The sequence below is a fragment of the Dendropsophus ebraccatus genome, chromosome 11 (genome assembly GCF_027789765.1).
Source record: "Dendropsophus ebraccatus isolate aDenEbr1 chromosome 11, aDenEbr1.pat, whole genome shotgun sequence".
Lineage (NCBI taxonomy): Eukaryota > Metazoa > Chordata > Amphibia > Anura > Hylidae > Dendropsophus > Dendropsophus ebraccatus.
The window spans coordinates 47,497,568-47,619,463 of NC_091464.1; the positions used below are offsets into that span (position 1 = coordinate 47,497,568).

General features: G+C 43.9%; 4 protein-coding genes across 6 annotated transcripts in view; 3 read left to right on the forward strand and 1 right to left on the reverse strand.

The window, feature by feature from the left end:
• NAGPA (N-acetylglucosamine-1-phosphodiester alpha-N-acetylglucosaminidase) overlaps nt 1-2,605 on the forward strand; it is a 10,856-nt gene extending 8,251 nt beyond the window's left edge. The window contains exons 8-11 of the mRNA XM_069944671.1: nt 438-566; nt 1,255-1,386; nt 1,504-1,585; nt 1,998-2,605. Of these exons, the coding sequence (XP_069800772.1) occupies nt 438-566; nt 1,255-1,386; nt 1,504-1,585; nt 1,998-2,139 (485 nt within the window). The 3' untranslated portion in view covers nt 2,140-2,605. The remainder of the gene's footprint in view (nt 1-437; nt 567-1,254; nt 1,387-1,503; nt 1,586-1,997) is intronic.
• Nucleotides 2,606-8,246: 5,641 nt separating this feature from the next.
• On the forward strand, nt 8,247-23,840 carry CRK (CRK proto-oncogene, adaptor protein). Of its 2 annotated transcripts, none has more exons than XM_069944466.1 (3): nt 8,247-8,616; nt 13,352-13,714; nt 23,576-23,650. In XM_069944466.1, the coding sequence occupies exons 1-3, from the start codon at nt 8,403-8,405 to the stop codon at nt 23,581-23,583; spliced, it is 585 nt and encodes a 194-aa protein (XP_069800567.1). In that variant the 5' UTR covers nt 8,247-8,402; the 3' UTR covers nt 23,584-23,650. The 2 variants fall into 2 exon arrangements, with proteins under 2 accessions (XP_069800567.1, XP_069800566.1); XM_069944465.1 differs by having other exon boundaries at nt 8,251-8,616; nt 13,352-13,884; nt 23,576-23,840.
• Nucleotides 23,841-54,764: 30,924 nt separating this feature from the next.
• Nucleotides 54,765-72,268, forward strand: YWHAE (tyrosine 3-monooxygenase/tryptophan 5-monooxygenase activation protein epsilon). Its single transcript, XM_069946357.1, has 6 exons — nt 54,765-54,981; nt 63,512-63,711; nt 64,554-64,660; nt 64,902-65,108; nt 65,968-66,104; nt 71,337-72,268. The coding sequence occupies exons 1-6, from the start codon at nt 54,918-54,920 to the stop codon at nt 71,387-71,389; spliced, it is 768 nt and encodes a 255-aa protein (XP_069802458.1). The 5' UTR covers nt 54,765-54,917; the 3' UTR covers nt 71,390-72,268.
• A 2,853-nt stretch (nt 72,269-75,121) lies between these two features.
• LOC138768017 (uncharacterized) lies at nt 75,122-118,788 on the reverse strand. 2 transcript variants are annotated; one of them, XM_069945996.1, is made up of 8 exons: nt 118,417-118,788; nt 110,193-110,241; nt 103,713-103,830; nt 102,213-102,296; nt 100,579-100,663; nt 99,128-99,246; nt 81,144-81,304; nt 75,122-75,548 (listed from the first exon to the last, which is right to left on the reverse strand). In XM_069945996.1, the coding sequence occupies exons 2-8, from the start codon at nt 110,231-110,233 to the stop codon at nt 75,401-75,403; spliced, it is 756 nt and encodes a 251-aa protein (XP_069802097.1). In that variant the 5' UTR covers nt 110,234-110,241; nt 118,417-118,788; the 3' UTR covers nt 75,122-75,400. The 2 variants fall into 2 exon arrangements, with proteins under 2 accessions (XP_069802097.1, XP_069802098.1); XM_069945997.1 differs by lacking the exon at nt 118,417-118,788 and adding an exon at nt 112,938-113,092.
• Between the last annotated feature and the right edge of the window lie 3,108 nt (nt 118,789-121,896).

The following is a 121,896-nucleotide window of genomic DNA, read 5'->3' on the forward strand; positions in this document are numbered from 1 at the left end:
CTGGTCATTATTGCAAAACAGCCATTTTTTCAAAATAATGGCCTCTATTTGCTGTTAAATGATGGGCGTCCAATAAAACATAACCTAGTTAACATAGCCTTAAAGGGAACCAATCGGTACAATTGTGCTGAATAGGCTCCCAGCAGTGCCTAATAGATGTAGTAAGGAGCTTCCCTACCATGTCCTGGGTTGCTCCTTATGTACCTTCTTATGCTGGTAAAATGCACGCAAAGCAGGGAGAGAGCCAGGAACTAGTCATCTGTCAGCACGCTGTAAGGGGTGATTGACAGGCAAATCTTGTATTAAAGATCCGCTTCATCCACGCTTTCCTAAGTCCGGGTAACCCCTTTAAGCTATATTTATCTAAAATTAACGTAAGAATTCTAGCTGAGTGAATATGTTCTGTTAAGTATATGCATGTCATTTTTCTTTTCCAGCGTGTAGCCATGGATACTATGGAGATAGATGTACTGGTGTGTGTCATTGCCAGAACAATGGGTCGTGTGACCACGTTACAGGGACTTGTAATTGCCCAGCGGGATTCACAGGAATGTACTGTGAAGAAGGTAATTCCTTATATTCTGCCACACTGCATCTCAACTTGACATGAATAATAACATAAAGCTTCACTTCTGAGCACTTTGTGACCATTCACAGCAGCAAAGAAAAATTACGATGTTTTTACAGCAGAACAAATGTTGATCCCCAAGTAGTTTTAGTGTCTGAGCTGATTTATAAGAAGGCTTTCTGCTATACTCTGTGGAGGGGAAAGGGCATGATTCCTGCTGCTTCCTCTCATTGTCTATATTGTCTAACTTGTGACTTATTTTTCAACAAGAAAACATCATTATATTCTGCACAAAAGACAATGTGAGCAACGTTATGATAGGTCTATAATAAATAATATGAGCACGAATGGCCTTCAAATATACATAAGTATGTACATGTGAAGGCAGATGTGAAGGTTTAAAGGAAAACAATCAGCAGGTTTGTGCATACGAACCTAATGGTTCCCGATGGGCGCTTACCTCCTCTTACTGGTGCCGGCTTCTGATGCTTGTAAGTGCCGCCAAAAATATATTATACAAATATATATAATATAAACTTCTTAGGAGCACTGGGGGCGTTCCACCTTTCATTTTCCAGAGAGTCTGTGAGGAATGAAAGGTGAAATCTGATTGGTTGCTAGGGGCAACTGAGCCAGTTTTACTTTACTCCATGTTTGATAAATCTCCCCCTGTATCTTTATTCTAGAGTGCCCGTTTGGCTTTTATGGTTTAGAATGCCAGGAAGTTTGCAAGTGTAAGAAACAGTGCTACTGCCATCCAGTGACAGGGAGCTGCAATGTTTCCAATAAGCCCAGGACAGTTGAACTTCTATCAAAAGGTTTGGTTTTCCGTATCTTTTTACCAATTTCAGTCATTTTATTTGCTCATCTTGGTAAGCAGGCTCTCCTTCTGCCATTAGTTTTATTGATAGAAATTTCTTCTAATATTGTTTTAGTTGGGTCCTGCATGGAATCCGTGTTACACTCATTCTGGTGGGAAGCTGTACCCTCTGATGCCAAAGTAACTTACCTCGCCGAGTAAGAATTTAATTCAATAATGTATTAAGGAATTTATGTTTTTATGTAATTTATCAATTGACAGAAGCATACTATGCAACATGTGTATAAAATGCAAACTAAACAACAGAGCTATGACTTTTGAAGAGGTCATTCCACAGGGAGCTGCTATTGTCTCCTCTATCTACTGGTGTAACATATTGCTGTGATTCTGTACAGATCCCTTCACAGCAGCCTCCCCTTATCACCACAGACAGAATAGGAAGCCCCCACTTCCTAGTGGTGAGAAATGAAAGCTGCAAAATTGTTGGGCAAGTTTATCCCCCTTTTTATTGAAACAAAAAAAATTATCTCAACTTATCCTGTATTTTATTATAATTTCTGCCACATCTATTTTGCATTGTTTTAATGCAGGTATCTTTGTGTTTTGCAGGCACACATGGGTAGCATTAACCTGTACCCTTCTGGTACTACTTGTGATTAGCATTGTGTTCAATGTTAGACAGTTCGGGTCCTGTAGACGAAACCAGAAGGATTGGAAATATTCTTACCAACAACTTCAAGAAATGAATTGAAATGTGGATGTCCCACATATGTATGAAATCTGCGACTTGTATCCCCCAGATACAGATGTGAGCACGTGAAATAATGAAATTGGGAGTGTAAGGTCTAGGTAAATCCAGCTGAAATTAGTCAGCATTACCTATGCATGCTGTGCTATGCAGCAGTCTAGTGCCTTGTACGCACTTAACAATTCGGGTGAATGAAATGAATAAGTGCATTACAGTACATTCACTGCAATGTATAGTATTTATATATAAAAAAAAGTATTCTTGAATTTTTTAAACTGTGCAATATTTCCATTGCCTTATTTTATTGAATGGACTTTGCTTTCAGTTTTCAACACTGGGCTAGTTTGTGCGTTTTATAATTGTAAAATTGCCAAATTTTTTATAAGGTGATAAGCATACTAGTAACTACTTACTAGTAACCTTCTGAAATGTGTAGCCAAAAAAGAAGGAATGGATCCAGCTCCAGCCAGTGCATTAAAAAGTAACAAATTATTGGAAAACGTGGTTAAAAAACATGAATATTCACCTTTAACAGCGTTTATGTGGATATCCATGTTTTTTAACCATGTTTTTCCAATACATTTTTTTACTTTTTAATGAACTGGCTGGAGCTGGATCCATTCCTTTTTTTTTTTGGCTACACTTTATTGGACGGGAGCCGGCCCATGTCTTCCCTGCTCCACTTGGAACCTGTTATACTACACAGCACTAGAGGGTGATCTGGCAAAACCTTTTGTGTTTACTACTTGCATTCATCTTCTGTAATGGTTGAACATTTTCAAGGTATATGTTAAGCCTGTGAATCAAATATGTTGACCATGAACTTAATGCAAAATGTATAAATGCAGTTTTACTATAACTGAAGCAGATTTGGATCTTCCAAGATCCAAGACCAAATTCATCATGTCTGAAATGCAAGAAAAGGTTGCTCCTCATTTCCTTGTCTAAACGGCAGCTACACTGCGGCCAATGTAATGCCAGTACATGTAAAAACAAAATTAAAGCAGCCGGTTTACCTGTATCAACTAGTTACCTGTCTATGTGAGGAATAAACAATACATTTATTAGGCATTGTCCTGTTCTTGTAACCACCCTTGTAGGAGACATGCTATATGTATTCACTATGCCTCCCTCCAGAGACATCTATAGCTTTATGCTCCTGTGTCTCAATACTGTTGGTACATTTTGTTTTCTTCTGTACTTGAAAGGTGTATCAAATATACTCATTGATTTTCTGGTTTAGGCCTAATGGACTAGGTGCTATTGTGATGGTAATGTACAACAGGTGATCACTCTGATATAAAAGCAAAATCAGTCAGGAGACTAAAGTATGCCAAGAAGTATTGGAGGCAAACATATGAGAATCTGGTAAAATAGTTATTGGTAAAGTCGCCAGAAGACACTCTGTTTTGTCACTGCTTATAGGCATCACTTTAAGTTGTAACAAAAATCATGGGCACTTGATGTTTTATCTAGTAAATTGGAAAGTTCCCTCCCATAGTTTTTATAATGTGACCACATAATAGAAGCCATGACAGACATGAACAGAACCTTACTAGGGTCCATCAGGTTTGCTGTTCATGTCTTTCATTTTCCTGGATTATATCAGGACATAATACTGTGTGCAGCTTTTTTTTTTTTTTTCTATTATTTAAATAGATTTGGCAACATTGTACCTGCATAGAGCCATTGGTGTATATGTGAATAAAGCCTTAGAATATTCACTTACAATCTTTGTGTTACGGCATGTTAACTACCCACTCAGTATTAATTTGCAATGTGGTAGTCCCATTGCTAGTGGGAGAAGTATATTCCCAAAACTACTTGGACACAGATATTTCCTTCCTGTGTGGGGAGTCCTGCTGCACCCATTCATCTATATAGAGCTAAGCATTGGAAGCAAGGGGGAAAAAGTCTGTCCATGCACCTACACTGAGGTTGGACCGCTGCTGCTTTTTGAACGTTTTTTTTAGCCATCGTTGTAAGTTGCGCTCGCCATGTATTTATTTTCAAGGGGTTTTCTGAACATAACCAAATTCTACATTCACTCAGGGGACATTTGTCATCCATGGTTCCCAGCAGTTGGACCCCCAGTTAGTTAACCTGTGGAGATGAGCAAACCCAAATGCTCTGCATTTGTATCCTGATGCCTGAAAAGATGGATGCTGCCCTAGGGCCTATGGCTGTATCCATGTTTTCTAGGCAACTGTAGGGCTGCATACATCTTCTCCAGCCAAAGGGAGTAAAATTCAGAGAGCTCTGGTGTTTTGCAAAACTGAACTTACTGAAGTCTCAGTCATCTCTAGCATTTTGCTACTGAATCTGTAAATGTGTGACAGTCTGTATCAGCAATAACCTGTCATGTGTTGTCTTGGTGTAACTTCCCACCAAAAGGTTATGACCATCCTAATAAAAATGTGAAACTGCTACGTAGGTCATGTACAGATAAGGCAAAAGAGGTATTCTGTATCTTGGGTACTGCCTCGATTTAAAGGGGGTAAGGTTATTCTTACGGTATGGCCAGGGAGGGGGTGTATATAAATGCCGCTGTCCACTTACCTCCCCGGTTCCCGGGGTCGCACCGCCCCGTTCTTCCGTCGCGCTGCTGCTTCCTGGTCTGAGCTGCGGCTTAAAACGTGATGTCTCAAGGCGGCTCGGCCATTCAGTGGTCGTAGCGGAGAGAAAAGAGCGGTGCGATCCGGGACCCGGCGCCTAAACCGGGGAGGTAAGTGGATGGCAGTGTCTATATCCGCCCCCTCCCTGGCCATACCGTAAAAGTAACCCAAGCCCGGAGTACCTCTTTAAGCATACAGCACATTACTATTTGTACTGTCATTTTTCTATACAGTTTAGAAATTCTATATTTTTTAGGATTTAAATAACGATTAGTAAATAAGATGAATACATTTTAACTACAAAACGGGGACTCCAGTGAAAGGTCCTAATAAAATAGTGTGTAATATATATATTGATTTGTCAGCAGTTTATCTTCACAACACAATAAAGATTTATATATTTTTAGAATTTGAATGTGACTAAATGTATTTGACTATTTTAAAGTGAAGTATCTTTATGCAGAATGGTACCTAATAAAGATGAACTCTTGCACTAATTCCCAGGGCTGTATGCACACGTTGCATACAGTGGAATAAATGGACTGAACTGTGGTAGGTTCAAATAACTTATAAGTCTGTATGAAAATGTTTTACTTGTAAAGATAAATAAAGCCACATTGTGCATTTTGTGACTATAAATTGGTTCTGTCTCTTTATTTACAACATTGTAGGAGAGTTTTATTAAAACTGATGCAGAGGGAAATAAGCATGAATGTGGATGTGCAGCTGAAACTACACTGGCTGGGCACTGGACTTAGTAACACTGTCTCCCCCTTTTTGCATTACTCTACACAGGGGTAAAGGGTACATTTTGCCATTTTCATACCATATTTCATATTATACGTCATTGTGCTTGTTCCAGTAAAAGTGATCTTTTATCATCTGCTGATTGTGTTACCTGGGCGGGGCTTCACGACTGCACCACTACTTAGCCCTGCCCACATTGATTTATCCCCGCCCCTCTGTGACATCATTGCAGCATAGACCCTGCCCCCCCCCTCAAACAGCCATTGGTATGGGCTGAGCTAGGGTGGGTGGGGCCTAGACCTTTAGGCCAGCCTGTTCCAATGGTTGTTGAGGGTGCGGGGCCTATGTGACGATGATGTCATAGAGGGGCGTGGTGCTGCGGCCGTGAATCCACAAATAATAAGAATCTCTTTTTACTGGAACAAACAGCATGACGTATGATATAAAATAAGGTTTACCCTTTACACCTGTGTAGAGAAGTCATAATGCAAAAAGGGGGTAACAGTGTCACTTCAAGTCATGAAGCACAAGATACAAAAGAAACATGGAGCACTGCAGCACTTTTTTTTTTTCTATGCATACAGATAATACCATATACCTATATATACTAAATAATACTATACAAGGAACAAATGTTATCATATCATACATTTTACCATTATATTATTTCTGACAAAAAGATCAACATTACCAGTAAACAAGGGGCACATAAGACTGCCAGACCATGACCATAAAGCATAACAACATAGACCTGGATTTATCGAACCATAAAATAGCAACTGGTGTTGTCAGATGGTGAAACAACCAGAGAGATGTATCTGTATATAATAATACTAGAAAATGTACCCTGTGCTTCCCGGGTATAAAGTGTCCGTGTGTTAATTAGAATTGTGCCAAGGATGCCAACATATGCAATTGTTTTTGCTTTTTTTTTTGTTGTTTAAGGGGAAATCACCAGGAGCCCTATATACCCCAAAATACACTATGCACCCTGACAGGGGTCCTGTATACCTGTAGTGTATAGTTTGGGGGTCCTGTATACCTGTAGTATATAGTTGGTGGAGGTCCTGTTTACCTGCAGTGTATAGTTTTGGGGGGTCCTGTATACCTGTAGTGTAAAGTTGGGGTTAGGGGGTCTACCATTTATTTCTGTGGATCTGTAGAGGCAGCCGCCCCTAGCAACCAATCAGATTCCAGCTCCCTTTGAAAATGATTCTGGTGCTGTATTTATACCCTCTGATTGGTTCTAGTGCTGTATTTATGTACTGTTATTAATTCTGGTGCTCTGTTTATATACTGTGATTGGTTCTGGTGCTGTATTTATATCCTTTGATTCTGGTGCTGTAGTTATATCCTTTGATTCTGGTGCTGTAGTTCTATACTATTATTGTTTATAGTGCTTTATTTATATCCAGTGATTGGTTATTTTGCTGTATTTATATGCTGTGATTGGTTCTGGTGCTGTATTTATATACTATGATTGATTGGTTCTGGTGCTTTATTTATATCCAGTGATTGGTTCTGGTGCTGTATTTATATCCTGTGATTGTTTCTGGTGCTGTATTTATATACTATGATTGGTTCTGGTGCTGTATTTATATGCTGTGATTGGTTCTGTATTTATATCCTGTGATTGGTTCTGGTGCTGTATTTATATACTATGATCGATTGGTTCTGGTGCTTTATTTATATCCAGTGATTGGTTCTGGTGCTGTATTTATATCCTGTGATTGTTTCTGGTGCTGTATTTATATACTATGATTGGTTCTGGTGCTGTATTTATATGCTGTGATTGGTTCTGGTTCTGTATTTATATCCTGTGATTGGTTCTGGTGCTGTATTTATATACTATGATTGGTTCTGGTGCTTTATTTATATCCAGTGATTGGTTCTGGTGCTGTATTTATATATTATGATTGGTTCTGGTGCTGTATTTATATGCTGTGATTGGTTCTGGTGCTGTATTTATGTACTATGATTGGTTCTGTTGCTGTATTTATATGCTGTGATTGGTTCTGGTGCTGTATTTATATGCTGTGATTGGTTCTGGTGCTGTATTTATATCCTGTGATTGGTTCTGGTGCTGTATTTACATACTGAATGTGGTTTTAATGCTGTACTGTATTCATGTACCAAAATTGGTTGTGATACTAAAGAACTGGGAATATGTATAGGAGCTCAATGTTGCACATCTGCATTAATATTTGGTATATTTGATCTTTTGCAGTTTTAGTTAACAGTAACACAGAAATATTTTTTGAAAAATAAGATAACTGGATTTTCCAGCCAAACGGAATTTTTTTTAAAAAAAAATCTGTGGCTGCTGCTTTCATTGCTATTGTGGCCACAGGAAATGTCTTGGCCAGTCCCTGGCTGCACTGGTTTCAGTCTGCCAACCAGTGGGCATTTCCTTGCGTCAAGATTGAAACCAGTAAGTTAAGCTTGGCAGGGATCAGTGACTACAGCTTTGCTATCAGTCTGTCCTTTATAGTTTTCTCCCTCCGCACATCCCCTTTAAAAATGTGAATCCCACCTCAGCTGACAAGCCCTTTGACTGTAAAGCAAGTCCTGATTGTTTGGCTGCATTACATACAAAAACTGCAAGGAAAAAATGCCTGATGTGAATACATCCCTAAAACGCGCACATAACGGAGGCAGCGGACTGTTCACACGCTCCGTCCACATCAGCCTGACCTCAGGGAAATGGCGGCGCTCGCTGACTACGGCCCCGGCGGCGGCTGATGACGCACTTCCGGAAGGTGAGGTCAGATCTTTCCTGTGCCGCCATTTCGGGTTTAGTGAGGTCGGGATCGGCTGGAAGTGCTCGCTTGTCGTGTCTGTTGCGGGCGGCGTCGGTCGGCGCCTAAAAGGCGGGGAAAGCGCACCGGGCAGCGAGCAGAGGCCATGGCCGGCAACTTCGACTCTGAAGACCGAGCGAGCTGGTACTGGGGCAGGCAGAACCGACAGGAGGCGGTGAATCTGCTGCAGGGGCAGCGGCACGGAGTGTTCCTGGTGCGGGACTCCGCCACTATCCCCGGGGACTACGTGCTCTCCGTCAGCGAGAACTCCAAGGTCTCCCATTACATCATCAATAGCGTCAGCAACAACCGCCAGTCCGGTGAGTGAGGCGGCGGCGGCCGTGTGAACAGGGCTCAGACCCTGGGGGTATCCATGGGTCCTCAACTTATGGGAGCTGTATGAGTACAATGGGTATAGCAATGGCTGATGTTAGACCTATGTGGATTCTATGGATATAGCAATGGCTGATGTTAGACCTATGTGGACTCTATGGATATAGCAATGGCTAATGTTAGACCTATGTGGACTCTATGGATATAGCAATGGCTGATGTTAGACCTATGTGGACGCTATGGATATAGCAATGGCTGATGTTAGACATATGTGAATATAACAATGGATGATTGTAGATGTATATACCTGTGTGGACGCTATGGATATAGCAATGGCTGATGTTAGACCTATGTGGACGCTATGGATATAGCAATGGCTGATGTTAGACCTATGTGGACGCTATGGATATAGCAATGGACGGATGTTAGACCTATGTGAATATAACAATGGATGATTGTAGATGTATATACCTGTGTGGATGCTGTGGATATAGCAATGGATGACTGTAGATGTATATACCTGTGTGGACGCTGTGGATATAGCAATGGATGACTGTAGATGTATTGGCGCTATGGATATAGTAATGGAGGACTGTAGATGTATTGGCGCTATGGATATAGCGATGGAGGACTGTAGATGTGTTGGCGCTATGGATATAGTAATGGATGACTGTAGATGTGTTGGCGCTATGGATATAGTAATGGATGACTGTAGATGTATTGGCGCTATGGATATAGTAGTGGAGGACTGTAGATGTATTGGCGCTATGGATATAGCGATGGAGGACTGTAGATGTATTGGCGCTATGGATATAGCGATGGAGGACTGTAGATGTATTGGCGCTATGGATATAGCGATGGAGGACTGTAGATGTATTGGCGCTATGGATATAGCGATGGAGGACTGTAGATGTATTGGCGCTATGGATATAGTAGTGGAGGACTGTAGATGTATTGGCGCTATGGATATAGCGATGGAGGACTGTAGATGTGTTGGCGCTATGGATATAGTAGTGGAGGACTGTAGATGTATTGGCGCTATGGATATAGCGATGGAGGACTGTAGATGTATTGGCGCTATGGATATAGTGATGGAGGACTGTAGATGTATTGGCGCTATGGATATAGTAATGGAGGACTGTAGATGTATTGGCGCTATGGATATAGCGATGGAGGACTGTAGATGTATTGGTGCTATGGATATAGCGATGGAGGACTGTAGATGTATTGGCGCTATGGATATAGCGATGCAGGACTAGATGTATTGGCGCTATGGATATAGCGATGGAGGACTGTAGATGTATTGGCGCTATGGATATAGCGATGGAGGACTGTAGATGTATTGGCGCTATGGATATAGCGATGGAGGACTGTAGATGTATTGGCGCTATGGATATAGCAATGGAGGACTGTAGATGTATTGGCGCTATGGTTATAGCAATGGAGGACTGTAGATGTGTTGGTGCTATGGATATAGCGATGGAGGACTAGGCCTAAGTAGAATTGTGTATACAGGCACTTGGGGAAAACTTATCAAACCTTGGGCTTAAGAGCAGTGGACCAGTTCCCTATAGCATCCAATCAGATTTCAGCTATAATGTTTCGGAGGCATCTTTGAAAGTGAAAGCAGAAACCTGATTGGTTTCTATGGGCAGCTGATCGCCTGTACAGGGTTTGGTAAATCTCCCCTTTAGGGTCTAGTCAGTGGTTGCAGAACTACAACTCCCACTGAGCCGCAGGCGGGATTTGTCAGGGCATGAAGGGCGTTGTAGTGTGCAGCCACTGGATAGCCAAAGGTTGGAGAATACGGATGTGGAGGGTGCGCCTTCATTGGTAACAATGGATGACTTGTATAAATTTGTTACATACAGAACTACATTGTGTAGAGAAGTCCTCTGGTAGTTATACTGTAAGTGAGCGCTTCAAGGTATGATTGCTACATTACTGGATGTGGTGACCTGGCCATACATTACATGGAGAGATACCGGCCAGACATGTGATGTATAAGACTCAAGGAGGGTTAGGGATGATCAGTGTACCTGATCCATTGTGTTCTCTGGGGGGTAAGAGGCGGCTGGATGTGCATTCTCATTCCCCAATTAAAAAATAAATATTTATCTATTTAGTGACAGCAAGTAGGGATTTTAAAGTGCCAGGAAGTCATAAAGAAAGACTTTTGGGAATTTTGACATACAAAGAATAACCTTTTATGTGTTGAAATTGCTACAAAGGGGTTATCATCTACCTAGCTTATCCTTGGGGTCCCACTGATCACAAGATCAGGTTGTGTGCCCCCTAAATGAATGGAGTGGCATGGCACCTTCACATCCACCACCCCACTCACTGTCTGTGGGACCTCTGTACATAGCACAATTCAGCAATGTTTATGAGTTGCATAGTGAAAGAAACTAAGATCAGGCATGCGTGCCGCCACTCCGTTCACAGAGAAACTGTTGATCTCCATCCTTGTGATAGGGGTGAGGGTGTCAGATCGACTGATCAGCAGGGTTACCCTTATTCTGTGGTCACATATATGTGAATTGCACATATATTTTGGCAAAGAGGAAGCACTAAAATAACTATAGATAATGCTGCATGGACAGAGCCTTATACGTCACACACAGACTGTTTTCACACTAGTGTAATATGGATGCGTTTTTGCATTTAAATACCAGCCACAGGTCCCCCCTGAACTGACTGTAGAAGTCTGGGCCATCACACCCTCAGTTTGGCTGGGACTTGCAGCCATAATACAGATGCAAAAATGTGTTCATGTTATGCTGGTCTCACTGCGGGTTTTGGGCCAAAGCCAGAAGAAGATTCTAAAGCATTGAGAAATATTAGGAAGGTTTCCTCCTTGCTGGGGTCTGCTTCTGGTTGTGGCTGGGAAAATGCAGTGTATGACACCAGCCTGCCTGGCCGGGAAGATTTGTTGCAGAAATGTCTGTGGCCCTCCCATATGCCTGCTGCAGAAATGGCCCCATTCACATGTATGCCACCAATCTCCAAAAATATCTACAAAAAATCCTCTGCCTGTGGTATACCCCATAGGAACAACCACCCTTTCTGGAATATGATTTCTCTGCACATCTGTAGTGTCACATGCAAGTTTTCCTCTGGGTTCACAACAGATTTCACACCTGCTACATAGAAAGGAATGAAATATGCAATGAAAAGTTTAATGGACAGCATGGCGCATATTTTAGTAGTCTAACCACATGACCGTTTCTCTGTGGGAAAAGTGCCTCTGTTCTGCAGAATATCATCCACAAGCCCACTGTCCGTTTTACATTTTGCCATTTTTGTCCAACGTAAATTTACAACTAAAGGGAACCTGGCATGTTGGAAATACAGCCCATCTGCCACTGGCCTGTAGGAGACCAGCAGTCTGATACAGTTATCTGTGTAAATCTCTGGTTTTCTGGGGTATGTAGTGAGGTAGGCAGGTTTACTCAGTGATTGACTCTATATGCACACCTATACACAGATATCTGTCACTGAGTAGCACAGCCCACATCACTTTGCCCACTGAGCAGAGATTTACTTGAATAAATTACAAGTTCTTGTTAAAGTGGTACTCCGGCGAAAATCTTTTTCTTTCAAATCAACTTTTGGAAAGTTATATGGATTTGTAATTTACTTCTATTTAAAAATCACAAGTTTTCCCAAACTTATCAGCTGCTGTATGTACTGCAGGAAATGTTTTCTTTTTAGTCTGAGACAGTGCTCTCTGCTGCCATCTTTGTCCAAGTCAGGAACTGTCCAGAGCAGTAGCAAATAGAAAACCTCTCCTGCTCTGGACAGTTCCTGACATGGACAGAGGTGGCAGCAGAGAGAGCTTTGTGAAACTGGAGAGAATACACCACTTCTTGCAGGACATACAGCAGCTGATAAGTATGGGAAGGATTGAGATTTTCAATTAGGAGTAAATTACAAATCTATATAACTATCTAAAACCAGTTGATTCGAAAGAAAAAGATTTTTCGCTGGATAACCCCTGTAATCCTTTCTCAAAATACTATGTATCACTTTGTTTTATAGTATGTTGCCTTCACATTGGACTGTATTTTCTATGCAGCAGGTTTCTTTTAAGGTTGTTCTTAGGGTGGGTTCACACTGTGTTTTTGAATTCAGTTTAACGGATCGGTTTTTTTTAACGGTCAAAAAAGTAGTGTCAACAGTACTTTATTGTGCGTCAAAAAAAAAAAAACGCATCGGTTTTGATCCGTTTTTTTATAATGGAAGTCAATGGAAAAAACGGATGCACACAAATGCATCTGTTTTTTGCAATCCGTTTTTTGCAAAAAAACAGATCAGTTAAATGGATGCTGAAAACGCAGTGTGAACCTAGCCTCAGTCTGCAAAATGTCATTCTTGTCCAGCGGTTATATGGGTACTCCAGCATTTTTATACACTGCTGCCCTTATAGAAAACATCCTGTTCTAACCTCTCCACTCTTCCCGGTTTTTCCCTGCAACTTCCCGGGTGCACTCATCCCAGCACTGACGGCTGCTCAGCTAGTCGCTCGCCATGGTGCGGTACTGTCTCAGTCATTGATTGGCTGAGGCGGCTATCACTGCTGAGACGAGTTCTGGAAATGCTGCAGGTTATGTATTTGTCTAGATTCTTTAGATCTCTATGGTGTTATAACAGGTAAGCATACACTGTTGGGTTGTTGGTAACTTTCTAAGTTTGTGCTCATTCTTTTTGGTTTCTTTCCAGGGGTGAATCAGTCCCGATTCAGGATAGGTGATCAAGAGTTTGAGTCCTTACCTGCGCTATTGGAATTTTATAAAATCCATTATCTGGACACTACCACTTTAATAGATCCTGTTTCCAAGTCTAAACAATCTGGAGTGATCCAGAGACAAGAAGAAACAGAGTATGTCCGGGCTCTCTTTGACTTTAATGGTAATGATGATGAAGATCTTCCATTTAAGAAGGGAGACATCCTAAGAATCCGGGATAAACCTGAGGAGCAGTGGTGGAATGCTGAGGACAGCGAAGGAAGACGGGGCATGATACCTGTCCCTTATGTGGAAAAGTACAGACCTCCCTCAACTGCCGGGTCCGCTCTGATTGGAGGTAACCAGGAAAATTCGCATCCGCAGCAACTGGGCGGGCCGGAGCCAGGGCCCTATGCCCAGCCCAGTGTCAACACTCCGCTGCCTAACCTCCAGAATGGGCCCATTTTTGCCAGGGTTATCCAGAAGCGAGTCCCTAATGCCTACGACAAGACAGCCTTGGCTTTGGAGGTATATAATGGGTGCAGCTGTGAAGGAAAACAATCACCAAATAATTTTCCTTTCAAAGTGCAATTATTTTTAGGCAAAATTAGAATTGGTAAATCTAGTATTACAAATGTCAAACTTCCCACAGGGAGAGGGATCAGATTCCTATTACCCAGAGCTCTCATACATGTATCCGCGTGGGAATTTGTAAGGTCTACATCCGCCTGAAAGACCTAAGATGGTGCTCCCATCTTTCAGAGGAGCTTTAAATAAGGGCCATTATAGAGTGGGTGCTAAAAGCTCCTACTATTTACACCCTAGAACCAGAGTTTTAGGGGGATAAAGGAATGTTTACTGTCTGCCATTCAGTTGTGAGGACAATGTGAGCAGACCATTGGTGTTAATGTGGCTCGGAGCAGCTTGTCAGAGCTTGAAGGTTTTTCCCACATGTCGTTTTCGGCTGGATGACGACACAGTAAACACGGATTGCCACAGCAGTGTTTTTGGGGGTGCTTGATTCATCTGTTGCCTGTACTTTGTGTTACTATTTGCTAGTTTTTCTGGAAGCTTGTATAGGTGCCCTGCAGTATGTGAGCTGAGGAGACTGGCAGATTCCATTGTTGTATTGCAACAAGATGATTATAGGAAGGAAGTTCCTGATGTTAATTTGAAGTATGAATGGGACTTTTCAGTCATTCATGGGTGAGCTGGTTGGAACCTAAGGGGAAGCAGCAGCTCAATCTAGATTCCATGGTGACTCATGTTTACATCTGAATAATTTCTGCTGAAAGAATGTCATTTTATTACTCTTTTGTGTATTCATCAGAAGAGGTTTTAAAGTGTAACTATTAGTAAAAGATATGTCTAAAAGTTTTTATCAGTAGGGGGTCTGGGTGCTTAGACCCCCCCCCCCTTGATTGCTAGAACAGGTGGGGAGAAGTACTTGGATAAGCACTTCTGTCTCTGGTCACTTCATAAGACAGGCTTCAAAGACTTACTATAGGATGCTTGGTAACGTTCAAAATACCTATAGAGAATATTGTGTTGGCCGTGCATGCATGTACGTTTATGGTTCCTATTTTATTGCATATCTGGGGGTCTGCAGCAGCCCTCTAGAGCAGACCTCTTCTGTTCTGCTAAACCTTCTAACATAAGAATACTACTTTAAATGATGCTTGTATTAATCAGTGATGATTGGTGCTACCTGAGCACAGGCCATGCCGGAACATGTAGTTAAAGGGCTTATCCAGCGCTACAAAATGGCCAATTTTCCCGCTCTCTTGTCCCCAGGTCAGGTGCTGTTTGCAATTAAGCTCCATTTACTTCAGTGGAACGGAGTTTCAAACTCAACCCAATCTGGAGACAATAGTAAGGCAAAAGTAGCCATGTTTTTGTAGCACTGGATAACCCCTTTAAGTAATGTTCCCATCCTACGGAGCTTGTAGGAATTCCATGTGGTGCGGTTTGTTACCACTATCATATAAATTCACAAGAGGAGAAAAAAAACAAACCCTCCCTGTGCCTCCTTTTAATATTGGGGCCATACAGAGCGCTATATATTGAGACATTTCTTGCTGTCTCCCCTGTAGAGCTCTGTCCCCCGGAGGAGTTTTCTTGATCTCTAGTGAAATCCTCTGGCTCCTATATCAGAATGACCCTATGGATAGTATTGTTTGTGGGCCCTTATGACTCTCTGCATTATACTGATGATGATCACCAACTGTGGATTTTGTTTTAATTGTATTAAAATGTACTGGGTTGGTTTCTGTCCTATTCCCGCAGGATTAGCCGCGTTCTCATGTGAGCAGGCTTAGTTTGGGCTAACCCCCCCTCTTCCTTTTACAGTTAGGAAACAGCTGGAGCTTTACATGAGTATTTACTTACTAATCTTATGATTCATCCTTTCTTGTTTGGTACATTCCTAAAAAATAGTTTTTGGTTTATATTTGTTACATTTAGACACTTGGAAGCTATGTAATGCTGTCAGAGAATCCAGATATGCTTGAACTCAGGTTAATGCCCCTGCCAGGTACATCAGTCAGGAATCAATGTGTCCTGTCTGTGAGCACTTTACATTTTCCTGAACTATAGTATAGGGCAGGGGTAGGGAACCTTGGCTTTAGCTTTGGCTGTTCAGGCATGATGGGAGTTGTAGTTTTGCAACAGATGGAGAGCCAAGGTTCCCTACCCCTGGTATAGGGTGACAAAATCACATAGGTGGGGCTCTGACTTCTTAAACCCTCATAAATCAGCTGATTGAAAAGGCCGGAAACAGTGGATACAGAATGTACCAGCATAATAAACTTTTTAGTGCTTAGGCCTGGCAGTGCAGCTTACCACATACCAGGCACATAGCCTACACAATGACTGGGACTAGGTAATGTAGAGACAACAGCTCTCGCCAAGGTTATTGTCCTAAAAAACAACTTTTAAACTTTCAGCCCATGCCCTACGGGAGTATCTGTGCCCTAACTTTGCACCACCCCTCCGTCCCTCCTCCCCACCCTCTTCATCATTAGTAATGCCACTGTAACATTTTCTTCATGCTGAACATTGCACAGGTCCTTAACAATCCAGCCCATGTGCCGTGCTGACACAGGTGGGGAATAGGAGACAATCTGCCTGGAGCATTCCTAATGATGAGGAGGGTGAGGCGAAAGAAAGGAGGGGTGGTTCAAAGTTAGGGCACAGATACTCCCGTTTGGCACGGGCTGCAAGAGGTTGTGCCAGCCTAATGCATACACAATCTAGGCCACGGCCGTTTGACTTAGGGCTGCCAGTTTAAAATTAGTTTTTTAGGACAATAACTGCATCACCTGCCGAACGGATCCAAGGACAGATTTTGGATTAAAAGCAGCTATCCGAAGGTACAAGCAGTTTGGGGGGGGTCAGATTGTGGGTACAAAGTCGCTTTAAAGTGTCACTGTCGTGAAATTTTTTTTTGCAGAAATCAATAGTCCAGGCGATTTTAAGAAACTTTGTAATTGGGTTTATTATCAGAAAAATGCATTTTTATCATGAAAAAGCAGTTTGAAGCTCTCCCCCCTGTCTTCATTGTTCTCCTATGGAGAGAGCTAAAGAAAAGACCAAAACAGGACAACAAAGAGTTAATCTACAAATCCCTCAGGGGATATCTCTACTGACCATCACCAGTGACCTGTCTGAGCTCCGATTACAGCTGTCACCCAGCTCCGTGCCTGTAATCCTCTGTTATCTGCTTTCTGCTGCCAGCTAACTCCCTCCTTCCTCCTCCCCCCTCCCCTCTCCCTAGAGCAGACTGGGGACGTCTCCTGCAACAAGTCACAATTTTCAGGTTTTTCTGAGTGGATGAAAAAGAGGAAGGAGGGGGGGGGCCTGGGAAAAGGCTTTTTACATGCAGATAATGGCAGATTTGGCTAATAAACCCAATTACAAAGTTTCTTAAAATCGCCTGGACTATTGATTTCTGCAAAAAAAAAAAAAAAATACGACAGTGACTCTTTAACCCCTTAAGGACCGGGCCTGAAATGGCCTTAAGGACCGGAGCAAATTTTATGAATTTGATCAGTGTCACTTTATTCATTAATAACTTCGGGATGCTTTTACCTATCCGGCTGATTCTGAGATTGTTTTCTCGTGACATATTGTACTTCACATTTCTTGTAAATTGGAGTCGATACTTATAACAAATCTTTATGAAAAAACTCAAAATAGCGTGAAAAATTGTGAAAAAATGCATTTTTCCAACTTTAAAACTTTTCTGCTTATACAGAAAATGGTTATACCACATAAATTATATATTAAATAGCATTAGCAACATGTCTACTTTATGTTGGCGGCATTTATTAAACTATATTTCATTATTTTTAGACAATAGGAAGCTTAAAACATTAGCAGCAAATTTCCAAATTTTCAGTAAAATTTCAAAATCAGATATTTTTAGGGAACTGTTCAGGTTTAAAGTGTATTTGAGGGGACTGTGTGTTAGAAAGCCCCACAAAGCACCCCATTTCAGAAACTGCACCCCCTAAACTCTGCAAAAGCACATCCAGAAAGTTTTTTAACCCTTTAGGGGAGTCACAGAAATAAAAGCTAAGTGTGTAAGAAATTTGAAAATTTTAATTTTCTGTGCAGAGATTTTATTGTAATCCAATATTTTTCATAATTATAAACCTATTACCAGAGAAATGCACCCCAATATTGATTGCCCCGTTTCTGCAGTTTATAGAAATACCCCATATGTGGCCCTATTGCGCTATTTGACGCAACCACAAGCCTCAGATATAAGGGAGCGCCTAGTGAATTTCAATGGCTCCGTTATTTTTGGTCATTTTTGACTGTACCACTTCAGGTTGGCAGAGGCTCTGGGGTGCCAAAACCTAAAAAACACCCCTAAAGGGACACCATTTAGAAAACTACACCCCTCAAGGAATGTAACAAGGGGTGCGGTGAGCATCTGGACCCCACAGGTGCTTCACAGATTTTCCAAACAATATGGCTTGAAAAAAGACTAAAGTATTTTTTACACTAAAATGTTGTTCTAGCCTTCAATTTTTCATTTTCACAAAGGGATAAAAGGAAAAAAAAAACACAAAACATGTAGCGCAGTTTCTCCCGAGTACAGAAATACCCCACATGTGGACATAAAGTGCCAAGCGGGCGCAGGACGAGCCTCCAAAGGGAAGGAGCGCCAATTGGCTTTTGGAAGCTGGATTTCACTGGAATGGATTTCAAGGGCCATGTCGCATTTACAGAGCCCTCGTGCTGCCAAGACACTGGAAACCCCCCACAAGTGACCCCATTCTGGAAACTACACCCCTCAAGGAATCTAACAAGGGGTGCAGTAAGCATATGGACCCCACTGGTGACGGGCACAAATGTGGAAAAATGTGACGTGAAAGTGAAAATTTTCATTTTTTCACTTTCATGGCACAAATGTGCCCGTCATCCAGGGGTCCATATCCTCACTGCACCCCTTGTTAGATTCCTTGAGGGGTGTAGTTTCCAGAATGGGGTCACTTGTGGGGGGTTTACAGTGTTTTGGCAGCACAAGGGCTCTGTAAATGCGACATGGCGTTCATCATCCATTCTAGCCAAATCCAACCTCTAAAATCCAAATGGCGCTCCTTCCCTTCGGAGGCTTGCCCTGCACCCACATGGCGCTTTATGTCCAGATGTGGGGTATTTACGGACTCGGGGGAAATTGCTCTACACATTTTGTGTTTTTTTTTCTCTTTTAACCCCTTGTGAAAATGATAAATTCAAGACAAGATCAATGATTTAGAGTAAAAATTAAAAAAAAATTACACTAAATGTTGGTCTAGCCTTGATTTTTTTCCATTTCCACAAGGGGTTAAAAAAGAAAATGAACACAAAACGTGTAGGGTAGTTTCCCCTGAGTACGAAAATACCCCACATGTGGACATAATTTGCCATATGGGCACAGGGCAAGTCACCAAAAGGACAGAGCGCCATTTAGAGGCTGGAATGGGGGATGGAGGCCATGTCGCAATTACAAAGCTCCTGTGCTGCCAGAACAGTAGAAACCCCCGACAAGTGACCCAATTCTGGAAACTACACCCCATAAGGAATCTAACAAGGGGTGCAGTGAGCATATGGACCCCACTAGTGATGGGCACATGTGTAGAACATGTGCCGTGAAAATAAAAAATACCAATTTTTTCATTTTCACGTCCCAAATGTGGCCGTCACCAGGGGGCCATATACCCGCTGCCCCACTTGTTAGATTCCTTATGGGGTGTAGTTTCCAGAATGGGGTCACTTGTGGGGGGTTTCTACTGTCCTGGCCGCACAGAGGCTTTGTAATTGCATCATGGCATCCTCTAATGGGAATGGCGGCCATACCTACTTAGCTGGGGAAAAGGGACAATTCTAATTTATTTGGGGGTATTAGGCCAATTATTAGTTTATAAGGTTGAAAATGACAGGTGTCCATCAAACTCAATCTGTGTTGATCCAGAGGAAGGCAAAAAACCCTCGTGAGGCAGACGACAGTAGCCTCATCACAGGGGAAAAATTCCTTCCCGACTCCATAATGGCGATCAGAATAATCCCTGGATCAACGTGACCCCTGAAATAGGAATAAGGGACAGAATTTAGATAATGTAGAACCCCAGTGACGTGTGGTGCGCCTTGGAGCGATCCAGTATGCAGAGGCCGGGGGGATCAGGACAGGTGTCACACTGGAAAATGGCGTCCTTTCTGATCTCCCTGTTACGCCACACTCTGCACTTCTTCTGGGGTCTCCCTTTCTCCAGTGTGGGGGACGTCACCTGGAAAATGTTGCCCTGGTGCGATATGGGATCCTTCATATCCAGAAGCGCTGGGTCCGCTCCATGGCCGCTAAATATTAGAGCTCTATTACTACTTCTGATATGTTCGGATCGTGCCGCAAGCTACAGTAGCTCGGGCAGCGAGGGACCAGAAGAGGGGGTGCTGGTATAAAGGTTATCCCCGTACAGGTGGTGACCTTTATCCAGCAGTGGGAAGATCAGTTCCCGGACGATGTCCCCACTAACTCCGAGGATGAAGGGGGCATCTGGGGGCTGGATTCGAGTGTCCCTTCCTTCATACACTCTAAGGGTACGTGCACACTGCGGAATCGCGAAGGATAACCCTTTGTGCATTCCGCAGTTGGCACCCGCCGGCGGACTGATGCAGGCGCACGTCTCCGTCCGTGTCGTAGACTCCATTCTATGCACGGGCGGATTCCGCTCTGCGTCCAACGTGTTGATGGAATGACGGATGATGGAATCCGCCCATGCATAGGATAGAGTCTATGACACGGGCGGAGACGCGCCCCTGCATCAGTCCGCCGGCGGGTGCCAGCTGCGGAATGCACAAAGGGTTATCCTTCGCCATTTCGCAGTGTGCACGTACCCTAAATCTGTAAGAGTACCCTGAGGTACTCTCACAGAGTTTGTAGAATTTCACGCCATACCGTCATCTCTTATTGGGACGGTACTGGCGGAAAAGACGTGTCTGGGGGGCAGCGTACGCTACGCTACCCCCCAGACATGTCACTGGATGATGAGGATGAATGGAGAAACAAAGGACCCCCCATTCATCCTCACTGGCTGTTTCGGTGTCGGAGGCAATAATAATGTATGCGTCCGATACCGAAAACACCCTGGGGGCCATCTTTATATGGGGATTGGTATATGGGGTATGTAGTGGTGTAGTGTAAAACTTTATTCAATGTAGTGTGGTGTAATGTAGTGTTTTTTTACGTGTTTTTTACAGTAAGTATACAAAAAAAACCTACGCCAAAAATGGTGTTGCTGATGAATGCCGCACTTATGTTCGGCACTTATCAGCAGACCGTGGCAGTAGGATATAAAAAAAAACACCCTACGCCAAAAAGGAGGAGTTGCTGATTAGCAGCGCACTTTCGTGCGATGCTGATCAACACTCAGCGGCGATAGGGTGCGGAAAATAGAAAAAAAAAAATTGGGAAAAATTTTTTTTTTTTTACTACATTCTGAACATCCCTGTAGTGGCTGATACGTGTATTACACTTATCAGCCGCTAGGGGGCAGCAGAGCGCAAGATCCGAAAATAGACGACGCTGGAGCCGGAAAAATACGAAAATAGACGACGCTGGAGCCGGAAAAAGCCGATCGGGACTCACGGAAGAAGCCGAAGTCCCGACAAGATGAAGAGGACGCCGGGAACCCGGAAGACGCCGATCAGGACCCCGGGACAGGTGAGTAATGTACAAATACCTGCTCCGGACCCCTCAGCTACCTAGCTGAGGGGTCCGGAGCAGGTATTTATTACTTGTGGGGACTTTGATCGCCGTGAACGGCCGGCCGGCTGGCCGGCCGTTCACGGCGATCGGGACGGTGGTACCGTGACCACCATTACTTTTTACAGTAATGGCGGTCGGTGCCGTCCTCGGACAGCACCGACCGCCATTTTTTTCCGGGTCATCGGGCCACCGATGGCCCGGAAAGGTTCCGATCGCCGCTATGGGCTTATCAGCCAATAGCGGCGATCGTCGGCATGGGGGGGGTTAACAACCCTCCATGCCGACAGGGAGAGATGGCCTGCTATGTATTATAGCAGGCTATCTCCCCCGATCGGGACCCGGCCGGCCGCGGCGCCCGTTTAAAGGGCTGACGTACCGGTACGTCATGGGTCCTTAAGTGACAGTGATCCATGACGTGCCGGTACGTCATGGGTCCTTAAGAGGTTAAGGTCACTGACCGCCGCCTGAAAAACGAGGGTATAATACTTACCTCCAGCCTGTTGGATCAGTGATTTTCTCATAGTGTGGCAGACTCTATGTGCAGATTGTAGATAATACTGATCAGTGCTATGCAATAGCATAGCATTTATCAGTATATCCAATCTAATGATCAAAATAATCAAATACTCGCATTTGAACCAATAAGTTGCTAATAAAAACTATAGGTCAAACTAGCCCCGTAGGTAAAAAAAAAAAGTGTTCTGGCTTTTAGAAATCCAGAAGGAGAGAGCTGCTTTGTTACCTTGACATACGTGCATCAATGACCTTTGGTCATAAAGGGGTCAAAGTCCCTAAAACACCTTTACCACAGCCTGTTGCCAGTATTTACTGTAACATATGCACAGCAGGCTTATTGAGTTGAACTGAATGAAATCCTTTTATTCCACGGGCCCGATCAACAGTGTAAACGAGCGCCGATCTAGTAGTTTTCTGGGCCTATTCCATGGCCAGATGATCGTTTAGCAAGGGCTGCAGGGCCGATGGAATAGGGGGAAAGGGCCGTTTTGCGAATAAAATATTCGCAAATCGCCCCTTTCCGCAAAAAAGTACGCAGTTTTGCCTTGATACATGTCCCCCAAAGTGTTGTGTGCTTATAGTATTCTATGTAGCCCCAACAAGATTCATAGTAAGCTAGTGCTGGGGTACTGCCCTGCAGTATGATTGGTAAGGCTGTACAGTGATGTATGCTATATCGTGAAGGTCTAATGACAACTGTGTTGCTGGTTCTTTATTGCCTACAGGCAGGATCAGCATGGTGGCCCTTGAATGTACCACCGCCTACACAGCAATTCATGTGGCATGGCAGATGTACAGTGCTATAAGTTCTGGTATTTATGAACCTTTCAACGTGAATGAAATTCAGAAAGTGGCAAATCTTTGTATTGTGTAAACTGAATGGCAATGGTTTGAGAATGTAAGCAGCTGTCATAGTCCATAAACATGGTAACAATCCAGTAGCTTTGCAACATGTAGTATATTTCTAATAATTATTATACATGTTACTTGTAATAAACTGACAACAAGGTTTAGATGTATGCAGAACACTCACAATTTGTACCTTTATTATATAGCCACAGTGCAATGTGAACAGGGCCTCACATTGACAGCTTTTTTTTTTTTTTTGTGCAATGGTCTCTGCAGAAATGTGTGGCAGGGTGTGACCTATATTGAAATATAGAAGTTAAAGCAGCACTTATATCAAGGGTGCGTAAAGGTGTTGTCCGGCAGTCAGCCATTTTTAGATATATTGCTGCTTTTTAACCTGATGTCAAATTGCCATAGCATTGGTTGGCTCTCTACCCTAGTTCTAAACCACTAAAAATCCATTTGTTTGGGGGGGGGGGATCTTAGTTCTGTACCTTCTGCTTGAGCAGTTGCTCAGTATAGAAATACCTGTATTTTAACATTGTATTTAAAGTCAGTTCTTCTGTTTTCAAAGGGATAATTCTCTTCTCTCTCTTACAGGTTGGTGACCTAGTAAAGGTAACAAAGATTAACGTCAGTGGTCAATGGGAGGGAGAATGCAACGGAAAGTATGGTCATTTTCCTTTTACACATGTGCGCCTGCTGGATCAACAGAACCCCGATGAGGACTTCAGCTGAGTGTGACCTGGAACAGTTTCTTAAATACGAACAATCTTGCTCTGTTTCCCACTTTCTCCATCTGCCATTTAGACTGCCTTCCACAGGTTTCAAGATATTTAGCCAATGAAAGTAGTAATACCCCAAATTCCCTCGCAGTTGCAATCATTCAGTTCCTATGAGATTTGGCAGAGTCAGGGTACGAGCTTGGATTGTGTCTCCAAAGTAGGCAGAATATATAAATGACAACTCATGGCAATATCTAATACCATGCAGATGCAGTGAACTGCACCATTGCTTGTAGCAAGGGATTTTATCCGAACAAGTGACTTTTTATAGGGCCTTTGTTGTATCTTCCTTCCTCACTCTGCGATATTTTCCAGGTTGGACCTCACCAATTTCTATTACTGACTCTTGAATATTTTTCCTTAGGTAAACACTGTGTCTGTTATTGGGTTCTGTCATTGAGGCCAATAAGCCATTGTAGATGTTACGTTCTTATAAAGAAGAGCTCCTTTTCCCTACAGCCGTTCCCAGTATTATTGCTTTAGTTTTATAAGGTCTGGGCTACAGGTTTCAATCCATTTCCTGACAGCCTGGACCAACACCCTCATTTTCCTTTCATTTGTGAACGTCCATTACTTAATAAGTAACACGCCGCAGAGTGCTTGACCTAAGAGTAACTCAAAGCATTATGTTCCTGAATAAATGCATTTCTGTATGTCTGACATAATAATTCCATCATGTGCCTCCGGCTCTGGATTGTTGCATGTTTACATGCATCTTTTGTTGCCAACAAGGACAATTTTCTTTTGTGTATGTTTCATAAGATATAACAAAGCCCCCGTAATAATCTGGCACGTTCCCTGCTTACACTTCTTTTTAGAGGTAATGTTTTTGTTTTTTTTTTCTATAGGGAACACTAATTGTTAAATATGGAAATGATGTATTTTATGTTGATATGTAGAAACTACTAAAATAAAGACAATTTAATGGCAGGGGATGAAAGGACCATTAAATCACTGTGGTATTTCCGCCTCTGTATTGTTTTGACATAAAACCTCCTTGTATTTTTTTCTTTTTTAAGTTTTCCCTGAATGGCTTCCATTCTTTTATCTGTGCTCTTTGAAGGAGGCATTTAGATGGAATTTATATAGATTTTCTTTAGAATGCACATTAACCCTGAGTGTAAGGAATTATTTTAATATGACTAGTATATATATATAAATGCGTAGTTTAACTAAAATTAGTTCAGCAAAGAATAGAGGGATGTTTATGTTTCACCTACATCTGCATCTAATCGCGTGCCAGGAGAATAGACACAATACCATTGACTTTAGGACCACTTTTGGAGGCTGACTGTTTCTTTTTTTTTTTTCTTTTTTTTTGTGGCCTGGCAATACGAACCTTTTATAGATCTCAATAGAACCTAAAATGTTAGGCTCTGGAGTGCCTTGGTTACCTTCTGGAGTTTGGCTAATCCTGACTGTAAGATATTATAAGTTCTGAGGAGTTTGCCCATTTCAATTGACCCTCTAAATAATTGACTATAGGCGATCTTATGCAACTTTAGGTCCGAAATAGTATTGTTCTGTAATGTGTTTAGTTCCTATAGACACACAAGTCCTCCTTGTGAATGAACTGACAGCTGTTTTTCCATGAAGTCATTTTTGGTCTGTGCCTTCTGGGTTGGTGGGTTATGAGGGTTAGAGCGCGCTCCTTGGGTGCAGCGTATTACCATGAAATTCTATTCCGGCTTAATGTTAAGTCATGCCTTGTTTGAAGATACTTTCCTGTTTTTTAATCCCTTTTTGCTGTAGCAATATGATTCAGCAGAGCGGCCAGCTTTGTTAAAACTCCATTACATTTCAAGTTCCTCATGAGTGGGACCATTTTGCTGCACTTTCTTCAGCAGTGTGATTATACCAGTTATGTAGATTGGATAATCTTGCCATAGTCTTGATGACACTGACCTATTTTGTGTATATTTTATCATTTCATTTATTTCCCATTATACCGGTTTTAAAACAGTATGTGTTGCCCATAGGCATTTGGAGTGAGTTAGAGTTTGGTCACAAGGACATTTAAACAGGCTGGTTTTGGATGCAAAAAAAAAACTGTTTCTGCGTCCAAAGCGGCACATATCACTGCCCAAGACTCAACTTACTTTGCGTTTGATGGGAGATGGGCAAGCAGGCTGAAAATAAGTGACATGTCAATACTTTTCAGCGTGGTTCAGTGCTGAAGCTTCTGTTGAAGTCACTGGCTGCCCCCACTGTGTCACCCAAGCCTCCATGAGAGCCATGCAGAAGCACTTCACCGGGGCACAACTTGTGCCTGTGTGAACATACCCTTAGATCAGCCAGCTTGTGTAGCCCTGCAGTAGCAACTTTTATTTCAACTTTTATACATCATAGAACCCATAACTGTAGAGGCCCAAAATATCTCCAACGTTGACTACCTGGCCTCTGGAACTTCACCAATGCTAGTTTATTTTTAGCTATTAAAGCTTCATGAACACATACAGCAAAAATATACATTGTGTATTTTATAGGATGTGTGGGTGCCAATATCTGACTTTGCAAACGTGTTCTTCCAAGTAAGCAATTGCTGAAATGCAACTTTGTTTAAAGTCTTTCCTTTCTAATACTGACTGTTAAGGTTTGTTTAGTTTGTGTTTTTATGTTTATTGCCAGACCAAATCAAACACCTATGAAGTGACCTATTAGAGACGGAGAACACTAACTTTTGCTGTAGAACACTATTGTATATATTCGAGGTAAACTGGTGCTCCTGTCAGTAACGGATAATAGTATAAACAACCAAAGTCATGTGTTTTTTTTTAACTATATAAGCTTGTATACAGATCCCTCCTAGTCAGTCTGTTCCCACAACCTTTACAGGGTTTTCAGTTATGTCAGGTTTCTTCTTTGTAAAACAAGTTATGCAGTTTTATGTAATTTATGTGCCAATCTGATGGTTCCCATACACTTTTAGTAAAAGATGACCAACCCTATGATTTTGTCAGTAGTGGCTCACTATGTCTAATTTGCACAAGAGACTTTTGACTTCCCCAGGCAATGTAAGGAAAGAGAATAGTTGGGCATGTTGGTTCTTAACTGCCTGACCCTTTTGTTTTCCAGGGAATAAGCTACTGCCAGAACGGTTTGGTAGCAGCTTGTTATTCCACATTTAAATCACACAAATGTTCAACTAAACTGAATATCTATATGTAAACGAGAGAGTAGCTATTGAAGTTGTATGGACACTAAGGGTACTGTCGTTGTTTAGATACAGCTTTGAAGCTGATATACCCTAAAAGTAAGCCGAAACCTGGCCCAGTGTCAAACCTTTGTTATACAGAAGGTATGCTTTAAAGTGAATCGTATGGCATCTATTAACATTTCAAACTGCTAGATACTGTGAGTGCAAGGATATACATGATACCTGTCATATATCAGTCTGTGCTTCCATAACACAAAATGCTTTTATTTTCTGGTACAAGGTGTCAGGTGTTCCCAAGCTCCTGAATTGTTAGTCTCCTCACTTCCGCTCCCATCCCTGTCAGCTTCCAGCGCGGAGTCTTGCTCTCAAATACTACTCCTGCTCTGTGCATACAAATTGTGGGCAGATGTGAGATTTTGAAGCAGTAGTCCTCTTTCAGCTGTCTGTCAAGCAGGGATAGGGATGAGAGAGGGAGCAAAGAGGCATTACAACCCTGAACAGCACTTGTATTGGAAAATAAAACCAGGTTCTGGTAGCACAGCTGGACATAGGAAAGGTACAATGTGCCTTCTTGGCCTAACAGTTTCAGCAGTTTAGAACATAAATTGCAGCTGACCTTGTTGTTGTAACCACTTTATATGTAAGCTTTCCCCACATCACAGAGTATCATTCTTTATTATTCTACCCCCCCCCCCCCCCCCCTTTGCAGGCTGGCACATATACTTACTAGTGATGAACGGTGTCCCGCAGCACAGCTTCGTCCCGGACATACGGTGCTGCTCAGATCCTTCAGTTGACTTGTAGAAAGAAAAGGGGTCAGAAGAGCTGCAATGTCCCTGCCAGCTGCAGGACACCAATCATCATTGGTAAGTATATGCTCCCGCCTGCAGCAGGGGGGAGAATAAAAAAGGAACCTGGACTGCTTCTTTAATGTAAATACTTATTAGGGGTATGTTCAGTCATATTTGTCTTCTGTGTTACATCTGCATATTTTCTGTCAAAATATATGGTTTCCATTGGAATCAACTACAACATTTTGGGAAGTTATGCTACTTTTTCCTTCTGGGATACAATAGCAAGATGTGTATAGAACATTACAAATACAGCTGTATGAACACCCCATTTATGTCCTGACTGATAAATAGTGATGCTTCTTACTATGAAATGTTATAGGTTAAGCAGTGCAGTCACAGCTTCTTAGGGGCTGATCAGTTCTTATTATAGAGAACATAATTCTCTGTTTATAATAAGCAGATAAACTTTTAGGGTTAGGCTGCTTTCACACTCCGCAGTTTTTAAGCCAAAACGAAGAGTGGTTTCAAAAGAAATGAAAAAAAAAAAACTGCCCTAGACACCAGCCCTAGAGCAATTTTCCTATCTTGAATATAAAAATAGAAAAAAAGGCGCTGTCAATTTTTTTTCTTTATAACCAACAGTGGTTGTGATCACAAGAAGTTTATACAAAATTAAGTTTTCTGTTTAAATAAACGTTATACATACAGCCACTAGGTGTCTTCCTTCCTGTCAAACTGAGAAAAGTCCAGAGTCCCAGTCCTTTGCGCGCTCACTGACATGGCTTGGTATTGATTGACAGCCATTCTTGAGCATGCATGGAGCGGGACAAGTCTTCACTGTACATGTGTACAGCTGCTGTATGTCCACATTCTGTAGCAGAGAATCTTGTGGGGGGCTCGCATTGTATGGTCCCACCACCTGGGACCAATGGATCCCCATTTTTACCATCTGGATGTTAACTTATACAACTTTTGTTATGCCGATATTAAAATCCCACTGCTGTGGTCCAATATGTCTAGTACTAATATATTAGGGTCTGCTGGCCAGCAATACTTTCTCGGGTATATACTGACATGTCTGCAGTATGTGGACACTGTGTGTTTAAAATACAAGAGCTCTTCCCATCCTCTTGGCTAGTACGCATTGTTTGGTCGGCTCTCCAGAGCACTAAATCCTCTGTAACAACACAGTGGGGGAGATTTATCAAAGGGTGTAAAATTTAGACTGCTGCAAACTACCCACAGCAACCAATCACAGCTCAGCTTTAGGCAGTGCTGAAAGGGAAGCTGAGCTGTGATTGGTTGCTGTGGGCATTTTGCACCAGTCTAAATTTTACACCCTTTGATAAATCTCCCCCAGTGACTTTTTATACTGAAAGAGTGGTTGCATGCATAACTAATAATATAAATAGCCTAAGTGAATTGCCCTCAGTTAATATATAGCCTGCATGATGAACAGGTTTCTTTCTTTGCCTGAACACTCAAGGAGCTGGGACTTCCCGTGTTTGGTCTTTTTTGTTTTTTTAACAGAGAAAAGGCCGAATATCGGTATGACAATAGCGTAGACAACAGTTTGGCCGTATGTATACCATTGATTTAAAAATAGAAAACTTGAGTATATTTAAAAAATGCTTGTGATCAGAAACCCTGTTTTCTTTTGTTTTTTTTGTATTGCGACAGTGCCTCTTTAAATGGGTATTCCACTCAGGTAAAATACATGCTGAATCAAACTCCCCCCCCCCCCCCCCCCCCACCTACTGTAGAGTAACTTTTCATCCCTTACTTGTCCTTGCCATATCTGTTTTCTTTCCCAAGTTCTGAGCTTTGTGTGGTTTTGTGCTGGAGTCATAGAAAACTATATAAGAGCTGTTCTGTCTCCCTCTTCTCCCCCCTCCCTTCCTAGACAGCTCGTGTAAACAGGGTCCCTGGCCAGCTAATTATGCAATCTGTAATGCAAGAGAGTTAATCTAAAGTCAATTTACTTGTGACCTTACTCTGATTAACCCTCCTGGCCACACAGAGTGCAGAAACAGCCAGCAAGAAACACTGTTTACATGGGCCATCTTGGAAGGGAAGGGGGAAGTTGAGAGAACAACTCTACAGTTTTCTGTGTCTTCAGCACAAAGCAGCAGGCTCAGAACCGGGGTTAGGAGACATATATGGTAATGACATGTATGGGATGAATTTTTATTCTCGACATGTATTTTATTTGAGTGGAATACCTCTTTAACTTCTATGGAGATTACAAAACCAGCATAAAATGGCTCCGTTTTTGGAATATGGGGCGTGCTCTGTATATTGGATATTTATGGAATAGGCTATAAATGCCTGAGATGGAAATACCCCATAGCAAGAAAATTAGTCAAGTATTGCTTATCTCTCCCCGTGCCCCTGATGTGCCTGGCTTCGGACCCCTCACATTGTCACAACTCAGGGGAAAGTGCCCGTCTCAGATAATGGATTGCACAATCAGCCAATGAGGCCAGACTTCTCCTTCAAATGGTCTCTGTCATTCAATGGTAGCACATTTCAATAGACCTGTATGTTACACATTTCAGTGCATAATGAGTTGTCTTTCAAGAACCCCTTCAGGTGCATATTGTATTCGTTTGTAAGTATTCGATCTAGAGAATTTTCTATCCCTAAACACTGACACGGCTATTGGTTGCAGTACTGAATTCTTGGCTTTGTTAAACCAAGGGTATGTGTTGCGTCTGTAACAGTAAAGTGACACAGCTCTTGTGCTGAATCTTAGGGTGTGACAGTGTTAGTCTATGTACAGGACGACCTATGACCTGTTCAGTTCACTTGTGGAATATGTTGGTGTAATACTTCAGTCCTCCACCCTGATAAAGTCTTCCAAAGAATGGTTTACAAAGGAGCACAGGACGTGCGGTGCAAAACCAGTATAGCATTGAATACTAATACACAATGCTGTTAATGGATGTATGTGTCAAACTCTTCTCAGGTCTCTGTCATCCTAAGTGTTTAATGTACGATCACTGCCTTAATACTATATTTCTGCACCGGCTGTCATTCAGCAATTCAGATTTTTTTTTCTTCCTCCTTTGAGTGCTTTTTCATATATTGGCCCGGGCCTTAAAGTTGCTAACACTTTGTGCACTCTGGGTTAGAATAGTACTACTTGTATTATGTGTGATTTCTCATTTTTAGTAAAAAAAACAAACAAAAAAAAAATCATAATAGACTTGAAAAACCTTGTGGATGTGGGTCCATTATCACATTATCAGCCTTCACTTCAACTGTGTTTTGGTCAGATTTGCTGATCTCTTGTTTTCTGCAGGAATTGGGCAGTAGTATTTAAGGCACACAAGATCGAATATGTTGGCCAAAAACGGGGGCAGTTTTATGCTCCCCCTTTTTTTTTTTTTTTTTTTTTTTTTTGTTCAATAATACACAGAGTATTTCTTAACTTTTAGACACAATTTCTCTATTCACATTATTTTTCTTTAATTTTAATATAAAAGTAGTTATAATAAATTGGACTTTTGCCCTTGACACAGTTTGCAGCCCTCGTAAGCGTGTAATAGCAATAGCCACATCTTATGAGTGTATCAGTCTCCTAAATTACTATTTCCTTTATTAACATTATACAAGTATCTTCAGCAAATACATTCTTCTTTTTACTTATTCCTGCTATACCTTGAATATAGGAAAGGCTGCCAGCCTGGTAAAGCAATAAGTTCTACTTGTAATATTGGAAAGAAGATCATATGTATTATTTAACAGACATCCTATTGTTAATCCTTTAAGCATTTAATGCTCTTACTTGTAGGCTAGCTTTTCCTGTTTTCCTGTGCTGGGTTTGACATTTCTATACATCTTGGTCTAGAGAAGGACCCAGAAGACACAGCAACAACTGAGAAATTGCTGATTTGTCAAAATATAAGGAAAAAATCACTGACTGGGTAGTTCATTCTTTTACATTTAGTTATTTGTTGAGATAAGTGGATCACCCTTAGCTGCTGTATTCCTTACTAATTTCAGTGCTCCTGGCATGTTATCACTAATATTTTATACTACAGTGTCTGGGGTGTTATCTCTGTAAACTTTTGTTTTCCGATCTAATCGTGATAAAGAAAAGCCTTGCATCTCTAATATTTTGTTGTGTTAATTGGAAGGGGCAATGTGAAGTAAAAATGTAAAATGTGCCATTGTATATTAACACTATACACTTTTCCACCAGTACAGAACTTTTTATAGCATGTATGTATATTCATAATATGCTTAGTAAATAAAGATATGGAGAAATCTGTCTTCTTGTTCAAGTGCCTTCCTACAGCATGAGAAATTGACATGATTGAAAGTCATTGCACTAGGAGAGCTTGTCTATTGATATAGGGGTATAGTTTGTTAGCTGCACACCTTCACAGGATAAGTGCCTGTAAGAGGTCAAGTGAACCCTCCCATGTTAAATATGCTTTCTAATCTCACAGCCACATGTTATAAAGCATTGGGCATGGGGGGGGGGGGGTAGTCCTGTAAATTTTTCCTTATTCTGAGCATGGGGAGGGGGGGGGGCAGTTCTAATCGGTGCACAGCATACAGGGACGGTATTGAGAAGATGGCCCACTAGACTCCCATGCCTATAATGTGCAAGATTTGCAATCACCAGGTTACAAGCTATACTAAAGCTCTCTATATTTTTGCTTCGAAAGGAACAGGGTTGGCACACCACAGACACAACTTAGCATGAAGAGAGGGTGGTCTGCCCATATTGGATTTACAACCTACCATAGTGAACTAATATAAACTTTACTATGTGGTATAACATAAGAATAGGTAAAAGCTACTTTCTTGCAAGTATAGCACCACCAATGTGTGTGTAGTATTACAGTTCAGCACCATTGACTTCAATGGAACTAAGCTGCAGAACCACGCCCAAACTGGGGACAGGAGAGGGGCTGAGGTCTTTCTAAGGATGTATAACCTCTTTAGGCTTCAAACCCACTTGCCGGATCTGCAGAGAGTCTCCTCGCTGCGGATCCTGGCCCTATACTTTCAATGGCAGACAAACACGCAGCAGGGATGTACAGGGTTGATCGGGCGGTGCTGCGGGAGGTGTTAAAGGGGCTGCGGGTGGGCGGCTGGCTGGAGCATATACTTCACCTGGTCCCCGCTCCGGCTTGCTGAAGACACCGGGACCGCCGGAGCCGGGTATCGGCTCCGGCGGCCGGGGGGTTAACAGGACGGACTGTGGACAAACTCGCAGCAGGGATGTACATCCCTGCTGCGTGTTTGTCTGCCATTGACAGTATAGGGCCGGGATCCACAGTGAGGGGACTCTGCAGATCCGGCAAGTGGGTTTGTAGCCTTAATAAATCTGCTGAATATGCAAGCTACCATATGTCTCCTTGGTCTAACAGCTATCTAACAGTGTACGCAGATTTCCTCTTAAAGTAAAACACATTTAAACAATGTATTGCTTTTACCACTAGACAGTCTGAAAGATGATTCTAGTATGTGCTATAAATTGTGACACCCATTATAATGCAGTGGGACAAACAACATCCAAATTTCAAGGGTAGTTCCATAGTGTGTTTATATTCTATTTGTGAATTTAGCCGTAATTTACCACTTATAACTACAGCCCTCACACTGGTTTATGTGCTTTACATGGTGTGGGTAACTGGGTTTCTAGTGATTCACCCCCTGTCCAGTGCCCAGGAATAAAACCGTGGCGCCGGCGTCATTCTATTCATGTGCAAAGCTTAACGCAAATGTACTGATGGTACATTCGCATTAAAGGACAACTCTGGGGGGCAATTCATTTTCATACTTGCCCTCACTGGGTCTGACTATCGCCACTTGAAATTCCTCCATCTCGGGACCCTGCTGCTCAGCACATCCATACCCCACCTTTTTTTTTTTTAGAATACATTTATACTAACAACCTGGCACAATCCACCTAGAAAAACATGGAACATACCACCCGGTATTACAGATTTCAAGGAGAATTACGTTAACTTATAAAGTCTTAGGAGTAGAAACATCAGGTATTGTTCCGGTAAGAGATTCCCAGACCCACACGCGGGGACCACAGGGAATATATTGAGGCGGAACACATGGACGGGACAGACAACACATCCATCCACACACGGAAGTGTAGCGGCACTGAAACACCCCCCCCCCCCCCCTTCAGCACTCTATAAGGAATTATACATCAGCTGTCTCATCTAACATGAGCCAGTGAATCCAGATTTTTTTTTTTTTGAATTTGTGGGCGCATTTACGGCTTTCATAAAGGATCTGATACAGGGGAACATATTTATTAACAAACTGTTTCCAGCAGGCCAAAGAAGGAACCTCTGAGCTTTTCCATTCCATCGAAATAATTTTTTTCTTTGCAGAATAAAAGAAATCTAATGAATAGCCTGTAATATTTATTGTGTGTGACCTCATTGATAATGCAGAGCAGGCAAACAGAGGGGGTACAAAGGAACGGAAACTCGAAGTGGTCAAACAGAAACTGTATGACAGAGCGCCAGAAGGGCTGTACTTTAGGGCAGTCCCACACAGCATGAAGGAAAGTCCCGACATCGGTCTGACACCTGAAACAAGTATCAAAGGACATCACCCCCATTTTTCTTACCGGAGTATAATAGGTTCTTTGTAAAAAAAAAAAAACACGAACTGAATTAATCCCTTGCACTGACCATAGTTGGGTAATAGAAGTGTACCACCTCTTTCCACTGCAGCTCGTTCAGTAACAGAATATCCGCTACCCTCTTCTCAAAGGCTTTCTGAAATGGAGACTGGTCATTAGGACACAACAATAAGCTCTGAGTCAGGGGTTTAGTAAGGTCCGTGGTGCCCAACACCCCACCTTCTTTACAAACTCAGCATCTTTGTGCCGCTCTTTAGTGCCACCCTGTTCTATATTCTAAATAGCAGACTATTAACATGCCAATCATAAAGAGGGTGTGTGGGTGCAGCAGAATATCCATTATACTGTAGATATACTTAATTGGAAATAAAGGAAATGGGAGGTTGACCTTTACTTCATCATTCTTTTTTCCAACAACTGGGTATTTTTTACTTTTCCCTGGGATACCCTGCATCAAAGTCAATTTTACAACACATTTGGAAAGTCTGAAGACCCTTTTATTTGTTCCCCATTTTGTTATGCTACTGCCTTATGCTAAGAAAAAAAAATGTTTGTTTCCCCATTAGCGTGTCTCTCTGCCTGTCAGATCATTCGGGCAGAATACACTGACAAGCAGAGAACCGTGACTAGTCAAGGGCAGCTCCCTGCCCAGATGACTAGTTGCTGCCCGCTACCTGCAGTAAAACACATTTCCCTCCAGCATAAAGATACCCTGGCAAACGCGGCTCGTATCCTAAGGGAGCTGCATTCTAGATCTGTAGGATGCAGCTGGGAGCCATATCAGCTCAATCGTGCTGATTGGTTCTCTTTAAGTACTGCAACAGAAAAGAATATGTTTGGGAAATGGATGTTTATTGCCAGTCAATATAACTCAATGGGCCCACTGCCAGTACGCGTTGTATAAATGCATTCCTTTTTGACTACACCATTAATAGGTGAGGCCAATAACAAAAATGTGATTGGATTCTAACACATGAAGCTAAACTTGATAAAATAATCCAATAGTAAGTGTGTTTGGGACCAAACCCAAATATTGGCCTACAATCTTTTTTTTTTTTTTTTTTTTCTTTTTTTGCTTTAACTGTAGGTTGAAGACTATAATTCATTGCAATATATAAGTTATTACAAACGTTCCTGTTCACTTTAATTTTTTTTATACAAACTAGTGATAACTAGCTGCCCAAAACTAAAGCAAAGTCCTAACTTCTAGTGTGCCCTACACTAAACTTACCACCCATACAGCTTACTACCATAGAGCTGTATTCCAATCTTGTAATGTATATCTCAAGAGACCAAAAAGAATGAAAGCAAGAGCAACTGCAGACACTTATAAGATGCCCCCCTGTGCAGCTGTTACACCAAAAAATCCAGGCTCAGTCTCTTCACCAATATAGTGAGTAATGTGCCGGCCATATATACAGCTGTGTAATATTATGGTCTTCACGCATTTCAACAAAATCTCCAGATGACTTATGAGGGGGTTTATGGCTGTACCGCACCTACAGTCCTCAGCTGTCTCACTAAGTCAGCCTCTTTCTATATTCCCTACTAGAGGGTGGTCTTTAGTTTGAGATCACCCACCCATTATAAGCCAGAACAGAACATAGGCACATCAGGCATTAATGATGTAACCACAGGTAAAACCATACCCTTTTAATGATGCATCCAATTTTTATTCAACTGAATTTTTCCACTACTACAAGTGTGGTCACGCATCCTAAGCCTAAAACTTTATCTTTGCACGGCATCACAATATCAGATTGGTGAGGGTCCGACGTCCAGCACCCCCATTGATCATTTATTTGCTGGAGCCGTGTGAAACCAAACAGGAAGCTGACAGCTCCATCTCCTCACTGATCTGATATTGATGACTTTTCTTTTTTGGAGGACAGGCCAACAATAAACTTTCCACCATACAGTGTGCCAATGGTATATGCCTTTTTGGTGCTACTCTCAGTGCTACTTAGAAGTGTGTGTAAATTTTTGTTATTGCACTTTAGTTTTTCCCTCCATGTGTTTGAAAGGCCATAGCACTTTTATTTTTTTCACCTACAGACCCATATGAGGTCTTAGGCCACATTCACACGTTCCACATTCCGCACAAAACACGGATGTGGAAGACCTATACTGGAGTCTGTGCCCTGTACGGCAACATCTCTGATATTCTGCTGGGAGCGGAGGAACTTTACGGGTATGTGCCACGCTATAATGAAGCAGCTGAGCGGCTCTGTCTTGACAGCGCGGTGCATATCCGTACAGTTCCCTCACTCCCAGCAGCATATCAGAGATGCTGCCGTGCGAGAGACAGACTCCGGTACAGGCCTTTCATGTCCATGTTCCGCGCCGAACACAGAACGCGTGGATGCGGCCTTACTTTTTGCAACACCCATTGTACTTCGTAATGACACATTAGTCAACAATTGTGCACTTGGGCGGTCTATTGCGCTTACGGCATTTACTGTACAAAGTCAGGAATGTGATAATTTAACGGGTACTGAGAACTTTTGCACCCGAACTGAAAAAATCTTTAGAGAAGTTTTTTTTCTTGAGTATACGATGGGAGGAGTATACATGGTAAGTGATATGGACCACAGTTTCTCTATACGTATAACAATGACCTAATCAGCTGGATAAAGTTTTAAGGATGAATCTGCAACTGTGGGCTTTAAAGGGGTACTCTGGCCCGGGGGTATATTTGAGGATCACCAAGGAGGGGGTGGAAATTGAAGCCGGAGTTCACTTACCTCCCCCGTTCCAGTGCTGGTGCCCGGATAACGCCACCCGGTACTCCTGTCCCGAGGCCGCTTCCTGGTCAGAGCTGCCGCATGAGACGTGACATCTCAAGGCAGCTCTGCCATTCAGCAGACGAGGCAGGACCCTGCTATGGCCGCTGATTGTCAGAGCTGCTTTGAGACTTCACTAATGATGGCTCACATCTGGGAGATTTTGACAAACTCTGAGGATTTAAGCCAGATGGTGAGTGGCAATGCCACTAGTGTGAGCTTAACCATACCACTGCTGTCTCTATTGAAATGCTTGTAGCAGTCCATTAAGGACGATGCTTTGTGTGGCAGCCACAAGACAACCATTTTTTTAATTTCTCAGCAGAGATTGGATGAGCGAGAAGGAGGGGGATGAGAAGGAGCATGAACACAAGCAGGAGAATGTTGCAAACACTGCAGGGGGTAGTATCAATGCTGGTTTAAACACATCTGTTTGGCGCAGGTGTCCTGAAGAGGAGATTGAGAGTTATCTTTCTGTTCAGGACATCAAATTGTTGCCTGTTGGCAGTCTGGCGCACTTGGCAGACTTCATGTTAGGCTGCCTTAACTGTGACCCTTGCATTACAGACATTTTTGCCAACCAGATTTACTGGCTGTTCACCTTCCGCGGCCAACACTATGGAGAGAAGTTCAAGAATCTTCTTTTCCCAGAAGTATGCAAGTCTAGCTATTCCACAAGGCACTGGTGGAGAAATTACTCAAATCCTTCATATCTGACAACACTACCGGCAGAGGACTTGGTTCTATGAGCCAACAAGTAGGGGACATGAGGGGACCAGGCAGCACGGCAAACACTGGAAGAGAAACGCTGGCCTGTCCTTCTGCTAGTGTCTTGTCAGAAAGGGTATTTAGCACTGCTGAGGGTATCATCACCAATAAGAATACTCAATTGTCAACTGAGAAAGCTGACAGGCTGACGCTTATCAAGGCGTGGATTTCACCCGACTACTCTTTTCCACCAGAGCATACCGTAAAGCCAACTGTCAGGTATGTTAGTATCTTCCTCCTCTTCCTCACTAAGGGCCCATTCACACTACGGAATTGGTGCTCAAATTCCGTGCAGAATTCATTGAGCAAAGATTTTTACGGGGGTCACAACCAGGCTGACAAGCTGTCACACAAAAAAATCAATCAACAACAAATGACATGGCCTCTGTATTTTATTTTTTTGTCACTCATCCACCAAGTTTGGAGTGATAACATGTGTGCCTCCTGCCCTCCATGTGCCCATAATGCCTTAATGTACGCCTCCCGCCTTGTAGACCCCCATTCACCTGCACGGTCATCTACCGCATCCACCAATGTGTCAGCGCAGCTTTCTATTTGTCATCTTCACGCCAATGTTTAAAATAAAATTTGAAAATAGACAAAATTTAGGCAACCCCTCCTCCACCTTCCACACAAGCCATGCCTTACAACTTTGTGGTCCAGCAGTGTGCTCATTTAAATTCCTGTACCCCTTAATGATACTATATTGTTATTTAGTTGTCACTACTAGGAAGGAGCAAGTATACTCGCTCGAGTGCACTATTCTCATCAAAATTAAAAAACAAAATAGGATCACCATCATGGTTTGGAAAATCTTGTTTCTGTTTTTTCAGGGTCATAGTATTGTTCGTCTCAAAAAATTTTACTTATAGTTATAATTTAAAATTAATTTCAAATAAAATTTCAATTCTGAAATATACCCTGGTCTGCCTTAGCTGCCAAACTTGCCCTGTCCTTATTCAAATTATGGGAAATATCGTCACTGCTCCACCAAGTCGACAATGATCATTTGTGCACCTTCTGTGGAAGTAGTAGCAGTTTTGTATATTGAATATTAACTTAGATTCTACAATATAGTTTTTTTGCCAGGGCTACCACACTTGCCCCCTAATAGTCATAGCAGGGTCCCACCTCGGCCGCTGACTGGCTGAGCAGGGCTGACACATCACAACCTGGTTTCCTGCTATGGCCAGGAAGCGGCCGGGGGAACCAGGAACTGGAGCAGGGGACACAATGGAACCTGCGCTGGAGCCAGGGAGGTTGGTTTTTATGTTCAGCCACCTCCTCTCCATCTCTTTTGAAAAAATGTCCGACCCCTGACATATCCTTTAAGGTGAGAAATGTGCCAGCTGTGAAAGGGGTGTTGGAGGATTTTTTTCTTTTCCTTTTTGGTTTCTCTACAAGTAAATGTACAGGAAAGAGTGTTTCCTAACTTTTTTCCCCACTTTAAACTGAACTTTTTCTTGAGGTGCATGCACAATATTATCAGACTGCAAAAGTGGCATAATTCTTTAATGTATCCCTGCAGGCCCCCCAGCTGTCCCATTTCCATTTCTGCAGTGTTTCCATCACTTTCTGGGGTTTCCAGGTACATGAAACACCCTCCCCACTGCCGAATAGGAGGTCCCTGAAAAATGCCTCAGTCTCCCATGGACTTTAATGGGGTTCACTGCTCGAATCAGGCACTCAAGCATCAGAAAATACTCGACTCGAGTAACAAGCATTTTAATACTAGCTCATCTCTAGTGATCAGTAAATGGGGGGGTATTCTACGGACTAGGTATAAGATGGGGAGCCATTCAGGAAACCAGAAATGAGAGAGGTAGCCTTGCTGGAGACAATGAGGGCACAAGTAATTCAACATGATAAAAGATCATTTTTTTAAATTGCATTTGAATTTATTTGTGTGCTGTACTGGCTTGTATACTGAATGTATAAGAAACAATAGTCTACTGTGCAGTTAAATCAATCTGGCCATTGCTTACATCAAGCCCCCCTTCGTGGCTTTTATTTTCAGCCCTCCAATTTGTTTACTGTACATTGTTCACAGATATTTTTACTGTTTTCCATTTTATGCACAGTATACTTTTTTGTATATAGAATGAGACTCCATGGACAACTGTTCCACTGTAAACAGTATTAATCATCAGAGGCTTCTGTCATAGTGCATTAAACTTTTGTTTTTCTTGTTAATCCATCACAGATATGCAGCATATGTGTTAGATGCAGATTCACCATGGATGTCATCCCTGTACACAGAAAGTAGTGAAATCAATTTAAAAAAAAAAAAAAAAAAAAAAAAAAAAAAATCGACAATATAAGGAGCGACTGCAAATATGCAGTTAATTTAGTTTTGACCCATGGGGATTTAACTAAACAGGGGGGGGGGGAACTGTTTCTCTCCAGGCAACAGCATGGCAGCAGCATCTACAGTTATTACTACCCCTTTGTTAAGTTGGAAATTCATGGGAGTATTTACACAGTGGGGAATGTTTTTTTTATGCCAAACACCAACCAAAGTACTCTGAGCTCTCTCCGAGCTATACTGAATACGGCTGCTCCTTTTATAGAGGGGATCTTGCTTTTTGGGGGAGATTTTACCCATCTGTTGACACCTCTTCCGGCAAGTCTTTATTAGCACGCTTTGCTATCTTACAGGTTCACTCTTTGCTAACAAGCCACCGTTTGGTGGATATATGGGTCTTAAATAAGTCTGGTAAAGATAACACACATTTTTCCAATGCCCATAATTCGTATGCTCGTTTGGACATGCTATTTGTGCCCCATCGAGCATTGATAATGGATCCCAGAGCCTTGATTGGCACGGCCCTTTGGTCTGATCATTCTCCTGTCTATCTTACATTATGCTTGCCGGGGTTGGTGTCACGGGAGTGGATATGGAAATGAGACGTTATTGAAAGATCTAGTGTGAAAGGAAGCAGATTCCAAGGCTATTGGAGACTTCCTATTGAATCATGAGAATTACAAGACTTCCCCACCAGTTAAATGGGAGGTATTGAAATGTATTATAAGGGGAGTTCTAATCTAACAGGAGACCAGACTTAAAAAAGCAGACGGGGACAAAAATACAACAGCTGATCCTCAAAATTGAGAGAGACTCTAAGATCACAAATGACTTTTATCTCCAGAGCTAGGTGTAGAATTGGCCCATGCTTCTACGAAACTCTTCCTTTCAGAAAGAAAGATATACACTACCGTTTAAAAGTTTGGGGTCACATTGAAATGTCCTTATTTTTGAAGGAAAAGCACTGTACTTATCAATGAAGATAACTTTAAACTAGTCCTAACTTTAAACAAATACACTCTATACATTGCTAATGACTATTCTAGCTGCAAATGTCTGGTTTTTGGTGCAATATCTACATAGGTGTATAGAGGCCCATTTCCAGCAACTATCACTCCAGTGTTCTAATGGTACAATGTGTTTGCTCATTGGCTCAGAAGGCTAATTGATTATTAGAAAACCCTTGTGCAATCATGTTCACACATCTGAAAACAGTCTAGCTCGTTACAGAAGCTACAAAACAGACCTTCCTTTGAGCAGATTGTGTTTCTGGAGCATCACATTTGTGGAGTCAATTAAACGCTCAAAATGGCCAGAAAAAGAGAACTTTCATCTGAAACTCGACAGTCTATTCTTGTTCTTAGAAATGAAGGCTATTCCATGCGAGAAATTGCTAAGAAATTGAAGATTTCCTAAAACGGTGTGTACTATTCCCTTCAGAGGACAACACAAACAGGCTCTAACCAGAGTAGAAAAAGAAAAGGGAGGCCGCGTTGCACAACTAAGCAAGAAGATAAGCACATTAGAGTCTCTATTTGAGAAACAGACGCCTCACAGGTCCCCAACTGGCATCTTCATTAAATAGTACCTGCAAAACACCAGTGTCATCTACAGTGAAGAGGTGGCTGCGGAATTTTGGGCTTCAGGGCAGAGTGGCAAAGAAAAAGCCATATCTGGGACTGGCCAATAAAAGAAAAAGATTAAGATGGGCAAAAGAACACAGACATTGGACAGAGGAAGACTGGAAAAAAGTGTTGTGGACGGATGAATCCAAGTTTGAGGTGTTTGGATCACAAAGAATAACGTTTGTGAGACGCAGAACAAATGAAAAGATGCTGGAAGAATGCCTGACGCCATCTGTTAAGCATGGTGGAGGTAATGTGATGGTCTGGGGTTGCTTTGGTGCTGGTAAGGTGGGAGATTTGTACAGGGTAAAAGGGATTCTGAATAAGGAAGGCTATCACTCAATTTTGCAACGCCATGTCATACCCAGTGGACAGCGCTTGATTGGAGCCAATTTCATCCTACAACAGGACAATGACCCTAAACACACCTCCAAATTGTGCAAGAACTATTTACAGCAGAAGCAGGCAGCTGGTATTCTATCGGTAATGGAGTGGCCAGCGCAGTCACCAGATCTGAACCCCATTGAGCTGTTGTGGGAGCAGCTTGACCGTATGGTACGCCAGAAGTGCCCATCCAACCAATCCAACTTGTGGGAGCTGCTTCTAGAAGCGTGGGGTGCAATTTCTCCAGTTTACCTCAACAGATTAACAGCTAGAATGCCAAAGGTGTGCAATGCTGTAATTGCTGCAAAAGGAGGATTCTTTGACGAAAGCAAAGTGTGATGTAAAAACAATGTTATTTCAAATACAAATTATTATTTCTAACCTTGTCAATGTCTTGACTCTATTTTCTATTCATTTCACAACTTATGGTGGTGAATAAGTGTGACTTTTCATGGAAAACACAAAATTGTTTGGGTGACCCGCTTGTCAAATACGTATGTGTCTCGCCTTTAGGATGTGTCAGGAGCGGCTGTATTCCATCGTAAGCGGACAGTGGAGATGTTCCACACATATTACACTTCCTTATACAACATAAGGAGTAGATATTCTGATATGGACACTCAAACCTTTGATGATAAAATTGAGGATTACATACGGGGAACAGTTATACCCTTAATCCCTTAATTCCATAAGAGAGTACAGAGTCCTTGGATTGTGACTTTACTGATATCGAATTGGCCTTAGCTCTGTCAGGGATGAGTGGACACTTTAGAAAACGCTGTGACTGGCTTGCAGGGATCCAGTGATGACATACAGAGCGAGCTGGCACAGCACAAGGAGGAAATCTCCACATTGCGCTCCAAATTAGATAATCTGGAGAACAGATCCAGACGCAGCAATTTGCGGCTAGTGGGTTTACCCGAATCCATACGTAAAAAAATGAACTCTTTGGCATATGCGAGAAAGAACTTCCTGAAGCGCTGGGGCTGGACTTTTACTGCAGAGTAGAAACGGTGCACAGAGTCGGGCCAGAGCCAGCTCAGAATAAACAAACAGACTCTAACAATTCACTGAACAGACCAAGACAGGTGATAGTGAAATTGCTTGATTACAATGACAAAGTGGCTATGATTTCGGCCTTTAAACGGAGGAATAGAGATATCTTTATCAGAGGACATCGCACCCCCCTGTTTGAGGCTTTTCTGCCGAAGTGGTCAAGAAGAGAAGGGCATTTAGCCCTTCTGTAAGAAGATGAGATTTCAGCTGCAATACCCAGCCATATTACCGTGCGCCTTTACACCAATCCCGGCTGAGGCTGATGAAGCCTTGCAATCACTGCTGCAACGCAAATCCCCAGCACTGGAGCGACAATCCTTCGACTGAGACTTTGCTGACCGGCGGGGCTGGATTCGTGGGGACCCTCTCCCCAAAAGATCCACCAAGACCAATGGGCAGAGTCAGGAACGTTGCACTTAAACACTACCAAGAGTTGGGGACCCACCTTGTTGAGAGACTGTGTACCTGTTTGTGAGTTATGTTTTCCTGGACAATTCAGGTTTTCCTTATATCTTCACACAGATTATTCCGTGTTTAGGGTGTGAATCATAGTAAGAGAGTGTTACTGAGATTTTGTATTTTATGCTTATATTTGCAAAAAAAAAAATCTTTTTGGGTCAGTCTCACTGGGATGGCTTCTTATAGACACAGGAATGTTGGGGCTAGTTACTATTATATGTCTCGGGCTGCTCATGTTTTGCACATCCTTTGAGCAGGAGTGCGGTTTTTTTTGGTTTTTTTTAAATTCTCAATTCTATTAAGATTTTCAAATTTTATAAAAACAACAGTGCACGCACACTCAGAAAGAAAAACGGTACATCCATAAAAGCGCTCATGAAAGAACATGAGGAAACAAACGACCGCAACAACAGGTGATTGTGATACAGATATCCAGTGCATTACACAACCCCCAACGGGAGGCAACCTTAAAAGGGTTATGAAAAAGTAAAAAAGTGGGCTACCACTCGGACCGTGACCAAGGGGTAGTTTCTGAACGGCATATATATAAAAAAAAGAAAAACCTGGGTAAGAGAGAGGGGGAGCAAGGATGGGAAAAGCAGAGGGGAGGGGGAGAAAAAAAAAAGGAAGGAGAGAAAAGGAAGAAGAGGGAGGGGGGGGGGGGGGCCACGCTTTACTGAGCCAAAAGTGTCCTGTACTCGGCCGTCTCAATGAATTGGTCCCAGTAAAACCATGTTCGAAAGAACCTAGAGTTCCGTCCATATAAGTGTGCAGTGAGGTCTTCCATGTGTTTTATGTCCTCGATGTTGCGAAACCACATGGCGATACTGGGGGCTTCAGGACCGCGCCATAGGGCCAGGATACATGCTCGCGCAGCATTGATCAGATATCTTGAGGACAGAGCGCCGGTAGGACTTCAGAGAGATGTCGGAAATATGCAGGAGGAAGAGCTATGGAGAGAAGGGGAGCAGGTGATCAGTAAAGGTAGAGGAGATCCGCAACACTTCTTTCCAGAAGGGTATCAATTTGGGACAGCCCCAAAAAGGGTGTTCAATAGTGCCCTCTTCACCGTAATATCTCCAGCATAATGGCGAGACCTCCAGAAAGATCCGATGGAGTCGGGTGGGGACTCGGTACCAGCGTGAGAGTAATTTGTAGCCCGCTTCTTGCAAGCGAGACGATATGGAACAGGAATGGGTGCATGTGAAAATTCTGTCTACCGGAGCCGCAGAGAAGGAAACACCTAGATCTCCCTCCCAGGCAGCAAGAAATGGGGGAGGTGGGTCTTCCGGCAGGGAGCCCAGCATGGTGTAAAGAAGGGAGAGAGAGTGGCTAATGGGGCCAGAGCCCAGGCAGAGAATTTCAAATGGTGTGCGGGGACGGGCAAAACCAGAGGGGTTCGGCAGGGAGTGGAGAAAGTGATGGAGTTGTAGCGCCCTCCAGAATCCTATAGGAGTCGGGTCCGCGAGGTCTTTGAGGTCAGCGAGGGCCAGCCACGTCGAGCCGCGGGGGAAAAAAGTGGCTAAGAAGGAACCAGCCCAGGACCAGGCCCGGAAGATTAAGTCCTCCCTGCCGGCCGGAAAAGCAGAATTATCCAGGATCGGGAACAGAGGGGAGGGGCCAGGAAGCCAGCGGAAAGATGTTTATGACATAACTTTAACGTGGGAGCAATAGTGGGATGAGGGCCAGTAAAGCAAGAGGCAGTCGGTATCCAAGGGGCTGCCAGTAATGAAATTGGGGAGAGTGACATTTCCAGGCCTACCCATAATTTAGTGGGAGCATGGCGATGCCAGTCCAGTACCCGAGAAAGATGAGCAGCAGCATAGTAATGGTATAGGTTGGGGAGACCGCCTCTCGCCTTAGGGCGGTGCAGAATTGATTTAGCTAAACGGGGTTGTTTATGCGCACAGATGAATTTTGTGAGGAGTGTGAAAAGTTGGCGGAAGTAAGACAAGGGCACCGTCACAGGAAGGGCTTGGAAAAGATAAAGCAGACGCGGCAGGATGTTAATTATTAATTTTAATAATTGAACAGCGCCCAAACCAGGTGAAAGGGCCCTTGTGCCACCGGAGCAGATCTGCTTCGATCAGCTTAAGTATTGGGGGAAAGTTTACCTTGAAGAGGTCGGATACTGCTCCTGCATGTTGTAGCTGCCAAAACCAATCCACTGAGACTGGGTCCCAAATGAAAAGGTGGACGTATTTCCTCCCTGGGGACTAAACCTTCCCCCTAATAGCAGCAAGGGTTCAGATCCCACGACAAGAGTAGGACCCTCTCCCAAGGCCCCAAGAAGTTCCTACGTCAGGAAGGAACGCACCAAAGAATGTAAACAACGCAACAATCGCCAAACTGAGACCGGGTGATCTCAGTCAGGAGTGTGTTTTTTTTTACAGAGACGGGGGTCTCCATGCCGGGCTCTCCTAACAGAAAAAAGAGAAGGTCAGAACTCAGAATCTCTGTCACCAAGAATTCGGGTGACAGTTCGGGTGGAGTTTTTTTTTAGTTGTGAAGCTGTGAATACAGGCGGTGTCGCTCAGTGATTGCGGGATTACAGTGGAAATGCATATTTGTGGGCTACAAGTTTAAATAACCGAGTGTTACGAGCACTCTTTGCTCCGAACTCGGAGCTTTCACCTTCCCTAACCCCTTCCCCCAGTTTTTTTTTCTCTCCCCTTTCCCATCTTGTTATTCTGTTACTGTTTTGTCTGGTCTGCTTAAAGGGGTTGGCCACTTTTTATACATTATTACCCTACTCCTTTATTTAGAAAGGGCCAATACTTAGACCTATGGTGCCTTCAGGGATTCGCCAGTTTTCCCCCTTTAGGCAAGGTCCTCCGGCCACTCATTACAGTCTGCGCGTCCCCGCTGCGCTTCTCCTACGTCCCCTGGAAGTTTGGCCCAGGAGAGGCATGTGATCAGCAGCGCGTCCACTGCTTCTTCCCGGCATCCACTTCGCGTTAGGCATTCGGCGCATGCGCAGTGCTCTCCTGTCCCACTCCGTCAAAGGATCCTGGTATGTGTACTACTGAGCACAACAGAATGGGAGAGAGGCAGGACGAGAGAGCACTGCGTGCAAGGCATTCGGTCTCTGCTCAGTGCTCTCTCGTCCTGCCTCTCTGCTGTCCCGCTTTGTCAAAGGATCCTGTTAGGTGTAGTACTGAGCACAACAGAACAGGAGAGAGGCAGGACCGAATGCCTTGCACACAGTGCTCTCTCGTCCTGCCTCTCTCCCGTTCTGTTGTGCTCAGTAATACACATACCAGGATCCTTTGACAGAGTGGGACAGGAGAGCACTGCGCATGCGCCGAATGCCTAGTGCGAAGTGGATGCCAGGAAGAAGCAGTGGACACGCTGCTGATCACATGCCTTTCCTGGACCTTGCCTAAAGGGGGGGAAACGGCGAATCCCTGAAGGCGCCATAGGTCTAAAAATTGGCCCTTTCTAAATAAAGCAGTAGGGTAATAATGTATAAAAAGTGGCCAACCCCTTTAACTTCTTCTATTTTCTCCCTTTTCTTCTTCCATTACCTCACAGTATACCACCTCAGAATTCGGGGCTCTTGTAGGCTGACAGAGTGATCACGAGAGTGATTTCCTCGAACGTCCATCCATCCATTCTTAGACATCTCAAACGTTTGCACCCGGATGTGGTGCTTCTGCAGGAGACACATCTTACACAGGATGACTTTGTCCACTTGCAATGGTTCTGGGTCGGTGATGTGATTGGATCAGCTGCTTATGAAGGGAAAGCGGGGGTCGTCAGCCTTCTCCACAAGAACTTCAAGGGCACAATTGTTGCATCCAAGGCGGACAACAGGGGCAGGTGGGTGCATATTCTCCTGAAAGTGGAGGGCTTACAATATTGTACAGTGGGGAAAAAAAGTATTTAGTCAGTCACCAATAGTGCAAGTTCTCCGACTTAAAAAGATGAGAGGCGTCTGTAATTTACATCATAGGTAGACCTCAACTATGAGAGACAAAATCACATTGTCTGATTTTGTAAGAATTTATTTGCAAATTATGGTGGAAAATAAGTATTTGGTCACCTAAAAACAATCAAGATTTCTGGCTCTCACAGACCTGTAACTTCTTCTTTAAGAGTCTCCTCTTTCCTCCACTCATTACCTGTAATAATGGCACATGTTTAAACTTGTTATCAGTATAAAAAGACACCTGTGCACACCCTCAGTCAGTCAGACTCCAAACTCCACTATGGTGAAGACCAAAGAGCTGTCAAAGGACACCAGAAACAAAATTGTAGCCCTGCACCAGGCTAGAAAGACTGAATCTGCAATAGGCAACCAGCTTGGAGTGAAGAAATCAACTGTGGGAGCAATAATTAGAAAATGCAAGACATACAAGACCACTGATAATCTCCCTCGATCTGGGGCTCTACGCAAAATCTCACCCCGTGGGGTCAAAATGATCACAAGAACGGTGAGCAAAAATCCCAGAACCACACGGGGGGACCTAGTGAATGAACTGCGGAGACCTGGGACCAATGTAACAAAGCCTACCATCAGTAACACACTATGCCGCCAGGGACTCAGATCCTGCAGTGCCAGACGTGTCCCACTGCTTAAGCCAGTACATGTCCGGGCCCATCTGAAGTTTGCTAGAGAACATTTGGATGATCCAGAAGAGTATTGGGAGAATGTCCTATGGTCTGATGAAACCAAAGTGGAACTGTTTGGTAGAACCACAACTTGTCGTGTTTGGAGGAAAAAGAAGAGTTGCATTCATCAAACACCATACCTACTGTAAAGCATGGGGGTGGAAACATCATGCTTTGGGGCTGTTTATCGCCGCATACTAATACCACTGCATACTGACCAATGTCACCACATACTGACTAATACTGCCACATACTGACTAATACCACCGCATACTGACTAATGTCACCACATACTGACTAACACCACCGCATACTGACTAACACTAGCGCATACTGACTAACACTAGCGCATACTGACTAATACAGCCACATACTGACTAATACCACCACATACTGACTAACACCACCGCTGCTACTGAATAACATCCACTGTACACAGATCACTATCACCTCATACAGTCATATAGAGGTGGACGCAGCTCTACACAGGTTCTGTACACCTTATACATTACAGTGCAGTTATATCAGGTGACTCACAGGGGACGTCTTCTCTGATCAGAGTTCTTCCCTTTTCATCTTCATCTTCTTCTTCATCTGCCCTGGGCCGTTATGAGAACTTTTCCGAACCACGAATCCACAGAATCTGCCAGACAAACATATTAGGCTCCTCACACTGACACCATCCTCATCTCTCTACACACTGCACAACTGTATTGGCCCCTTTACACCCTCATTTAGTGGGTAGCCCTGACACTATGTGACCCCCTTATAGTACATATCCCCCTATTGTATACACCCCCTGTGTAGTCCACCTTATAGATGGCCCCCCAATGTTTCCCCCTTATAGATGGCCCCCTGTGTTGTCCCTATTATAGATGCCCCCTATGTTATCCCCCATATAGATGGCCCCCCATTTTATCCCTCTTACAGATGCTCCCCATGTTGTCCCCTCCTCCTGCCCCTCCATCATCATACTACTACCCCTTTCATCCTCCTGCCCCTCCATCATACTACAACCACCTCCATCATAATACTACTACCCCTTTCATCTTCCTGCCCCTCCATCATCATACTACAACCACCTCCATCATAATACTACTACCCCTTCATCCTCCTGCCTTTATTATACCACGACACCCCTCATCATCCTCTTGTTCCATCATCATACCACTACACCCCTCATCATCCTCTTGTTCCATCATACCACTACACCCCCCATCATCCTCTTGTGACATCATCATCATACCACTACACCCCCCATCATCCTCTTGTTCCATCATCATACCACTACACCCCCATCATCCTCTTGTTCCTTCATCATCATACCACTACACCCCTCATCATCCTCTTGTTCCATCATCATCATACCACTACACCCCCATCATCCTCATACCACTACACCCCTTATCTTCCTCTTGTTCCATCATCATACCACTACACCCCCCATCATCCTCTTGTTCCATCATCATACCACTACACCCCCATCATCCTCTTGTTCCTTCATCATCATACCACTACACCCCTCATCATCCTCTTGTTCCATCATCATCATACCACTACACCCCCATCATCCTCATACCACTACACCCCTTATCTTCCTCTTGTTCCATCATCATACCACTACACCCCTCATCATCCTCTTGTTCCATCATCATACCACTACACCCCCATCATCATCATACCACTACACCCCTCATCATCATCTTGTTCCCTCATCATCATCATACCACTACACCCCTCATCATCCTCTTGTTCCATCATCATACCATTACACCCCTCATCATTCTCTTGTTCCATCATCATCACCATACCACTACACCCCTCATCATCCCCTTTAAAACCAAAAAAAAATCTATACTCAACTGAATGATTTCTCTAGTCCCCTTGTCACACACGCTGGCGGGCTTCCTGTGGAGGGGCGGGGCTTCCCGTGAAGGGGGCAGAGCTTCGCGGGACCTGGAGTTTTTTTCAACGCAATGCTCCCTCCGCTGGAAGTACTTACCCCGTGCACACAGACCTGTTGGGGGAGCCGCAAGACATCCGGGGGCCGTCCCAGCCTGCCTCTTGTGATCGCAAGAAAAAACATTGCTTGCGGTCACAAGAGGTAGTAGGAGGGGAGCAGTACAGTGGCAAGTGGGGGCCTCGCGGGCCCCCCCTTGGTAGCAGCCCGGTCACAGCGCGACTGCTGCGACCGTGGTCGCTACGCCACTGCAGGGGGGCAATCTATAAGGAGGAATATACAGGGGGGCATCTGTTAGGGGGAATATACAGGGGGAGCCATCTCTAAGGGGAAATATACAGGAGGGGGTAATTATCAGGAGGAATATACAGGGGGGAGGACATCTATAAGGGGGAATATACAGGGGAGGACATCTATAAAGGTGGAATATACAGGGGAGGGCATCCACAAGGGGGAATATACAGGGGTGCTAATATACGGGGGGGGCAATCTATAAGGAGAAATATACAGGGGGGCATCTATAAGGGGGAATATACAGGGGGGCATCTATAAGGGGGAATAAACAGGGGGGCAACTATAAAGGGGACAACACAGGGGGTGTATACTATAGGGGATGCACAGATGGGACATCTACTATAGTGTACTGCGCAGGGGGGCATCTATAAGGGGGGGCTACAGAGAGGAGGGCCATATACTATAGGGAATGCACAGAGGGGGGCATCTACTATAGGGGGACTACACAGAGGGGGGCTCTCTAGGAGATGCACATGGGGTCATTGCAATGCAATGAGGGTGTAAAGGGGCCAATACAGATGTGCAGTTAAAATAGAAATGAAGATGGTGACAGAGTGAGGAGCCTAATATGTCTGTCTGGCAGATTCTATGGATTCGTGGCTCGGAGAAGTTATCATAATGGCCCAGGGCAGATAAAGAAGAAAATGAAAAGGGAAGAACTCTGATCAGAGAAGACGTCCCCTGTGAGTCACCTGATGTAACTGCACTGTGATGTATATGGAGTACAGAACCTGTGTAGAGCTGCGTCCACCTCTATATGACTGTATGAGGTGATAGTGATCTGTGTACAGTGGATCGTATTCAGTAGCAGCGGAGTGTTAGTCAGTATGTGGTGGTATTATTTGTTGCTTGTAATCTGGCACTGTGTTTTATTGGATTTAATCAGTAACAATATGGTGGTGATGGTAGTGGTTATGGTGCAGCAGTAATATTTCCCCCTTGTATACTGGTTTTATTGGTAATATTGGTCTCAGTATACAGGATTTGGTCAGTAACAGTATGGAGGTAATATGTCCTTCCTATATTCTGATATTATTGGTAATAACTGTCTTGGGGTGTGTGTATATATATATATATATATATATATATATATATATATATATATATATACACACACACACACACAGTGTCGGACTGGCCCACCAGAGCATCCTCCGGTGGGCCCCTAGCTTTAGAACCTGCACAAACACTGAATGACATGTTGTTTTTCACTGGTCCTTCATTGGTGGGCCCCCAGGATCATTTCCTCTGGTGGGCCCCAGACACACCAGTCCGACACTGTGTATGTATATGTATATACCAATAGCATGTGCTTGGTCAAGGAAGGGGAGGGCCAAGTTGACAGTCTGCAGCCCTCAGGAAATGCTGGGAGTTGTAGTACAGTATGGAGAGGATCCTCTGATAACTGCCCCTCTAGACAGATGTATTGCTGGACCTTCAGGGCTGATGGTTGTGACCCACAGATTGCAGCCACCATGCACCTCTGCATACAGTGACTTATTAAAAGGTTGTGCCCTCAGAAACTACAACTCCCAGCATACCCTGAGAGCTTTATTAATGTAGGGTGTTCTGGGAGTTTTAGTTTGACTGAAAATGTTATCCAGAAAGGATTTGTCACAGATAAATCCAGGAAAGGACAGGGTCAGCATGTCACATCTCACTGGTTCTATATTGGTGGGCCCCAAGGATAGTTTCCTCTGGTTGGCCCCAGGTACCCCAGTCCGACACTGGATGTGAGCGCATGAGGAGAGAGGTGAGCGGCATGGGACAACCATGGGAAGGGAGGAGGTGAGTGGCGGTAATTAGCCTTACTTTCAGGAGGCCCCTTATTTTGGGGGGATACCTTACTTAAGGCTAGTTGATAGACTAGTTGGGGTGTCTTATTTTAGGAAGATGTCCTATTTTCAAGGAAACACAGTAAAGTGTTTTTTATTCAATGAAGCTATAGAACGCAGGTGTCAAACTGCAGCCCTTCAGATGTCGCAACACTACAATTACAATCATGCCTGAAAAGGCTTGTATGTCAAGATTTGAAGGGAATTGTAGTTTTCCGTAATTTACGGAACCGAATTTCCCTATCAGAGTTAGTGCACATTGATGTCTATTGAGCTATTCACACATCAGTAGATGAAATAAATCAAAATCAATGCCGAAAAAAAAAAGGACATGTCCTAGTGCGGATCCAGTGTGGACCTAGATTTTTTTTTACGGATCCTCTCATTGAAATCAATTGTTTACGGATTGCAACATGTTTGGCATCCGTATTTCCATATTCCCATAAAAAAATATGGATGACTCATAGGTCACAAGGTTCTGTTTCTAAGCAACCACAGGCTTGTGACTGTCATGTGACTTATTTTAGGGGTTGGGCAAACTGGTGCTATTTTTTTTTTTAACCTACTCAACTTTATTAACTTGTATAAAGCAGTCAGTAGTAAAGACGGATTTACAGAAATAAGGATGCAATACGGATGTACAATCTGTAATTTTTAGCGGGTTGTTTCAGGACTAGAAAATATTACTGAACGTGTGAATAAGGCCTTAGAGGGCCATGCGTTTGGCACCCTTGGAATAGTGATATTAGTCATTATGTGGTGATGATGTAGTCTAGGTGTTGAGGTATTACTTGTAATTTTACAATTTTAGAATCAATGGAGCTGCGTCATAGAGGGGAGGGTATTCCCTCCCACTGGGGGCGGGCCGGCCGGCCTCCAGTGCTTCAGCAAAAACAGACCGCGGCACCGGCTTCCCCATGATGGCGCCGATCTATCGGTGTGTTAAATTCAAGAGGATGTACCTGGTGGTACATCCTCTTTAACACTTCCTCCAAAAACAGCGCCATACCTGCCCTTAGGTTGAGTGTGGTATTACAACTTTGCTCCATTCACTTTCAGTGGACGTGAGCTGCTCTCCCACAACCAAACTGAGGAGGAGAGTAGAGCTGTTTCTAGGAAAAGGTGGCTATGTTTTTCTAATCCTGGATAACCATCTAGTTATTACACCCTATTTACTATGAGTAATGTAGCAGAAAATACCCTTAAAGGACAACTCCCATGAAAAATTTTTTTGGCTTATTTAACACACATTACAAAGTTAAAGAATGTATACATTACCTATTACGGTCGTCACGGTCCTCTTCTCCCGGGCGGCATCTGGTGACGACGACGTCAGAGCCGGGGGGAAGTCCGGGTCTTCTTCCTCCTCGGTGTCTTCATTAAAAGTGAATGGGAGAGAAAAGGCTGCTGGTGCACATGCGCACCAGCAGCCTTTTCATTGGCTGGAGCGCATTACATGGCTTCCAGCTTGCTCAGCCCTGATTGGCTGAGCTTGCTGGAAGCCATGTGATGCGCTCCAGCCAATGAAAAGGCTGCCGGTGCGCAAGCGCACTGGCAGCCTTTTCTCTCTCATGGACCCGGAAGCAAGAGACAACGCTGGACGGCGGACGCAGGTGACAGTGAGGCGGGCGAATGGAGTGGCGATCGTCACCGGAGGGATGGTGAGTATGGTGTCTGTTTTTTTTTTTTTTGGGGGGGGGTGCCGCCGGAGTTGTCTTTTAAAGGGGACCTGTCACCCCTGCTCCAGTCATTCCCTAGGGGCGTCGGACTCATCTCTGGTGAGCGCACACACGGCTTCAGACGGGGATTTCTCGGCGACGGGTCTTCAAGGAAGGGGTAAGTATAAGGGGTTCCAGCAGGGGTCGGGCACGCTTCACCCCGGAAGCCAGGGTGACAGGTCCCCTTTAACTATTCAAAATGCACTTTCCTTAGCTGAGGTTCCCTAAGGGTAACATAGTCGGTAGGAGGGCCCATTTAGACTTACTTGCCCCCAAAGGCTAAAAGAACATTATGAGGCAGGGTTCCCCAATAAAGAGCATCTGCATCATTACATGGACCTTACTGAGGGGATAAGACTAAAGCCTGAGACACCATGGCCCCTTACTTATCGCGATGACGTACCAGGTGGTTATTATATAAGACATCTCCACCACATACACTGTACCACACTTTTCTCCGCAGGCTACATAAGTCTTAAAACCGCGCCCCAAACTGTGCCTTATAAGGGCCGCCATATTGAGACCACGCCCTAGGCCTCGCTGACGCATGAAGCCTATGGACACGCCCATTCTGCCGCGCCTGCTGCTGTTGCTAGGGAGCCGTTGCTATAGTGCTGAGCGATTGTCCGCGTGCGCAGGCGGAAGTTCCCGGATCAAGGAGCCGCCATCTTTCCCGGGCTCAGCTAAAGAGAGACAGAGAGCGCTGGGAGACGGAGAGAGATACAATCGGCTTCCATCCGCCCAGTAGATCACCTCTAATCCCCGCTAGCTACAGCCATGGAAGAGCGAGAGGATCTAGTGTACCAGGCTAAGCTGGCTGAGCAAGCTGAACGATATGACGGTAAGAGGAATGTGCCGCTTTTTCCCCCATAGGTCGGCGGGCGGAGAGAATGGAGGCGAGACAAAATGGCGGCTGGGCTGGAAAAGGGAGGATAGGACAAAGGCGAAGCGCGGAGGGGCCCGGTGTGTGAGGGAGCGGCGCTGTGAGGGCGGAGGCGGCGGGGAGAGTGGCGGGGGGCCCGGGACGGCGGGGGTGAGGTATGCGGCGGAGAGGCGGGAGGGCGGCGGGCAGGAAGAGAGACGGCTGCAAAATGGCGACCGCCGAGTAGGGCGAGACCCTGGGGAGGCGGGGGTCTGGATGGCGGGGCCGGGCGGGGGATAGCCGGGGACGGTAAGGCAGCAGGGCGGCAGCGGGGACTGTCCGCAGTGCTGCGCTTCCTGTCGGGTCACGTAGTAATGGGCGGCCGGTGAGTGCGGGCACCGATCAGCTGTGCCCCCCTCCCCGGCTCATTCATTGTCTGACTGCGCCAGTCACCGGGACACGGGGGGCCCGCGGCCATTACAGGGAGGAGCCCCCCGGCTGCTCACAGCAGTGCGGTACCGCAGCCTCCGCCCAGTCCCGGGCTCATTCATTCCCGTCAGACCGGTCGGCGGGGGCGCAGCGCGGCCATTCCCGGGGGCACGGGGCGCGGCCTCCTTTGTTGGGTGGAGCCGCTCACACCGGGGCCCGGGATGAGGGGCCACAGCAGGAAGTGCAGCCATATATAGAGCGGCTGTGGGGAGCAGCGCTGCATACTAAACATGGCGGCCTTCCGCTGCTGCTTAAAGGGGCAGTCCGCACATTGTTCTCTGTTATCAGCCATGGCAGGGAGGGATGCAGTGCTCCTCACCCCCCATCTTCCCTACTGGAACCAGGACGAGGTGTCTACAGCTCCCATACCGCCCTGACAGCAAAACGACAACTCCCACCATGCAGCGGCGTGCTGTGCCAGCTTTCTCTATGTAAGGCATGATGGGAGCTGTAGTCCCGCAGCTGTTGGGAGTTGCTGGTCTACACTATCTCTGGATGCACATACACTGGGTATAGTTAGAATGGAGCCAATCTACAGAAGGTATCATGCAGCCAGCCATTTATTTAGTATTGTACAAGTCCCAATATTTTCCAGGTGGGCTGACTTTCCCAGGGAAGCGCGGACCAAGTCCAAGGATCACACCAGCCTTTTCAGAGGAAGCTTTATGAATTTAAGGGCCAGTTTACACTGAGCAAATGTGGCAAGATTCTGGGGCGGACATCTCCATCTGGCTCAGTGTAAAACTGTCACGATGGGAGGGCTCACGTGCCGCCGCTCAGAGAATTGACTTGTCAATGCATGAGCCCTCCCTTAGAGACAGTGTCACACTGAGGAAGGCGGAGAGGGCCGCCGCAGATTTCCACCATGTTTGCTTAGTGTGAACATACACTTACAAGACGGAATGACTCAATGGCCGATTCATTGGATTTGGTAAATCTTGCTGTAGATTCTCAGTTCTGCAGTGTGGTGGTCTGGTGCATAAAGAGCATGTACATTAAAGGGGTTGTCCAGCGCTACAAAAACATGGCCACTTTTCCCCTACTGTTGTCTCCAGTTCAGGTGCGGTTTGCAATTAAGCTCCATTTACTTCAATGGAACTGAGTTTCAAAACCCCACCCAAACTGGAGACAACAGTAGGGGGAAAGTGGCCATGTTTTTGTAGCGCTGGATAACTTGGGAATTGTCCATTCAGTTCCAGGAATAGATGGGTGAGATTCTACATGACTGTCATTATTAGGGACAAGGACATTTTCTGCATAATTCACCAAATCTATTGAATTGGCCACAGATTCTTCTGTCTCCAGAAAAGCCTGGTACAAGCCTCTTAGGTCACCTAGGAATATTGCAGGACACCTAAACAGCAGAACAATTATAGGACTGAGCAACGCAAGAGCTGATGTGTTAGATTTATATTCTATATAAGGTCACTCCTCTTGCTTGGCCTAGTTGTACAGCGGCACAGAAGCCAAGGATCTCTCACCATCACCAGGCTGCTTTACCATTTGTAGGTTTAGGGAATCTGTGCAGCTCCACATATAAAAGTATATGAGAGGATTACTCCATTGCAGATGCGGCCAGAATCCCCATGCAGGAGGCTGAGGAAGCCGGTGACCACCCTGTGGGAGTCCTCATCGTCATTTCCTGTTTCTAGAAACAAGTCACCAGCAGGATCAGGGCTTCAGGCTTCATTTTACTAAAAACAAAAGGTTTCTGTAAATGACTGTAGGCCGTCCAGGAGCCGCTGTCTAGTAATAGGCAAATGAAGCCATTTACTATCATGTAGATTGCAGTGGCCTCTTGTCTCCATCCAGCTCAATAAGTTACCTATGGTGCATTTACATAGAGATTTAGCTGACAGATTTTTAAAGCTTAAAGTGACTGTACCACCAGGCCCAGGCTGAAGCACTGGAGGCGGCCGACCCACCCTTAGTGGGAGGAGACCCTAGCCCCTCCATGGCGTGACTCCATTAGAATCAATGGAACCCTATCATAGGGGGAAGGGGGTTTCCTCCCACTAAGGGTGGGTCGGCCGCCTCCAGTGCTTCAGCCTGGGCCTGGTGGTACAGTCACTTTAAGCAAGGAATAGATTTGAAAAGAGGAGAAATCTCGGTCTTTCCTTTATGACCTGATCTCTGGTTAGTCTGTACCTGGTTTGGGCTTCAAAAATCTGTCAGTTATCTCTCTCTGTTTAAATGCAGCCTTAGATGGTGATAGATCAATCCAAATGCTCATGTCTAGGTGCATTGTCACCGAGCCACTGGGGCTAGTCTGACCTAGGTCACCTAGGTCTAGCTGGAAATGCTGAAGAGATAACTGTGCACGAAGGGAGATCAGTAATACTTATTACATATTTTAAATGGAAATATAATAAAGGAAACTTTTAATGGTGGAATGTCTATTAAAAGAAAATGCAACACAAAAACCTGCCGTGTTTCTGGCCGGCTGGTCCTTATTCCCAGATGCATGGACTCGGCACAGCACCAGCAAAGGAGCCATGCTGCTCTGTTACTAGATGGGTGGCCGGAGGTGTATGCCCTACTGCTTTCTATAGAGTATGCTGTAAGGGGTTGTCCATGAAGCTCTGGAATATCTGCATCTTTGGGCACTTATAGCCAATAGCCCTTTCAGTGTTCCAGGAAATAATACCAAGTCTTGTTAATACAATCATATCAGTGGCTCATGCTATTGTATGTGACACAGGTAAAAAGGGAAATCTTCCCTGCATAGGCCTAGCTTTGTAGAGCAGTCATAGCATAAAGGTGAAGTCCTCTTGTCACTCAGCATTTGCCCAGTAGTTAACGGCTATTAGAGCTATCAACATCTAGTAAGAGAAGCCTGATACTTATAAGAGGCTCCATTCTTATCCCATATGTTCTGGCCATACACAGCTTAGCTGGTTGTTTGATGGTCTGGAAAGGTTATAATGTCAAATAACCCCATAGAGCATGTCAGATGTGACAATGTACAGATTGATGTGTAGCTTACTAGTGACTTGGGAGGAGGCTGTGAATGTGATGAGGTCACAGTACAAGCTGTTTTTAGCCCTGGCCTCCTGGAGCGCCTCTCATCTGTTATAAATGGCTCCCTGGCTATTCCAATGACTGAATCCAATATCTGAACACATCAGGTTGACTTTATCCATTGATATCTGTCACAGTCTAATATGTGGTTAGAGTAACAGGTGTATAGGCAGCTTCATGGTATAAAACGTGGAAGGCAAAGGGAGGTTTCTGTGTTTTGCATTTATTCCTTTGTTCTTGATGCTTGTATTGATCACAATACATTGTTCGTGCCAAAATCTTACTGGAGCACTGGGAGTTATGAGCTATAGAGATGGACTTGTTTCTAAGCAGAACATCTCCATTCAGACTACTAAATAATACATTTACGGTTCTGTTCACATCTGCAACATGGGTCCTGTTCACAACTGAAGCCACATACATCTTATTCTCCATCACCACAGCTTACATTGGATCTTATTGACTTGGAAACCCCGATGGATGCCACTCTGTCATCTGTAAAGCACCATTAGTGCAGCATGGCATGTGCCTTTTGTAGTCAGATTTGAGAAAGTGCCAATGAAGCTTCACATAGTAGTTTACATATAGCCTCCAGCATTTCTATAGGATGAGGCTGCCACACTTCCTGTGTTCCCCACATGTCATTTCTTTTGGTGACCAAAATAATGCAGCAACTCCTCAGTGGTTTCCTCTTCCTATATTATTTCTCACAGTCTGTTTTATACATAGTGGTAAATCGTTGTCCTTTCTAAGTTACTACTTATATTGGGTTGTTGAACATAAAGCTTAGGTGAGTGGGGAATTAACAAATAAATCTCAAGTAAAACAAGCAGCAATGTTCGCTTACTACTCCTGTTGTGGCCCAAGGATTCAATATTGAACAGCTTCTTTACAGGAGAACCAAGCTGATCCTAACAGAGGCCTCCGTTCAGCTTGTCTCCAGTACTTTGTCACTCCCAACCAACTGCTGTGCAGGGAAATACAACTGTGCTTCATTGAAGTGTTGCTGTTCAATACCCTGGGGGGGGGGGGGTGACTGGGAGCATTGATGTGCAGGTTAAAACTGACAAAGCCCATTCACTCTGTAGATTGTGGAGGGTCTGTTTAGGCTGTCCGATACCACCTAATCTGCAGGAAAAGCACATATCTCTGTCCTGGAGTCATCTAGATATTTTCTTGGAACCCCCGTATAGTAGACTTTCACTATGTGGGGTGGGGTGTCTTCCCAGGTAAAGCATATTGGTGGTTTTCCATAACTTATGTATATAGCATATACATTATCCACAGCACTTTACAATTCTGGGGGGTACAAACATACTTAGACTCTCAGATCTAGATGTTCTCAAGATATCTACATATCTTACTAAATGAAAAGCTTGGCACAAAGCTCTGGTGTGCTCTTGTGGTATGCTCACACATTGCAGTTATTGGAATGGATATGAAATGTTATTTATTTATGCTTTGTATTCAGTAATCACAAACAAAACCCCATTGTCTGAACACTCTCGGCTAGCCACATCAGCCCTGCTGTTTGTCCGGCTATGCTTGTTTGGTTTGCAGTTATTCTTGCCGAACCCCAGTATGTGCCTGCATGCATCCTGGCTTAGTGGACATGGATGTTCATCAGGGAGAGGAGAGCAAACCAAGTAATCCAAATGAGCACAAAATGATTGCAGTCTGTCATGTCTATGGCCAGCAAGCCTTTCTAGTACTGATCTCTAGCTTCAGGGAGATCTAAGAGCAGTTCTTGTGGATGGTTTCTGGTTATTTTTAGGTTGGGGCATCTGGACCTGTGTGGTTCTTGAGTGGAGTTATAGCTGCTGTGGGCATAGACTGTATTATGGGGACTGAGATCTGGCACCCACTGTTGGGGACTCCGGCAGTCTGTTTATGACCACCCTATATGTGTAATCTAAAGGAGTAGTCACAGTAATTTGTCTGAAAATGACAGCCATGAGCCTGCAACAATGGTGTCAGTAATTCTGTGCACAGAAAGGTATTGTTTGCTGTTCAGAGGGCTTTACAGGAGACATCTCTCCCTCATTGTTCGCATCAGTGTGGTGGGCTTACTCTGGTGATTCCAGTCCGTTGGACTTTACATAATTTTCTGCTCCTGACAATCTCTACATTGTACTGTGCCTTGCTGTTCTGAGGATGTCTCCATGGGCATGCCTAATGTTATAAGGCTTACCAGCGATTGCCAGCTATTACTAGAAAGTCTTGTATGTGCCTCTTATGACGCCTACAGTGAATGTTAAATTGAGTGTTATGTTTGCTAACTATTACACTAATATATCATTTTATTAATCTTCGAATTAAACTTTTACTTGATATGCACACAAAGTTATGCAGATCTCCCCCAAATAGAGCAATATGTACGTTATGCTATGGATGGAGGACAAGGTGTTATCAAAATAGATCTGTAGAAAAATATTGATATAAACACATGATCAAAACAGTACATAGAAACAATGAATAACAACTGGTAGATATATTTAAAAACAATGAACATACAAACAGAGGTACTGCAGGTGGGCATGATAAAGTTAAGTACCAGAAGATTCTGCTATATCAGGTTTGAGTATTGTAACTGACCCATGAAGATCTCAGAGGAGACCAGCAATGCAACTTCAAGTAATAGCAAAAGTACATTACCAGGGTATAAGAAATGAAACCAACCACCGGGGCATTATTCATCCAGGCGGATCCCTGCTCCAGTGCAATGTTTTCTCCCCTTTCAAGGGCCCTTCTTTTCCTGATGTGCAATCGTGTGACCACGCTGCTTTTGTCTTGGCTCAGAACATTTGCACAGACCGGACGTTACTTCTCATAGAGATGCACAAGACAGTGAGTTGTGGGGGCAGTACTACTTTAAGGTAGGCCATATTATACTTGGATGGTAACACAGAGCCTCGTCTTACTGCCCTGGCTCTGTATCACATGGAGTCTCCTAGAATAGCTCCTTAGCAAGGATCTCTGCTAGTGGGATGTCACATGAATCATTTTAAAGGGATATTTTTTTTTAGCTTGTGAGGTCTCGCACCCCAGTTACCCAGTATCCTAAATAGCACACTTATCATGAGTGTGCTAGCTCCTGTCTTGTTCACACACAGAATGGATAGGGTCAGTGTTCAGTAAATGACTGCCAGTATGAGGCAGAAATCACAATATGTACTGTGTGTGCTTGGCAAGGATTCAGCTTGTGGCAGGACGTCTATGATGCCTACCCTAATGGAATTTTGGAGAGCTGGGATTTGCATAACTCTGCCCAGTAACCCAGGCCATAGTGATGGAGTTTGTGGAATTAAATCCTTTGTCGTATTCAGCCTGTCATAATTGTAATTTGGGGTTAGGGTACAAACCCACACACCGTATACGCAGCAAATACGCAGCAGATTTGTTGGTACAGATTTGATGCTGTGTTCAGTTATTTAGATATAATCTGCTGCGTATTTGCTGCGTATCGCAGCAGTAAATACGCTGCTTATACGGTGTGTGGGTTTATACCCTTAAGATGTATAATGACATTAGGTCCTTGGACAGATTTAACCAAACTGATATAGAGGTATTTATGCCTGATCGTAGGAAATGGTAGATATGTGTGATATTTGGAGTTAATTGCTACGTCCCACAATAGTAACCTTTTCTGTATCCTAGAATTTACTAACCAAAGAGCCTCACGGCCTATGCTGACCTGCTGTGTAACTGCAAATAAGGACAGTTTTTTAAAGTGCTGGGCCTCCATGCCCTGCAAAATAGACAGACATCCCACAGGGCTGTGGGTCAGCCACAATCATGGACCTGAGCTTGGACAACAAATAAGGTCCGTGCATAGGCCCATAGTCTTGAAGTTACAAATGTGCAAGAGGCCATAGTGTTTGCAATATTTGCCGAGCACTTCTGTGTTGTCAATGGGAAGGGGTAAGCTGCAGCGAAAGCAATCTCTGTGGGTTCTCTCTGAACAAAGGGGCTGGCTGTAATTTTCCACCACGTCCGATCCCTATCACCAGTGACAGAACTGTCTAAAGTCTCATGTCTGAGGCACCTTTAGGCTAGAGCCTTAGTGCGTCAAAGGCTCTGTTTTCTGTGGAACTGTCTGCTGCACCAACAGACACATACCAAGCCAGATAGACCCCAGTTTCCTTTTTACCAATGCCTAGCAGGTCAAAAAGCTGTATGTAGTGTTTTGTCTGGTAATTCAAAACAAACTATGGGCCAAGCCTTAGGATGTCCATATTGTTCAACCAATAGTTGTTTCCCATACACCTGTATGCTCTTGGCAGAGCATGATGTATTCCGAATGGGGGAGTAGGGAAACAAGTATGGATAGATCTAAATTTGTACAATATCATTCAATAATTAGGGATTATTTTGTGGTCACATTTAGTCACATGACCACTGTGAGCAGCAGAGGCATTAGGGTTGCTCCTATTCCATGCTCTGTGCACATTGATTGTAAAAAATGCTACTTTCTTCTCACTACCAGGCAATCAACACTTGGGCAGTCTGGTTAACCCAGCACCTATATAAATACTGAAGAGTGTGTATTAGGAACCTGTTTTGCCAGCATTTTATATATATGGTACAGTCATTAGGCAGCTTGCAGGCACCTGCTGCTGGCCTTAGTATGTGGCCTTACTTTCAAAACTGGGTCGGTATATTGAACGGTAATCTGTATACTGGGGCGAGTGCTTCATACCTTTCTAATCTGCTTCAGATGTGATGTGTGCTGCTCCTGGCTTGCTGCTTTTGCGTGTGAATGAATCAATGTTTACCCTGGCAAGAATTCTAAAGCCAGCCATTCATCATTTGTACTACATATGTAGTAGCTTCAATTGTAGGTTAACTGTTTCCAAGTGGGGAAGGGAAGCTCAAATTTATAAAAAGACTATCTTTAAAGAGTCTTAGAAGATTGCTAAATCTACTGTTAAAAATATGTATGTAATAAGTCTGTAGGGTTTATGTTTTTTATTAGTTTTTTTTTGTCATGTCCTTCTAGAAATGGTTGAGTCAATGAAGAAAGTGGCCGGAATGGATGTGGAATTGACCGTAGAAGAAAGGAACTTGCTGTCTGTTGCATATAAGAATGTGATTGGAGCTAGAAGAGCGTCCTGGAGGATAATCAGCAGCATTGAACAGAAAGAGGAGAACAAAGGCGGAGAAGATAAACTTAAAATGATCAAGGATTATCGGACAACGGTGAGGTTGCCTGTTCACATACTGTTTATGAATATGTTTTATGTTATGGCTTTAACGTCTGAAAGTGTTAAATTAGGAGCAGGTTTTGTTTTTTTGTTAGAACCAGCAGTCCACACATGGAAAACTTGTTGAAGATATTGCTGTCCTGTTCCATTCCTTCGACTCTTTAAATGCAGAAACCTGCTAAAATCCATGTACTTGTTGCAGAAACAACCCAGTTTAGTTGTATAGAATACATTTTTATTTTCAGAAATTTCTGCTGCATGTGAAATTCACAAATAGCCATAGCAGTATAACCCCCCCATCTGTCTGTATATAATTCATTGTGCTTCATAGTTTAAGAAGGAGGCAGCATCATCCCAAAGTTTTTCAACAGTCATGAGATAAGGCCCCTGTACTGCCATTCTTCACAGAACGGTGAGAATCTAACAATGGATGCACACATTTCATTACTTTGCTGGACAGAGATCTTGTCCCATTCCAGGTTTATTATTGCCTTTACTAGACTGTACAATGTCTGTAAATGACCTGCTTGTGAGTGTCCATATCTTGCTGCAGTTTTTGCTGTATGTTCTGATGTATGCTACTGTTTCTTGGAGGGGGTGTGCCATATAATGAGTGACTAAGCATGGAAGGAATGGGGTACCGAAAAGGGAGCAGTGTTACAGGAAATTAATTGCAGATGTGCCTTTACTCGTGCACACAGAATGCGCCATTCAGCAGTAACACTCCAGGATTTTCAGTGGCACTTCTGTTAACCCACCTGCTATGTAAATGTATATTGCAAAACTATAACCCTGGCTAGATATGGCAACTGACTTTGTGATGACTTTGTATTGTAGGTTGAGACTGAACTGAAATCTATCTGTAATGACATTCTGGATGTACTGGACAAGCACCTCATTCCAGCTGCAAGCAGTGGAGAGTCTAAGGTTTTTTACTATAAAATGTAAGTACTTGAAAAGGCAGCAGCAGGTCCAGGTATAAGGTCGACTTATCTGCTCATACAGAAAGCTACTCTAACGCACATTGCAAAGTTATCATTGATGGATAAATGCAGTATATATGCAGGGGTGCTAAATAAGCAGCCCAATTCCCTACAATGTGCACCATCTGGAAGCGGAGTACAGCTTACTGCTTTATTTCAATTGCATATTTAAACTAATTTTATTTAATTTTGTTTGTTTTAGGAAAGGAGACTACCACCGATACCTGGCAGAGTTTGCCATAGGCAATGACAGAAAGGAGGCTGCAGAGAACAGCTTGGTAGCCTATAAAGCTGCAAGTGATATTGCAATGACAGAACTTCCTCCAACACATCCCATTCGTTTAGGTCTTGCACTCAATTTCTCTGTGTTCTATTATGAAATTCTTAATTCCCCTGACCGTGCATGCAGGTATGTACAGTGGCTGAATGTTAGAATGTGTTTATCCTTCTGAGGTGTAAAATATCTGAATTGTATGCTTAATCTAGTTTTTTTAGTAAAATAATGCATCTTGACAACAATAATGTATTGTGACGACAACAACAAAAAGTGTTTTTGGGATATTATGTAGCTGCCTGTTATTGCTATAAAGCACTAAACCTTGGTTTAGGTTACACTTCAGTGCAGTAAGTTATCCCCAGCCTCTGTATATGTATGCTAATTCATAGGTATTGGATATACTATAAGTCTGCTGTCTAATTGGAAATTGTCAAGCTTTGTGTGCACTTGTAAAGTTTACTTGTGATAAGGACGTACGAGTAACCAAACCTAGTTGCATAATAAAGGTGTTGTCCAGGCATACTGTCCCACCCAATCCGACATGAATCATGCAGACTTGTGACATCAGTATTGTGCACAGATCGGGAACCGTACAATATACTCACTGGGTATGGAATGGCTCACTTGACATTTGTCCCTCTAAGCATGCATTATATGTCCCCATACCTAAGGTCAGATTGGGTGGGCAATCTGCTTGGACAATCCCTACTTTAGTACTGTAAAAGCGATCAAAAGCAGCAGGTGTGGTCATACAATGTGTTTAGGGCTTTCTAAATATGAAGCTTGCTGTCTGTATGTTATTTGAGGTCACTCTAGAAGAATCTGTTACTGATTGCGATTGATACATGCATACAAGCAGAGGATTACATAGAAAGCTACAGTTAAAATATTCTCATTTTGGCCTTTAAAAAAATCTAACCAAAATAGTGCGGTTATGATGTGGACATGCCTGATTGGAGGTTTTTTGCTAATAGTGGTCTGCTTTTTTAAGGTTGGCAAAAGCAGCATTCGATGATGCTATTGCAGAACTGGATACACTGAGCGAAGAAAGTTACAAGGACTCCACGCTTATCATGCAATTGTTACGTGATAATCTGACACTATGGACTTCAGATATGCAAGGTGATGGTACGTACTGTTTGAAACGAGTAGCCTTCCCTTTGGCGTGTTCCTTTAATAAATACCCACCCAGGTTGGACTATTTACCTGCGATGCCATCTAATTCTAGGCATTGAAAGGTAGCCCTGCCATTCTTGATGTGCCTGCCACTCTCAGCACATATTTGCCTGATACTGGACTGTATTATACCAGCTGGTTGGAGAATGGCTGTGGCACCAAGGCTGATGGTCTATCCCATACTACAATGTACTGTATATATTTTGTGTTTCTTCAGGAGGTTAGGGATAATATTTACTATTCTCTGCATTACCTTAGTAGATATTTTTATGTATGAGTAATTTATGCTATATGGTCTTTCTGATGTTACATTCAAAGTGCAGTGTCTACTACATCAATCACTTTGCTGAGTCCTCCCCTCCTTCCTTTAACATCACTGTCACTACATGATCCTGTTCTTCCCTCTCTTATGTAGATTCCTAAAGGAAACCCATGTGTCCCTTTCCTAAATATTCTTTGTAAGTTGCTATAATGGTTGCCTGACAAAGCAGGCTTGTGTTTCTGTTCTGTCCTAACCACTGCATCTGTTTGCCACGTGTGACTCCTCCTACTAGTATTACATCTTGTGTGCAACACCAAGTAGCAGACCTGGATTATTCTAAATGTCCGCATGTATGTAGTATTTCTTGTTAATGCTACAAAGTGTCTTTGACAAGGGTATAGTTCCATTTACAATAGCATACACATTTGTAAAGGGTTTCACAGAGATCGTCGGGCTAGAAAAAATGTCCCCACTTGCATGTTCAGTACACTGTCTCCTAATGAATTTTTTTTCTTTAAGTTGAAACTTTTTGGTTTGCTGTCCACATCAGAGTTAGGCTGGGTTCACACAGTATATTTCAGGCAGTATTTGGTCCTCATGTCAGGTCCTCTTAGCAACCAAAACCAGGAGTGGATTAAAAACACAGAAAGGCTCTGTTCACACAATGTTGAAATTGAGTGGATGGCCGCCATATAACAGTAAATAACTTCCATTATTTCAATACAACAGCCGTTGTTTTAAGATAACAGCAAATATTTGCCATTAAATGGCGGCAATCCACTCAATTACAATATTATGTGAACAGATCCTTTCTGTGTTTTCAATCCACTCCTGGTTTTGGTTGCGAAGAGGACCTGACATGAGGGCCAAATACTGCCTGAAATATACTGTGTGAACCCAGCCTAAACATGGTTAATGCAGTGTTAGCATGCCCTTGATGAAAAGTTGCCTAAAGCTGCAAATTTCAGTGAGACTAGCTAAAAATGGTGTGTCTTGGGGATTCCTGATTCTGCTCAACAGATAGGGGATGAATGAAGGATTGGGCATGCTGACTTTCAAAGCATTAATCCTTAGTTCTTTCTGGAGATAAGCTGACAGCTCCCCTATCCCTATTGAAAACAGATGCATGCTTGGGCGCCCTTAAGTTGAACAGCACATTGGCAAAACTTTTGGCAGAATTTTTCCTCCCACGAAGCTTCCCATGTGAGATTGGTCAGCAGGGGTTTGGTGTTTTGCACAGACAAGACAAGAGTTTTTCAATTGTGCTATGCATATATGGTCTGTGCTGTAGGTCACAGTACATGTTGAGCATATGCTGCACTATGGAATTGTACAACATTTTTCAGTTTGTACAAGAGAGACCATTCCTTTAAAGGTTTTGTTTTTTTTTTTTTTTAGCCAGAACCCCTTTTTACAGAATGCCCAGGGAGCATTCTGCAAAAAGAGTTTTATGGTGTACGGCCACTTCTGGCTTCCAAGACTTGACGTAGCAGGCCTACTCAGCCTTTCATTGGCAGAGGTGGGACCCCGCTAAGTGTTCCTGCTACATGACAGGAATGGTTATATAAATATCCAAATGTCCCAATGGCAGGAAAAAGGTTCCTTGCTGCTGCTTTATAAAATGACACACAGTTTTATATTCCTAACTTGATGCTCAAAAACTGTTCAAAAGTGGAGCTGCACTGTAAAGTGTGGTGGATAAGCCTAACCTGGAGCATTGCTGTACATTTGTGGGCCTGTACTGTGGATTGGTGTGTGGTGTTGTTGTGTGTGCCCCCCCCCCTCTCAATCATAATTGACTAACATTAACAAAAGGCACTAATGTTTTTGGAAAGAAGCTGATGATGCCTCTCTCCATTTTTTTTACTTGGTTCTTTCTGCTTCCATTTACTAACTTTTTAACATGGATTTTGAGTACTTAACACAACAAAGATGTTGAATTTATATTGAAAATCAGATTTTCTTTTCTTGCTCTGTTTGTTCTGTAAATGCCATAGCTGCAGATCTTTTTCTTTTATAAAGGGTGTTCTTAACGTCAGTCTGGATCTTGTTAAAAGGCTGTTCCTGTTACGGGGTCAGATAGGGAAAAAACTGTCTGTTAATATTGATGGCCGCAAAACATGTACACGTTCCTGTAGTGGTATTGCGGCCAAATGGACTATGCAGGCTTAAAAAAGCATGGCTGCTTTTCCGTAGAAACTGCACCAATATTGTCTTTAGTTTGGATCTGGTTTTGCAGCTCTGTTCCATTGAAGTTAAATGAGCTCAATTGTAATACCACACACAATTTGAGGATAGAGTAGTGCTGTTTCTGCTTGATTAAAGGCCCCTATACACATTAGTGAAAAGCCGTCCAAATCCACAATTTTTGCTGAGACTGGCTAACCATCTTGGAGGCTTGCATGGAGGCTTGCATGGAGGCTTCATGACTTTTCCCTGACAAAGTGGTGTCCGGAAAGAAGGATCAAACATTTTGTATATTGAATGCCTGATAGTTGACTGTCAAAGCAAATTAATGTAGTACAGCACTAAACACTTATAAAATAAATCACTTATAGGCTGGGGTCACACCATATGGAAGCTTTGTCACAATATAGTTAATAAAGTATGCTGATGTATACTATGGCATATCTACAATGGGACCAATTAGTTTTAATACAATGTACTCTCCCAGTGAGTCCCAATTTTGAAAAATAAACCTAAGTGCAGACCACACTTTCGTTTCCCAATAAATAAGCATATGAGGGTATAAACCTCTTACAACTGTTTTAACATGTTGCTCAAACTCACCAGGTCTTTGTCCTAAGATACGCTGCAATCACGAGTTTTAGCCATAGGTTTGCCATCATGCCTTACTGTTTTTAACATCATTTGATAATATGCTTTACAGCTGACCCCTTGGAAATAGACTAAAGATGAATGTAAAAACATTGGGCATCCTCTGTGACCTTTTTAGAGGTCATATACCAAACCAGACAAAGACAAAAAATGGCGCACCCGCAATATAATAATAAATAAATTCGATATCTTTATTTTCCAAACACATAAACAAAACAGCAAATGAACATACACTTAAAAACACCTAAAAAACCCAATCCGGGTAAACCATCACAGGGAGTACTCGTAATAATATACGTGTCCCTCTAACCGCAGCCCTAATAACAATAAATATCAGGCCCTATATCCTATCTAAACAAATGAGTCAGGACCCTGACTATTCAAAATACATATATCCTAAAGTGCACGTGCTCACAAAAATAACATAAACTAATAAATAAATGAGTAAACAATCATGTATGAAATATAAATACTGGAAATCCTAATAATCCCCCCCCCCCCCCCACCCCCACAAAAAAGTGACCAAGTGCAAAACTTATCCTATCATATTAGAAGGTCAGGGTCGAAACCATAACAGAATAATCACATATCACCCAGGGCACTGAGATGGGGCTCCGGTCTGTAACCCTACGCGTATCGTCACCTCACGTGACTTCGTCAGGGGACCTTTTTAGAGGTCATTCCAGAGGGAGCTTCTAAAAGCTTATCTACTGGTGTCACCGGTCGCTGCAATGCTGTACTGATCACTTTAGGCGGCAGCCTCTTATAACCACAGACAGAACAGGAAGTATTGGCTTTGTTTTAGACCTAGTGGTAAGAATGAAAACTGTTTTATTTTATTTTAAAATACAGTAAAAGGGAAAATTTAGGGGGGGGGGGATTTCTTAAAGGAGAAGTCCGGTGAAAATTTTTATTAAAGTATTGTATTGCTCCCCAAAAGTTATACAAATCACCAATATACAATTATGGGAAATGCACATGAAGTGCTTTTTTTCCCTGCACTTACTAATGCATGAAGGCTTCACTTCCTGGATAACATGGTGATGTCACAACCCGACTCCCGGAGCTGTGCGGGCTGTGGCTGCTGGAGAGGATGATGGCAGAGGGATGCTCAGTGTCCTGTGTCCCCCTGCCATCATCCTCTCCAGCAGCCACAGCCCGCACACCTCTGCGAGTCGGGTTGTGACATCACCGTGTTATCCAGGAAGTGAAGCCTTGATGCAGAAGTGCAGGGAAAAAAAGCACTTTTATAAGCATTTCCCATAATAAGTGTATATTGGTGACTTGTATAATTGTTGGGGGGCAATACAATTCTTTAATAACTTTCGCTGAACTTCTCCAGCAGATTTGATGCTGTGTTCAGTTATTTAGATGAAATCTGCTGTGGATATGCTGCAGATCTGCAGCAGAAAATCTGCTGCAGATCCTGTACGTGTGAACGCAGTCTTTGCTTTATGACCCATTTTGCTTTGACCCGTTCCTCGCTTAAAGTCTGTTTCAGGCTTTGGCTTCAAAAATCTGTCAGATAAATCTTAGCTGCTTTCTATTCTCTAGCCTCTGTCTCTTATTACTTTGTAGATTTGGTAGTACTGGGTAAATGGAAACATTAGTTGTTGTGACAGGCTTAAATGTCTTCAATAGTGATGAGCGAATAGTGAGATATTCGAATATTCGTACGAATATCCCACGAATATTCGATCCCATTGAAGTCTATGGGAACAAATATTCGATTAGTGAAAAACACCTATTTGACCATTTGGAGGGTGACACCGGAAGCTGGGGGATTTGAACGCTTATCGAATATTTGCGGGATATTCGCACGAATATCGAATATTCGAATATCTCACTTCGATCGAATATCTATTCGATCAAACAGTATTCGCTCATCACTAGTCTTCAATAATTACTGCAATGTATTGCATAGCTATAGAAGTCTTAATGTAGTCTTGACTATGAAGATAGAATTACTAGGAGGAATTTGAAGCTCTGGTCAAGAGTCCTTTTGGAGTCGGCATAAAGTTGACTTTACATACAGTGTTTAAAAAAATTCCTAGTAATGATGAGAAACTTTTGACTCTTTCCAGGTGAAGAACAGAATAAAGAAGCACTGCAGGATGTGGAAGATGAAAATCAGTGAGACATTAAAAGCCAAGAAGAGACCCTCTCTAACCAACTGCCCCTTCCCTCCAAATATCCCGTCTCACTCTGAGGACCATCGAAATTTGACTTTTACACTGGTTCTCAGGATTTAGGTTCCTGCCCAATTGGGTGTATCATTTTTACACAGTTTAAGAATTCTTAAAGGCAAGAGTGAATGACTGTGGATTTTGCTGCTGTTGCCAGCCATCTTAGGTTCTTTAAGACACTAACAGGACTGCATAGAGGCTTTTTCAGCATTAGATTGTCTCCGTGCCATCCAGCACTATAACCTTTTAGAAACACATAGAACGAGCAAAAGACGTTACTCCTTAGGGCAGACCAGAGTCAATCGCACTGTAGAATTTGTGTGGTGGCTTTTCATTTTTTTATTTTATCAATGTTTGAAACTGAATTTAATTCTATTGTTTAAAATGTGGTTAGAGCTTGACGTTGCAGATTGCTTCAGAATGTCCTTGTAGTGGTTTTGCTGTAAAAGTGTTTTCAAACTGTGCAAAAATGTTGCTGAAAACTCTGGTGCTGGTATCACGTCAACAATCCGTGTTTATTCATTCTTGCCTCCTTTTTACTTTCCCTCCTCAGAGCAGGTTAGCATTGGAGCTGGTGTTGAATAGCCTGCATGCGTGTTTAAAATTTTCGTTTTTCTATCTTCTATTCCCCCCCCCCCCTTCCTCACCCTCTGCCCTTCTTTCTCTTGCTCAACCTATCTTTCGTTCAGTATGTGTAACTTGAAGCTAATTTGTACTACTGGATATCTGACTGGAGCCACAGATACAGAATCTGTCATTGTTCTTACTGAAACACAGCATGGAATTAACATTAAACTTAAATAAACAAAACCTAAATTAAAAATGCCAAATATTACTGTTACTTGACCTCTTCTTGTCTGTGTAGGGATATCATATTGGTAGTCCACGTAGCCTTTAAGGACCAGCTTTGTCTCCTCCTACAAAAGGATCCATACTCTGTCAGATACACAAATTGCCATTATATAGAAACAGGTCCCTGAATACACGGTGGAGGCAGCAATTTTGTAGCTGAGCCCATAGCTTATTATGAAACCGTCACCTCAGTGAGACTGGATAGTGCATTGAGGTCACTAGCACTTTTTGCACAAGATTGCAGTGTTATAATGGTCCATACTCCACAGTGTCCAGGAGCTGGGTCTACGTCGACAGTACTGTTCAGAAATCTAGTCTTTGTGTGTGTGTGTGGCTGTGTTATTGGCTAAACATAAACTGGAGGTACATACTCTGCTTGCTATATGGGTATTTAAATTTTCATGAGGATTTGCCAAAACCTGTAATTTTATTGAAGTTTTAAGTTTGTCGGAATGGGGTACTATTGATCAATATAGTAATGGTTTAGCTTTTAGTCTCAATAGTGTGTTATTTTATTTTTCCATTTTTGTCTTTTTTTTTTCGAAGATAAAATGTTGCCCAAGTGTAATTGGCTTCATTAAAATAAAGGCATCCATATAAAGTGACCATTTTACCTTTATTTTGTTGGAATAACTTACAAAACTGCAAATCTAGCCTGGTCTGTCACTGAACACTGCACAGGTATTTGGTTTACTATAATGTTGCACTTCAGTTTGTGTACATTATTTTGTGCAAGCTATCATTAATGATTTAAATTTATTGGAGAAAACTGGTTGAGGTGAATTGGGGGTAAAGATCTTGGGCCTCTGCTTGTCAATCCATTGCAGACGTCAAATTTGTTCTTTTCTTGGATCCATAGATTAGTAGTTCTCACTACCTGTCATTAGACATTGCAAGTTTTATTGATCAGATCTGGAGATACAGCCAAGAAAGTGTGAAGTGTGCCTAACTCCCCAGTTGGCGGAAGATTCAACTCGTTCACTGCATGTCTCTGAAGTGAAATAGTATGATTTGATTGATTGCTGGGGGGAGATGCACACAACCGCACTCTCACCAGCTGTTTCTTTGGATTGCAGCGATCAATAACTTTTGACATAAAATTATTTTACATGATGGCAACACTTAAAAGGAGTACTCTGGAGGAAAACAGAATTTGCTATTAAATCAACTGGTGGCAGAAAATTCTACAGATTCGTAAATAATGTTTGTGTTTTTATCACCTCTGGTGCCAGTGGACATGTTTCGTTAGGAATACCCCTTGAACCCTCAGAGAGAGCTCTGTCACAGTTGAGTTACATTATTATGGCTACTAGAGCAACTCCAGTGATTTTTTTTTTCTTTTTTTTTTTCTTTATCTTTTAAATCAACTGGTGTCAAATGCCAGAGATTTGTAATTAGTCTTCCAGTGCGTATCAGCTGCTGGATGTTCTACATGTCTAAATCTATGACATACAGCAGCTGATAAGTACTGGAAGACTGGAAATTTTTTAATAGACGTAAATTACAAATCATTGGCACCAGTTGATTTGTCCCGATAGGTGGTGACAGGTAGCTGGAGTAACGCTGACTGCAGTGACTTCCACAGTTGCTGGGGGGGGTGTGAAAGAAGATTCATACAACAAATACTAATCAGGGTGGTTCTACAGAGCGTTGGGTTCAAGTCTGGAGAATTAGAGGGCCAGGGTAGTACTTGAGAAAGTTTTGGTCATGCTACTCCAACCAATGACCTCTCTAGCTGTGTGACATGTTGGCTTTGACTTGCTGGAAGATCCAATCTGCCCCAAGGAAGACAATCTGCATTTATGGTGGTGTCTGTGTTCTGCACGGATGGATTGATTGCCTTTCACATGGATAAATGGGCCCAAAAAATGCTATGAAAGCATTCCCAAGACCATAATGCCACCAGCTTGTGTTCCATCAAAAGGTTGCTCATACTGTTACCTGACACGCCAGTGTATGTTCAATGAAGCAGAGAATGAGACTACTTGAAGAAGGTCAAGTTATGAGACTGCTGTGAAAGTCCTCTATGTGGAGCCTTTTCTGCTGGTGCAGTGACGATCTCTCTCCTTGGGGGCTCCATATGCAGTAGTGTTCACTAAACGGTAGTCCTCTGGTTCATTTTGGCAGCAATCTGCCCTCATGCATGTTCATAGTTGACAGTCACCACTAACATCAATGGTGTGTTGTGCTCTGCAGTGTGTCACCTGTTTGCAGTGGTACCATTTGTCTACTCACTATACACTTACATCACAGCAGCACATGAACTGTTCATAGGATACTGCCAGCCATGTCATGAAAGCCAATAATCATCTGAATTTGTAACCATAAGAGTAATGCGGGATAGAGGTGTATGAAGTCTATTGAACACCCTATAAACCGACCAAGCCAGTTTGTAACAACACATGCTTTCCTTCATAAGCTGTGCACTGCGATGTCTGAAGTAGTCATACTAACGTGATTTCACTACATACACACACAGTTTTCCAAACTACCTTCACTCAGTATGACCTAACACACTCATGGTAGGCCTCAGCCATTTTTCTGGATGGCATGTATGTCGTATTACCAAGCATGCAGCTCTGGTGCCAGGTTAGACTGAGTGAAGGAATAATAGTATTGCCTAGAGCTCACTCCTTGGGTGTGGGACATTTCATGAATGATGGGCAATACCCAACTTGTCTATTTATTCCCATTTGTTTGAGCATGTAAGGAAGGTGACTACATATGGCTGCTATAATTTCTAAAGGAATCATTTCTCTATAGCTTTTTTACCTTTTTTATACAAAACTTACACAAAACCTGATTCAGACTTCTATGTCCTAATCCTAAGGAGGCTACAGATGAGTCATATGTTGCATGTAGTTCTGAGCAGCGTTTATCCAGTAAATGACAAGTTTTATTTGGTGGGAGCATTGTCCCTATCGGAGAACGGAAAGTACATGTTTTGCATCCAGTCAGTCTTCACTTTTACCAGTGTTGTCCTTTTAGGAACCAAAGCGGAGTCATCCCAACACAAAGTATCTTAAGTCTGAGTTATTGTAAAAGCAAGATCTGATAATATTTCCAGAAGACGCTGGTGTGATCAATTTGAGCCATTCATAAGTCTTTATTTAGAGTGTCATGTCTGGATGAAGAACACTAAACAGTCTTTTTAAGGATCGGTTAATGTTATATCCTTCAAATTTCCAGCTGAGTGCAGAGAAATCGGCGATTTCCACCCATTGTTTGTCAGAGTAAGTTTCATTCGTATCTTCGGTGCTATTTGACAAAATCCGGAAATAAAGTCAGTATGACGCCATTACCGCAAAAACAAATATTAGGTCGGAATGTAAAATAATACCTGAGCTTTAAATGGGAGACATTACTAGAGTGATTCTCCCTGTGAGAAAATGGGATGAGAACTGGGCCTAGATGTATAGACATAAACTAGCGAAACAATTCATAGGGTTATGCCATCTAACTATCATACAATAACAAACCACATGACCGATGTTTCATGGAAACTTGCAGGGTGAAATATCCACAGCCTTATGTACCTGCTGGGTATATTTAAGGGGTGGTGTAGCCCCCTTTGCTGCCTAGTCAGACTTCTCCACTGAGAGGTGCTGCTGTGTGCTGGACAGGACAGTTCCTAAGGTGACTGTCAGATGTCTAACAAGCATCATGCGTCAGTATAAGTGGCCATATATGCTATGTTAGTCTCCTCTTTCTGTCCCTTCAGTGATAAAACCCTCGGAAGTAGCGGTTAACTTTGTAAGGAATACACACATCGTAGATATGACACATTATTAGCTGAACATTCTGTCTTTGTGAAACGTACCTCAAACTAAAGCAAATTATTCTATTAATATTTATTGGCTGAAGTAGAAAAAAAGGTAAAAGAAACTAAAAAAAAAAAAAAAAACCTGGTGGCACTTGGCTACTCATCTTATTTCTGGCATCTGAATCAAGGACTTCAATACTGATAAATGATATTCTACATTTCTACATTGTTTGTGCATTGTTTTTTGTTTTTGTTTTTTTGTGTGTTTTTTTGATAGACAAAGCTCCATCGTGGATCAATTTTTTAAAATCATCTTTTGGGTAAAGCTATATGAGCAGCTGAAATGTGGCAGCCAGCTGACTGGGAACAACCTATATCTAGCAAGTGACTCAATAGTTGTTTTTTTTCTCTGATCCAGAAACAAACTTTTGCAGTTAATTACAATCTATTTTATTAGTTTGAGGGGTGTTTCATAAAACCAGAACATTCAGCTATTAAAGGGGTACTCCAGCAGGGGGGGCTATTTTGTGATCTGGCTGGTAAGGAGGTGGCTGAGAGAAAAGACATCCACTCACCTCCCCGGATCCAGCGGCGGGTCCCTTATTGCGGCGCTCCTGGCCGCTTCCTGGTGTCTGACGCTGGCTCGAGACGTGACATCTCAAGCCCACTCAGCCAGTAAGTAACAGAGGCGGGATTTGAAACGGATCCCGGCTCTGTCACTGACTAGCTGAGCGGACTTGAGATGTCACGTCTCGAGCCCGTGTCAGACACCAGGAAGCGACAGGAGCGCTGCGATACGGGACCCGCCGCTGGATCCGGGGAGGTGAGTGTATGTTTTTTCTCTCAGCCACCTCCTTACCAGCCAGATCACAAAATAGCCCCCCGCTGGAGTACCCCTTTAAATAAACTTTGTTTTTGTTTTATCTGTGATTTGTGTATTTTCTATGAAGTAAAAAAAACTGTGGCTGTCCTCTAAGTGCAGTGATTCTATAATTTTACCAGGGGTTATATAAGTATTTCCACTCTTTTATGGATCCATAGAGTCACATTAGAGTACAAGAATGTGAGACTAATATGTAGTCATTGTTCTATTACTTCCATATGGCAATTATTATGGTGTGGACAGTGCCCTGGGACTTCAACAGACCAAAAATCTATAAAATGTATATATAGAAGAAATATGTTATAAGGCATGGGCAGCTCAGATATATTGCTTCTCTGTCATACTTTGCACCACCAATAACACATCTGATTCATGAAAAGCAGAGAATGTGCACGCTGGTGTTTTATATTACTTTTGTCGACATACTCTTATAGTAGTTCACTATAGATCAGTAAAGCTTTGTTCACATTGAATTAATCAGTGCTTACACTAGAATGCTGACATAAAAACGTGGATAATTTTTTAGTAAAATGAGGCTTGTGCAAAAAATGTTATCTGTGCACTTGTATACAGAGCAACCTTGAGGGCCTTCACACCTACCGGATCCGCAGCGGATTTCACGCTGCGAGTTTGCAGCAAAATCCGCTGTGGACCCAGTGTCATTCAACCCTATTGACAATACATACTCGAGCATGTAAATTAACCCTGCGGCAACCGGAACGTACTGACAAAGGCACCCATCCTCCTGCACAGACCGATCGTGCAGGCTCCCCTCGTCTGCGCTGCTGCCGGGCACTGATCTCTCCTCACGACTCTGGACGCTGCGCGTCCCCCCTGAGGCAAGCTGGAGCGGTGTGTGCAGCGTCCAGAGTCGTAAGGAGAGAGCCATGCCCAACGGCAGCAGCACAGTGGAGGGGAGCCTGCACGATCGGTCTGTACAGGAGGATGGGTGCCTTTGTCAGTACGCTCCAGCTGCTGTCAGTGTTATGCTGCGAATCTGGTAGGTGTGAAGTCGGAAAAAATGTACCAACTCCAGTTTTAAAAATATCTTTAAAACTTTTTTGCTTATCAATATATTTTATGAGCAATATTCTAATAGGACACTGTCCCTATTAGATAAGGGTGGTCGGGGAAAAGTAGTCAGTCACTATTTGGCAGCTTGTTTCTGATCTGAGTCCATTGTGTGGGGGGAGATCTGTGCTGTTCTCTTCCTGGATGCAGGATGATTATATATGAGCAGCAGTGTAATATGAAGATATCCTGTGTAATATAGAGGAGGAGGAGAAGCCATAAGTAGTGTAGTATTAACCTCTGTCCTCAGTGTGGTGTTTTCTCTCTGGGAGAAAATTTCTTCAGTGTTCTATGGCTGCAGCAGGCTGTGTGTATGAGTGTGTGCTATGACTGCAGCAGGCTGTGTGTGCTATGGCTGAAGCATTCTGTGTGTACGTGTGCTATGGCTGCAGCAGTCTGTGTGTGTGTGTGTGTATGCTATGGCTGCAGCAGTCTGTGTGTGTGCGCGTGCGCGCTATGGCTGCAGCAGTCTGTGTGTTATGTGTATGATATGGCTGCAGCAGACTGTGAGTGTGCTATTGCTGGAGCAGGCTGTGTGTGTGCTTGCTATGGTTGCAGTAGGCTGTGTGCGTGCTATGGCTGCAGCAGGTTGCGTGTGTGCTACGGCTGCAGCAGGCTGTGTGTATGTGTGCTATGGCTGCAGCAGGCTGTGTGTATGTGTGCTACGGCTGCAGCAGGCTGTGTGTGTGTGTGTTATGGCTGCAGCAGGCTGTGTGTGTGCTACGGCTGCAGCAGGCTGTGTGTATGTGTGCTATGGCTGCAGCAGGCTGTGTGTGTGTGTGTGTGTGTGTGTGTGTGTTATGGCTGCAGCAGGCTGTGTGTGTGCTACGGCTGCAGCAGGCTGTGTGTATGTGTGCTATGGCTGCAGCAGGCTGTGTGTGTGTGTGTGTGTGTGTTATGGCTGCAGCAGGCTGTGTGTGTGCTACGGCTGCAGCAGGCTGTGTGTATGTGTGCTATGGCTGCAGCAGGCTGTGTGTATGTGTGCTATGGCTGCAGCAGGTTGCGTGTGTGCTATGGCTGCAGCAGGCTGTGTGTATGTGTGCTATGGCTGCAGCAGGCTGTGTGTGTGTGTGTTATGGCTGCAGCAGGCTGTGTGTGTGCTACGGCTGCAGCAGGCTGTGTGTATGTGTGCTATGGCTGCAGCAGGCTGTGTGTGTGTGTGTGTTATGGCTGCAGCAGGCTGTATGTGTGCTATGGCTGCAGCAGGCTGTGTGTGTGTTATGGCTGCAGCAGGCTGTGTGTGTGTGTTATGGCTGCAGCAGGCTGTGTGTGTGTTATGGCTGCAGCAGGCTGTGTGTGTGTGGATGGCTGCAGCAGGATGTGTGTATGCATGCTATGGCTGCAGCAGACTGTGTGTATGCTATGGATGTAGCAGGCTATGAATGTGTGTGCTATGGCTGCAGCAGGCTGTGTTTGTGTGTGAGAGAGAGGCAGAAATTATAGGGGTATTCTGGGCAACAGTGAAAAATCCAGGAGGGACAGGGGGTGGTTGGTTCATAAAAAAAGAAGTCCTATTTACATGCCCCCACAGTGACACCTCTATATCACTGTGTCACCCCTCTCTATCACTATGGCTGACCCCTCTATATTACTATGTGTCACCCCTCTATATCACTATGATTGACCCCTCTATATCACTATGGCTGAGCCCTCTCTATATCACTATGGCTGACCTCTATATTACAGGTATCTGGCATTGTTAGCAGTGTGTCTGTGTGTATGGTGAATATTTAGTTAGAAACATAGAAGACTGTCAGCAGGAAAAGAACACCTGCTCCATCTAAGTCTAGTTGTGAGTAGTTCAGGACATGGAGGCTGGAGACTGGCTGCATCCACTGCACACACAGGAGAAGCTGCTTTATATACAATATTCCTTTATTCCCTCAGAAGTCGCCCCAGGATCATGTAGGACATTAGGGAGAAGATGCTGAGCCAGTGTGATAAATAACTCCCCTGGTATCTGACCGGCCATTTATGAAGGAGTCGGAGTCGGTCCTGATAAAATTCAGGAGTCAGAGTCGGAGCGGCGGCTTACCGAGTTCACAGCCCTGGTTCCAACTTCGGGAAAATATAGAGGAAGGCGTCCGTCTTGTAGGATAGACAGCCTGTGATCATTATTAGTGTCTGTCTATTTAACGAGACAGACACCTTCAATATTATGAAGTGGGAACCTAGCCACATGCTGCTTTTTTATTTGCATGCCTATATATTGGTATATTTAGAAACATTCCAATGAAAATCCTCCAAGATTCCAAGAGGGTATGAACAGAATCAAATCAACATCTTGCATTAAGAGGACATTCAGATGACTCTAGTACAGATGCATCTTTTAGTTTCAAATAAATGTATTTGTGCAACTGAGCTGCCAAGTCCTCTGGCTTATAGCATAAGGGTCTTGAATTTCCTAACAGGTACTCTAAACCTGACGTTTCTCTTAAAGGGGTTATCCAGCGCTACAAAAACATGGCCACTTTCTTCCAGAGACAGCCCCACTCTTGTTTCCAGCTTGGGCAGGGTTTTTCTGCTCAGTTCCATTGAAGTGAATGGAGCTGTCGTGTCGTGTTGTCTCTGAAAGAAAGTGGCCATGTTTTCGTAGCGCTGGATAACCCCTTTAAATGTCACATAGAAGATTTAAGCTATGACAATACTAAGGGCCCTATTACACATCGTGCAAAAAATCGTTATATCGTTCGAATTAAAACGATAATCGTTCTGTGTATTTGCAGGCAACAATCGAAAAATCGTTCGTATGTCGTTGATTTAGATCTGAACCTAAAATTATCGTTAATCGTTCAATGTAATTCCACATTCGTTCGCTCAAGTTCCGCATTTTTTCACTAATCGTTCAGTGTAATAGCACATTGTTCATTGTTTTGCTGAGATCAGAAGGAATAAACGATCATAGTAACGATCGCAATAACGATCGTAGTAACGATCTTATCTAATGACCATCATTCTGTGTAATATGGTGAACGATTTCAGGTTAACGATAAACAAACTCGTTTGCGATCGTTTATCGTTAGTTGTTAATCGGTAAAAATCGTTTGGTGGAATAGGACCCTTACACTACACCTCTATGATCTGCCACTTTTATGGCAGTGTTGTGTTTATGACTTACACAAGACTTATTACTTACACAAGTCTTGCATAAAACATACGTTCCGACAGTGCACATATAGAGAAGAAAAGCTTGGCGTCAATCACTTCTTTGCCTTCAGTTGTTAAAGCCATGAGCTCTTCCATAAGGCTGGGATCAATCTCATTGTAGTAGACGTCATTCAAAGCTCTTTCCAGTTCCTAAACTCAAAGATAAAAAGTTCACATATATATAATAGATGTAAGAACACGCTTCAATAGTTCAATTTGCTACACAGTTCGGAAAAAGTCACACAATTCTGAAAAATCCCCGGATTGACATGTTAATGATATGCAAATGATGAAAATGAAAAAAAAAATTCATTTCTTTCGCACTGAGTCAGTGTGCCATGCACAGAAATACATGCAAATACATGCCTTGTAGAGATGAGAGAGTTGATCCGAACCTGAACGTTCGGCATTTGATTAGCGGGGGCTGCTGAACTTGGATAAAGCTGTAAGGTTGTCTGGAAAACATGGATACAGCCAATGACTATATCCATGTTTTCCACATAGCCTTAGGGCTTTATCCAACTTCAGCAGCCACCGCTAATCAAATGCCGAATGTTCGGGTTCGGATTAACTCAAGCATGCTCGAGGTTGGCTCATCTCTAATGCCTTGGCATGCTATCATTATGGTTATTAACCCCTTCCCGTCAGTAATACGTATATATTCGTTCCTACTGCACATACTCCTTGTAGTAGGAATGTAAATATACGTTCCTGACTTCAGGGGCTTACTGATGTGTGCTGGACCGCTGCAGTGAGAGCGGCCCTGCACACATCAGTGTCCGGGGCCAGAGGTAATGAAAGGCAGCTGCATCCTTTTGACCCCTTAAACATCACGATCTATAGCGTTTAAGGTACAAAATGACAGAACAAGCTTATAAAAAAAAAAAAAAGGAATAAAAAAGTTTTTAAAAGTATTAAAAAACCCTTATAAACCCCCCTCCCAATAAAAGTCTAAAATATTCCAATTGCCCATTATAAAAATAAAAATATTGTAAATAAATAAACATATATCATAGCATGCAGAATTGTCCGATCTATTAAAATGTAACATTATTGTTCCCGCAGGGTGAATGTCGTAAATGGAAGGAAAAAAAACAGGATTGCTGATTTTATTAAATTATATATCAGAAAAAAATTAATAAAAAGCGATCAAAATGTTTCTGTTAAACCAATATGATATTAGTAAAAACTAGAGATCATGGCGCAAAAAAAATGGACACCCCAAGCAGCCCTGTAGGTGGGAAAATAAAAGCGCTATTGCTCTTAGAAGGAGGGGAGGAACATTGCATTAATGTGACCCAGACATCCGGGCAACAAAGGGCTCTGTCTTGAAGGGGTTAATTGTCTGAGAAATGTTCTGCATCAAGATCTGCTGCTAGCAGCTTCCTTTGAAGTTGGTGACCAGTGATGTCCCAGATGTGCTTGATGGGAGACAAGTCCAAAGACTCTGCAGGTTATGGTAGGATGTTTAGGCCACACAGGCTGCTCATAGTAGCGCAAGCAATATGTAGCCTGGCATTGTCATTTTGAACAACTGCTCCTGGTAGAGATGGCCGTACCACTGCTTCCATGAATCCATGTAGCAGCGATTTGTTAGTGTAACTAGAATGATGACCAGCGGAGTCACACCGCCATATTATGCCACACTATAATTCCCGGAGTAGGACTGGTGTGAGGTTCCCAAAGAAGTTGCCCTAGTTCTGCCATGACAATATTAGTTTACCTGGTATCCATAATAGCCCTCTATGCTGTACCTTACCTTACCATTACTGTACTGTATCATTTTTAGTATAAACATGATGACATTATTATTTGGACAGTATGGTGTTAAACAAAATAGAAAGTCCTCCATGTGGACCTAGCTTGTGGCCAATGGATGTATACCCATGTCACGCTGAAAGACACCAGTGTGGTATCTAAGAGAAAGATTTGGCAGTGGATTTGATATCCGTACAATTTCTAGATGATAATTGAGACATTTGTGTACAAGTGTTAATGAATTACAAAAATTTTTTACAAATCCCCATCAATAATTTCCCTGTAATGCACTGTATGAAAAAGTATTTTGGGGCCCCTAGTTACAGGTTACAGTCAGTAGAGTCCACAAAATCATAGATTCCTGCTGAAAACAATGGGATGCTGTTTAGGGGTGGAACTGATGTGGAATTCAGTACTAAATACACATAGATTCCAAATGTGTACCATATACTGTATGTACAAATGACCATCATGTGCACAGGGGCTTAAAGGGGTAGTGCGGCGCTAAAAAATTATTCACAGAATATGCTCAGCCAATCGCGGCTGAGCACAGTAGTGACGCGGCGGAGGAGGGACGGCGGTAGCGATTCGGCCGGCCGAAGATGACGTTTGGCACAAAATGGCGGACGGCCCTCGACACGGATCAGGTAATGTATAATGCACCACACACCTCCGGGTACACGGGTGGGGGTGGTGGGACACAGGGAAGAGGGCGATTCACAGACATAACACACATTACAAAGTTGTATAACTTTGTAATGTGTGTTATTCTGTGAATAATTTTTTAGCGCCGCACTACCCCTTTAAAGAGGTTATCCAGCGCTACAAAAACATGGCCATTTTTGCCCGCTCTTGTCTCCAGATTGGGTGGGGTGTAAAACTCAGTTCCATTAAAGTAAATGGAGCTTAAAGGAAACCAATCACGCCGAATATGCCCCTAATGATAAGGAAACATGCTGGTACATTACCCAGCACGCTTCCCAAACATGCCCCATGTACCCTACCATACAGCGCGGGACTTCGGAAAAGTAAGATTACGGTGTAATCAAGGAGGGCACAGAGGGTACATGGCCTCTGTGCCCTCCTTGATTACACCGTAATCTTACTTTTCCTAAGTCCCGCGCTGTATGGTAATTAGCTTTAAGTAGTCACGGTGGGCTGAACTAGTCACGGTCCTGGGCGTAGCTAGGCAGGGTCCTGGGCGGTTTCGAGCACTGTAATCACGCCCAGAGAAGCGTGATTCAAAGACCTGTGCTCCGCTGACGTCACCTTCCACGTCCCGGGGCCTGCTTTCCACGTCGGCGGTGCCGCGTCGTTTTTAGCACGCTGCGCATGCGCAGTGCGTCAGTGTCTTCTGGCGCACTGCGCCTGCGTGGCGTGCTGAAGACGTTGCAGCGTCACCGACGTGGAACACAACATGGAACACAAGCCGGAGGTGACATCAGCGGAGCGCAGGTCTTTGAATTACGCCCCTCTGGGTGTGATTACAGCTCTCGAAACCGCCCAGGACCCTGCCTAGCTACGCCCAGGACCGTGACTAGTTCATCCCACCGTGTACACTTAGAGCTAATTACCATACAGTGCGGGACTTTGTAAAAGTAAGATTACAGTGTAATCAAGGAGGGCACAGAGGGTACAGGGGCATATTTGGGAAGCGTGCTGGGTGATGTACCAGCATGTTTCCTTATGATTAGGGGCATATTCTGCGTGATTGGTTCCCTTTAATTGCAAACCACACCTGACCAGGAGACAGGAGTGGGGCAAAAATGGCTATGTTTTTGTAGTGCTGGATAACCCCTTTAATCTCATTGCCTTATGGTACGGTTTACACAGACAGATTTATCTAACCGATTCTTAAAGCCAAAGCCAGGAACAGACTATAAACAGGGAACAAATCATAAAGAAAAGGCTAAGATTTCTCTTTTCAAATCCATTCCTGACTTTGGCTTCAAAAATCTGTCAGATAAGTCTGTCTGTGTAAACGCACCATTACAGAGAAAGATTATCTGACAGATTATCTCCCAAAGATTTGAAGCCAAAGCCAGGAACAGACTATAAACAGAGATCAGGTCATGAAGGAAAGCCTGAGATTTCTCCTCTTTTCAAATCCCTTCCTGGCTTTGGCTTCAAATTTTTAGCAAATAATCTTTCTGTGTAAATGACCCATAGATAGATAGTGTAAGAAGGTGCAAGGCACCGTCATAGATGGGAGATATGTCTCACTGATCCTGGCAATAGGCCACTGGCACAAAATTTATTATGGCTGCAATGCAGTTTAGTCTGGGACGGTCTTTCATGGGATTATGCCAAAGAGTGGGTGGGTGGCTGCTCCCACACTCCAGGTCCAGGTTTTGGTGTGGCCTTTGTAAGCTTGGGAGAGCCAGCTGAGAGTGGGTGTGTGGATCTCCAGTCTCAGTGTGTGCTGCTGGGGAGAAGGAGCTGTGTGTGGCTGTGCTGAAGCTACAGGAGACTTCCAGGAGTTGCTTGGTGTCTGACAGCGCCTATCTGGGTGAGAGCCCTATGTGAACCAATTGACTGTTTTGCATAACTGTTTTCATGGACTCTGTTCAATACCTGGGTGTTCACTGAAGAAAGCTGTATGTTTTATTCTTATTTTTCTTTAAAGTGACTGTACCACCAGGCCCAGGCTAAAGCACTGGAGGTGGGCCGACCCACCCCCAGTGGGAAGAAACCCCAGCCCCTCCATGACGTGACTCCATTAGAATCAATGGAACCCTATCATAGAGGGGCTAGGGTTTCCTCCCGCTAAGGGTGGGTCGGCCGCCTCCAGTGCTTCAGCCTGGGCCTGGTGGTACAGTCACTTTACGTAAATGTGCCATGGCCCAGGTGCTGCGATGGCAAACACTAGGTGGGCTCTGGTGCTTTCACTGGGGCACTTGTCACGGTGGCAAGGAGTGGTGTTACCTACCCCCAGACAAAGGTATAAGTTTCAGTGTTGCCTGAGGTAGTGACTTAGATAACCAGGTAACAGGAGAAGTGTAGCTTGTCTTTGGAAAGTTACAGGGGCTTTCTTGGGGACCTTGCCTAATTAGAACTGCAGTCTGCAGGGATATTGTAGAGCGTGACTTAGGGTCCTATTCCAAACGGTGAGCAGGGCCCGATCAACGACGTAAACGAGCGCCGATCTGCTAGATCGACGCTCGTTTACTGGGCCGAGCGGGGCTGTCTGAACTGACAGACTGCTCAGCCAATCACTGGCCGCGGCGGTCCTGCCAGTGATTGGCTTAGCGGTCTGTCAGTTCAGACAGCCCCGCTACGAAGCCGATGCTGCCGTGCGGGACCAGGAGAAGAAGACCTGCGCCCGGACAGGTAATGTATGGTTCTGCTTAAATCGTCGGTCACCGCTGTGCACCGCTATTCAACCGTAGCGATGCGCTGGTGGCGAACTCAGATTTTAGGTCTGAATCTAAATGAACGATCAGCCGATGACACGATCATCGGCTGATCGTTCTCTCTATTCCACGGAGCGAAAAATCGCCCGAATGGGGCCGATTATCACTCCTGTGGAATAGGCCCCTTAGTGTTTCTGTAGAGAATCCTTGTATTCATGGTTAGAAGAGAAAGAAATAGGTAGAAGACCGTCTTTTGCCAAACCAGCCCAGAGACTGTCAGTTTTAGTAGCACCAGTCAACTAAGCGAAGCTAACTCCTCAAGATTACCCAAGGAAGTCGAGCAGTTACCAGTAGGATACTATGGCTTAGGCCCTTTGTCCTACTGAGGATCAATCCCTTGACTTTTCGGATTGTCCTGACAGTTAAGAGGGATTGCAGTTGTAGGCAAGGTTGACCCATGTGACAGTTACCTTTGGGTTTAGCAGTCTCTCTGAAGGAAACTGTCTCTGACTCACTTCAACTCCACTACTGATAACAGTCAATAGAAAAAGACCCTTCCAGGGCCCTGGCCTAAACCTGCAGCACCGACAGCTGAGTGAGTAGAAAATAATCTTCGACCAGGAACTAACTGACCTATATAGGGGTGACTGGGGAAGTGTTAGAGAAAGGAGAAGGAAGAAATATAATAGGTGGCTTGTGTGTGAGCTACCTGCACCAGTGATTGGTCAAAACAGTGAACAGAGCAAAGTAATGGTGCGTTTACACAGACAGATTTATCTGACAGATCTTTGAAGCAAAAATAAGGAGCAGACTATAAACAGGAATCAGGTCATAAAGGAAAGATTGAGATTTCTCCTCTTTTTAAATCCATTCCTGGTTTGGCTTCCAAAATCTGTCAGATAAATCTTTCTGTGTAAACACATCCTTACAGTTAACCCTAAGGGCCCTATTACACCTACAGATATGACAGATTTTTGCAACCAAAGCCAGGAACGGACTCTAAACAGAGAACAGGTCACAAGGGAAAGACTGAGATTTCTCCTCTTTTCAAATCCAGGTCACAAGGGAAAGACTGAGATTTCTCCTCTTTTCAAATCCAGGTCACAAGAGAGAGACTGAGATTTCTCCTCTTTTCAAATCCATTCCTGGCTTTTGCTGTAAAAATCTGTCAGATAATCTGTTGGTGTAATAGGGCCCTTCAGCTGTGCACACAGACAAATAGGGGAGAGTGGGACACCAAGTGGTGAAAGGCACCCATCATCCCAGAGTGTGACACCTAACAGCAGTGGCGGTCTTTGGCACCAAGCACCCCAAGCGATCGCTTGGGGCCCCCAACATCCAGGGGGGCCCCCACGCCCCGCTCTTGTGCTCAAGACCGCTGGACAGGGCCGCTGCTGTAACTATGAGCACTCGTAATGAGCGCTCATAGTTACATGCAGCAGCACTGACAGGGTGGGAGACATTGGCTCTCTTCCTGTCAGTCACTCTTGTGACTCTTTCCCTGCGGTCACAAGTGGCAGCTTTGTCCTTGTGGTGTCGGTGCTGCAGTGACATCACTGGAGCATCGGCGCCAGGACAAGGGGAGTGCGGCCTCTTGTGATCGTAGGGAAAACCCTTCCTGCGGCCACAAGAGTGAAGAGAAGAGGAGACGCCCGGACCCAGGTGAGTATAAGTGTGTGTTTTATTGTGTTATATACTATATGGGAGGGGGAGCACACAGGGGTCTATTTAACTGGGGGAGCGCACATCGAGGGTCTATATAAATGGGGGGAGCACACAGGGGGGTCTATATAAATGGGGGGAGAACACAGGGGGGGCTATATAACAGGGGGAAAACACAATGGGGGGCTATAGACTACTGGGGCTTCACAGAGGGGTCTATATACTACTGGGGGCAGCACACAGGGGGTCTATAACTACTTGGGGCAGCAGAATGGGGTCTATATACAACTTGGAGAGCACACAGGAGGTCTATATCCAAGTGGGGGAGCACACAGGGGGGCTATATACTACTGAGGGAGCACACGGGGGCTATATACTACTGGGGAGCACACAGGGGGTCTATATACTACTGGGGGAACATACAGGGGGTCTATATACTACTTGTGAGGCACACAGGTGGTCTATATATAACTGGAAGAGCACACAGGGGTCTGTATACTACTGGGGCAGCACACAAGGAGTCTATATAATACTGGTGGGGCACACAGGGGGTCTATATACCACTGGGGGAACCACACAGGGGGTTTATATACTACTGGGAGCACACAGCGGTCTATATCCAAGTGGGGGAGCACACAGGAGGTCTATATCCAAGTGGGGGAGCACACAGGGGGGCTAAATACCCCTAAGGGAGCACACAGGGGGCCTATATACTAGTGGGGGAGCACACAGGGGGTATATACAACTGGGGGCAGCACACAGGGGGTCTATATACAACTGGGGCAGCACACAGGAGGTCTATATACTTCTGGGGGAGCACACGGGGGGCTATATATATCTGGGGGAACACACAGGGGGCTATTTACTACTGGGGGAAGCAAACAAGGGGTATATACTGCTGGGGGCAGGACACAAGGGGTATATACTATTGGGGGCAGCACACAAGAATATATTACTGGCGGTAGCGCACAAGGGGTATATACTACTGGGGGCAACACACAGCGGTCTATTGTTTTGGAACGCGTGTCGAGGGGGGGGGGGGGGGGGCAAACATACCTTCGCTTGGGGCCCCAGAAATGCCAAGACCGCCCCTGCCTAACAGTTACCTGTCAACAGTGGTATAAGACTTAGTGGCACACCTGTACTGGGACACTACAAATGGAGCAGCCGTTCACATGGGGAATTCCTACTGTATTCAGTTTCTTTGGCACTTTCAGACATTGCTGAACTCTACTATGTTTGGAAGTCCCATGGAGAGTGAATAGGGCAGTGGGCAAGCATGCACCCTGCTACTCTATGTACACATGCTGTAGCTACAAATTCTGGGCAGCGTGATGCATATGTCACTACAGCCCATGGTGGCTATGCTAGTATGCATCTCTCTGTTGGCACTGGAATGTCCACCACTCTATGGTAAGTGCCACTCATATATACAACAGGACAGGAACCAAAATACCCTTTCACACTGTATAAATTATTATGATTTTACTGTGACAAATGATATTATAGGAACAGGAATGACTTTGTTTAGTATGTATTATGTATGGTTCTATGTTATAACAATAATAGGGTAAAGACAGAAGCCACTTGTTGTATTTCAGTGCCATATTTTGTGTTATAGATGTGTTTTTTAGAATTTTATCTATTCTCTGCTTAGCTAGGTTCTAATGCTGGTCACAAACCCAACAAATGCAAAGACCGCAGCAATAATGATGTATTTCTTTGGTGCCATGATATAACATAGTCTGTTATAAATGAAATAATACATCATAAGACGGGAATATACTCTTCCACATGAATCATTTTGGCGTGCCTGATATTGTTTAAAACTTTGATGCCTTGTGATTTTCTTATGTCTATTTTAGTACATGTTAGTCCTATTTTTTTCCATTACACTGTTCTCAATGTACCTTAGCGCGTAATTTCACACACCGCCTGCATTCATACTAATAGACTTTGTCCTCACCTGACCTGCCTGATTTTTACAACCATTTTTGCCCATGTCTGCCCTGTTTTCCTGGTTAGACTTGCAAAATCCATGTTTGTCTACATTCATACAGTTATATGGCAAATGAGTTTTGCTATACGAAATCTAAGTAATTTAAAAGTAATCCGTCTTGGTAACTGAACTCTGTCTTAGAACATCTGTATGATGTCTCAAAAACGGTGTCTGAAACAAGCGTTCTGGTCATCTAAAAACTGAATGTGTAAACTGTGGTTATCCCATGTTTTCTCTAGAGGAAAAAAACTACTTGGTTAACATATGAATTCTGTATAGTACAATGCTGCTTTGTCTGCAGTAATGTAAATTAAAGTAAAGGTTTTTTTTAAGAGTCCCTGTCATCACAAAAAAATTTGGACATGTCAAAAAGTTTTGATCAGTGTTCAGACTGCAACTGATCGTGAGAATGAGCCGATAGAACTCCATGCTCTGAGCATTCCTCTCCCTGCTCTGTGTGGAGTGACAAGGCGGCCTCATAGTGAAAGTCTATTGAGCACTTAATCTTCACTGTCACAGAGTTGGGAGTGGTCCTCGGTCAGGGTCTTGATACTTTTGACATGTCTCTAGGTGTTGAGCAAGCACTTAAATGTTCAAGTGCTTGACTAGAATTATGAGCCCCACTAAAACCAATGGGAGACTCGGTCATTTTACCAGGTGCCTGTTGCTTGGCAAATCGAAGGATGTCTGGTTAACCCATTGCATATTTTTACTTAAATTTGTGTATATTTCATCCCTTGAAAGGATGCTTAAATGCAATGTACAAAAATTGGAACAAAAAAATAATAGGTTTCTGCAAAACACACTAGAACCCTGGTGGTATGTCGTCATTGTAATGTATCTTGCAGAGAACTATTACATCTTTTATTCAAAATTTTTAGAACAAAAACATTCCTCCTGATGTCCGCCATCACTGGTCCCCCCCCCATCCCTCTGTGACAGCCCGCTCAGCTGGTCACTGCATTGTTCTGCCACGCCCAGTGATTGGCTGAATGGGCTATCATTGATCAGGGGACCGGAGATGGCGGGCATTGGGAGGAACGCAGACAGGTAAGTATCACTGCTTCTGAAACTGTTTAAATATTTGCACTACTGTACTGACATACTGACACACTGTCAGTACAGTAGCACGAATATTTAAAAAGCACCCAAGCATACCCGCTCAACCCTAATGTTTCTCTGACATGTGAAAAGTTTTTTTTGAAGACAGTGCCACTTTAATCCTAGTCTTAGCTTCTAGAAAAACACTTTAAGAATCCCCTATATAACTGCTGGCAAAAAGAATCTCTGCCCTAAGACCATTGAAGTAAAACACAAGTTAGAGTTAACACCTTCAGTACTGGGCTGATTTGGGCCTTAAGGTCCAGAACCCATTTTTCAAAATCTCATTTTATGTGGCTATAGCTCCATGATACTTCACCTTATCTAGCAATGTTTTTTCATGACATATTGTATTTTAGGTTAGTGGTAAATTTGGCCAAGCATGCTCAAGTTTTGCTCAGCTCTACTTCTTTGTTTGATCGCAGGCACTGAGGTGGTGAGGAAAAGATGGGCTGGCTAACCCTGGGCTTTTGCAATCCGGGGAACACCCTGTGGACACTTGAGCCTCATTTACATATTAATAAAGACTTTTATCTCAGCACCAGAAAGGACTATAGAGATATAAAAGGTATGCCTGGGTATTTATTAAAAGGTATTTACCCGGTTTAGCTGCTGAAAAGTCTGTTTTAAAATATTTCATGTGACAAACTACTGGCAATGTTGCTCAGTGATGCCAGTAATGCGATATGTGACTGCTGAGGCCACTGATTGGCTGATGTGGTCACATGTCTGGCGCACCCCAGAGCTTCTGCACTGGATTGCGGATCAGACAGGTGGGTAAATGTTTTACTACAGCTGACAACCGATGGCTGGAATCTTGAGATCATTCAGTCATAGGTGCAAGCAGTACATATGGCAGAGGGACGTACTGAAGGATGTATTAGGAGAGCTGTCAATACAGTGCAGTGTATTATACTAGTGATTAAAGGGGTACTCTGGGCTGGGGGGGGGATTTTTGAGGATCGCCGAGGAGGAGGTGGAAATTGAAGCCAGAGGTCACTTAGCTCCCCTGTTCCAGCGCCGATGCCCGGATTAATAAGTGACTTTTAAAGGGGTACGTCAGAGAAAGAAACCTTTCTTTCAGATCAACTGGTGTCAGAAAGATATAAAGATTTGTAAATTACTTATATAAAAAAAAAACTCAAGTATTCCAGTACTTACCAGCTGCTGTATGCCCCGCAGGAAGTGCTGCCACCTCTGTCCATGTCAGGAACTGTTCAGAGCAGGAAAAGTTTTCTATGGGGATTTGCTACTGCTCTGGACAGTTCCTAACATGGACAGAGGTGGCAACAGAGAGCATTGTGTCAGACTGGAAAGAATACACCACTTCTTGCAGGACATATAGCAGATGATAAGTACTGGAAGACTGTAGATTTTTAGAGGTAAATTACAAATCTGTATAACTTTCTGACACCGGTTTATTTGAAAGAATTTTCTCCTCAGGGCACAATAAGGACACAGCCGGGCTGAAAGATGGCACAGGGGGTAAGGGTTTTACTGCAAGTGGTGGCAGTGTGGACAGTTTTATATTTCTATGGAAACCCATTTAAATTATATTAATCTCCTCATTATTACTATTTATTACCACCCATATTAATTCTTCTTTTGAGAAAATACAACTTTCCTTGCTGGAATACTTTGTCATCCAGCTGTTTGTTGAATGTAATATAAATAGATGTCTGTGTTGGAGCAGAATAGTGAAATCTTTGAGATCGGCTTTAAATAAACCTCACTGTAAATATCCCAGACTTGCTTTTCCTCTCATGGGAAAGTGCCCAGTAGGCCAGATCCTCCTCATTCCAAGCCCTTCTGTTATTCTGTTCATACAACATCTTGTGATATTAAATGATCAAAAATCTGGGAAGTGTACAACCAAGGCAAACCTGTTTAAAGCAATTCAGATTAGCCATTGTGGATTAAATAAGGCAAACCACCCTTCCTTTTTTCCCCACAGAATAAGGGGACTGTTTATACCTGTATATAGCTGCTGCAGTCTTTACTGTGTATTAGAAATTTTCATTCACTTAAAGGGGTTGGCCACTTTACAGTGAAATTGCTCAGTGTACAGTATTAGTAAGTATAATCACTGTATATACTGACAGCAGCTCCCTGTGTACCTCATAGAGCTAAAATCAGACTCCCCTCCTCCAGGCTGTGCTGTCCTGCTCTGTGGTGAGTCTGTCCATAAGATGGTTGACATGGAGGATCATGTGACCATGCCCCACCCCAGTGTGATTCATAGGCATATACAAGCTCATCGGTGGACACAGGGGTTGGGGCATGGTTACATGATCCTCCATGTTGACCATTTTATGGACAGACTCACCACAGAGCAGGGCAGCCCAGCCTGGAGGAGAAGAGTCTGATTTTAGCTCTATGAGGTACACAGGCAGCTGCTGTCAGTATATACAGTGAGTACACTTAGTAATACTGTACACTGAACAATTTTACTATATAGTGGCCAACCCCTTTAATAAACAGTAGTTTAGTAAGGTGCAGTTTATACTAAGAATTTATTCGAATATATCAATGGTCAGTGGAAACCCAAATCATCAACCAATTGAGGTCTGAATAAAAATAACACTAAACATCAAAGAAAACTGAAATTACAGTAATTGCAGCAGCTCTTATTGAGACAGTAGTGTATATGGCCCCATGTAACTATGCATTCCCATAAACATCTGGGCATGCTCCTAATGGGCGAACAATGTCCTAGGGTTGTGTAAAATAGTTCTATTGACATTTAGCGCAATGTTTTGGCAATCCTATGTATAATGCTGTTAGTACAAGTAAATGGTTGTTTTTACCTGGTTGTCGACTGCTTTGCCGTAATTCTCGATATGCGTTAAATTGTAGATCTTTTGCAGGTACTTGGTAACGTTAAAAGCAGTCGACAACCAGGTAAAAACAACCATTCATTTACTTGTACTAACAGCATTATACATAGGATTGCCAAAACATTGCGCTATATGTCAATAGAATTATTTTACACATATATTACCCCCCAGTGAACCTACGGGTGTTTACTTTTTGACAGTGAGCAGCAATAAAGTGCAGCGCTAGTGAGGGGTTATTTTAACCTCACTACTTATAATGTCCTAGGGTTGTTGTTAATGGTATATATGCAGATCAGAGTGGTTACAAGTGGGGGCAACAGGGGTCTGTTCTAGGTCCTGTTCTTTTTAATATGTTTGTAAAGTTTGGTAGGTAAGATTTGTCTGTTTGCTGATGCAATAGGGTTGATATTCTTGGAGGTGTCAATAATATGGAAAATAATTTAGCTTTGCTAGATAAGTGGTCCAAACTGCAGTTCAATGTTTCCAAATGTAAAATAATGCACTTGGGGAGATGAATTCCTCTATCCAAGTATCATTTCAGTAGCAAAGACTTCAGAAGAGAAGGATTTAGGAGTAGTGATTTTTGACAGCTTTAAAATAAGTTATTAATGCAACCAGGAAGCTGGGAAAACAAATGATATGCTAGTAGGAAGATCTGCTGGAGAGCAGTGTTACAGTATATTTACACAGAGATTTATCTGAAAGATTTTTTAAACCAAAGCCGGGAGTGGATTTGAATAGAGGAGAAATCTTTCTTTCCTTTATGACCTGTTCGTTGTTTATAGTCCATTCCTGGCTTTGAAAAATCTGTCAGATAAATCTCTGTGTGAACCCAACATAACATGTGGGGTTTGTTCCCCTCCCTCTTGTATGAGAAATCCTTTTTGCAGGATGTTTTACACCTATTCCATCACTTTTTTTCTGCTTTTATATCATTTGGAGGTTATGTTTATCACTCATTTGAAGGAATTTTGTTGCTGATCTACCCCTTTAACAAACCAAGCCGCAGACATATGTTGCTCCATGGTCTAGTTCGGATGCTCAGCTGCCCACTGTAGGCATAATTATTGGTGGACAGAAGTCTGCGGGTTTGTCATGGTTCATCCTGGTGACATCTCTTCTTTAACCCCTTCGGGACCAGGCTAATTTTCGTTTTTTGCGTTTTCGTTTTTTCCTCCTTGTGCCTAAAAGGCCATAGCACTTGCATTTTTACACCTACAGACCCACATGAGCCCTTATTTTTTGCGTCACTAATTGTACTTTGCAATGACAGGCTGAATTTATGCATAAAGTACACTGCGAAACCAGGAAAAAATTCAATGTGTGGTGAAATTGAAAAAAAAAAAACGCATTTCTTTTATTTGGGGGGAATGTGTTTTTACGCCATTCGCCCTGGGGTAAAAGTGACTTGTTATGCATGTTCCTCAAGTCGTTACGATTACAACGGTATATAACATGTATAACTTATATTGTATCTGATGGCCTGTTAAAAATTCAAACCATTGTTAACAAATATACGTTCCTTAAAATCGCTCCATTCCCAGGCTTATAGCGCTTTTATTCTTGGGTCTATGGGGCTGTGTCAGGTGTCATTTTTTTGCACCATGATGTTTCCTTTCTATCGGTACCTTGATTGCGCATATACGACTTTTTGATCGCTTTTTATTAAATTTTTTTCTGGATTTGATGCGACCAAAAATGCGCAATTTTGCACTTTGGGATTTTTTTGCGCTGACGCCGTTTACCGTATAAGATCAGTAATGTCATTAATAGTTCGGGTGATTACGCACGCGGCGATACCAAACATGTTTATTTAATCATTTATTTACTTTTATTTATAACCTGGGAAAAGGGGGGGTGATTCAGACTTTTATTAGGGGAGGGGGATTTTTACTTATAACAATACTTTTTTTTTTTTTCTTTACACATATACTAGAAGCCCCCCTGGGGGACTTCTAGTATATACACTGTGATCTCTCATTGAGATGTTTGCTGTATAGTTATACAGCAAAGATCAATGAGATAGGCACTTGTTTGCTTTCGGCTGCTGCAGCCGATAACAAACGAGTGCCGAGCCGGGGACGGCGCCATCTTGGAGCGGTCCCCGGCCGGCTTCAGTTACGGAGATCGCTCCTTCGGGATAACGTCCCGGAGGAGCGATCTCCTCCACTAGACACCAGGGATAAGCTGAATCCGGTAATTGGATGCAGCTGTCATGTTTGACAGCTGCATCTGATTACTGTATTAGCGGGCACGGCGATCGGACCGTGCCTGCTAATACTGGTGGTTCCGGGCTACCAGCGGCACCCGGGACTGCCGCGGTTCAGAGCGTGGTCGCCGTGCGGCCCTGCTCTGAACGCCCGCACCCGCGTGAGGACGTACAGTTATGTCCTTGTGCGGGAAAGGGGTTAAGTATACTCACACAGCAATATACTTACACAGCCAGCTACAGGATGTAAAATTAAACATGTTTCATCAGACCAGACCAGCTTCCTCCAATGCTGCGGTCTCCGCAATTTGCAACACACTATGAAAATGTTCGAACCGTATTTCTGCGAAAAAAAATGTTGGCATCTGCCCCATCTGCGCCACCTTCACCAGTGGGGTGGAGAGGGCGTGTTACGGGGGTGGGGCAGCATGCAGAGGGGGCGCGGCCTCTGCGAGCACCGCATTTATGATTTTTTTTCAGTGAAAAAATTATACTGAAACCTTCAAAATTTTCGCATGGACAGGCTCTGTGCGATCGGGATTTATGTAGAGGCAATGCGCCTCTACATAAATCCCCCTGAGCTCCAGAGCTGCGGGGACATTTGTAAGCCCGGCGTAAAAACCGCTGGCCTTCATAAATGTCCCCCTATGTGTTCTGACACCTATATTCAAGACCTGCCATCCTATTAGATTATGGCTCATTATAGTGCTTGAAAAGCCCTATATTGTAATCCGTATTCTTCTTCTGTTTCTTCTTCTTCCTCCAGCTATTTTTCTGCACGTAATACAGCCCGAACCGCTTTGCGCACACACTCGGTTCAAACTGCGTTTTGAAGCCCTCGGCGGTGTGAGGTGTGCTATCTATTTTTCGTTTTGATCGGATTTGTCGTTTGTAAGAAATGTACGTTTAAAGACCCCGAATTTCCCATAGAAAATAATGGCCCATTGCAAATAATGGCCACACTCTAACCGCTCACAGCCAATCACAGCACATATGCAAATAGCTGAAATATAGCAGCCAATAGGAATTCTAAGGTCTTGTCAGGCAATGTATCACACCATCCACAGTCACATGTCCACTATTGGCAAATAGAAGATGTAATATATGGAAGGTCCTTAACGATTTTGTCTCACTGACATAAGTAAGATTGTCATGGTAACCGAGCAATGATCTTTACCATTATAAGTACCCAGATCGCTCTTAAAGGGACCCAAGTCGCTCTTAAAGGGAAGGGAGCCATGACACTCTTAAAGGGACCCAAGTCGCTCTTAAAGGGGCGGGACCCAAGTCCTCTTAAAGGGGCGGGACCCAAGTCCTCTTAAAGGGGCGGGACCCAAGTCCTCTTAAAGGGGCGGGACCCAAGTCCTCTTAAAGGGGCGGGACCCAAGTCCTCTTAAAGGGGCGGGACCCAAGTCCTCTTAAAGGGGCGGGACCCAAGTCCTCTTAAAGGGGCGGGACCCAAGTCCTCTTAAAGGGGCGGGACCCAAGTCGCTCTTAAAGGGGCGGGACCCAAGTCGCTCTTAAAGGGGCGGGACCCAAGTCGCTCTTAAAGGGACGGGACCCAAGTCGCTCTTAAATGGTCCCATGTAGGTCTTAAAGGGATCCAAGTCGCTCTTAAAGGGACGGGACCCAAGTTGCTCTTAAACAGACGGGACGCATGTTGCTCTTAAAGGGACCCAAGTCACTCCAAAAGGTATGGGACCCATGTCGCTCTTAAAGAGACCCATGTCACTAGAGCGACCTGGGTCCCTTTAATAGCGACCTGGTCCCTTTTAAGAGCGACCTGGTCCCTTTTAAGAGCGACCCTGGTCCCTTTTAAGAGCGACCCTGGTCCCTTTTAAGAGCGACCTCGGTCCCTTTTAAGAGCGACCTCGGTCCCTTTTAAGAGCGACCTCGGTCCCTTTTAAGAGCGACCTCGGTCCCTTTTAAGAGCGACCTCGGTCCCTTTTAAGAGCGACCTCGGTCCCTTTTAAGAGCGACCTCGGTCCCTTTTAAGAGCGACCTCGGTCCCTTTTAAGAGCGACCTCGGTCCCTTTTAAGAGCGACCTGGTCCCTTTTAAGAGCGACCTCGGTCCCTATAAGAGCGAAATATGTCCCTTTAAGAGCAACCTGGGTCCCTCTAAGATCGACCTGGGGCTCTTTAAGAGCGAAATATGTACCTTTTAAGAGCAAAATGGGTCCCTTTAAGAGCGACCTGGGTTCCGTTAAGAGCAAAGGGATCCACGTCGCTCTTAAAGCAACCCAGGTCGCTCTTAAAGGGACCCAGGTCGCTCTTAAAGGGATGGGACCCAAGTCGCTCTCAAAGGCACGGCACCCAGAATTAAAGTTTAAAGGAAGTCATTGGTAAAGGGGCGCTCTTTTCAAGCACTATGTATTTCCCTGGAAATGCAATTCTAGTTCGTATATATAAGGTTAGTGATATTCATTTGCCCATGAAGCAATGTGTACAGGCTTGCAAATACAGTGGTCCCTTTGTTTAAGAGTAACTTGGTTTAAGAGCATTTTGCAAGAAGAGCTCAGTTTTTCAAAATTGTAACTTGGTTACGAACATTGCTTTGGTTTAAGTGTTCCCTGTGCTTGCTGGGAGGGAAAGTCTGAAAGGGGCATGGTCTGCATAGTGTGGTCTACAGCTCTGTACTCTAAGCCATGAGTCCTATCGGACACCTTACCATACTCACAGCATAACTTGCCCCACTATATTAATGCACTTTCCTTATGTCCAAATCTGGAGCACCTCCCGACAGGTAATAGAAGTCTCCTACCATGCCATAAACTGGCAATTCTGGTGTGAAAGGCGCCCAAACAGGCTATAATTTCTCAGATATTAAAGCTGCTCTTCCTCTTTGGTATAGCCATAATTTCAGCCACCTCTCACAGCTCTGGACCCTCAGTTCTGGATTGCATTGATGGTGACTATGAGATGTTTATGAGACTAACATTTACATAATTGCACATCATGTTGACAGTGATGAGAAATGATCACCTGGGGTACTCAAACCTATACTGACATCCCGGTCCTGGCTTTAAACTCCCATGCAAAATTATTATACATACCGTAATAGAAAGAAGACCATCCTTATCTTTATCAAATTTATCAAAGAATTTCTTATAGTGTATCTGCCTTCGCTTGCAGATCTGGCAGTAAATTCTCAGATATTCATGAACAGTCATATCTAAAAGAAAGGGAAAATATATAATAAAATATATATGTAACTGTGTTCGGACCATGGCTTAACTATAAGTGCCCATTAGAAGTGCTTATAGTTAAACTGCACTGACACAGTGGAGACCCATTAGCTTCCTGGAGGGGGCGCTAACTGTGTGTGGAGGGGGGGGGGGTTACCCACAGGGAGATGCCTGCATTGGAAAAACACCATACTGGGAGTTGCCTACCTACAAGGTAGACCACTTGGGGAGGGGGTAGAAGTTTATAACTACGATATGAGGCACAAAGGAGGCCTAAATACTATATGGGGGCACAGAGGGGTGCTATATTCTATATGGAGGCACAGTGGGTCTTAACTATATGAGGGTACGAATTGGGGCCTTACTACTATGTGATGTCATAGGGATGGTCAAAATACTTTATAAGAGCACACAGTGGGCACCATTACAATGTGGAGCAATACAAATAGGGACTTGGTATAGGGTGAGGATGGGGCTGAAGTAAAGAGCCTAAAATGTCTGTCTGGCAGATTCTACAGAGACGAGTTGTGACTGGAATAAGTCTTTATGATTGCCAAGTAAGACGGAGAAGAAAGGAAAAGTAAGCGACTGCAATCAGACAAGACATCCCCTGTGAGTCACTGGATATAAGTGCACTGTAATCACTTACTTTAATCATCTTATCGGTCCACATACCTAATTGTTACTGCCAGCAAGCAGCTTCAGAGATCATCCTCTTAACTCTGCTTGCTGGCAGTGGCATATAGAAAGGTATAGAAGAGTGAAGAGGATGATCTCTGAAGCGGATTGCTAGCAGTGGCATACTGGGGACTGTAAACTGCTGGGTCCTTAAAATGGGGCCTGTAACATGCTGGGGGGAGGGAATACTGGGGTCTATAATATGCTGGGGATCTGATACGGGGGTCCGGAATACCTAGCACCCGCACCGTTCAGGGCCCACACTACACAGTGTATGGACTTTGTCTCTGTTCACTGTGTAGCGGTTGCGACCTGTAACTGAGCTCAGCTCCTGTCTGTGCCGATCAGTGACTGATAAGCTGTCCTGAAGATAGCTCATCAGTTCATTTTGTCAGAAAACTCCTTTATTCCAGTACTCTATGGTGGCATAAGAAATGTAAAAAAAAAAAAATCTATAATTATAAATGATAAGGAGTACTTCAATCCCTCTATCGATCACAGCTGAAAAGGCACTACAAAAGGCCCTACACATTCTAAACTATCAACTAGATCTGTATTTTCAGTATCTCCACACTTTTTCTAAAACACATAATACAGTTTTTTGTTTTCTTTTTAACTAATCTTCTAACTTTGCAACTTACCTTCAAGCTGTTTGATGTCCATTGGAATTTCAAATCGGCTGATGTGATTGGAAACACCCATCCTAACTATTCCATTAGGGGTCACCTGTAATGAGTGACATAACCTTTTACTTAACCCATTGTAATTTTTATATACATACTCATCCTTATCTTTTCAGACAGCTATTTAAAACATCATTTAAAAAACCCCCGCTTTGTAGGGAATTTACTAAAATCTACGTTCTTTTAAAGGTTGTCTGTGCACAAGGTTAATTCATGAACCAGTGTAGATTTTTAAGCCAGATAGCTAAGTAATTTTGTGCAAAAATGCAGCTTACACCAATATGTGTGACTTTTACATGTCAGAAAACTGCCATAAATAGGCATAAGAAAACAGAATGTTAGAAAACTTCACTAATTTATTGAAAAGGAATAAATATTGCATTGACACTAGAATTCCAACTCTTTTGTCAGTGCTTGGTTGAGACACCTTTGGCAGCGATTACAGTCTCCAGTCTTTTTGGGTATGATGCCACAATAGGATCTGGAGATTTTCTAACATTCTTCTTTGCAGATCATCTCAAGGACTGTCAGTTTGGGTGTATAAAGGTGTTGAAGTTATGGCTCTGTCTAGGCCACTCCAGGACATTCACAGAAATGACCCTTGGCTGTGTGCTTAGGGTCATTGTCTTGTTGGAAGATGAACCTTTGACCCAATCTGAGGTCCAGATCACTCTGGATCAGGTTTTCATTAAGAATTTCTTTGTAGGGGCACTTACCATACACAAACTAGATTTAAAACCCTGTGTGCTCCTAAGGTTCAGGCCTTGGCTAACTGGCGATACCCTTTGGGGGGTAAAAACCTATATCTGTGGGGTAAAGACCTTCTGTACAGCTGCTCCTCTGCAGTGGTAGATGATGGCCTCTGTCGAGTGGGACAAATTTTTCTTTCATCCATTAATACTTTTCCTTCTTGCCTCCTACTTTTCCTCTGTCTTTGTATTTGGGTGAATGGTAGTGCCTCCATTAGGTCTTTTCTATCGCTGTATTGTTATTAGCAATACCCAGATCTCTTGAGGTTGATCCATAGCATGTTTCATTAAAAAGGCTGTAAGGTTTTACCTTCTTTTATACTTTTAATACTTCACATGTGTCTTTTTGCTTTTGTGGTACAAGTGTTACTCTTTTATGTCTTGACTAGAGATGAGCGAACCGGGTTAGGGTTCGAGTCGATCCAAACCCGAACGTTCGGTATTTGATTAGCTGGGGCTGCTTAACTTGGATAAAGCTCTAAGGTTGTCTGGAAAACATGGATACAGCCAATGACTATATCCATGTTTTCCACATAGCCTTAGGGCTTTATCCAACTTCAGCAGCCACCGCTAATCAAATTCCGAAAGTTCGGGTTCGGATCGACTCGAGCATGCTCGAGGTTCGCTCATCTCTAACCTTGACACATGACAGCGTTTACCAGTGACCTGTATTTTTTTTTTCTTTGTTTTTTAAATGAAAAAGTTAATAAGCTGAAAAACAGAGAATACCTCTGTACATTCAGCGTTACTTAAACCCTGACCAGTCTTTCTATCTGTTTCCAGGCATAAACCTTGACAAATTAGGTGCCGGAGGAGGCCATGCCTCACTATTTTTATACTTACGTTAGTTTCATATTCTTGGAGATCGCTTATTTTATAAGATTCTGGCTGTTTTGCACATTTCTGCATTAGTTCTCGCAGACTCGCCTAATGGGAAAATGACACATGTAAGGATATAGATGTTAGGAGATTTTGGATGGTGCTTTAAAAAAAACAAAAAAATTACTGTACTGTAGACAATCCAAAATACTGGTTCATAATTTGTCTGATAATTCAATTAATAGTCAGATGGGCGTGAACGTATTTCTTTTAAAATTCTTTATTTTGATTTTTAAAGAACATGTGAAACATAAGATAATGAGAAGCAGCTGTACCCCCAAATACAGATGCAAAAGGGGTCATGGGAAATGGACCAAATGAAAGAGACTGCCATAGTGGGGTTGGTTCCTTCAACTTAATTTTAATAATGGTAAAAAATATCAATTGATGGTCTTAATTATAGAGTCAGGAGGTGTGTTAAGTTCCTGGTGTATATGTACTTGCTTATGGCCTTGTTACTATCTTATTATTGCTGCTGGGTACACAGTGACCTGGGCATCCTCCTTTAGTGACATGCATAGCACCTTGTGGGGGTTGCGGGGAAAAAAACAGAGGTCCCTTAAACTCCAAACCCCAGTCTAGCCAGTGAAACACCAGTTGTAGCCACAAGTATTCACTGTCTTGTCAAAGAAAGTGTAACACTAGGAATGAAGTCTAAAGTTACTGGCTTATCTTATGTAGACCCCTAACCTTTGTAGACATAATTCCCCCTTCCCATATGTGGTTGTTATCCCACCAACCTTAAAGCAACTCTGTACCCACAATCCGACCCCCCCCCCCCCAAACCACTTGTACCTTCGGATAGCTGCTTTTAATCCCAAGATCTGTCCTTGGGTCCGTTCGGCAGGGGATGCAGTTATTTGTCCTAAAAAAACTACTTTTAAACTTGCAGCCTTGTGTCAAATTGGCGTGGCCTAAAGTATCTGTGCCAAGGCTTGCACCACCTCTCTGTCCCTCCTCCCCACCCTCTTCACCATTAGAAATGCCCCTGGGCAGGTTTTTTTCTATTCATCACTTGTCTGAAAACTGCACAGGTGCCTAACAATCTAACACATGTGCAGTGTTCTTACAGGTGATGAATAGAAGAATACCTGCCTGGAGCATTCCTAATGATGAATAGGGCGGGGAGGAGGGATGGAGGGCTGGTGCAAGTCTAATGCACAGACACACTAGGCCACGCCGATTTGACACAGGGCTGCAAGTTTAAAAGTTGTTTTTTAGGACAATAACTGCATCACCTGCTGAACGGACCCCAGGACAGATCTTGGATTAAAAGCAGCTATCCGAAGGTACAAGCGGTTTGGGGGGGGGGGGGGGATGGTGGACAACTCATAAAGCTCAAAGATTTACACTTTATTAAAACTTATGTCAGAATAGTTAAAGACAGAAATATGAGAGATTACACACAGCATTGTAAGAAAGGGAACAATCACTGCCAAATGTCACGCCTTTTGTCATCAATACCTCTGGATCGTAGACTAGAGGACTGTAGCAGCGCAATGGTTCAGGTTCTGCTCCTTTTTTCCCGCTTGCACTTTTCTTCACCCTCCTTTTCTTCTTCATCTCAGACCCTGAATGCTGACTGTAACAGATGACATATAAGCTTACACTTTCTCAGTAGGAAGTCTAGTGTATGTATTATCTCTTGATCAGATGTATGGGAATGAAACAGTAAGGCCTCATTCACATGTCCAAAAAAAATGTCCGTTATTACAGATCCACAATTACGGACAAATTTGAAGCCAATATGTTTCTATGCCTATTCTGTGCCTATTCACAAATCTGCAATTGGAGGATCTGCGAATAGGCAGTGATCTGTGTCGCAAAAAAAATAAAAAATAAAAATAAAACATGTCAAAAGACAATTGCCTTTCTCAACTAGTACAAGAACCAACAAGAGGGGACACTTCTGGACCTGATTATTATTTTTTTTTTTTTAAATATATTTTTATTTTCATTTTTCCCCCACAAACAGAAACAGAAATATACATAAGCATCATCATATCATGTCCTATAGCCACACATGCCAGGAAACAAGTGATATCTGAACAAATCGAAACAGAATATTTGTGACACCGAACAAACACATCATTAGAAACCACCCCCTCCCCCCCAGTCTCGCAGAGGACACCCCTTCACCAGTAAATGAGTCTCTAACCTACAGTATCTCGAGGTCTCTGTGGCAATTTCAGATTACCCAAGGATCCCGCCAAGTCTCCTTTTAAATACCAATCCGTATACTTAAAAGGTTTCACTACCGCCTCCCTTTCCATAGGAGTGAGGAAGACACTAATGAAAGTCTGCCATTTACCCATAAACAACTTCACTCTCTTGTCTTTCTGATGTTCCGTCTCAATTTGATCCATTTTCTGAAAAAACTTTATTTGTCCTAACACTTCAGACACAGTTGGGAGTTCGGGTTGCAGCCATTTGACTAAAAGGCAACGTTTTGCTACTAAAATATATGTGTGAGATAGGTCATAGGCCGATCTTCTGGGGATATGTGTAATACTATCTCCTTGGGGTCTAGAGATAAACTGATGTGCAATTTAGCGTCTAAGAGATTCGCAATTTCTTGCCAAAAAAGTTGAGACTTAGGACACTCTAGCAACCCATGCAATAGGTCCGTGCCCGGCAGAGCCGGACTGGGGCTGAAAAGCAGCCCTGGCACAAAACCCCCACCAGCCCCCATATATATCGTCGCCCCCCCCCCCCCCCCCACACACACACACACACCCATTTCGCCAGCTATTTCGAACAGAAGAATTTTTTGCTCTACTTGGTCACATTACTTTCTTACATATGTGAAGCCCAGAATTATCACAGAAGAAAAATAAGTGTACACTACCAATATAATCAATAATACCGCCATACACTGACCATATAGTCACCAGATACCAGGTGTACACAGATGCAGCAGACTATTACACCCTCAAGACTACAGAATAGAATACAGCAGTGATATCACATACCAGGTGTACACAGATGCAGCAGACTATTACACCCTCAAGACTACAGAATAGAATATAGCAGTGATATCAGCTACCGGGTGTACACAGATGTTGCAGAGTATTACACCCTGCAGACTATAGAAGAGTATACAGCAGTGATTAGACGCAGTCACAGGTAGAATACAGAACAATTCCAGCGGATCTGTCCGCTCTTCTGTCATTGTGCTGTTCCCCGATCAGACTCCTAAATAAATTATCCCAGACCCCTGACTAAATGGAATCTGCCTCTTACTCGCACAGTAAACACTTGCTGATATTATTATTATTATGTCACACACTATTAGTACTATTATATAGTGTGTGAGCAGCAGGACTGTCCTCAGAAGATGCAATATTAGCTGTCAGCAGGGGCAGACACAGACAGCAGAGGTTCCCTGTGCAAGGATGTGCCTGAGCCCCCCATAACCTAAGTGTCCCCCCACTCTCGCCCCTACATAAGTGATTACACTGGACTCACAGGTGACGTCTTCTCTGATCGGAGTCGCTCACTTTATTTTTTTCTTCCCCATCAGGCCCGGCCATCATGACTAATCTCCCAAGCACAATTCATCTCCCCAGAATCTGCCAGACAAAGAATTTAGGCTCCTGGCATTACCACCAACCTTACTTCTATACACAGTCCCCATGTATTGCCACACACTGTAATAGTACCCACTCTGTGCCCATATAATAGCCCTCTCTGCACCCCCATATAGTACACAAAGCCCCCTTTGTGACCTCATATAGGGTATATATATCCCCACTGTGCCCCCATATAGTGTATATATATATATATCCCAACTGTGCCCCCATATAGTGTATTTATATCCCCACTGTGCCCCCATATAGTATATGTATATCCCCACTGTACCCCCATAGAGTGTGTATATATATCCCCACTGTGCCCCCATATAGTGTATGTATATCCCCACTGTGCCCCCATATAGTGTATGTATATCCCCACTGTGCCCCCATATAGTGTATGTATATCCCCACTGTGCCCCCATATAGTGTATGTATATCCCCACTGTGCCCCCATATAGTGTATGTATATCCCCACTGTGCCCCCATATAGTGTATGTATATCCCCACTGTGCCCCCATATAGTGTATGTATATCCCCACTGTGCCCCCATATAGTGTATGTATATCCCCACTGTGCCCCCATATAGTGTATGTATATATATACCCACTGTGCCCCCATATAGTGTATGTATATCCCCACTGTGCCCCCATATAGTGTATGTATATATATCCCCACTGTGCCCCCATATAGTGTATGTATATCCCCACTGTGCCCCCATATAGTGTATGTATATCCCCACTGTGCCCCCATATAGTGTATGTATATCCCCACTGTGCCCCCATATAGTGTATATATATCCCCACTGTGCCCCCATATAGTGTATGTATATCCCCACTGTGCCCCCATATAGTGTATGTATATCCCCACTGTGCCCCCATATAGTGTATGTATATCCCCACTGTGCCCCCATATAGTGTATGTATATCCCCACTGTGCCCCCATATAGTGTATGTATATATATCCCGACTGTGCCCCCATATAGTGTATGTATATCCCGACTGTGCCCCCATATAGTGTATGTATATATATCCCCACTGTGCCCCCATATAGTGTATGTATATATATCCCCACTGTGCCACCATATAGTGTATGTATATATATCCCCACTGTGCCCCCATATAGTGTATGTATATCCCCACTGTGCCCCCATATAGTGTATATATATATCCCCACTGTGCCCCATATAGTGTATATATATATCCCCACTGTGCCCCATATAGTGTATATATATATCCCGACTGTGCCCCCATATAGTGTATGTATATATATCCCGACTGTGCCCTCATATAGTGTATATATATATATCCCCACTGTGCCCCCATATAGTGTGTATATATATATCTCCATTGTGCCCCCCTCTGCGCTCCATATAGTGTTCATATGCCCCCCTCTATGCCCCATATAGTTTTTAAATGCCCCCTTTGTGCCCCATAGTGTACTATGCCCCCTCTTTGTTAAGCCCTTGTTATGCTATCCCTCCTCTGTGCCCCGTATTTTGTACCCCCTCCATGCCCCCCAGAGAACCCCCTCTGCCCCCTAGGTACCCCAAATAGTTATTCTATCCCCCATATCTTGCTCCAATTATTACGCTGCCCCAGCAGTGCCACCACCCACAGTGCCCCCACCCGCGAAAAAAAAATAAATCTCACCTGTCACCCGTTCCTGCCGCTCCTCCACCGGCAGCGCGTGGCATCTCGCTCATCTTCCGGCGCAGGCAGCATAGTACAGGAGACTCTGCCTGGGCCGGACGTCGCAGCCTCTATCAGACGTCAGCGTCAGCGTGTGCGTCTTAAAGACACACGCACACGCTGACGTCTGATAGAGGCTGCGACGTCCGGCCCAGGCAGAGTCTCCTGTACTATGCTGCCTGCGCCGGAAGATGAGAAAGACGCGCGCTGCCGGAGGAGGAGCTGCAGGCCTGGAATGGGTGACAGGTAAGTTGTTGTTGTTTGTTTTTTTCCCCCTCCCGGCCCACCACGCAGTCTTCAGCCCGGCAGCGGCCCTCTGCAACTGATTGAGCAGCACAGCGGCAGAGGGCCACGGCGGTGCTGTTTATTTATAATGTCTTTTTTTTTTGCAGTCTGGGTGGCCCACGGACTGGTAATCCGGCCAGCCCAGCGGGCATTTGCCCGATTTGCCAGATTACCAGTCCGGGCCTGGTGCCCGGAGTAGAGCATTTCGGGCATGCTGTCAGCCTATTTGGATCCGTGGGAGTTCTAGGCAGGGAAAATCCATAAGTGGCATGGTGCATGATCTTGAAATGTGACTCACGCCATCGTTCGTTAATCACTGCCGTTCTAATCGCCGCCCAACCTTTAAGGATGGGAGCCGACAGGTCCGGCACGCCTAGTTTCCTCTCCCAATATTCAAAGAGGGACAGCGAAGTCCGATTCAGTGTTTGTGATTTAAGGTCCTGATATAGGAGGGACAGAGAATGGCATGGTTCCTCACTGTACACATATCCATCCAGCAAACTGGTACCCACCTCTCTTGTCCAATTACAGAGACGTGACCGAAGAAACACAATCACCTGCCTGTAAGGGAGAAAGTGACCGGGGCCCAGGCCTGTAGACCTCCGTAGCTCCTCAAAGGTGCATAGTTGGGGCTCACTAGAATGTAATAAGCCTGACACCCTATAAACATTAAGATTTTTCCATCTCTGAAACAATTTGTTTGTCCTCCCTTCCGGAAATTCAATATGGTCCCATAGCCCCATGTACTTACTAACCTGGAAGGACATCTGAAATAAATTCCGGCTGGTCTTCCATGCTGCAATTGTGTCCCTAAACACAACACTTTGCTTTATCTCCCTTGGCAACTTAGAGAATTTGGTGTGCAAAAGGGACACTAAAGACCACGGACGAGCCAACTGGGACTCAAGGACCACATTGGAGAAACTCCCCTTTCCCCTTAACCAGTCCAGACTGTGTCTGAATAAGCTAGCCATGTTGTACAGGCGTATGTCTGGCATGTTCATGCCCCCTTTGTCCTTTGCTAAAACCAACTTACGATAGGCAATGCGTGGTTTCCTACCTGCCCAGATAAATGTAGTAAAGGCTCTTTGTAATTTATTGACATCCAGATGTTTAAGGAGTAGCGGAATAGTTTGAAGGGGATACAGTAATTTACCAAAAGACATCATCTTTAGTAGGTGACACCGAGGTAACAATGAAATGGGCAGATTACCCCATCTCCGGAGTTCCTCTATGATTTTATGAATCAGGGGTGGGTAGTTCAGCTGATAGAGGTGACCGTCCTATGTGAATCCCTAAATACACAATGGAACGTTTGGCTACACAGACTGGTACCGGGAGTGGGCCAGCTGCAGCTAATGAGGATTCGGATAGGAACAACAGCTCACTCTTATCCACATTCACCCTGTACCCCGAGTATGCGCCAAATAACTGCAGAGATTGAAAAATAGTCGGCAAATCTTGCCGAGGATCTCCCAAAAACAATAGGAGGTCATCCGCAAATAGCGCTGCCTTTACCTCCCTATCCCCTACCCTTATGCCCTGAAACAAAGAACTGGTAGAAAAATACCTGGCTAATGGCTTGATGGCCAAATTAAAGAGCAGGGGGGAAAGGGGGCATCCTTGCCTTGTTCCCTTTTGTAAGGGAAAGGATCTGGACAGGAAGCCAGGAGTGGAAATGCGTGCTGAGGGCTCCTGATAAAGGGCCTGGATCAGATTCTGAAACGCCGCGGAAAACTGCATTCTCTGCAATATCCCCCGCAACCACCCCCAGCTCACGTTATCGAAAGCCTTCTCGGCATCCAGGGACAATATGGCTGGGGATGGGTGCGAGGAAGACCGCAGACCAATCTCATCAAGCACTGTCATCACTTTTCTAATATTTGCCACTGCTGCTCTCCCCCTCACAAATCCCGCCTGAACAGGGGAAACCAACCGAGGCAACACCAAAGATAGACGGTCTGCCATTATTTTAGTTAAAATTTTCAAGTCCGTATTTATTAAAGATATCGGGCAGTAAGACCCTGGCATCAGAGGGTCCTTACCCTGCTTAGGGAGTACCACTATATGGGCTACATTACTCTGTCCAGGAACATAGTTCCCCTCCAGGTAAGAATTATACAGGGATAGGAGAGACGGGGAGATTTCATCCGCTAAGATTTTATAGAACTCTCCTGGGAATCCGTCCGGTCCCGGGGATTTCATGTTTTTAAGGTGAGAGATTACACCTGCACTTTTTAGGATATACCACTGTAAATCCATAGCCATTAATATGGAGTTGGGTCACCCCTTTGCAATCACAACAGTTTCTCCTCTTTTAGGAAGCCGTATTAAAAATGATGATACATTTAGAACTATGTTGCATTGAGTTTGTCTTTCTACAATATCCTCTTTACCTTTTACCAGTAATGGTCTTAGCTTTATTTCCTGGAGCCATTTTATGACCTAGAATATATAAACATAAAAGTTAATATTGAATATATACTAGGATTTTAATATGCTTATAGGATAAACATATACATATACATTGCATTTAACACTGCATTATCCCACCAAAACCATGATTAGATACCTGCGAAATAAAAAAGGAAATGCTTTTTCATATATTTTTGGTGATAAAATAGTTGTGTAACCAGCTTTATTCTTCACACATCAGAACAATCTGTACACAGTCCTTATATTATATTACTATCATGAGACCTTTGTGTCCCCCTCTCAGTAAATGTTTCTCCTAAGTGCCCGTTACCCAGTACTGAGTCCCACTTAGATCCCATACTCAATAATGGGGCCCCTACCTAATGGTGCCTCTGTATAGTGCCCCTGTGCTGCAAAGATGCCCTTTATTGTGTCCCCTGCTAAGTAAAGATGCTTCTTATTGTGGGCCAGCAAATAACGCTAATTCCAATCATGAACTCCAAACTTGTGTCTTCAGGACTGCAAGCAATAAGACACTGGGACGGGAGGTCAATGCATCATGCCAGCCTGTACAGGGATCCTGTCCAATTGTCCTATAAGCTGCAGGCCTGAAATGGTCTGTAGCCTATGAGGGTAAATGGTAAAGTGGGGAGCCACTGAATGTGGTGACCACTCAGAAACCTGTGGCTTGTGCCCCTAGTGACCAGTGCTAGCGATGTCCCTGGGATACACCAAACATAGCTATAAAGAGGTTCATTTGAGCAGATGTATGCCCCTTCTTTGCTTGAGCAGAGGAGACTAGCGTGGACCAGGGTATGAGCACATGGTGGCACCGTGGCAGCAGAGAGCCCTGTGTCAGATCTCTTTGCTGCTCCACAACGCATAAACCACCCAAGTGGCCGTAGGAGCTACTGTGGTGCAGTATCTACATATCCTGGTAACTTGTTGGTATGTCTATGGACTTGTTCATTAATTTTAAAGTTATATACATTTTGGTATTGGCCCTTTAACATTACACTCCCACTTGTATGCTCGCCCCTGCATAGTGGGGCGTAGCAGTGCTGGGGCCAAGGAAAATATAGCCCCCTTCTCCTTGACACTATTTATGATTCTTTTTTTTAATGAAAATAAAAACACAAATACAAGTACCAAAGGTAAGTTCTGAATGCTTTTACTGACACCTATTCAGGGTTGCTGCTGGTTCGGCAGGAGGTGACAGATTTGGTTTAATAAAAAGATATTCATATATCAACAGTTTATTGTGCCCTTTAGCATTTGTTGGCTTGGTATGGTTGGTTCGGGCACCAGATTTATTCCATTTATTCCCCTCCCTCCCCCTGGACATGGCCATATCTCTGCAGCGGGACTGAGACCGTGCACAGGAAGTGCAGGAGCCGGTATGTATGCCGGGTCCTGTTAAAGGGTGGAGTGGGTTTGGAGGGGTTGACTGATTCCCTTTAATGTAATGTTTTTTTTAATATCAATTAGGGTCTGAGTGTACAGACATTGCACAATAATGAGTGAGCAGGGAGAGAAACAGTCTGCTATGTGTCTCTCTTCTTGCTCCATGCCATTTAAACCAGGATGGTTCCATGGATTTACATTATGAATCCACCCTTGAAGCATGGCACAGATCCAGGAGAGAACAGGAAAGATGATACAACATTCTAAATGTGGCTTGAAAAGTTATCACTGAAATCGGGTAATAATGTACTTCATTATCACCCAGAAGCAATGGTGAAGCTACCATAAAAGCAGACCATGCAACTACTACAGGGCCAGGCCTGGACTGCTATCTGGCCCCTTTTCATACAGTTTTATGCTATAGGGCTCTGTCTCCTAGGCAGGGGGGTAGCTAGGATTTATGCTGTTCTCCGTGGCTCATTTTGCTGCACTGTATTAATTCACACATCACTAACACCTGCAATAGAGTAGAAGGGTATAGAGATATATAAATATTAATAATATAATATTCATGGCCTGAAGCTCTTTGGAATTAAGATTTTTTGCAGTAGGTTTTGGTGACAGGTTTTGTTACGATGGAAATGAATATATGAAATGTGGTGATTCTTTAATTTACCATTCCTCAGCGCACATTGGTTTGATGCATGACTCACACTTAAAGTGTTCCAACAATGGAATGTGAAATCTGTCAATAAAGGTCAACCTAGCTTGTAACAATGGATTACTTTCTACAACAGGAAAGTATTTTAATGGATGACATGAACAATCCTATAGCCATTCAATATTGTAGCATTTGTCCCATAGAAGACTGTACACTGCCATGTGAATCATCTCTCATGCATGTGGCTCAAACTCCATAAGGCCCATGTACATAAAAAAAGAACATTAATTGCTAAATAAAAGAACTCATATGACTGTTAAATTTGTCATTGAATCTTCTGTGATCCCCATGACTGCTGACAGTGCTATATATATAGATATGTGCAGCAGAAAAATTGCTCCTTTGCTGTTAATACAATCTGCATGATTGAGAGAACCTAGTTTTAATGTTCTTGTTGTAATAATCCCAATTGTTCAGAGTCCTGAGTGACAGCTCTAGTATCTTCTGATTAGACGTTAGCAATGTCACTCTTAGGGCCACCTTCAGGCCACTTACAGCTGTGTCACTTGGGTCATGTAAAGTAGATTTTCAATCATGCAACCTGCATGGCTGCCGCCTGATATCATGAAAAACATATAGTTAAAAAAAGGTGTCAGCTCACCTCTGAAAAGTCTTTCACCTGTAGATGCCTTGAATGAGAAGAAGGGTGCACGGATGTTCCAACGGTAGCCAGCCGTAATGGTAATTTTTGTGGTTTGTTGATCCCATACATACCATGATTAAGCGCATACTGTGTGAAACGCATTGGTGACGGGTCTCCCCACTGGGAGATGAAGTTTTTAATGTAATTCAATAAAGGATCGTTTTATACAGTTACTTTTGGAGTGCTGGATATCCTCACTATTTTCTGGATTCAGTGTTTTCTGCCACCAGATGTTTACACTGTTCTCCCTGTCCTCCATATATTACAGTCAGCGACTCAGACTGCCTTTAATAAAAATTACTCTTTTTAATGGGGTATTCCATATTCACAAGGTTTTTGATACAAGGCTGGAAGCAAGGTAATCAGCCAATTAGCGAATAGCTGGGACACTGCGACAAGGTTTGCCTCAAAAACAGGGGGAAAAAATGTTGACCAGCAGAGGAATGGAAGGCACTGAAACAGCAGCTATGTGGCATCAAGGTAAATGAGTATGACTTCATTTTTATTTATTTTTTTTTTTTTTACCTGGAAGGCCCCTTTAAAGTGACTCTGTACCCACAATCTGTCCCCGCCAAACCACTTGTACCTTCAGATAGCTGCTTATAATCCAAGATCTGTCCTGGGGTACGTTCGGCAGGTCATACAGTTATTGTCCTAAAAAAAACAACTTTTAAACTGGCAGCCCCATGCCCAAAGGACGGAGCTTAGATCGTGTATGCATTAGGCTGGCACAACCTCTCCATCCCTCCTCCCCCACCCTCATCATTAGGAATGCTCCAGGCAGATTGCTTCCTATTCATCAGCTGTGTGAATACTGAACATGGACTAGATCGTTAAGGCACCTGTGAAATGTTCAGACAGGAGGAAATGTTCCAGTGGAATTCCTAATGATAAAGCGGGTGGGGAGGAGGGACGGAGAGTGGTGCAAATTTAGGGCACAGATACTCCCGTAGGGCATGGGGCTGCAAGTTTAAAAGTTGTTTTTTAGGACAATAACTGCATCACCTGCCGGACAGATCTTGGATTAAAAGCGGCTATCCGAAGGTACAAGTGGTTTGGGGGGGGGGGGGCTTATACAACTCAGGGAACTGAAGGATACTATTTCTTGTTGAAGTAACCCATTATGCATATAGCACTTTACTTTCAGGCAATGCTCCATGGGTGGTAAGTATGCAAATTATCTCTCCTCAAAAGGACAAAATGCCTCATATTGGCCAAACCAGATTGTCCCCCAAAGGATAAATACATCTGTGGAGAACTATTTAGGGGTTCTTGCCCCTTGCTAGTACAGAGCAGGATATAGATTGAGAAGGTACCTAGCGCTGCACAGAGAGACATACACACTCTAATGGACTTCATACGGGCAGATTTATGATGTAAGCTGCCCACAGCAACCAATCACAGCTCCTCTTTTATTTTACCAGAGCTGAAAGCGGAGCTGCGATTGGTTGCTGTGGGCAGTATACATCAGTCTATATTTTACACCAGTAATGGCTAACCTTGACTCTCCAGCTGTTGCAAAACTACAATTCCCATCATGCCTGAACAACCAAAGATATGATTTTGGCTACCCAGGCAGGGCCGGATTAAGGAGGGGACACCAGGGGCACGTGCCCCGGGGCCCCCACCACAGGGGGGCCTCCACCAGCCTGAACCCGGAAGCAGGTTTCCGGGTTCAGACTGGTTTATCTATAGCAGGGTTTCTCAACGTGCGGAACGCGTACCCCGGGGGGTACACGCCGCAGGTTGAGGGGGTACGCAGGGAGGTGGGGGCGGGAATAAACTTTTTCCTTGGGTCTCGCCGTGACTGGACCAATCACCACGCCAGTCCTCTCCTTCCTTCTCCTCCTGGTGAGGCTGCTGGGGGAAGGATGGAGTCACAGGACACTGAGCAACAGCTGCAGGTCCTTGCACGCTCTTCCCCCACATGGTTAGACAGAGAAGAGATGATGCGGCGGCAGGCTGATGTTCGTGCAGGTGGCAGCAGCGAGGGGGTCGCGGTGCGCGGGGCTCCTGAAGCATTGGGTTGTGGACCGGGAGATGGGGCGCCTCCCCTCGTGTTCACCAGCTGTCGTCGCCGCTTCTCCTCTCTTCCTGCGCGGGTCATGCTGGGGAATAGCGTGCTGGGGAAGAGCGTGTACCGGACGCTGCTGCTGCTGCTTTGTGTCACGCCTCTCAGCATCCCAGAGAAGAGGCGGCAGCAGCCGGTGGGCGTAGGGGCCCCATCTCCCGGTCCACAATACACTGCTGCAGGTAGCCCCGTGCACCACAACCTTCTCGCTGATGTGGTTCCCTATCCGGGAGATGGTCAGATCCCTCCCCCCCCCTCTCTCTGCCCCCTCCACCTTCTCTCTGCCATTACCTCCTCTCTGCCCCCTCCACCTCCTTTCTGCCCCCTCCACCTCCTCTCTGCCCCCATCACCTCCTCTCTGCCATCACCTCCTCTCTGCTCTCTCCACCTCCTTTCTGCCCCCTCCACCTCCGCTCTGCCATTACCTCCTCTCTGCCCCCTCCACCTTCTCTCTGCCATCACCTCCTCTCTGCCCCCTCCACCTCCTCTGCTCTCTCCACCTCCTTTCTGCCCCCTCCACCTCCTCTCTGCTCTCTCCACCTCCTTTCTGCCCCCTCCACCTCCGCTCTGCCATTACCTCCTCTCTGCCCCCTCCACCTTCTCTCTGCCATCACCTTCTCTCTGCCCCCTCCACCTTTTCTCTGCCATCACCTTCTCTCTGCCCCCTCCACCTTCTCTCTGCCCCCTCCACCTTCTCTCTGCCCTCTCTACCTCCTCTCTGCCCCCTTCCACCTCCTTTCTGCCCTCTCTACCTCCTCTCTGCCCCCTTCCACCTCCTCTCTGCCCCTTCCACATCCTTTCAACCCCCTCCACCTCCTCTTCCCCATTCTCCACTCCCCCCTCACCTCTCTTCCTCTCCCCCCTCACCTCCTCTCTTCCTCTCCCCCCTTACCTCCCCTCTCTCCCTTATCACCTCTTTTCCTCCTCCTCTCTCCCCTCTTTACCTCCCCTCTCTTCACCCTCACCCCTCTCTCCCCCATGACCTCATCTATCCCTCTCTCCTCCTCTCCCTTCCTCTCACCTCTCTTGTGTTCTCTCTACCATCACCTCCTATTTCACTCTTCCCCCTCCCCCTCCCCCTCTCTTGTCCTCTCCCAATCACCTCCTCTTTCCCTCCTCTCCCCCCTCACCCCCTTAACCTCTCTTCTCTTCTTCTCCCCCTTTACATCCTCTCTCCCCCTCATCCCCTTTACCTCCTCCCTCTTCCTCTCCCCTTTACCTCCTCTCTCCTCCTTTCCCCTATTACCTTCTTTTTCCTACCCCCTTCTTTACCTCCTCTCTCTTCCTTTCCCCCCCTCTTTCCTTCTGTGCCCCCTCTGACCTCACTCTGCAGTGCCGTGCTTGAACGTGATTTTTTCTGTGACTCAGAGGCTAGAGAAGAGAGGAAGACCCGCTCCATGCCCAGATTAGGTGAGTATGACTTTTTTTTTTTGTGTTTGAGTGGGGGGAGTGGAATGGTGGGCTTTGCTATGGGGCATAGGGGGGCAGTATTATGGGGGCACAGCAGGGCAGGGGGCATTTACTATGGGAACATAGCAGGTGAGAGCTGAAAATTTGTGGAGCCTAAAATGTTTGTCTGGCAGGTTCCGTAGAGATGAATTGTAGCTGCAAGAAATCATCATGGTGGTCCGGGCCAGAGGAAGATAAAAAGGAAAGTGATGCTTCAGACCAAAAAAGACGTCCCCTGTGAGTCACTGAATGATGTTTTTTGTGGGGTTTTTTTGTAGGTAGGGGTATATTATTTGGTAGGGGTGCCCCAAGGTAAAAAAAAAAAGGTTTGGCAATACTGCTCTAAGCCATAATACACCCACTGCTTCTTCCTAGCAAAATACCCCCCCCCCCCCCCCCCCCCCCCCCCGATGCACAGGCTGAGTAAGGGTCCATATACAGAGATTATCTGACAGATTATTTGCCAAAGGTTTGAAGCCAAAGCCAGGAATGGCAAATCTCAGGCTTTCCTTTATGACCTGATCTCTGTTTATAGTCTGTTCCTGGCTTTGGCTTTAATCTTTGGCAGATAATCTGTCAGATAATATTTCTGTGTAAATGGACCCTTAGGGTCTTATTACAAGGGCCGATAATGGCCCGATAATGGCCCGATCAATAATGTAAATGAGTGCTAATTTGCTAGATTGGCACTCATTTACTGAGCCTATAAGAGTCCATTTACACAAAAAGATTATCTGACAGATTATCTGCCAAAGATTTGAAGCCAAAGCCAGGAATGGATTTGAAAAGAGGAGAAATTTCAGGCTTTCCTTTTAGTACCTGATCTCTGTTTATAGTTTGTTCCTGGCTTTGGCTTCAAATCTTTGGTAGATAATCTGTCAGATAATCTTTCTGTGTAAATGGACCCTTATACAGCTTGATAATCGTTTAGCAAGGGCTGGATTTTACACAGCCTTTAAGTACTCTGTGGGTGCTCTTTCCTGCTTCAGCTAGTGTATATGGTTAGAAACTGCAGATGGGACCTAGACTAGCAAGTCTAGATTCAGCCTGCGGTTCAAAACTGCATATGCTAGCTGTAGTGGCTAAGGGCCCTTTTATATGGAGCCATTATCTGCTGATTTTGGCAGATATCGCTCTGTGTAATAAAGACAACAATCAGCCAAGGAACTGATGTCTTTCAATGTGTTCAAAATTCATTGGCCACCGGCCGTGCATCGCTACATGTAATAGTGATGTGCGACCGCTGGCTGATGTCTGTGCAGCAAGATAATCAAGTCTTATAATAGGCTCTGTAAGAGAGCGCCAATCTAGCAGAATGACGCCACTTACCAAGGATATCAGGCTGTGTAATATGGCCCTAATGCACACAGAAAGTGCTATGTTCTCACATAGAGTTATTAACACAAACACAATGTGTGAACACACACTTATACTCAGGCCTTTCAGCTCCTGTCTCTAAGCTTGGCATCTTCCTCCAGTGACCATCACATGCAGAACAGAGGAGGATGCTGAGCCATATAGCCAGGAGCGAGGAGGGCTAGGTGCTAAGCCCCCTACAGTAAGCAATCATTTTTATAGATCGCTGTATACTTTATCTTTTAGGAAAGCCGGTGGGGGGCCATGTCATTACAAATCCTCATTGCCCATTGTAAGTTCATTGTTACAGATGTGGTTCTCCTTTTTATACATTATGGACATTCTGATAGTATCTATAGCATTATTAATTATATGTAATATAGTTTGCAGCTAAGTCGTTATAACAACAAAGGTATGTTGTATATGAAACCACATTCACACTGAACAATACAATCTGCAGCCCTGATCACTTGTAGTATTAGCACACAGAGATCATATACACACACAGAGAACATATACACAATGTTTCTTTTGAGCGCCCATGATCAGCTTTGTCCTTACCTGAATCTTTCAGCAGATTACGGCAGTTTCTGGCTCTGTAGAGATCAGTGTGAATTGTCCCTATGAATCCAGCGCTTTCCCTGCCATTACTGTGCCCGGAGTAGCTGTAATGATGAGTTCCACCACTAGGTGGCTCACTAGAACTATAAACACAATCGTTGTCTTAGCAACAGACTTAGATGAATGGGATGACGCTATGCTAGGATGTTTGGGGTCAAGTGTGACATCACGATTAGCGTCATATTGCTGAGCTGGGACAGCCGATGTCGCAGTTTAGCTTGATTTGCATGATGGTGAGAGACAAGTCTCAGGGAGATTCCTTTATGAGTATAGCTGCAAAATATAAAGGAGCACAGAGGGAAGACTGGTGCAGGGTCTGATGATGTCACAGGTAAGTGAGGGGCTACATCCCCAGGACCTGGGAGGTGGGATCAGATCAGTCATTTATGGCAAAGTGTCAATACTATGGCGGTGTATTTTTAGGTGAATAATCTGATTTTTCTCCTATTTTAAATCTACTTATGAACCAGTATTCAACGGGCAATTTTTTTTTTTTTTTTAATCTGTCTTGAGTATTCACCCAAAAATTTGCATAATCCGGGATTTGCGTCCAGTCATTTTTAAGAGTCGCACAAAGCGGTTCAGGCCTACATCTGGTCAATGCTTGTGGAATTGTTTTTGCAAATATTCTGTTTACAAATTTATGAAATGTTTGTTGAATTGTATTTTTTTTTTTTACTCAGCCCCAAAAAATACTAAGACGAATACTCGAATGTAGAAAACTTGAATGTTTTAGACTCGATAGTAAATGTTCTTCTATATGTTAAGTTCTATACCAAAAATTTCTAAAATTAAAAATACCTTTTAAGAATGTGTGTGTATGTATATATATAATAGAGAGAGAGAGAGAGAGATATAATCTCCACACAATAGTATTATAAACTGAGTGTATGGAGGGCCTTAAAGGGGTTATCCAGTGTGGGGGCATTTTTTTGGGGGGGGACCGGGTGTCTGACGCCGCCCAAGACGCTACGTCTCAGGGCCGCTTAGCCACTTAGTGAAGAAGGCTGGATCCGTTTGAAGTCCGCTCAGATCCCGCCTCCTTCACTGAGTGGCTGAGCGGCCCTGAGACGTAGCGTCTCGGGCAGCGTCAGACACCAGGAAGCGTCCGGGAACCGGAGCGCCGTGATGAGTGACCCGCCGCTGGAACCCCCCCAGAAAGTGCCCCCATGCTGGAGCACCCCTTTAATTGCTGGAATCGGAGGGTAGCTGGATTCCACCACTTTAACCCTTTAGACGAGGGGTAAAGAACCTTGGCTCTCCAGCTGTTGCAAAACTACAACTCCCATCATGCCCAGACAGCTGAAGCTAGCTTTGGGTGTCCAAGCATGATGGGAGTTATAGTTTTGCAACAGCTGGAGAGCCAGGTTCCCTACCCCTGCTTTAGATGCTGTGGTTGCAGATAGCTGTATGCCTCTAGTGTGGCCTAAAAGATTGCCTCAGTATTACTCTGGTCACTTGATCAAAGAATTGGGTGGATTGTGCTCAATTTGTGAAATCGCTATCTATAGTGTGAATTGGCATGCTTAGAATACTTACTACAGTAACAAGGCACTCCCCTTCAAACACAATCAATCATGCTTCCTGTCTCCATGAACGATTGCTGTGTTTGAGCGATCGCACATCTCCTGGTTAGACATGAGGTCACATCAGCCAGCAAGCAGGTGTTTCTCACTTGTGGTCTGATCACTCACCCTTTTAGTGTGCCTTTACACAGAGAGATTTAGCCGACAGATTTTTTAAGCTAAAGCCAGGAAGAGACGATAAATAGCAGTCTTTCCTTTATGACATGTTCTTTATACTCTTTTCAAATCCATTCCAAAAATCTGTCAGATAAATCTCTCTGTGTAGAGGTACCCCTAAAACTTGTCAATCTCTAATGATTGCCCCTAGTAAAAGGGCCTTTAGGTTATGTGACTCCTGTCCAAGAACGCAAACGAGTGCAATCAGCTACATTGATGCTTGTTTGCAGTGCCTTTACACTGACAACAAATCAAGGGGCTAGGACACACAAACAATCATTGTATCGTTCATGTGGCCATGGAAAAACTGACAGTGCAGATATGCATATATCCATGCTGCCTGTTTCCAGATCACACAAGCAGTGCATACTTGCCTTCTGTGCTGCTGTGTGATCCGGCATACCACTTTCCCACCCCCTTGAGCTGTTGATCATTCTGGAGGAGGCAATGGCCTGAAAATACAGCAGCACTGAAGGTAAGCATGGACTGCTGCTTGTGTAATCTGGAAACTGACTGCATGGATATATGCATATCTGTGCTGTCAGTTTCCCTTTGCTATTGACCACACACACACTCCCCATTTAAACAGGAAGATGTGTATCTAATAGCTACAAATTTCAAACCCTGCTAAAAAGACACAGCCGAGAATGTTCGTCTAAATGCGGTCACATTTACACAGCCTGATTATCGGCAAAAGGAGCCTTTCTAGCAATGCTCCTAGCCAATAAAAAGCCTGTGTAAAGACCACTATGATATTATATTGCTACTGCACTTATTCTGAACAGCTTGTCTCTAAGACAAGAGGGAATTTGTCAGAACCCAGGCAGCTTGTCTCTAAGAAAAGAAAGAATTTGTCAGTACCCAGGCAGCTTGTCTCTAAGAAAAGAAAGAATTTGTCAGTACCCGGGCCCTTGCTGTAATGATTTATCAAAAAGGGGGTTTTGCTGCTTTCTGGCACACCACCACTCCTTCCATAAATCAATACTGACTGGCCTCCTGCTCACTCAGCTGTCAGTATTTTCCAACAGAGGACTAATCTGCAATCAGATACAGTTGAAACACCTGACCTGTGTTGGAGCTGGGGTCTAGGGCACGGTTTCTCAACCTGCGGTACGCGTACCACAGGGGGTACATGCCGCAGGTTGGAGGAGTTACGCTGGAGTGTAAAAAAAATAAAAATAAACTTTGGCTTTGGGGGATACTGCTATTATTCAGCAATGTCCCGGCACCAGTCTCCGCGGCAGCTCTCTCCTTTTCCCCAGCAGCAGCTCACCAGCGTTCTGTGGGGGACAGGGCTTAGAAATGCTGCCAGGGGAAAGACGGAGAGAGTCAGGGTGATCACATGGGGAGCAGGGCACCAGCAGCGTCTGCTGCACACTGTCTACCTGTGGCTGATGGATCCGGGAGCGGATGCAAAGAAACTTATGTGCAATGTCATGCTAGGAACAGTTGGCTTGACATCCATGTAGCTGTTTCCAGTGTCGGACTGGCCCACCAGAAGACCAGAGAATCCCCGGTGGGCCCCCAGCTTTAGAACCTGCACAAACACTGAATGACATGTAATTTTTAACTGGTTCTTTATTGGTGGGCCACAGATACCCCAGTCCGACACTGGCTGTTCGCAATAAATAACCAACACTGCACTAGATAAATATCATGACAGTCCATCCACATTGTG

Excerpts from the sequence above, each read along its gene's own strand:
- LOC138768017 (XM_069945996.1), bottom strand. The coding sequence starts at position 110,233 with ATGGCTCCAGGAAATAAAGCTAAGACCATTACTGGTAAAAG. Across the intron at positions 103,831-110,192 it reads AAGACCATTACTGGTAAAAG|TCAGCATTCAGGGTCTGAGA; the intron begins GTAAAGAGGATA and ends CATCTGTTACAG. Across the intron at positions 81,305-99,127 it reads ATGGTCTTCTTTCTATTACG|GAACTGGAAAGAGCTTTGAA; the intron begins GTATGTATAATA and ends CTTTGAGTTTAG.
- CRK (XM_069944465.1), top strand. The coding sequence starts at position 8,403 with ATGGCCGGCAACTTCGACTCTGAAGACCGAGCGAGCTGGTACTGGGGC. Across the intron at positions 8,617-13,351 it reads CAGCAACAACCGCCAGTCCG|GGGTGAATCAGTCCCGATTC; the intron begins GTGAGTGAGGCG and ends GTTTCTTTCCAG. Across the intron at positions 13,885-23,575 it reads AGACAGCCTTGGCTTTGGAG|GTTGGTGACCTAGTAAAGGT; the intron begins GTATATAATGGG and ends TCTCTCTTACAG.
- YWHAE (XM_069946357.1), top strand. The coding sequence starts at position 54,918 with ATGGAAGAGCGAGAGGATCTAGTGTACCAGGCTAAGCTGGCTGAGCAA. Across the intron at positions 54,982-63,511 it reads GCAAGCTGAACGATATGACG|AAATGGTTGAGTCAATGAAG; the intron begins GTAAGAGGAATG and ends ATGTCCTTCTAG. Across the intron at positions 64,661-64,901 it reads AAGGTTTTTTACTATAAAAT|GAAAGGAGACTACCACCGAT; the intron begins GTAAGTACTTGA and ends TGTTTGTTTTAG.